Below are 138795 nucleotides of genomic sequence, written 5' to 3' on the forward strand. Positions count from 1 at the left end.
AATCAAGCTTGAACTGATCCATTTGAATTTTCCTGTGGATAGTAATTTTTTTTTATTTCTGAAATGATTCTGTAAGGATACAGAGAGGAAAGGATACATTGGAGTATAATCATATCAATAAATACAGATTCCAAAGTATATTAAAGCTTCATATACCAACATTAATTTGAGAATAATAAAAAAAGGTGGAGGAAAAAAATAATTCTAACAATCTGTAGGAAGAGGGTACTGACAGAATCTAGTGTTCTTCATGCAGAGAAAGAACCTTTCATAAGCAGATGCCATTATAGTAGCAGTAAACATTGACAGTGCATATTCCCTGCAAGCCATACCTTTGCTCTGCAACACTTTAGGCCCATCTCTTACGACTGACTTCAAGGCTTCAACAAAAGACTCTACATTGGGTGAAAATGTGTACCCAAAGCTTTTGTTGACAACTACTGTCCCAACTATACTAGGATAATTGGGGGTCAAAACTGGTTTCCCACAATGCATTGCTTCAATCAAGGTAAGATCCAGACCTTGAGGCCTCAATGTTGGGTTGATAAACACATCGATTGCATTGTAGAATTCGGATAGCTCTTTAGGATTCAATGCGCCTAAAACCTTCACATGTGGGCCTAATTCTGAATATCTTTTTCCCCATGGACCTGATCCGGCTACAAGCAGATATACACCAGCATATGTTTTGGTTATTGTTGAGAAGGCTTCATAGAGAAGTGGATGCCCTTTGTCTCTAACTAAACGCCCGGCAACTCCCATCACCAGGCTTACATTTTCAGGGACACCATGCTTTTTCCTGAACCTTATACCGGCTTCTGGATCATGAACAAATTTTGTCTCATCAACCCCGTTTAGTATCACATGGACATTTCTTTGAGGGAGCTGATAGATGTTGATTAGTACCTCACCAGCGCTATTGCTTATACATATATGTTGTGTATAGCTTGGAAAGAACCTGATCTCATCAACTAGTCGTGGCATCGCTTCCTGAAGCTCTCCAACTGGTCTTGGCGAGACCTCTTGTGAATTCAGAAGAAGCTCTTCAAATAACTTTGAGTGCATAATTTCATACCAAATCCCATGCCAAGTTACAGCCACATTAGACACCATTTTCGCACGCCAATGAGGCAGGGAAACGCTCTCAGTATGCACATAATCAAATGCTCCATTGGCGTTTATTGTGTTAAATATCTCAAACGCTAAGGAACAATTGACTGAACCATGGTCATTGGCTGCAAAATATACATGAAGATTACCTTCATGGATGTCGAGGTGAGGCTTTCTATCGGAAGGCACGGTGAAAACATGAATTTCATGTTCCCTAGCAGCTAGAGCCTTGTATAATGTAGCAGCATGACGCTCCATGCCACCAGGGGCTGCATCAATTGGCCATGTCTTGGAGAATACTGCAAGCTTAAGCTTCTCATAATTTTGTCCAAAACAAAGACTGTTCCACGGAAATTTGGCATCTCTAAGGTCACCACTGAATCTTGCTTGCTCCGCTGCCCAAGAGAATGGTTCAGGCACATGCCTAACCGGTGAAATGAAGAGATAAAATGAAGTGAAGAGGATAGCTAGAGTTAGAATGGTTGAATATCTGATAGAGAAACAACCAGAAGAAGAGGATCTGCAGTTTTGATGTCTCACACCCATTGCTGCAAGCACTTTGGAAAGAAGAATCAACTCGGTTATTTGTCAATTTGAATATTGCAGCTTTGTCAATGATATTAATGCAATCTACCATTTATGCCGGATCTCCTCCAGGTTTTGCAAGTTTTTATGGGGATGCACATGGCCAACCTTGAGATTTTGTCAACCACCCAGCATTAATTTCAAAGCTTCAAGGGCTGAAGTGAAGTCTACTTCTGAATTAATTTGCGTATTTTAATGTCACGAAGGCCATAAACATTGCATTTTTCCAAGGTCAAGAGGGCATAAATTCTCCATTAAGGCTTCTTTATGGTTGATTGTATTAGACTCTTTGTTATTCAAAAAGTGTTTTAGAGTTTGCTCATTTGTGCATAATTGTAAATTTATAACTTTATTTTTGATAAATAAATAAAGTTTAATTACCACGTACAAGTAAGCAATGATACAAGTCATGTACTCTACTTTTGTCACCCCATAGATCTTTTGAATTGAAAACATTGTAGAATTGATTAGGGGTGTGCAAACGGTTAGTTCAGTGAAATCACTCCTCTAAACAAACCAAAACTAGACCGAAGTAGTTGTACTAATTGAAAATCAACCATCGAATTTTGATTCGGTTACCCAAAGACGAACTCATTACGATGAAGGGAAAAAAAATGTGAGGACATGGTATTTTTTTAGTGGATCCTATGTTGAGATTTACTTTTGTTTTGTATGTTTAATTGAATAATAAAGAATGAAGAATTTTGTTTTTTGAACTCAATGCTCACTTATCTTCATGAGGTAAATAAATACACACACTCTCCACTCTCCATATAATTGTTTCCTTTAATTAACGTATTGTCAATAGAAAAAATAGGATTAATATTATATACTTTGATTTTAGACTTTACATATGAAAACATATACATTAATTCTCCAAATCATAAAAACCTCAAATTACCTCTTATTATATAAGTATTACTCACTACAGTTATTTCGATTGAAAAAATTCTAAATCGAAGATTAAACCGATTAAACTGTTTTAACCGAAATAACTGAATACTGAACAAATCAAATTGAGAAAATTAAACTCATTGCGATTCAATTCGGTTTGAATTTATACATTTTTAAAATTGATTACCGATCATAGTATCAATATAGAAAAAGTACTACATCAAGATTCGCTATAGCAAGTTAATGTAACACCACAACATAAGATAAAAAAGTAAAGTTTTGACTAGATCCTGTTGCCAAGAAGAGTAGGAAGACGCAAAATAGTAAAATAATAGTCTAAAATATTTTATCTGTAATTGGTATTGTGCGCTATTTGTCAATGATATCCTTGATGCTTGCATCGACAAGTAAGTCACGTAAATCTTATTGGCAATTTTAGCTGTTGCAACTTGCAAGTCTAATTCTCAAAAGGGGTGTAAACAAATTAAAGCAAAAGAAATTGCATTAGCCAAATTGTGCGGAGGGTCCCATCTGATGTGGCAATACCTAAAACATTCCTTTTCCCTTTCCCTCACTCGCTCTCTCCAGCGCGTGTCGTAACTCATCTCTCTCTCACTCTCTCCACTCTCTTCCCCACTCTGACATAACAAACACCAAAGAGAGAAAGAAATCGTACGGTTCCCTCCCTCCCCCTTTTTCCCAAATTTTAAAGGAAATTAAAATCCCAAAACCCTAATTCCTATTTTCTATATCTGTCTCAAAAACCCTAAGTTTATTTTTGTCCTATTTTTTACTTCCCTCTCAAAAACCCTAACCTTTCGTTTCCGTACAGCCCCAACGTAAAACCCTTAAAAAACCCATTTTTCAGCCTTTAGCCGTATCTAGGTATTTCTCAAAGTAGGATTTTTCCCCTTTTTTTCTTTAAAAAAATTGATTTTTTTGGGTTTTTTTTTTCTTCTTCTTGTTTTTTCTTTTTATATGAATGGCTACAGGGAAAATTGAAGGTGAAGAATCAAAGCACAACAAAGTTTATACCAGAAAAAACCACAAAAAACACAAAAATCCCGCCTTTGTCCCTCAACAATCTTCTCAGCAAACTCTAGCCACCACCACCACTACAACTGATGATAACAACTCCTCCCAGCAGCTGCCAATCCAAACCCTCGATGTCGTGGTGTCAGACGATTCGTCGAGCCATAATCGCGTGCAGAAGTGTTTACAGAATGCTACCACTGGGGTTGCAACATCTGGGTATGTTAAATATGATAACCTTGTTAAGATTAGCTTGAATGTTTTGTCCAAGAATGAGGTTAGAGTTTTGAAGAGGAAGTTAGCTAGTGAACTCGAGCAAATTAGGGATTTAGTTAAGAGATTTGAGGCCAAAGAAAGTAGGTTTAGTGCGGGGTATGCGAATTCGCGGGTTTCAGGGAATGAGAATGTTGATAGAGGTGGTGGAAGCTTAGTTAGAGTGAATTCTGATGTTGGTTCTGTAGGATTGCCTAGTTCGATGCCGTTTCATGGGTTATCTGTGTCAGTGGCAGAGCAGGATCATAGTAACCATGGTGGTGGTGGTGGGAGTGAGTTTGTGGAGAAAGAGAAGAGAACCCCGAAGGCAAATCAGTATTATAAGAATTCGGAGTTTGTTTTAGGGAAGGAGAAGTTGAAGCCTGCGGAGAGTAATAAGAAGATGAAACCGAGCGTTGGGAAGAGTAATGGGGGTCAAATGGGAGGTGGGATTGCAATGGAGAAGTTTTCAAATCAGATGTTTAAGAGTTGTAGTAATTTGTTAGGGAAGTTAATGAAGCATAAGTTTGGTTGGGTTTTTAATCGACCAGTGGATGTGAAGGGACTTGGGTTGCATGATTATTATTCAATTATTAAGCATCCAATGGATTTGGGTACGGTGAAAACCAGGTTGAACAAGAATTGGTACAAGTCACCTAGGGAGTTTGCAGAGGATGTGAGACTAACTTTCAGGAATGCAATGTTGTATAACCCGAAAGGACAGGATGTGCATTTTATGGCAGATACATTGTCAGGGATATTTGAAGAAAAGTGGGCAGCTATAGAGTCCCACTATAATCTTAATAGGAGGTTTGAAAGGAGTCATGATTACAGTTTGCCGACTCCCACTTCAAGGAGAGTTCCTGCTTCGGTTCCAGCTTTAGCTCCAGTTCAAGCTCATGGTCCTCCTACTCCTGTTCCTGCCCCTTCACCACTACCATTAGAAGCTAGGACTCTGGAGAGATCAGAATCCATGACAATGCCTATTGATCCCAAGTCAAGAGCTGTGAACTTGACTCCTAGTGGTAGGATTGCAGTACCAAAGAAACCCAAGGCAAAGGATTCTGATAAGAGGGATATGACTTATGAGGAGAAGCAGAGACTCAGTGTAAACCTTCAGAACTTGCCTTCAGAGAAACTTGATAGCCTTGTCCAGATTATTAAAAAGAGGAACCCAGCACTTTTCGTGCAAGATGATGAGATTGAGGTGGATATTGACAGTGTTGATCCAGAAACGCTTTGGGAACTTGATAGATTTGTGACCAACTATAAGAAGGGTTTAAGCAAAAACAAGAAAAAAGCTGAACTCACTCTTCAAGCAAGTGCAGAAAATGACCATGATATTCAGGAGATTGTAAGATGATGAATGAGTGATATTTGAACATCTAACTGTTTTGCCTGTTTAGAATTGTTGTTCATGGAACATTTTGTTGTTACTTTTTTTTTTTTTTGCAGAATCTGGAACCATCTGCTGAAGAGGTAGCAAAAGTCAATGAAGCAGGTAATTACTAGGAACCAACAAGAATTTGCTCTGCTTCGGTCTACACTCACTTGTTTGGTTCTGAAGAAGATGATATTTTCATGCACTCATTATTAAAACTGGTTTGATTGCTAAACAGTGGAGAGGATTGTTCCCACATCACCTCCAATTCATGGAGAAAGACAGCAAAATAATGAGAGTGGATCAGGTAGTTCAAGCAGTTCTAGCACTGACTCTGGATCTTCATCAAGTGGTATTATTAAAGTTTCTCATTTTGTTATGCTTCTCTGAGTGTATATATGCCAGATTTTTCACGCTAATGCTTTATGCAGACTCCGACAGCGATAGTTCATCTGGATAATGTGAGCTGTTCACCTTGTTTTTTAATGGCCTTAACTGAGGTAGGTCACTCGTGGCTGATGAACTTTTTCAATCCTTATCTTTTACGTAAGGTGTGCACAATTTTTTGTGGTACTGATATTACATTTTATGTGAAATATATATTAAGACACAAGGGTACATAGTTTCTGAAGTATTCATCTGAGATGACATTTGTCATTACTTCTTTGCTTCTCTGTAGAGCCTCTAATAACTGAAATTATTAGAAGAGTTAAAAAGTATTTCTAAAGTAGTTTTTTATCAGCTCAAGTTTTGAAATTGGACCATAGCAGGAACCTGTGCCATGCATGTCAGAATGCTTGGATAGCATTTCGGAACTTTTGTGGTCGAATGTTCAACTACTGCATTCTGCTAATGGATCATATGCATCATCTGAAGTACTTTCCTTTTTCTGCATCTTTCCCATTATTAAATTTACATTATGATATTTCTTAAGTCTTTAATGTGTGTAAATTAATAAAGGTTTCTCTCAGGGTTTTGTGAATTCTTTTGCATGCAATACTTCCCCCTGATGAATTTCTCACAAAAGGTGGTTACTGTCATAGAAAAGTTTTATGAACAAAACTCACAATGAACTTGTCATTTATTAGCCAATTCCGTTTATGGACGTTATGTTTGTAAATTCAGAAGTTTCGCAACTGTCAACTTCATTGAGCATTTGCCCCTTCTGAGTGGGAAAAATATAGTTTCCATAAATTCACCCAAACTTGAAACCTGCCTTTCAAGGTCATAATGGAAGCTGATGCCCAATGGGAGCAAATTTTAGACACCTTCCGCTTTATGCTGTTTAGCAGGGCCCACTTATATCATCATTCCTCACAATAAGGGGAGCAACAATATCTGATTAATTGAATAAATATGATTGCAAGGCATTTTGGAAAGGGAATTAATGGTATATTCTTGATAATATTCTTGTCCACTTTGTCAAGGACTAGGAAGTTGTAGTATTTACTTTTCGCTGGCAACAAGTATTGACTTCAGATCTTTGTATCTGTTGCTAACAACACTTCATCCCAATTCTTTCCTATTGATCACCTACATCACCAAGACTTTTACCATGACAGCAGCAGAACTCTAGATACCCAATTCAGTATTCATTCTGAATCTTTTGTTTTAACCATTCTGTGCATGCTTCTTGAGTTTGATATTCTCCCATGCAAAACAAAGGAAAAGTTAAAGCAGGCTTAGCCTACATCTTCTCTAGTTATGGTATGTTATCAAAGCAGGCTTAACCTACACCTCCTCTAGTTATGATATGTTCATCCTGGTAGAGCTAGACATCGGGTAGATGCTGATTTATCACTATTCCCTTAATAGATATCAGTTAATTACTGACTTTTAGATGATATGTATAATGCAGTATTTTTGTTTTTCTGCCTTTGGGACTAGGCTTGAGTTACTGAGCCTCTTGTTGCTTTTGTAGATCATCTTGAGATGGAAGCTGATTCAAGATCATTACCAAGTAGCAACCAACAACTTTTAAATTGTGATTCTGCGTAGCATTTGAATAGGAACCATCTAATTGCAAAATGAAGTTCCCTTTTATTCTAAAACTTTTAAGGGGATGAATGGCATGCAGCAGTCAATTTTTTCTATAACTGTTGTGCAAAGCTGGTTCTTTTGATGACATCATGCGAATCTTGCCTAATGTAAGCTGTAATATAGTAATGATTAACATAGTTGTGGCAGGAACGGTCTCTGTAGGATATGTTCCATGCCATACTGGTAGATGTTTTTCTGTCCTTTTCATTGTTCTTTCTTTGCACATGTCTACCATTTAACAGAAATTGATGAAAATGAAATTTTCTTACGTATAGATGTCGAGTTCAAGTTAGTGTTAAACCTACATCATTTAAAGGTTTAATGTCTCGCATATCATGACACAGACAGCAACCAACAATATTCACACAAGGTTCTCTTTTCTTTTCTTTTTCTTTTTTTTTTATCAATTTGGCCCTTTATGGTGATCATAATCTTTGTTACTTACCCTTCTTTTATTATCTTTGTCATACCATAGTTGATCCTATATCTTCTCAAAATTTGTAAAAGTTTAAATATATCTTCAAAAATATTAAAAAAATGAAAAAAGGCCATAGGATTTAAAAGAACTTTTCACCAAAGATTCTCGAGATATAATCTGGCGAGCTCACAATTTTATACTTGTATGAATGAAACATCCCCTCCTAAACTGGAAAAGGTTTTCACCAAACCCTCCCCTGTAACATACCACTGGGAATTATTGCTGGAAACTTATGGTATGTAAGACCTATCCTAATAAGCCGATGCCGCTTGCAGCAAGAAATACAACAGCAGCCAAAAGAACTGCAAAATTCTCATTGGTCTAATGGAAGAAATCATAAATGATTTAAATTAGCTTTGGTTGGCAAACTTGATTCCCTTCTCAATAGATGCTTTGAGTTCTGGCTTAAGGCTTTCCAAGCCTTGCTTCTCGTAGTCGGAGAGAGGACCCAACCCCAGAACTTCCTCCACACCATTCTTTCCAAGCTTTACCTGAAATCAGAGACAAGACGGTTTATCTATATGTCCCTTCTTTTATCTATGTAAACAAGACATACTTTTTTGGAGATATCAATTTAAGAGAAGTCAAAGCCTACTGAACAGATCACAGATATGTGTGGGCAATATTACCTTAGAAGCAAAGAAAGGAAGTTCAGTGACAGTTGACTGCACAAATGAACATTCTACAACATCAGGAACACCATTCAGCCCCTTAAGGCAAGCATCAGCAAAAATGGCTCCTGCATAGCTGTGCAAAGATGCAGGACAAATTAGTCAGGCTAAAATGAAACAAACTAAAATCATAGGCTTCAATTTTATGATAATATAGTTACAAATAAACCAAAGAAGTGATAACTAATACTTACGCCATTGACAATGTTGCTGAACCCTTTCCAGCCTTTGCTTCCACAACTTCAGTGCCTCCATCTTGTGTTCGCTTTGTGAGAGCTGTGATCTCCTCTTCAGACAAATTGGCTTTTGGTGTGGCCTAAAAAAATTTAAAATTTAACTAAAAATCAGCAAAGACTATGATCAGTTAAAATCAGCAAAGACTATGATCAGTTATAACAGCATCAAGCATTAGAATGATTTTGTTATAAAATAAAATCGATGGTAAAAGGGTTAAGGCAAACAAGGAACTACTTGAGAGAATAGTGGGAGAATGGTTATTCCCGCATGACCACCAACAACTGGGACATTAACATCTGCAAGCATGTGGAGAAACTTAGTCAAACAGCAGTTTTCTCACATAATCCAAATTTAGCTATGATATGTCTACTGCAAAAAGAATATTCATGAAAGAAAGAAATCTATTTAAGAAACTTCATTTCTGGACCCACGATTCCCATGCTCAATAAGCCTCACTTAAAAATTTTGCTTATTCCTTCAAAACAACAGTTCCCAAAAAAAAAAAGGGTCAGGAATAGGCAGATTGGTTTTTTCCCCTTTCCTTTACAGCACTATATACCAGGCAATGAGATTGTGAGAAAAATTCAGTAAGTAGACAATTGAACAAACCTGCAACAGGTACTTTTGCCTTCCCAGCGTAGAAAGTCTTAGCCCTAACCACATCAAGGGTCGTTACACCAAACAACTTTCTCTCATCATATGTCCCTGCCTTCTTGAAAACCTCAGCTGCGATTGGAACAGTTGAATTGACAGGGTTGCTAATCATATTAACAAGTGCCTGGCCATAAATTCAGTTCATCAGAAAGTTTGAAAAAATATCATTATAGTCTTATAGAAGCTCACACAAGAAAGAAATAATTCTTTGAAGCTAAGCAATATCTTTCAATTATCAAAATCGTCTATTAAATTTAAGCATCAGAGAGAAACTAACATGCCCAGTTAATGAAACAGAACTTGTACCATATCCAATTCAAGTCCAGTTTTAGCTTCCCCTATCACTTCTACAGTTATCCCATCTCAGTTAAATAGAATTACACATTCATATATGAACCGAACCATTTAAATTCTTAGAAGCATCCAGGCACCCCTAATAAAATGTTTTTTTGCAGTGAAAAGAGAAAAAATACACTCACATTGGGGCAGTACTTAGCAATAGCAGCGCATAAACCCTTGACGATTCCAGCATTGATGTTAAAAAGATCATCACGAGTCATACCAGGCTTTCTTGGCACCCCCGCTGGAATGATGACAACATCAGATCCCTCCAAAGCTTGCCCCAATTGCTCTTCACCAACATATCCAGCAACCTAAGGCAAACACATAAAAGAACATAAATTGGTTATTTATTTCTCGAGCCAACTGATGGAAAAAAAGAATAAAGGTAGTAAAAAGCAAGACACATGAGATTATCAAATAAGTAGGAATCACAGCAGATCATAAGCCTGAAGAAAGAAAACAAAGTCAAAAGATCAAGATAGAAAGAAAAGTTCAATTATATCAAATTTAAGATTTATCCATGAACCGGAAGCAAAGTTAAATGGATGAACTGATAAGCCATAAACACAAAAAAAAGCTCAAAAAATAATCAGGTAAGCCTTACATGTATAGAACGTTAAAAATATAAATGTATAGATAAATGGCATGAAACTAAGACAGCTATATCAAGCTCACATGCATAGATGCCAGAAAGTATGTAATCCAAAACTGATAAAACAGCCTGAAATTACACAATCACATATATTTCCTAAGAAGATTTCTTTTTTTTTTTCTTTAAAAAAACACAAGTAATGAACATTGAATCAGAGACTAATAAGCAGTCAAATGGACATCAACATGCATCTGATAATCACATTCACATCAACATACAACTGAACCCAAAACTCTAAAACCTTAAATCCTTAAGAGAAACAAGTAAAATCAAGTAACCAAGCCAAATCAAAAGACACCCAAATACACATGCAGATAAAAAAAAAGTTACCTTCCAAAATAGCAACCAATTAAACGCAATCAGATGTATCAACACAGTCACATATACACTTTCAAACAGACAAAAAACATCATAGCGAAGTCAAATTTGAATAGAGAATCAAACACTAAATCATTACAGGTGAACCCCCATCCACAAAATATTAGATCAATTTACAACTTTCCTACAAAGACATTCACAAAAAAGATTACATTTATCAGCAATCGATCTATTCTACAAAAATTAAAAGTAAACCACATGCATAATGATCAGGTAAAAATCTAAAAAAGAAACCAAGAAAATAACCCAACATTAAAACACAAAAATCAAGACAAAAATCGACATCAGAAATAGCTTAAAATAATAACTTAACTTAAAAAAAAATTAAATATAAAATAAATCACATTTTCAAATCCAAAAAAGAGTTTTCTTTTTTCTATATGGACCTCAGATCTAGTGTTGATGTGGCTAACATCAGCGGCAACCCCGGGAGTGTTGGCGATATCATAGAGAGCAAGTTGAGAAACGAGAGGGTTAAGCTTCATGAGTAGAGCCAAGGGCTGGCCGATCCCTCCCGCTGCACCCAAGACAGCAACTTTCCGGTCTGGAACGGAGTCAGTGGCGTATCCTCGGCGAAGGAGGTGCTTTCCGGCGGCTGATCTAGCTACGGATCGAAACATTTTTGCTGATGGTATTGGACGCTGAAGAGTTGGAAAAAATGAGACTTTCTTTGGAGGAGGGTTTTTGGGGTTTGTTTGATAGGCTCAAGGAGGAGGAAACGTCTGGGGTGTTGTATTTATGAATGGCGTCATGAAAATGAGTGGACTTCGTGCTCTTTTTACTGTTTTACAGCTTGGGTCAAAACTCAAAAGGTTAAAGTTCAAAGCTTTGATTAACAAAAAGTGGAGTGCCGGAACGGCAGGATTATTTATTTTTTATTAAAATTTTTATCTTTTTTAATTCCTGCTTGTGAATGTTTGGTACGATTTGTAGATAGCAAAGGAAGTACCATCTTCCAGTATGGTGAAAACCTGTACTTTCATCTGAGATGTCAAGTTACATAGGGCGAAAAACAGTTTTACTTGATATATGCACTCTCAGTAGGGAAGATGACCATTGATTTTTATGAAAAAACAATAAAGGAATCAAGACTTTTAAGAATTCCTAAGGACTGGGCTAAACCGCCCCAAGTGCCTTGGCTGCTTCAGGGGATGGATAGGGCCATTGGGGAACAGATGCCTTCTATCATTGCTGCTGATGACCCAACTACTACCGAGGAATATTCTGCATTGGGGCTATTGGCATCTTTCCCCACTTCTCAACCAAGAAGCTCAAGATGCCTGATTGTCATTTTTTTAAAAGCTTTATCTCACAAGGAAGAAGAAAAAGAAGGGAACTCAGAAGAGTGTTCTTGGTATATTAACTGCAGCAAAAGCTTATGACATTCACCAGCCCCACAGTGTGACAACAGCAAAGCCTTGGCAGAAAATTTACAGTATCAGAAAACACATCGAAAGAACCACTGATGTTTTATAATCATCAAGCAAAAAACTTTATCTACTTGATCTGATGTTACTACAACTACAAGCAATCTGTTTCTGAAATTGCTGGAAAAAAAAAAGAACAAAAAAGGATAGACAGACAATCTAGTAAACAAATGAGGCTATCTATTTCCGGTAACACTATATTTACTTAAATACACAGAAATAAATCAACTCTCATACACAAAGTTCCTTCATTTCCTGGTACATTCTCAATATGGCTTAACATCTGAAGCAGACTTCTCAAACAATGATTAGATGACAGAATGAATGAGGCCCCTGCAGGAAAATATCAGTAAGTTGCAAACAGAGTACTCAAGAAAGATGCGACAGATTGTTAGGAAGCCCTAGTCCTGAATCTCACCTTAGCAAACAACTTGGAGGTTATCGAAAAGGATGTCTGAAGTCCAGTTCTATAAGGCCAAAATGGAGTCACATCAAACTGATAGAACAAGTTTATGTCATCACCCTTGAGTTCTCCTTATCCAGTCCAGAATATCTGAGCAATCTTCACGGTTGACAAAATGCCTTCATATTCATGATTAAAAAAAAAAAGGAAAAAAATTATAACTGATTCTTAAATCACAGACACAACAAATCATATCAGATGCACATGTGTGCGCATGTTCCTTTTGTACAAATATAAACATATAAAAAGACAGATGCATACACAACTCTCTGTTTTGAAACTATACCTGTTTCTAGTATGATAGGCCTTTAGCTCGGAAGCTTCTCGCCGGTTTGACACATCTTTCTTCATTTTAAGTGATTCAGGCACATCTAAAGTTCCACTTTCGTCATTGTATGCATCATAAACAAAGTTAAGCACCTTTTCCTGAAAATTTGTGCTCTAAAGATATTAGAAAATGGGTTCAAAGGGTTTCAAAAGAATCTTCAAGCAATTCCTAGTACCAATTTGTGAAAAGAGATTTAACTAGACCAATGAAGTATAGCATTCAGTGCTCTGTAGCTACAACTATACAAGGTCACTAAAATATCGGACTCCAAAAACCATACATCAGAAAATGTGTTTCACAAAGACATTGAGGGAAGGAAAAATAGAAAAAGAAATGTCCTTTATCACTTAGCATAATGATTTAATTATCTGACAAAATGTAGAAAGCAAGATTCTATTAACTGACAAAATGAAACAAAGCTACAAGTGAAATACCAGTGGTCGAGAAGCATTGAGCCAGTGATAAATATGCTCGTTACGGAACCATGTCAGTTGTCTTTTAGCAAAATTCCTACAAAACATAAAAAGAGTAACTGAAATCATATCTGCAGGATACAGTTTTTGTACTTGATAAGCTCATATTTCAAAATTAATTATAAATTTTTAAGTATGTATCATAAGTCAATGCGTTTGATGTATGAAAAGATGAAATTAACTAACTTTTTACCTAATTTAATGCTGTACAAACTTAATAATTAAATAAAAAGTACAATGTGACAGACATTACAAAACAACTTCAGATTTGCAACGTAAAAAGAATAACTGTGTTGCTTTGAAGTTATAAAAATAATACCTGGAAGCTTTCTGAAATTCAGACAAAAAGTAATAGACGTCTCTGGTGGAACTCATGCCCCCTTGTTCCCTACACCTCAACAGGTATTCCATTGCCTGAAATCAGTTTATTATAAAACACCAAATGAGCCCCGCCGTTTGTTTTCAGACATTGGAAAAGCAAAATAAAATATCCAATAAAGAGAAAAATTCAGCAAAATCAAGCGAAGAACTATATAGGATAATTGTGCATTCCAGAAACAGCATAAAAGTAAACATTGTATAGCTACAAGAGCAATGTAAAGAATTTTTTAGCCAATTCTTAATGTGCATAATCATATTAAATCAGCATTCATATCTGGAGATCTAACTAGAAATCTATTAAGATGTTGAAGTTGCACAGTTGAAAGGTACAGCAATATTAAATACTAAGCAGTTCAAGACTTAAGATGCCTTTTAGAAATCAAAGTCAGACAGCATTAGTGATGCAGGCGCATATGAAAATTTATTTAGTATTTTAGTTAGTTTAGGATTTTATTTTATTTATTTAGTTTGAGATTCTTTTTTCCTATCTTTATTAGAATTTTAGTACTTTAAGTCTTTATTTAGGATTAAGATTACTATTTGATTAGGATTTATCTTAGCTATTATAAATAGGTGATCTTAGATAAAAAATTATTATTATCATCTTTTGTTATTTTGAATATTTATTCAAGAGGTTTCTTTGAACACCCAATTATCTTTCTATTGTTCCAACACAACCAGTCCTATTCTAGCCCTAATTGTTGAGTTCTAATTGCCCTAAACCTTTCGGCTACAGCAAGTGGTATCAGAGCAGACGATCTTACTATCCTATAAGGATTTGAGTTAGGAGATTATGATTGGTCGAGCCAGAGGTCGAGGTAGAGGCAATCAGCCCCAACAAGCTGAGTTGGCAGAGATGCGGAGAATGATTGATGACTTGACCCGGGCTGTACAACCCTTGCAGCGTCAGGAACCTGTGGAAGCCCGAATGGAGAATCCGGAAGGTGACCACAACCCCCTTGAGGTTCAAGATCTTGAGGATGATGATGATTTTGAGAATGAGAACCCCTTTCATGAAGATGGACCCGCAAATCAAGCAACATGAGTTGGATTGGAGGGTCGGTTATTACATGCTCTTGATTTAAATGGTGGAGGAATCAGGATTGAAGTAATTGATTTTCATGAAAAATTTCATGCGAAAGAATATTTGGATTGAGAAGCTAGTTTGAAAAATTACTTTGAATGGAAACCCATGGCAGAAAATCGGAAAGTGTTATTTGTAAAGTTGAAATTAAAGGGTACTGCACTTCAATGATGGAAGAGAGTTGAAGAGCAACGTGCACGACAAGGTAAGCTTAAAATCAGCACTTGGGAGCACATGAAAAGCAAATTACGAAAGCAATTTTAACATGCTGATTATACTATGAAATTATATGAAAAGTTTCATTGTTTGAAGCAAAATAACATGACTGTTGAGGAGTATACATCGAAATTCAATAACTTATCAATTCGAGTTGAGTTAGCTGAGAGTAACGAACAAATTACTTCTCGTTATCTTGCTGGTTTAAATCATTCTATTAGAGACGAGATGGGAGTAGTTCGTTTATACAACATTGAAAATGCTCATCAATATGCTCTATCAGCAGAAAAACGGGTTTCACGCTATGGTGCTAGAAAGCCCTTATATGGCACCGATTGGCAAAATAATTCTGAAACAAGACGAGGTTATCCAACATCCCAACAAAATTATCGAGGGGCTACCACAATCAATGAAACTAGTAGAGGTGCAACCAATGTTGAAAAGAATGATAAAGGCAAGGGTATAATGCCTTATGGAGGACAAAACAGTTTTGGTTCTACAAATAAAGGAGGCAGTAATTCCCATATTCGATGTTTTACTTGTGGGGAAAAGGGGCACACTTCTTTTGCTTGCCTACAACGAAGGGTGAACTTAGCAGAATTAGGAGAAGAGTTAGAACCTGTTTATGATGAGTATGAGGAGGAGGTAGAGGAAATCGATGTTTATCCTGCACAAGATGAGTCATTAGTGGTACGAAAAGTAATGTCAACAACAGTAAAGGAGGAAGCAGAAGATTGGAAGAGGCGAAGTATTTTTCGCACACGAGTTATTTGTGAAGGTAAAGTGTGTGATCTTGTCATTGATGGAGGAAGCATGGAAAATATTATTTCAAAAGAGGCAGTGAACAAATTAAAGCTTCCTACAAACAAACATCCTTATCCTTACAAGATTTGGTGGCTAAAGAAGGGACACGAAGTACCAGTAACTACTCAATATTTGGTGAAATTTACTATGGGAGATAACTTGGATGATGAGGCCCTATGTGATGTTGTGCCAATGGATGTTGGTCATATTCTTGTGGGTAGACCTTGGTTGTATGATCACGATATGGTTCATAAGACAAAGCCAAATACTTATTCTTTCTACAAGGATAACAAGAGGTACACTTTATATCCTCTTAAAGAAGAGACTAAGAAATTAGCAAACAGCAAGATCAGCAAGATCATTGGGTATTTATCTGTTGAAAATTTTGAAGCTGAAGGTAGTGAGATGGGTATTATGTATGCTTTGGTAACTAAACATTTAAAAAGTGATCAGATGGGTAAATCTCCTCAATATCCAATAGAAATTCAGCAGTTATTGAAGGAGTTTGGAGAATTGTTCAATAAGAATTTGCCGAAAAGTCTACTACCTTTACGAAGCATCCAACATGCAATTGATTTGGTACCAGGAACAGCATTACCAAATCTGCCAGCATATAGAATGCCACCTATGCAGCAAGCTGAGGTACAAAGACAGGTTGAGGAGTTGTTGGAGAAAGGTCTAGTGCGTGAAAGTAAAAGTCCTTGTGCTTGCCCCAGCTTTGTTAGCTCCTAAGAAAAATGGTTCATGGAGGATGTGTGTGGAAAGCCGTGCCATAAATAAAATTACAATCAAGTATCATTTTCCCATTCCTTGATTAGATGAGATGCTTGATCAATTAGTTAGTTCAAGAGTGTTTTCAAAGATCGATTTGAAGAGCGGATACCATCAAATTAGAATGAGGGATGGAGATGAATGGAAAACAGCTTTCAAAACTCCGGATGGATTATTTGAATGGTTGGTGATGCCATTTGGCCTTTCAAATGCACCAAGCACATTCATGAGAGTCATGGCAGAGGTACTCAAGCCCTTCTTGAATTCATTTGTGGTGGTTTACTTTGATGATATTTTGATCTATAGCCACACTAAGGAAAAGCACTTAAAACATTTACGACAAGTTTTAGAAGAACTTCCAAAGGAGCAGCTTTATATAAACTTGAAAAGGTGCAGTTTTATGCAACCAGAAATGGTATTTCTTAGTTTCATTGTGTCTGCAGAGGGTTTGAAACCAGATCCAGAGAAGATTCGTGCAATTTCAGAGTGGCCAGGACCTACATCTATCAAAGAAGTAAGGAGTTTTCATGGTTTGGCATCTTTTTATAGGAGATTCATTCGAAATTTTAGTTCTATTATGAGTCCTATAACTGAATCTTTGAAGAAAGATGGATTTGAATGGTCACATTCTGCACAAAAAGCCTTTGAAAGAGTGAAAGCTTTGATGATTGAAGCCCCAGTTCTCGCACTACCAGATTTTGAGAAGTTATTTGCTGTTGAGTGTGATGCTTCACATGTAGGAATTGGAGCAGTTCTTAGTAAAGATGGAAGGCCTATAGAGTTTTTTAGTGAAAAGTTGACAGACTCTAGACGACGTTATTCAACTTATGACTTAGAGTTTTATGCTTTGGTAAGGGCCATTCGTCATTGGCAGCACTACTTGGCTTATCGTGAGTTTGCTGTTTATTCTGACCATCAAGCTTTAAGGTATTTGCATTCGCAGAAAAAGCTTAGTAATCAACATGCTAAGTGGAGTTCTTTTCTCAATGAATTTAATTTCTCTTTAAAATATAAATCTGGGCAGTCTAATACTGTGGCTGATGCTTTGAGTAGGCGATGTAAAATGTTATTAGTTATGAGCACTCAAGTCATAGGATTTGAAGAACTTAAAAATCAGTATAGTTCTGATTCTTATTTCAGCAAGATAATAGCTGATTTGCAGGGTTCATTACAAGCTGGAAATTTACCTTATAGGTTGCACGAAGATTATTTATTCAAAGGTAACCAGTTGTGCATTCCAGAAGGATCTTTAAGGGAGCAAATCATTAGAGAACTTCATGGGAATGGTTTAGGAGGACATTTTGGCAGAGACAAGACTTTGGCAATGGTGGCTGATCGTTATTATTGGCCAAAAATGCGCCGAGATGTGGAGAGGTTGGTGAAAAGATGTCCAGCTTGTTTATTTGGTAAAAGCAGTGCTCAAAACACTGGTTTGTATGTTCCTTTACCTGAGCCAGATGCACCTTGGATTCATTTGAGTATGGATTTTGTTTTGGGACTGCCAAAGACAGCAAAAGGATTTGATTCTATCTTTGTGGTGGTGGATCGGTTTTAAAAAATGGCACATTTTATTCCGTGTTTTAAGACTTCTGATGCAACTCATATTGCTGAATTATTCTTTCGTGAGGTTGTAAGATTATATGGAATTCCAACTTCCATTGTTTCTGATAGAGATGTGAAGTTTATGGGACATTTTTGAAGAACTTTGTGGAGGAAATTTGGGACAAAGTTGAAGTATTCTAGTACTTGCCATCTGCAAACAGATGGTCAAACAGAAGTTGTGAATCGAAGTTTGGGTAACATGTTAAGATGTCTTATTCAAAATAACCCAAAGACTTGGGATTTAGTCATACCCCAAGCTGAATTTGCTTACAACAATTCTGTCAATCGAAGCATAAAGAAGACACCATTTGAGGCTGCATATGGGTTAAAACCTCAACATGTGCTAGATTTAGTACCCCTACCACAAGAAGGTAGAGTAAGTAATGAAGGAGAGTTATTTGCTGATCATATTCGGAAAATTCATGAAGAGGTAAAGGCTGCTTTGAAGGCCAGCAATGCAGAATATTCTTTTACAGCAAATCAACATCGTCGCAAGCAGGAATTTGAGGAAGGTGATCAAGTACTTGTGCACTTGAGGCAAGAAAGATTTCCTAAGGGTACTTATCACAAACTCAAGTCTAGAAAGTTTGGACCTTGTAAGGTGCTAAAGAAAATCAATTCAAATGCCTATTTAATTAAGTTACCACCTGAGTTACAAATCAGTCCCATTTTCAATGTTTTGGACTTGTATCCATTTGATGGATGTGATGGAACTGCATCTACCATAGACGCTCAAATTCAGCACCTTCCAATTGCTAAGGTTGAAGTTATTGAGGATGTGCTAGATGTAAAAGAGGTTCGATCTAGATGAGGGAACCCGTATAGACGATTTTTAGTGAAATGGCTTGGTAAACTTGCTAATGAAAGCACTTGGATTGCAGAAGAAGAATTGAAACGAGTGGATCCCGACATCTACGAGGAGTATGTCAAGGCCTACTAGTCGGAGTCGAGTCTTTTCTGACCCGAGGGGACTGATGCAGGCGCATATGGAAATTTATTTAGTATTTTAGTTAATTTAGGATTTTATTTTATTTATTTAGTTTGAGATTCTTTTTTCCTATCTTTATTAGAATTTTAGTACTTTAAGTCTTTATTTAAGATTAGGATTACTATTTGATTAGGATTTATCTTATCTATTATAAATAGGTGATCTTAGATAGAAAATTATTATTATCATCTTTTGTTATTTTAAATATTTATTGAAAAGGTTTCTTTGAAAACCCAATTATCTTTCTATTGTTCCAACACAACTAGTCCTATTCTAACCCTAATTGTTGAGTTCTAATTGTCCTAAACCTTTCGGCTACATCAATTAGCTATTAGAACATGGAAGGAAGGATATAAAAGAAACTGTTGATTAGATAATTAGGTGCATTTGCCTTGTGCTAGACTGCTAGATTCAAGATATATGGCTTCAACTTTGATTTTTTTTTTTCACTAAATTTGTCATTTAATTTCATAATAACTCATAATTTAGAAGAAGCTAATTATTCAACAGATTTTGTGTAGTTACTCTACAAGGGAATGACATGGAACGCATAAAATGGAATTCATAAAAATAAGCCTATTCTAAGGCACAAGAAATGAATCAGAAAGGTACCATTGTTTCCACAGCATAACATAAAGGGAAAAAAAAAAAAGGAAAAAAGCATACAAAAATAAACCTGTCTGTAACCAATTGCTCGAGTTGCAGAGTTTGAATTTGGTTGAAGACCCATATCCAGAAGCCATCTAGCCTCAGACAAAATACCATCTGTTTCTATAATCGAAGCCAAGCAACATAAATTGAATACCAGTAAGGAGTTGTTTGTTTTAAGCAAAGGAAAAAATATATAGCACATAAACACAGCCACAGCTACAGCTAAATGAGATTCACAAGGCTTCCTGATAATAAAACTAATAACCCAGCCAATTATGAAATTATGATCAAATATAAACATTCTTCTCAAAGAAAAAATGTCAAATCTGTTGAAAATCAAACCATATTTCACAGGCAGATGATCGTATCCATTGCACAAAGTTAAGAAACAAAATTAGCAAATTCAAAAGAAACAGAAGACATAGATCAGAGCAATATGACCTACCTGAAAGCATATGTTCACACCGCAGATCAATCAACCTATAGAGATCAAGCCTGGGGCTTGAGAGGAAAAAACAAATGAACTCGTAGTCCAAATCCTTCACAGTATCTTGCTCGGGTGCATCAGCAGAAGAGTTTAAGTCATAAGAATCAATTGTTTCACTTGAATCAAATTGATGTCTAAAAGAATTATACGGTATTTGAAAAGCAGATGGAGGTGATCCACTGGACTGCCACACCAAAAGACACCAAATAAAGATGAACACCTATTCTCAAGACATCTGAGCTTTATGTGTGTGTGTGTGTGTTCTTACAGTGTGAGAGAGAAGGAAGAGAAAGACACATCCATTGATCTATGTAGGTCAAAACATCTCAACAATCATACCCTGATTATCTCAAGGCTACGCCGTAAGCGATACCAATTATTGGCAGCTAAACACTGGGCCTTTGGATCACCCGCCTTGACCACCAACTGCACAGCAGCCTCCCAGTCCCCATCTCTCTCAAAATCTGCAAGCTCGGAATATACTTTAGCTGCAATTTCTAGAGAGGCCTTTGGAACATCTGGCTTTCCATATATAAACCTAACATTTCCAAAAGCAAGACAATATTGAATATCTCCATATAGGTTATTTTTCAGCACCTTTTGAGCAAGAAAATTCAACTACACATGAAGTCCCAATAGGAAAAATCTGATTCTGCAACATATTTAAACCGTAACATGAATCAATGCTACCTTAGGTGCTCTACACACACAGAGAGAGAGAGAGAGAGAGGGAGACCAAAATTAAGAAGCAATTGCAAATTGCTATCCAACAAAATTAGTTTGGATAAAAGAAACTATAATTTATCAAAAGCTCACCTATACAAAAGGATATGTGGAAACATACCATCGCAAATACAATCCAGTCCCACCCGTAACGATGGGAACACGGCCACTATCAAGTATATCTCTTGTCGCTTGCCTAGCATCCTCAAAAAATTGTCCTACAGAATAGTCTGCATTGGAATAGAATAAAAAAATGTTTAATCAGTGAAGTAAATTATAAACACAGAACCAAAATTTCACCTGAAAATAAAGAGATGCCATAATATGCCTCATTGACATTAGCTGAGAGCCTGGGACCAGCAGCAACGTACCTTCAGATGGGTGCAATATGTCAATCAGATGATGAGGCACTTCCTGCAAGAAGATTTGAAAGTCATAAATCCTTCAATCTAAAAATGCATCAAAGTTTTGAGGACAACTTTCAGACTTTTCAAACCCACAAGAATAAAAAATGATTTCATCGCAGGCAAAAACAGTACATGATGTGAATGAGAATTAACTTGTAAAGAATATGGAGTTACTTTTTTCTTTGGGATAATTATAAAAGGAAAAGAATCAATGCCTCCATACACTAAGAATTCGGAAATCATTACTTCAACCAAAAAGATACAACCTAAAGAGGACGTATATGTTTAAAAGACTATGAACTGAAAAAATTAGAAAGTGTGGCATACAATGCCCATTGCGTAATGAAAATGTCAAAGAACAACAACATAGCAAAATGCAAAAGCTTCAAAGAACACAACAAACACACTCCTTCCTCCACACATTAGAATAAAAACTCATTGGTATTAGTATCAAAATCAAAACATTTTCATGGATCTAATAATGCACATTACATTAACAGCGAAATATGTTAAAACTTGAAAGTCATCATCTTCTCCTTCAATGTATTGGCCAGAAAGGGAAAATCTTAGTAAAGGAAAATGCAAAGCATGTACTAATATAATATAATTAGGCACCTTTCTATCACTTGAAGAAGGCTTCGCAGACCCAACATCAAGACCTTGATAAACCTGCAATTAAAACAATATTAAATCATCCACTTAAAGTGAAAATAAACGATACTTAAGAAACAATTAAAACCCAAAAATTTTCTCTGTAACCAAACAAAACACAACAAAAACCAAACTCAAACAGCACCAACACAAAAACCCAATTTTTCTTTCACAAAATGAAAAACAGCAAACAAAAAAATAATTTTTGTTAATGAATGAAGTAACCTGAACAGAGTCAGCACTGATGATTTCACCATTGAGACGCTTCGCAAGTTCCAAAGCAAGCCTACTTTTCCCTGCCCCAGTTGGCCCTGATATTACTATGACCTTCTCTTTCTTCTCTCTCTCCTTGTTGATAGAAACAGAGCTTGAGGTTGTAGTTAAGGTTTTTCTACTACGAAGCAGTGAAGGAAGAATGGGTTTTTGAGGCAAGCGGATGATGCTGCGAAGGCTGTAAATTCCACTCGGGATCATCTCTACAAAATGGGTGTTCTGGACAGAGATTTCTTCTTTCGTTGTTGGGTCTTTGTGGATGTCAAGTGGCTTTAAGGTCTTAGGTTTGTTGCTCCTGTCTTGGGGCTAAACTGGGAAGAGTGGGTAAGGTTTTATCCAGGGTTTTAGTTCTCAATTTTTGGTGGGAAGTGGGAACTGGAAAGATTTTTTTCTTTTTTTAAGTCAAAATTGGTCATTCCTTCCCTTAGTTTTTGTTTAATAAAAAATATTAAGCTTTGTTTAATCCGTAGAGTATTTTTTTATCATAAATATGTTTTTACTATATTAAAAATCTCATTCAATTTTTGAATAATAATTATTGGTAAATGAAATGTATGATTTTTAATGTTCAAAACCATCTTGCCTGCTAGATGCTTGGTATGAGTAAAAATTTTATTGAGTATATTCTTATATAATTTTATCACGAAATTATTATTTTAAAAAAAAAAATTAACATAATAAAATGTGTAGTATTTATGTTTATAAATTTTTTAAAATATTACTTAGTTGATATAAGATCGAAACCTCCAACCTATTTTTTTTCTAAGCAAGACGATTAAATTAAGTAGAGGCCCTAATGAGTTTTTCAGATTGTATATTAATCTACTCATGTTTGTATTTTTTTTTCTTTTATTTTCCAACTCTATATGCAACAAATTGTAGCAGATAGCCCAAATTGCAGGGCACAATAAGAGTTTCAGTTTGATTTTCCTTTAAATAAATTCAAATAATCTTGTTTCATAAATGCAATTATCTTGAAAATTGGTTAGGTGCAAGGGTGTTTTACAATTAATAGAGAGGCTAAAAAAGGGTCTTACTAACTTTAATTGACAAGGACAGGCACTCATGGATTTATGACCAACTGACCAAAAGCAGTCAGTTCAGCCATGACTTCTAAAAATAGATCAGAAGCAATTATTAGCCTTAATCCATCATTCAAGTTTCCACTTGAATCTGTTTTCCAACCCCAAAGTGTCACGATCCAAAGGATCTGAAAGGATGAAAGATTGTAAATTATGAATCAGCAAACTCAAAGCTACCAACAACTGATGTTCATTGTCTAGTTTGGGGAGTATGATGCTGCACCTTTTTTAAAGTACAGAAATTAGAAAGAAATATAATTCTCTGTTGGGAGTGGGGAGGAGGCAAATTCCCTTTTTCTTTTAATGAAAACCCACTTTCCTTCGTGATGATAAACTTCTAACTGTTGCGGAAGACTTGAATATCTTAACCTGCTACCTAAACTCGGTCCTAACAACTGGTGGGTACATGGAGTATTTTTCTGTTTTTTTGTTCAGATGCTTAAGTTTCAAGACAAGCCTACAAATACATTGAGAACTGTAACTAACATATGAGCTAAAAGGAAGTACAACAAAAATTTCTCATCCTCTAAGGCTCAATGAAGACACAATCTGCAGCAAGGATCCAATCACTGTTTCCTGTTTTATTAGCTTCCCTGCTTGTGCTAGGAACTGCACAACTAGTCTTTGACAGCTTGAAGAGTGGCAGAAGCTATGTTTTTCAGTTTTATGGCAAGCCAGAGAAGCAAAGGAAATCAGTTTTTGTTTTGCCAGAAGATCGGATGGATGATAGTTGCAATCTGTTTGAAGGGCAATGGGTGTGGGACAATGTGTCATATCCTCTTTATAAAGAAAATAGCTGCCCTTACTTGGTTAAGCAGACTACTTGTCTGAAAAATGGCAGGCCTGATTCTTTCTACCAAAACTGGAGGTGGCAGCCTAATGCATGCAAACTACCAAGGTATGTTCCTGTGCAAGAATTTGATTCTATCTCCTTTGCCTATACTGCTTGAACTCAGATACAGACTACCCTTTCTATTTGGAGGGTCACACCTGGGATCTGTATCCTCCTTAGGGTATCTTGATATCTGTCTGATATAGGTGCATTAGGAAAAATACTGTCAAAGCAACATATACATTGGCGGATCCAGATGCTTTACTTTGGGAGGCCTAACTAAGACTATCTATAACAATGTTCTTGGTCGTTATGATAAATTTATCCTATTATCTATTAATGCAAAAGCAAATAGATATACCACCTATAATATTTATGTTACATAGTTTATCCCATTGATGTGATGGTTTTATTGTAGAAAATAAGTTCTTGCATTGAAAGTAAATAAGGCATTCGGATACTATCTAACGTTGTGCTGTCAGCATCTAAAATGTTCTGTGATCTTCCAGGTTTGATCCACTGAAGCTATTGGACATTTTGAGGGACAAAAGATTGATGTTTATAGGAGATTCAGTTCAGAGAGCCCAATTTGAATCAATGGTCTGTTTGGTACAATCTGTGATTCCCAAAGGGAAGAAATCCTTTCAGAGAATTCCTCCTAGGAAGATCTTTAAAGCAAAGGTTCTCAACCTTCATCCCCATTGATTATAGTTCCCAAGTTTTTCAGATTTTGGATTGTGTTTGCCTCTGATAAACTTGGGAATATTTCCGGATTTGATTTCAGGAGTACAATGCATCAATTGAGTACTATTGGGCTCCATTCATTGTGGAATCTAATTCAGATCATGCAACGAATCATACTGTACTAAAACGGCTGGTCAACCTTGACTCCATATCTAAACATGGCAAGAGCTGGGAAGGAGTTGATGTTTTAGTATTTGAGAGTTATGTATGGTGGATGTACAGACCTCAGATCAACGCTACGTAAGTACTGGCTACCACTTTCTCTCTAGTTTCTGTTCTTTTCTTCCAAGCATTTCAGTAGATATGCACATCAACCAGGTTATACTAGACCTAATAATAGTTTTGAATCATGCATAAGTTTTTTTCTGTCATAAGCTGCCATGGAATTTCAACCAGTTGGTGCTTTTTTGAACAGCATAGAATAAACTGAAGACATCATAGTAGTTGTGGCATAAAATCCTAAACTCTGTCAAAACATGGGGCAGGAAAAGGAAACTGGGAACTTTCTATGCTGTGAAACTTCTCAAATTGAGGAGAAATTTTGGAACCTGACAGAAGGTAATAGTTTCTTTTTTCTGGTTATTTGCTTTCAGCTACGGATCCGTAGACAATGTCGAAGAATACAATATCACCACAGCTTACAGAATTGCATTGGAAACTTGGGCAAATTGGCTAGAATCCAACATTAATCCTCATTTACAAAAGGTCTTCTTCATGAGTATGTCCCCAACACACTTGTGGTGAGTTTTACTGTTTGCATGACATTACATCTGAGCTAAAGGCTTTAACTAGCAAAGCCCAGTCTCTCTATTTTCCATTTTTGCTTAAACCTCTCTTTTAGTTAGGAGAACAACACAAAAGTGGGAAAAAAAAACTTGTAATTATTGTAAAATTTTCTTTTGTAGGAGTTGGGAATGGAAGCCAGGCAGTAACGAAAACTGCTTCAATGAGTCTTACCCGATCCAAGGTTCATATTGGGGCACAGGGTCTAATCTAGCTATCATGGATATAATTCATGATATCTTACAAGAACTTAAAATCAATGTCACATTTTTGAACATCACCCAATTGTCAGAATACAGGAAAGATGCTCATACAACAGTTTTTGGGGAACGAAGGGGCAGACTCTTGACAAAGGAACAGAGAGCTGACCCAAAAAATTTTGCTGATTGCATTCACTGGTGCTTACCGGGAGTACCTGACACATGGAATGAGATTTTGTTTGCATATTTGTTGCAGAGTTACCAAAACTTTTTGTAACCTCGGCAGGACAACCCCAAAATAGTATTGCTTCTAAAAAAAGAAGCATGAATACTGATACCACAATTAGTGATTGGCATCGATTTCATTCTTTTCATTAACAAGAGAGCTATCAAGCTTAATTGTAAGAAAAAAAAATGGCTCCAGGCTACTCAATATGTATAAGAGAGAGAGATATATAAATAATATGTACTGTTAAAAGTGAAATGTTGCTGCACTTATGACAAACTCTTTCATTTACAAGACAGAAGGGTTAACCGCCCTTTTATTTGTAAATACCTTTACAGAATGTGGAACTTTGAACATGATTATTCACAGTATAATTCATTCCTATGGCACAAGCAAAAGGCTCGAGAATGAATCCGGTTGAAGCCAGCCAACCTAATTTCTTTATTTACTTAGAGGAGTTCCCACTCGGAATCACATACAAGTTCTGTTTGCAGACTTTTGCACTCCGAGGGTGTGGTGGAGGAAGATGGTCTTTGAGTTTGTAAAAAATCTTGGTTTGATCCCATGTCCGCATCTCCAAACCAAATTGCTAGTTGCTCATACTCCTTTGCCAGCCTTGTTTTTGAGGTTAATGCGTCCTGAATCCTTTTCTATTGAAAGAGAATAAAAAAAGCAGCAGGCAAATCAAATTAGCTAAAGATTATAGAAGATAAATAAGCTATTAGATATGGCATATGATATCCAAATTTTGTCCTATTTATGTAAACCATAACACAAAAGGAGCTTAGAGTTCATCTATATACAAATGTACGTCTCAAACAGATAGTTGGCCTCCACATACCAAGTATTCCTCATTTCTAACTTCCCTTTCTTCAACCATATATTTCAATTGATGTAGTATTAACTTCTAAATCCTTCCATTTCAGAATCTTGGTGAAAATTATCTATTTTTGGTTTTTAATCTAAAAGCACCATTAATTGTTGCTAATGGTTCCCGCAAAATTGAAACAAAATTCAATTGCATTAGCTCCTTCACAAAAACAAAAAGAAAAGAAAATGAATAAAGTAACTACCACTATCAAATTGTAAGTATTTCAAATGCTTGGCAAATAACTTGTATATAGAGAGTACCATATTATCAACTTTCGAATTGCATTGTGAATATTTCTCATTGTGAACAGCTTATTCACCAAGAATGTTTTGATACTGAGTAACCAGAAAATTCATTTGGAGAATTGCTATAACATTTTCTCATGTTGAAAAGTAAGATGTCAATGCATGTGACTCTACGTGTGTGTGTGTGTGTGTGTGTGTGAGAGAGAGAGAGAGAGAGAGAGAGAGAGAGAGAGGAACCTTGTATGATCTGTGTTTTCTCATTATACGAGAGACAGCATAAAGAGCAGTACTATCAATAATGACACAGCTATCCTCAAGCTTCACCTCGTCGGACAATTCAATGGTCTCCATGGAAGAAATTATGACATCATCAGTGGAATCATTTATAGGTCCTGTGTATGGTTTTAAAAATTAAAGAAGGTCAAGGATTGGTTAAAGTTCGCTGGTCAACAGTTCTTTCAGTCCAATAAGGACATCAAAAGCTAATATTAAAACAGAAATTTTTAGTGTATGGTGCAAACCAAGTCCTTCAAAAATGCACAAGGTTAAGGAAATCATTTATCATTGGCAAAGACTAGTGCTTCACACTTTAGAAACACATGCATATGTGATTATTTTGAAAGTTGTTATGATCACATTGCTAAATGACTGAACCATTTAAATATATTAGCCACATTTTTTCCAGAAACTTTACTTTTAAAGTTATATTATTAAATAACAGGACATAGAGTGGCCTTGTATCCCAATTGACAGAAAAAGCCCACTGATGTAAAGAAAGCTAGTTTCTGAAGGTTAAACATCTGTATTATTATTATGTCATGCAAGGTTGAAATTGTACCGTTTGCATCTCCACTATCATCATTATTGATATCATAATTACAACTACTGCTATTGACATTTGACATTAATAAAGTTGAGGACAGAGTAACACACTTAACAAGAGGGCAGAGAAGAAGGCTATCAAGTTATGCATCTTGCTCACATACCAATATCAGAAGAATCTAATGCCTGAAGTTGAGTAGATTCACCACCAAAATAAACATTTTTGTTTCCTGATATTCCAGTCAGATACTTTATACCATTAACAGTTCTGGACCCATCATTTTCTGCCAAATTACAAGTGAGATTAAAACTAACTTATAAGGAAACAAAATATATGCTTATGATTACAAAAGAACAGCATACTAACCAAGTGATTCCATGGACAGGTCATTACTAGACGAAATTGATACTGCCCCCATCAACTTTTTCTCATTGGATAGAAGTGGGGTCAACATGGAAGATGAAGGCACATTGTGAGAAACCAACCCAGCCACATCAACAGGATCATGATTAACTAATGCTTCCGCAAGAAAGTTTACAGGCGAATTCTCATGCAATTCCTTCAATACTGAACCACAAGAAGAATCAACTCCAACCTCTGCCATATTTTTCTCAGACCATGTGACTTTGGAAGAAGTAATACCACCTGAAGCATCTGAGACAAACTCAGAGTCATCTGCAAAGTCATTCTTAACTATTCTTGCATCTTGGCCACCACAAACTAAAGTTGCAGGAGAAACCTCAGCGAGAACCACACATGAATTTTTACCATTACAATTAACAAACTCATGCCCCATTGAAGCTCCAAAAGATTCTTCCTCAACAGGAGAGATCAACTCCAAAACATCAGATGCAGAAGGCTTTGTCACATCATGAACTGAAGTTGAAGGAGAAACCTCAGCTTCAACCCAACAAGGTTCTTTATCATTACAATCAGTTAACTTGCTCAATAATGAAGCTCCACAGGATTCTTTCTCAGCAGGAGAGATCAACTCTGACACCTCAGATACTGAAGGCTTTTCCAGAGTGTCATTTTCTTCTCTGTTCACTTCAGGGTTTGTATCTTTCAGAACTTCAGCAACTCGTTCTGAAGTAACGTATTCTGTCCTCAAAAGGGACTCTGCAGAATTAGGGTTACCTAGTTGGTCTACAAGACATAGCTCACTGAAAGCACAATCAAGCTGTTTGTTGACCACATCAACTGCAACATTATTGTTAACAGTTCCCTCCCTTTGAGAGGATTGAAACTCCAAATCATGAACTGACAAGGTAAGAGAAACTTCACCCACAACCCCACATGAATTTTTATCACTACAATCGATGACCTCATTCCCCAATGAAGCTCCAAGGGGTTCTTCCTTGCTAGGAGAAATCAATTCTAGTACCTCAGATGCCGATTTTTTCTCCATTATGAAATTTTCTTCAATATTCACTGTATTTTTCAAATCATCACTAACTTGTCCTGATATTATGTGAGACTCTGCCCCCTCATGGGCATCAACAGAAATTGGAGTACTAAGTTGGTCTGAAAGGCAAAGGTCATTCGAAGCATGATCAAGCTGTTTTTCAATAGGATCAACTGCAACAGGCTCAACATGTGCTAGCTTACCAATAGTGTCTATGTGATCTTCCTCAATAGCAGCCTTTGATTTAACATAGACATCAATTGTGGCACTTTTTTTTAAAGCCACTCCTTGACCCTCATGTTTTAAAGGAGGCAATATATCATGTATGACATCAGAATAAAATCTCTTCATGTTTTTACCCACACTTTGTGCCTGGTTTTCAACATATTTGACAGTGTCCTACAGATAAAACCATTTACAAGATTATGAAAGATTTTCCAGCCAAGATTGTTTGCATAAAGTACAAGTACAACTGATTGCCCATAATTTCATTAAGCCAAGGGATACCACAGCATGGCAGATGAAGATGGGAGGAAACAGAGAACTGCTTCCCTCATAATGGAATCAAAGAATTTATACCTGGCTGACAATATTATCCACCTCATTGCACAGTGTTTCAAACTTCTGGTAAATGCCCCCCACCCAGCCTATACCTTTAAATTTGAAATCCATCACTGAGCTATGTCAAAATGTCAGAGTCAATGTCACATATACCTCAGTTTTTGTAACAGGTATATGCCTTACTCCTGCCCCCGGATCATTAAATTAGCCTGATGAAAGCTACAAATTGTAGTGAACACTCAGAAAACTTGAAGAAAAGAAAAGCAATCTAGACAAATAATACCATCAACATCTGCCCTCAGAAAAGCTTCATAGGAGGTAAGTTAGAGCAGACTAAATGTCAATGAAAAAGTGGGAATAGATTTGCACAATGTCTTTACAATCATTATGATTGCAATCAAAGTATTGATAATTCATCATACTAACTAAAAACAGAGTGATGAAAAGCGCATTTTATTTCACTCACCCCACAAGTTATTTTATCAGGAAAGAAAAATCCACCCCCAGGTTTATCAATCCCATATTAATAACAGCTTGTAGTACTCAAAATCACAACACCCCCATGACTAACCATCTCAAAAGAAACAACTTTCAGGAAAACTAAGAACAACTTTTTGTTATTTCCCCAGTTTTCATCAGTTTTTATGGACAATTTTTAGTTACCCACAAGTATCTTCACTCTAAAACAACAGCAAAGAGAAAACTGTTTCCCTTTCTTGCTCTCAAGTACAACCAAACATGCCATAAAAATAGAATTTTTTTTTCTTTTCTATTACTTTCCCAAGGAAAAGGGAATGACAAATGTATATCACTTTTTCACTTACATACATACATATATACATACATGAAGACATGCATGTATCATGCACATACAGAGAGTTAGAAAATCATCCAAAAATTTGAATTTTTATAGAATTATTAGCGGTTTTCAATATAAAAAAAAATTGATGTTACATCAATATACAAATATACACATAGATACTTACTTATATAGGAAGAGAAACCAAATTCCTGAAAAGTTTCGAATTTTTATGAACTTTTACTCAATAATATATACTAAGATTGAGTAATATAAAGAAAAACCCAGATAGAGAAAAAGAAGAAAGAGAAGGCAGGGCGCCTTACTGGCGGCCGGAGCAGGCGGCGGATGAAGGTGGTTGTTGATCAACAGAAGTCGGAGACAGAGAGATATAGAGAGAGACGGGGTTTTGTGAGGCCAGAACGGAGGGGTTTTAGTAGTAATTTACTAGTCATTAATCGGTGAACCGCACCGTTTTGTCCTTTGTCCTTTTTATATATTTTTTAAGTTTTTGATACACACAATTTAAATTAAATTTCAATAAAAAATAAAAATTTGCATATCATAATTTTATGAATATTTTAGAAATAAAAGACATGTTTGTAATGTTATGGATCCCAATTTAAAAAAATATAGTGTGAGTTTTAAGTATATAAATATGAGTCTTTCATCATCTATTTGATATGTTTTTTAAATTAAAAAAATGATCTTGTAATTTACAAGTTTATTTAAGTTCTATTTTAAGAGTTAAGGCCACTAATGTGAGATCTCATTAGAGATATAAAGGTCAATGTAAACCTGAATTAATGTAAAGGTCTCTCTTTTATAAGTAAAAAGTCATTGTAATAAAGGTATTGTACAATCGAGTATGTTAGAATGTCAACCAATGCAATGAGGGCATTGCACAATTAGATAAGGTAGAATGTTATAGATCTCATATTATTAAGAAATAAGGTGAGTTTTGGTGTATAAAAATGAATCTGTCATCACCTATTAGGCATGCTTTTTGGATTGAACGTGGACTCGTGATTTATAGGCCTATTTAAATCCTATTTTCCGAATTTAAGCCAGCAGGAGATTGAGTTTAAATTCCAACTCATGACATATAATACCTTTATAAATCAAGAAAATCTTTCTTCTTATAATTTCATAAAGTATTAAAAAAATATTGTCACTGTAAATTAAAGCATAAATAGTATCTTCTTTATATTGTTTGTAGGAAAGTTCATGTGTTAATATGTAAAATTTACTAGAAATAACAAAATATGGCCATTAAACAAATTTTTAGATAAAATTTAAAAATACCAAAATACTTAAATATAACCCAAATTGGTGTCCCAACCTGGTTTTTTGTTCTTTGGACAAAACTTGCATTGGTCAACCTACGATCTTTGATCTTCAGATAGAATGATCCACAATTGTTATATAGTACTATATAAGATAAGATAATGTTTTGAAACTTAAGAAATTATTCATATTCGGAAACCCTTTTTGCAATTACTCAAATGTAATCTTGTCTTGTTGATTAAGTAAATTATGTTACCATCATTACCTTAATCATTTGTGATTTATCATACAATTTGTCAAGTACCGTCACTATCAGCACCATTGCCATGACACATTCCCAAGCTAATTACTGTTGGCTATTAATACATAACTACTACAAATATCATTATCATTGCTTTCGGCTTATGCGTAAAGACCTTAAAAAGGTATTAATACATAACTACTACAAATATCATTATCATTGCTTTCGGTTTATGCGTATAGATCTTAAAAAGGGTAGACTTGACTCAAGAATAAGCAGGAAGAGTTGCCTCTTCCAACATACACAACTTGATAAACCCAATCCCTTTCTAGTTCCTAAATACAGGCCAACTACTCCTTATCTTAGGAGTTACATTTTGTTGAGTCTCTATCCATTTTGGTCCAGAATTCTCCATGGTTTGACAAAAGATAATGTAAACGTGAGACTTGGAATCATTGGAAATTGTCAGATGTTAACACTTTTTCTCCAACCCAAAACTCATTGCTGGAAAGTTAAGATTAAGGGGTAAAAAGCTGAGAAAAGGAAATCTTTTGATCCCCTGCCCCACTTTTGATTCGCATATAGTACAAGACAACTACAACCATTAAGGTTAAGTAAAGAATTTTCATCACAAATTTTCGTGGATTCTGGGGTACAATTGCATGTTCTTTACACCAGCTAACCACCACCTGACAGTTTCTCCAGTATATAGTTGGCAGGCTCATGTATAGGTAGCACTATCTAATCTTGATTTGGTCCCGGCAGAGACTAACGGCCGTATCCTCTTATCTTCTCTCGCTGTTTGCTTCATTTGAGTGCTGTGGATGCTCATGCTGCTTCCATCTTATCTTTGGGGTTGGGTTTATCCTCTCAGTGTTCCACAGCAAGAGGTCAAAAAAGAAAGAAAAAACATAGCGGAGAAAAGAAGATACCAACGCCAGTTAGCATAGAATCAGAGCATCAATTCCACCCAACACCACAAAAAGATGTCAGACATACAACTTGACTACCCAACAATAAAAGAAGAGAGAGAGGAGAATTATGCTCCTGTTTACTCAAACAGTAAAAATATTCTTGAAAGCAACCTAGATAGACAAATGGAAAAATCCAAAGTGGATAACAATGAAACTAATTATGTGATTATGTCCTTAAACCAGGACTTCTTTGAGTAGTTGGCTCAAAAACTAGATGAAATCCCAGACATCTTTGACCAAATAGCCTCATTTTTCATCAATTTATGAAACCACGCACAACTACTCCTAATTTCCAAAAGCTAAATTTAACATCTCAAGAGAAGAAATTTACAGTCAACAAAGAAACAAGCCTATTTTGCACAATTCAATCCGCAAATTGCATTTGAGACATAATTTGGTATGAACAAATCAAAATTAGGGTTAAAAAGTTTTCAACAAAACCACTGAAAACCATTCAGATCATTCGCAACAAGAAGTTCCTTTTAGAGGAAGATGCCAAGAGAATGGGATAGGCGCAGATATCAAAATCAGCTACTAAGAATATCACAAATGAAAATTCTTTTCAAAAACACATCACATCCATTACAATAGTACATTGACCCTGGTTACAGCAAGTAGACCTCAAAACTTTCATCATGTACAAAGAACTATTCATTAGATGCAGGAACAGCCACCACCAGAAAAGAGAAGGGGGAATTAAATGCTACCCTACCAGTCTCCCGCATAACCAATCAAGGCACCTAACTTTATTGTAATACAACAGATCACACAGCCCATTACTCCACTGCGAATAAAACATAAGGTGACCAACAAAGACAGCCACCACAGACAGTTGCAGCAAATGGTGGTAAAAGTGTCACCAATGAATCGGTAAAGTCAAAGCAAGAGTTCATTTACAAAGCCAACAAAACCCAACTAAGGCCAAACAGATGATAATACAATCAAACTGTCAATTATGTACATCAACACTCAACAATTAGCAGCACTAAATTAAAAGAAATAAGCGACAAATCACCGGCAAACTTAATGAGATACTTGCTGCTCCCACATCATTAGATTCTTCAGTGAAACAAGAACCGCTCAAAAGTCCATGTTATGTGAGCACAACACCAATTGTATACACATTTCAGGAAACTAGAAACACCTCCACTTGATGATAAGCACATTGAGAAAGCATCAGAGGAAGACTAGCAAAAGCTCTTGCCACTAAATAATAAAATGATGACACAAAAATCTTGTAGACATCTTTGGTGGCAATTTAACACATTATTATGCTAGGTACAGCAAAAGTTGTAACAAGATTGCAATTAATTACATTGGAAATGGGTATTATTTAGCTGATGCAGTAAAACTCATTTATATAATAAAAATGATGGTAATATATATATATATATATATATATATATATATATTTTGAAGCAGGTTATCTACATCCATTAATTTACATATCAAAATACAAAGCTACAATTAATTTCAATATAACTAAGCTGCATGTTTGTTTCTAATATATTCCATCAGAGTACATAATAGAAAAATTAACATGAATAGCAATATCAAAGAACATAGAAATAAACTTCCAAGTAGAGAAGATGCAGCAACAACCATAGACACTAGCAAAAATAGGCAAAAGATTTTGTCACTACTTATATTATTAAAACTATACTAATGACTAAAAGGTCCCACTGGAAAATAGGTTCCTCATAAAACATAGAAAACTAGTCTAGATCACAAGTTTTGCCAACCAGCACTAAGAAATTAACATCTTAAAGGCTCAGATCAAGAGAAGTGGCTGTAAAAAAGCCCAGCTAATACATTCATCAAGCCAGAGTATAAATAGTCTGCATTCACGCAATCACCAGAACCACAAAAAGCATCTGCGCCCAACAAGCTGTCATAAACCTGAATCAAACACCCATTGACAACTCAATTCATCATTCCACGTCATCAAGCAAAACAAAGGTCAACACAAATTTAAAGGAATGTCTTGGAAGTAAAACTTGTGAAACTTAAAGGAATATCTTGAAGTAAAATTTGTGAAACAAAAACAAACACTGCACTTACTTGAATGGATCAGGTCAGACTTTTGTCACATGTCAAACAAACAAAAACAGCAAGCACAAATGCAAAAGCTACCGCCACAATCGTACCAAATCAAATATAAAAAGATATCTAAACAGTATCACAAATCATCATGCTATACAACTGGTAAAAGTCATAATAACTCCATAGTGATGGAAAAGTTTTTCTAAAGAGAGTTTGGAACATCAAATAGTGCAAATCCAAATTTCATTTGAAATTAAAGGGTTGAATATTCCCCCAGATTAGTTAACGTTGGAAATCAACAGCAAAAGCCCATGCCAAGCTACCAAAAACAAAGTCATAAGAAAGATGAATGCCAAAGATATAATCTACTATACAAAAATGAAATGTTTAAGGTAAGTTGAACAGGAAATAATTTCTAATAGGAGGCACCATTCTAGATAGAAATTCACTCTTATCTTCTTACCCCATGATGCAAATCATATGAAGAGTACATTCATAGGCAGTACAGAATTATATTATTAAATAATACTCCCAGGGGAGAGATACACAACTGCATAAAATGGATACCATACAAGAAAAATGATTGCACAGATGGACATTTCATCTTATCTCATTATTAAAATTTGTTCTTTAATATTATCACTAAAGTAAAATTAACCAAAATAGTTTAACATGTGTACTTAAAACACTTGTATGTATACACACTTACTAACATTTCAATTTAAAAAAGGTTCTCAGGAATGTTTGTTCTTATCAACACAATAATTCATTCAGGCCAGCAATCAGTAAAACTCACAACCTACTAAAGAAATTTCTTAGACATGATTAAACATAGATCTTAATATGTCTTTCAAAAACCAGAACTCGAAAGGTGAATAACGTATTTCAATATGGGGTAAGACACTCTATAAGGGGTAAACACACAAAGCAGGAACCCTTGATGCCATACTGAAACAAAAAATAAAAATAAAAATCAACCATCAGACACTCATAGATAAGGTTACCTATACATAAGTTGAAATATGTGAGCATATAGAAGATGTAAAGCTAACATGCAACAGTGGAAAACCATTTGAAAACACTAAAAATTGTGACTATATATAGTTTAACCGACACAAAGCAAAAGAAAAATCACTAATGCACACAACCATACAAGAATATAGCACACGAGCAACACAACTCAGAAAACAAAGCTGGAAAAGAACCAAAGTTTCTAGCAATCACATACAAGGAACAAACACCCACAATAAAGCACATTAGCAATCACAAATACAGATATTAAGTCATTCTGAACTAAACACCGGAGAGTCAAAATTAGAACACATAATGCCTAATGTAACATAAATAAATTAGAACAAAGAATGCAAAACCAAGGAGAACTACCTCAGTAGAAAGGTGGTCCATTTGGATACATTCCACCAGGTGGAACTCTTGGCACAGGGGATGTCCCAGCTCCTTGGTGATGCTGACTAGGGAAAGCAGATGACGAAGACAAGCTATAATGAGCACTCTCCGGATATCCACCTGTTGGCATCCCAACAGAACTTGGCGGCAACCTATACAACGAAGACCCTCCACCAGCACCAGTCAACCCACTCCCCGCACCAGCACCACTTAACCCATAGCCAGTTGAACCAGGAGCACCATACCCACCATACAGCCCACCAAGCCCAGAACCATACCCCCCACTACCAGCACCTCCTCCACTCCCACTCAAAGCTCCCACTCCAACTCCTGATGAATTCAAGTGATGAGGCTGGCCCATTGGACCCGGCGGCCCTTGCAACCCACCAGAATACCCACCGTAACCACCCAAACCGCCAGGTCCACCAGGCCCACCATATCCTCCCCCATGCCCTCCAATCCCCATCTCAGCATTGCCTGGAGCGCCACCCCCACTTTGCATCATCCCATCTTGTCCCGGCTTCCCCTTTTTCCCTTCAATAGCCAACTTACAATTCATCTGTCTCCCATCAATGTTCTTCACTGGCTCCACCAATGCCGCCTGAGCCCCGTCCGCCGTCTTATAAACAAAAAGAGCAAATCCCCTTGATTTCCCGGTCTGCTTATCGAACCCCAAAGGACCCTCTTCTATTTCCCCATACTGAGCAAAATGACCCAATAACTTATCAGCCGGCATATCGTACGGCACATTGGCTACATAAATCTTTCTCATATGAACATCCACAGGGTTATTATTAGTCCCCGAATTCCCCGCCGCCGCCAACTGCGTCACCGTGACTCTCCCGTCGATTTTCTTACTGGGTTCTTTGAGAGCAAGCAAAGCACCATCGACGTGCTTGAACGTAACGAATCCATACCCTTTCGACTTCCCGGTGGCCTTGTCGAGAATAACAACCGCTTCCTCGAGTTCCCCATAGACGGAAAAGAGTGAACGGAGGCCGTCAGTGGTAGTATCCCAACCCAAGCCGCGGATAAAGAGCTTCCGTTGAGCCGGGTCTTGGTCGGCTACAGATCGAACAGCAGCAAGGACGTCCACGTGGCGAGACACGGCGTCTTGGAGGATGTCGAGGAGTTGGTCGACCGAGAATCGCTCGATTAGTTTGCGGCCGTCTTGTGGGGTTAGTTTGGTGATCGGGTCGGGTTCCGATTGGGTTGAAACGATCCCGTTTTCATCCAGCTTTCTTTTCTTCGTTGGATCCATGCCTTGCATTTTTGGGGACTCTTAACTCAAAAACCCTAACCCTAAGAAACTGCAGTGCGCGAGAGGTAGAGAGAGAGAAGGCTTTCGACTGAGGTTAAAAAAAAACAAGAAGCTAGAGAAGTTGGGAAAGGAAAGGTCTTACTTTTATATCAGGTTTGGGTCCAACTTGTAACCCATTCTCGTTTTGGCCCAAGCTCATACAATTTCTTTTCTTTTATTAATTACAAATTAGTCAAATGTGCAATTTAATAAATAAATGAAAATAAAATTGGAGTACCATAGTTTATATTTCTTAACTCTAGGTATAAAACTGAACATTTGACTACAATATAAATATTAATTATGTAATTATTTTAAATATATTGAAGAGTTATGGAAGAAAACAATACAGTAACAATATTAGCTTCCAAGAAAATTGGAGTAACCGCGCTAATTTCCTAACAAGGCACTAACACTTAGATTTCCTTAGTCCATCGGTACTTATATTGAGAGATGATATTAGAGCTACCGTTGGATTAACCCATAACCGACTCAAATTCGGCTTTCATGGTATGCATATTACAGTTCTGAAGTCAAAGAAAGCTCTAAGAGAGTTTCTTCAACTCTGTTTCTTCTCCTTTTGCTTTGGTTGGCTGGCTTTCATGGCTTCTAGTCCAGTAGCAGTAACAGAAGGGTTTTCATTTAAGTATGGTACGTGCATACAATGGAGCAAACTGAAGAATCTTGGCATAGGTTCATTTGGAGTCGTGAATTTGGTGAAGATAATAAGCCCTGTTTCTTGCGTATCAGCTGTTAAACATTCTTCTCCTTCGTCACGCTCCTCACTTTGCAAGGAACACCGCATCCTTCAACACTTTCGTGGTTGCCCAAACATTGTTCAGTGCTTTGATCTGCTGACCACTGAATCTGAGGAGCCGAGTTACAACTTGCTTCTCGATTATGCTCCTGGTGGGAATCTTCTGAATTTGATCAAAAATTATGGTGGTAAGATACCATAATCTCATGTAAATTCCTATACGAGAATGTTACTTGAAGGACTTTATGATATTCATAAGAGAGGTTACGTCCATTGTGATCTCAAACCAGGAAACATTCTTGTTTATCCCTCTGATCAACCCTATTCGCTTAGTACTCTGAAGATTGCTGACTTTGGCTTAGCCAAGGAACCTGGAGATTCAGATGAGCCAACGACAAGGCCTCCCGGGCTTGCTTTTCGAGGCACCGCGCGTTACATGTCACCAGAATCTGTCAGGGATGGGAAAATCACTGCTGCTATGGACATATGGTCTCTAGGATGCGTTATTGTTGAGATGATGACGGGGAATCCACCTTGGGAATCTGTCAGAACTTATGAAGACTTGGCGACCAAGATTGCATTGACAGACTACATACCAAATTTACCCCAAGACATGTCAGCCTTAGGGAAAAATTTCTTGCTGAGGTGCTTTGCTAAGGATCCTCGGGATCGTTGGACTGCTGCTGGGCTGAAAAATCATCCTTATATCCATCTTAAGAGTGCATATTTTGCATGAAGAACTAGTTTTCTTCAAGTTCCTTCTGGAGAAACTTCAAACCCTTTGGAGATACAACCCGCTGTCTAGCGGATGGGCATCCTCTCAAACCTTTTTTATTTTTCTTTTTTGAGCAATGCTTAATGTCTAGTCTGATGGAACTCATTGAGTTTCCAAATTGCTCATGCCTCATGGGGATGTAGTCATCTTTGCATAGATTATTCTTTACCTTATATTGTAGTAGATTGTTTTGTGAATGATGAGTTTAATTAAATTAAATTTGCGTACATACGAATAATTTATTAATACAAAATGCTACAAAGAAGAAAAATACGGATCAACATAAATTATCTCTATACTGTGTGACATTTGTAGTTATGGGATTCTCTTAATAGAAACTTCCACAAGAAAGAAGCCAACAAATAAAACTTTTACTGGAGCAATGCCTGTTGGGCATAGGGATAAAAAAAAGTCACTATCTAATGGAATAATTTATATTTCGAATGCCAATTTACTAAGAAGAGAGGAAGAATATTTGATTGTCGAACCAAATTGTACATCAAATCATCCATTTTGGAATTAGCTTTGGATTGTTCAGCTGATTTTACCTGAAGAACAAAAAGCTATGATGGATGTGAAAATGAATGAAATGCAAGGAACTCAAAAATATTCTCTTTGCTGCCTCAATTGCTCTCATGCAGTCGGCTCTCTCTGCTACATTCATTGTTCAGTGCAATTCAGGGTTTTAAGGAGAAACCAAGACTGAGACTGAGCAGCCAGAACCAAGCAGAAGGCTCTCTGATCAATTCCAGTTTATGTAAGCACTGATGATGTCTGTTTACTTGGTTTATGTCTTTAATGTTTTTAAGATGTTTTCAGCTGCACTTTTGATTGTCTCTCATTCTGTAAAGCAAGCAAAAATATGCTCAAAGATGGTACTAACAGCAAATATGTAACACTCCAAGAAGGGCTTGGCAACCTACAATTCTCGGGGTATAATCTTGAATAACCATTCACATTTTGCGACATTCGAACATTTAACTTATTGATTGATGCATGATCTCTACAGTAAAAATTGAATCCCCTTTTCCTAAATTAAAGAAAAAAAAAAAGTTCACATTTGCGATCCCAACTGAAAAATAGTTTAATGGAGATTGAATGTAACTTTACACATCAGATTCCTACTAGCTAGCTTGGCAGCGACCAAGGCACTGAGAGGAAAGAACGTCAAAAACGTTCGACCACTTGATGCTTTCGTGCGATTGGAATTTAGTAATGGACTAGACAAAGTTAAACGATAAGAGTACTGCACTTCTTTTTTGCCTCACCATCTATGATCTAACGGTTCCAATAAGCTTCATGGGGCCTAATCGGAAGGTTCAAGTTCAACAGCAAGAGTCTTTTCTGAGTCTTACTATTTGGTTGTTTTTAAGTCTTTTGATTCCTTTGAAGACTTAATTCACACGTTGTTGCTGAGAAGAAAAAAGGGTAGAGGAGATTGCTTTGCAGCTTGAGTATAGGATATTGAATCAGGTAAGTGCTTGATTTTCCTTGTTTGGTAGAAATGAAAATTTTATAGAATTCTGTTTTCCTTGTGTTCTTGTTCTTGTCCAAATTTGAATCAGCTTCTTTTGTTTTTTCTTTTCTTGTTTGATCTTTGTGTTTTTCTTTTTTTCCTTTCTCTGGAGATTGTCTAGGCTCATTCTCTGTTGATTTCATTTATTTTTCCTATATTTCTCTGCTTTAATTGTGTAATTGACTTAAAGTTGACTTGTACTTACTTCCTAGTCAATCATCCATGATCTTTCTTTCTTTTATTCTGCAAGCAGATCAATGGGGTTATTGATTATGAGATTTTTTGGCAGATTATTCAATTGTCTAGATCAGGATCTGCAATCTTTTAATCTGCAAGGGCTTTTAATGTTATAGCAAAGGTGAATAACCGAAGTAATTGGAACTTTCAGGTGGGTAATTTTATCTGACAGATGCATTCTCCAATAGGACAACCAAAAGCTTCAAACCGACCTCAGACAAGAGGTTGTGGAAGTATAAATCAATTTCAAAGGAGAATAGATAAGAGGAAGAATGGCAAGAAGGTCAAGAAATCTCTTTCTCTGCTTTTTTATTTCCCTGGTGGCAAATGATTTGATGTTTAAGTTTCTCTCTTCTGCTTTAATTGGAGCTTAATTTCTATTGTTATACTGAGTGTTGGAGCAAATACTTGCAGAATACCCACCTGACAGAGATAATAAAAATGTTGATAGTCGAGTACCATGAAGTTCGGTCAAGAGATCTGGAGCAACAAGAAAATTCTTATTCCTACTCGGTTAACCAGGCCCAGGATCATCATCCAGTCTTCTCTGTCCAGGCAACTCATCTTAGCTTATCAGTTTTCTATATATCATCTTAGAGACTGATTAAAAATTGATTTTCACTCTCTCTGGTTCTCTTTTGTCTATAGTCTCTAATCATTGAAAACTAACACATTGCACATCAAAGATTTCCTTAATTCTATGTTTGAGGACACAAATTTGGGGGGGTTGAAAATTTTTAATATAATTATAATGTCAAAAATTGGGAACTGAAAAAAGCCCCTTCTGAAGCCTTAAACAATTGAATGTAGAACAATGGAAACAAGAAGATATCAAGATTTAACAGACCACATGTGATTACTGAAACCACTATCTTAATTTCTCTTTTTGTTGATCGGAAATCCATTTCTGAATTCCAATTTGCAGGATGCTCAGGGGATGGACTCTAATAGAGGAGGAACTCCTGACGAGGTATGGTCATTGTTTCTAATCATGTTGAATGCATTTGTTTTTAGAAATCTGGAAAGGTTTTCATTAAAGTTTTACTAGCAATGATCTTAATTACATTTATATTAATCTTGTCACATGCATGCTTTCAACTTAATTAGGATCTTGTCATATCCAAACTTATTGTTTCAGCTTGATGGTCTGCAACTTGATGATTTATTGGACGATCTGCCGTCCAATGAATTGGATACTAGCGAACCTGTTGTCCAACCAAACAGGACATTGGCTGAATTCCTCATGAAAATCGATGAGGATGTTCAAAGCAACGTTGATATCTCCGACTTTATGAGTTTTTTAGAGGGGGAGCACAAAACCATTGGAAGATACAGCTTCCCACTGTCTTTGGTTCCGACTGTTGAAAGGATTATTAGTGTCTATGGTGATGTTTCGGCTCCGAGTTTAATAAACTCCAATGTTGCAGGGCAAATCTATATACTTTTCTGTGCTACCGTGAAAGAGATGGAGCATCTCCACCTTGATCAGGTTTCACCAGAAAAAATGTTGAAATGGCGAGATGCCATCAAGGATGCTCTCCGCATCAATTTCAATGTGGAATTTGCAATGAATCATTTGAAGAAAATAGCTCGGGCGTATTTCGGCCTGGCAGGAAGACAAGTGCTCCAAAGCATAGATGACAAATTGGATGCCTTGTACAACGAACGTGCTCAGACATACGAGAGGTTCCAGGACTGTCTGGCTGATGCAGAGGACTTTTCTGGCAAGTCCGTCAGCACTGGTTTATTTCCTTAGACTTTCCCAGTATTCCAATAACAGATTCGGATAGACACGTATCCATATCCGAATAGCATAGATTCTAGGCGTGCAGTTCTTTACTTTTGAACTTGTTTCTTCTTTTACTTGTGTGGTTTCTGAAGTTGCAGATGGGAGATGGGATTTTCTCTGAAGATACTAATGTTGAAGAGTTCTACAGGTCACGTTCGTCACTCCAGTAGCAGTATAGTTTACTCACCTAAACTATACTGTTATTAATGTGCAGTGCGTCATCTGTATAACTCTTCAACATTGCTAGAGGTTAAGTTGAAACATATTTTTGATCCCTAACTTAAAAAGTTAAAGCTTTTCAGGTTAAGGGATCAAGAATGCGTTTGGATCTAATCTCTAACAGAGATCCATCTCTAACAGATGCATTCATCATTGTGTAAAAGTCAGTTTTGTACTGTAAAATACTCTAGTAGGTTTTCCTTGTATGTTTATGTTTGAATACTTGCGCCATGAACTTGAGCTTTGTCATATGTAATAACAATGGCTTTCGAGTTTTGCATAAATTGAGTACAATTTGCTTCCACCATGGATCCAAGATTTTCATGCATGCTTTTCGTTTGAGATAATTTGGAAAGCAAGAACATTTCCGTTCTATTATTATCCATGAACACTTGTTTCAAATCCAAATTTTTATATACTGTCAAATAGACAATTTTAATGAATAATCTAAAACCAAAACTAATATCCGAGCATTTATTTCATCGGTTAATGTCAGGGGTGGAGCTAGCCAAATTTTATTGAGGGGGGCTAAACACAATTCAATAAGAGTTAAAATTTTTAAAAAACTAATATGTTAAATTCAATCAATAATAAAAATATTAATAATAGAAATATGAAACTAAATATAAAACTATGATTTGTAAAATATAAATAGTTTAAAACGATATATAAGATTAATAATTTTTTCTTATATAATCAGAATTATTTAAATACTATATATTCAAGAGAATTTCATTTTAACTAAACATAAAATGTAAAACATATAAAAAAAATATACTCAAGTTAATTTTCTCTTACATAATGAGGATTAATAAAAAAAATGATACGTTGATGAAATTTTAAGTAACAATGTAATATTACAACTTATATTTGAGAACGATATAATAATTTATTAATTTTTAAATATTAAAATCATAGAAAATAAAATTCATATAACATAAAAAAGAAAAATATGACAAATAGAAGGCAGATACCACATATTACATAACAAAAAAAAAAAAAAAGAATATGGTTAATGGTTTGTAAAAATTTGAGAAAGAATATTTATAGAAATTTATAACATATAAACAAACAGAATAACAATGAAAAAAATAAATAAATAAAAATAAAATAATAATATATAGTAAAAAATTTTAAAGTTATGTAAGATAAGTGAAATTATTTTATTATTTTTATTTATATTAATTATTAAATAAAACATTTTTTTGAGGGAGGTAGTAATAGAATATATAAAAATATTTAAAAATTTTTATATGTTATGAAAAAAAATTTAAAAGTTTTGGAGGGTCATGGCCCCCCATCACATAAGGAGGCTCCGCCCCTAGTTAGTGCATGACTTCCCTCTAAAAAAAAGTAAAATTCAAATCCTTTATTTGGTTTTCTCTAAAGTGTTAGTTTGTTTGCTCAAAGGTTAATTAGCATATATGTTAAGGCATAATATCTAAAAATACTCGTAAATTATATTCAGAAAAATTCAAATAGACTCTTATTCTTTTATTACCTTTAATCAAACTTTTATATTTTTATTTTGAGTCAAATAAATATTTATATTTTTTATTTTAAATTAAATAAAATTTTATGATTAATAATTAATTTAATCGAAACGTCATTGATCATTTTATGTCACGTGACATGTAGATATGTTGATATAACATGTTGACATTAATGAATGATGATGCAGTCATGTGACATTTTTTACATTTCACATTAATGTCATATTAATGTAAAATAATAAATAATAATTTAATTAATAATAATTAATCAATTATTAATTATAAGTATTTGTTTGACTTAAAATAAAAATATAAAAACTTAATTAAATGTAATAAAAAATTATTATTTTTTAAATAATTCAAGAACTTTTCCGACTGTTAGGGGGTAATATATAAAGAGTTAGCATTTTAGATTTTATGGGAATAATATACGCAAATTAACCTAGTTTTTCGGCTCAGGGCCGACTTGGATTATATACTTGTTGGGCTCTTTGGATTTGAGTTAACTAGGTTTTTGCTGCTTAGGCCTTTAAGCCGAATAAGTGAATTAAATTATTACTCTCAATGTACTAATATAAACAGTTAAAACACCTAATCAACTAAATATTGTCCTAAAAGGTTTTAATCATATTTTTCTTGTTAATTAACGTTATCTCATATGAATTAAATTAAGTTTCCTATGATCTTATATTCAATAGCAAATATTTTTCGTTCCGTACAACAGGACCAACACAACTCATATAAAATTTTACTCGAATTATGTGAATTTCACTCCAACCTTATCATTTAAGTTAAATCCGAATATTGTAACGATTAATTTATTCGAAAGTAGAACTAATTAATCCAAATCCATGCATGCATAATTCTTCTAACTAATAATTGTATAAGGAATGGAACTATTTGATTTATTGAACACTTGAAACTACTCAAACTTCACCTGTTTGAATCTAACTTTGATTTCATAAACTTCCGATTGAATGTGGACATGGAAGTCTGAACTCTCTGAGCCAATGATCAGTGAACAAAGAAGCCGACAGGAAGATCAAAACAAACGACAAACGTGGAGTTTTCGTGCATTTGAGATAGAATGGAGGACTAACTACAGTGTGAAAGTTGGAATAAAGAGGCGGGCCCTGTACTCGGTTTTCTCTCTTTCTCGCGCGATCGATTGAAGTGATTTGCTTGCGTCTTAATCGGACGTCTCAAACTAAGTTCAACCAATCGTTGACTAATTGTGTTGCTGAAAGTCAATTTGGTTCATTACGTACTGGAATTTCCAAGCAAAGCAAGATTCTGGGCAAATTTTGCTTTGGTGAGCATTGGTTTTCCTTCTTCTAGCTTGAATTTTGTTTGTGTAGTTTGATTTATAAGGTTCTGAATCAGCTTCTATTCTTTCTGTTTGATTTTATATAGCTTAGCTGTTGGTGGTTTAATAGAATAGAATTTTCATCTTCTTCAAGTTACTGTCACAATGATTCAAGTTCTTCCATGGAATTCTGTTTCCAGGATTTATGGAGGGCTCTGCGTAGAAGGCTCAATCTCTATGTTGTATCATTTCTCTGTTTTGGGTTCTTGGAGTTGGTAAACATCGGCAACATTAGTCTTTCACTACCTTCCCATCTAAGATTTAATACGATTTCCAGCATCATGATTTGTAGCGTAGTGTTTTATTTTGACTTGTTCAATTGTCTAAATCAGCAAGAATCTGTCAATCTCTCGATCTGTAAAAGCTGAATTCTACATCGGGAAACATGGAGGATGGAGAATTAGAAGCTTTCCAGCATTATACCAATGAGGGACTGGTACACTCTTAAGCAGACCAACACGAATTGCGAATCGAGTAGGACCATCTGGAGTTTCAGAGCAACCAAGAGCAAGAAGAAGAGGTGGTAAAGATAAACTAAGTGAAGCTCAAAAAAGAGAGAAGAAAAGACAGATTGATGTGAAGTATTGGCTTAAGAAGAAGGTAATGAAAGAGAAATCTCTTTTCTTTCATATTGTTTTTACTCATTTTTCCCATTAATTAACTTTGTTGCTCTGAGGGTAACATTAAATGATAATAAGTGACTTGATGGTCTAATTTTTGCTGCCTCAGGGCTTGAATGTTTTGACATCCTGAGGCTAAATTCTCAGGCCAGCAAACACCTTATGGATGAGGAGCGTTGTTGCCATCAGTAGGTTCTGAATGGTTAGGGGCAGGATAGATTTATCAACTGACTAGTATAAACAAGATGGATTTCTTACAAGATATAAAATAAAATTTTGCGGCAGGTATGTATATGTTTAGACAGGATTTGAAATTTCCTGGCTTGTATTTGTATCTTCATTCTTCTCTCCTTTGATGTTTGTTTTGCTTTTTATTGTGCAGATAGAAGTTAATGAAATGACTGACCAGATCAAATGCTTGCAAGAGGAAATTGGAAGGTTGAGTCCTGAGAACAGACACTTAAAAGAAGAAACAGGACGGTTGACTGCTGAGAACAGACACTTAAAAGAAGAAACAGTTCGGTTGACTGCAGAGAACAGACACTTAGAAGAGCATATCAGACAGATGGAATCCAAGGGGAAACTTCCAGCAGAAGTTGTACTGCAGAGAGAAGACAATTATATTTCCCAACCAATGAGCCAGGTTGATCATCAAAGTGTTATGTCCGGGTACTAAGCATTGGCTTCTGAATTAGCTAGTGTACAAAAACATGCATCTACTCTGATCTATTTTTTAAGGAACTGAATCAGAATTGATTTGCACTCTTGAGTTCTCTTTGGTGCATAGTTTAACATCTTTTGCAAACTCATAAGCATTCATATCAAGATCCCTTTAATTTCATTTCTGCAACTTAAATGAAATGACTACCCAGAACGAATGCTTGCAAGAGGAAATTGGACGGTTGAGTACCGAGAACAGACGGTTAAAAGAGGAAACAGGACGGTTGACTACCCAGAACAGACACTTAGAAGAGCATATCAGACAGCTGCAATCCAAGGGGAAACTTCCAGCAGAAGCTGTGCTACTGAGACAAGACAGTCATATTTCCCAAACAACCAGCGAGTATAAACGTGAAAATGCCCAGGTATGGCAAGTGCTGGCTTCTCAAGTAGTTAATATACAAACTCCTATCTACTCAGTTCTATTATTTCAGTGTACTAATAAGCATTCATATAATAACTAGTGTCCACCTAGTTTTATTATTTTTGGAACTGAGAAGAAATCATTTTCACTCTTTAGTTCTCTTTGTTGCATGGTTTAATATACATCTTTGGCAAACTAATAACGATTGACATCATGATTTCTCTAATTTCATATGCGGAAACTTTCATGTTCAGATCATTCCGAGAATAAACTTCACCACCCAGCATTACATGACCATTGAGGCTAAGAACTCAGAGATGAGAGCTCAACTTATGGAGCTTAGCCAAAGGCTGCAGTCTTTAAATGAAATCATCAGGTTCTCGAGTGATGCTTTTGATGGTGAGGATACAAGCCTTGCTTTCATGGAGCCTGCTGAATCTGACAGCTTCCTAAACCCATGGAATTTGTCCATTTTGAATCAGCCGATTGTAGACTCTGCAGATATCATGTTTCAGTATCTTCAGTATTGATCTCCAAGAGAGCTTGCAGGAATTTGTTCTCAGTTCATATGCGTCTCATGGTCGTACTGAAAAAGAAGACATTGCTGTGTTTATTATTTATGTAATATGTAATTTTTATGCTCCCTACCATCTTCTTCCTATCTATAAGTCTCTTAGGTCTCCTTGATTTAACAATGAAATATTCCACCTCTATTCTCAGTGAATTGGCATTCGGAATATCAATTATTTCATCAGATAGCGATTTTTGTGAAAGTTTCTATTAAGAGAATCCCATAACTATATATATCACCCAGCATAGAAATAATTCATGTCGATCCATATTTTGCTTCTTTGAAGCATATAGTAACAATAAATTATTTGTAGGCACGAAAATCATATTTAATCAAACTCATCATTGAAAAAACAATTTAACTAATTAAACTCATCATTGACAAAAAGACTTGCCACTATATTAGATAAAGATAATCTATGCAAAGATGATTACATCCTCCATGAGTTCCATTGGAATAGACATTAGGCATTGCTAAAAAAGAATGCCCATGTGCTAGACAACAGGTTGTATTCCCCAAGGATTTGAAGCTTCTCCCGAAGGAACTTGAAGAAAACTTATTTTCGCTGCAAAAAATGTACTGTCAAGATAGATAAAAGGATGACTTCTCAGCATAGCAGCAGTCCAACGATTCCGAGGATCCTTAGCAAAGCACTTCATCAAGAAATCTTTCCCTAAGTTTGACATGTCTTGGGGTATATCTGGTATATAGTCTGTCAGTGCAATCTTCATCGCCAACTCTCAATTAGTTGTGACAGATTCCCAAGGTGGATTTCCAGTCATCATCTCAACAACAACGCATCCTAGCGACCATATGTCCAAAGCAGCAGTGATATTCCCATCCTTGACAGATTCTGGTGACATGTAACGCGCAGTACCTCGAAAAGTAAGCTTGTGAGGACAAGTCCTTGGCCCATCTGTTTCTTCAGGTTCCTTGGCTAAGCCAAAATCAGCAATCCTCAAAGTACTAAGCGAATCGGGTTGATCAGAGGGATGAACAAGAATGTTTCCTGGTTTGAGATCACAATGGACGTAACCTCTCTTATGAACATCACGAAGCCCTTCAAGCAACATTCTCGTATAGGACTTTACATGAGATTCTGGTATTTTACCGCCATATTTCTTGATCAAATTCAGAAGATCCCCACCAGGGGCATAATCAAGAAACAAGTTGTAATTCGGCACCTCAGATTCAATAATGGTCAGCATATCAAAGCATTGAACAATATTGGGGCAACCACGAAACTGTTGAAGGATACGGTATTCCTTCCAGAGCGAGGAGCATGGAGGAGGAGAACGTTTAACAGCAAATACGCAAGAAACATGGTCCATTACCTTCACCAAATGCACGACTCCATATGAACCCCTGCCAAGAGTCTTCAGTTTGATCCATTTTATGCTCGTATCATGCCTAAAAGGAAATCCTTCTGTTACTGCTACTGGACCAAACTCCATAGTACTCATGCTGTCCATATGATGAAAGCCTACGATAAAGAAGAGATGGAAAGCCCACCAAAGCAAAAGAAGAAGGAAAGGAATTGAGCTGTTGAAGGTACCCTTAGAGCTTCTTTGACTTCAAAACTATAATATCTACAGTATCGTTGCTGAATTTGAGTCGGTTCTAGGTTTGATCCAAGCAGCTATCATCTCTCAATGTATGTACTGATCGGGACAGCATTTAGGAAATCCAACGTTAACGCCGTTACTCCAACTTCTTTTTGGAAGCTCTTATTACTCTATTGTTTTCTTCCATCACTCCTCAAATGTTCAATTTTATCCCTTAAATTAAAAATATATATAATATGGTACTCCAATTTTATTTTCATTTATTAAATTACACATTTTACTAATTACTTTGTTAATAAAAAACCTGCACCATGACTTCACCACACTAATTGAAAGACAAATTTCTCCTTATGACTTAAATTGACTTCTAACCAAAATTCGTTAATTCTCTTTGGATTTTATACCATTATGCTAAGAGGCTAACCATGTAAATTTGATCTCAAAATTTTTTAATTTGTTTTTACCGTTAATGTTAGGTTTATAGGGCAAGTGGTAGTTACTCCTTTAGTTTTTAGTCATCTTATTCTTTTTTTTTTATTGAAAATAAAAATCATAATTGAAACATTATTAACATATATATTTGATATATTACTTGAACATTAAAGCTGAGAACTCAGTGTTGACATATCTAAGATTTTACATGAGAAATATAAGTTATCAACTTATCACTATTTAAGATCAAACTATTTAATTTAATTAGAAATGATAAAAGTATATCTTTAATTTTATTCATATAATAATTAAAAAATTAATAAACTAAGGGTGGCACCGGTCAGCATCTTCGTTCTCTTTTAACTTGTGAATACTGCAATTCTTGAGTGTGCCAAGTTCTTGAATGGAACCATTGATGCTTGTGATGGAGACTACAAGCCTCGGTTTCGTGGGGCCAGCTGAATGTGACAGCTTCTTTAACCCATTGGATTTGGCCTACTTGAATCAGCCTATTGTAGCCTGTCCAGATACCAGCTTTTAGTCTTGGAGCTTATTAGAATTTGTTTTCAATTTTTATTAATTTAGTTTGCAGAATAAAATGTAATGAAATGGAATAAGATAAAAATAAAATAAAAATATTATTATATAATTTGATAGATGGAATGAAATAATGTAAAATAGCTATTATAATTTATAACAATTTTTTGTAGATAAAAATAATTTTGGTATAATAAAAGAATAAGTGATAAAAAGATGAAAATATCTTTTACTATAATATATGATTATTTTTTTAATTTATTTTATTTTAAAATAAAAATAAATTAAAATTTATCTAAAATATTTACAATTGATAATTTAAATGCTAACATTCCAAAATTTGAATATTTTATTTTATAATTTAATGATTAACATGTTAAAATATTAATATTTTATTTATAATTTAAATATTATTATGATTAAAATATTAATAATTTTAATTCATTTTTAAATTTAAAATATTAATTTTTACAATATATAATTAAAAACTTAAATTTTTTATTATAATATATGATTAATTATCTATTTTTATTTTATTTTTAAATATTAATCATTTATAATTTATTTAAAATACTAATAATTGATCATTTAAATATTAACATTTTTCAATATTAATATTTTACTTATAATTTAATCATTAACATTTTAAAATATTACTATTTTATTTATTATTTAAAAATTATTATGATTAAAATATTAATAATTTTAATTCATTTTTAAATTTAAAATATTAATTTTTTATAATATATATTTAAAAACTTAAACTGCTTATTATAATATATGACTATCTATTTTTATTTTATTTTTAAATATTAATAATTTATAATTTTTTCAAAATATCAATAGTTTATTTATAACTTAAATATTATTGTGATTAAAATATTAATAATTTTAATTAATTTTTAACTTTAAAATATTAATTTTTAATAATAAATAATTAAACACTTAAACTGTTTATTTTAAATTCTTTTTATTATTTTTTTCATTTTCACTTATTAGGGGCTTTTTTATCTTATTAATTTTAAAAGCTATTCCCTCACCCATGAAATAACAAACACCGTGAAGAATTAACTAATCTTTGATTTTGGGTAATTTTGAGGAATAGAGATTGCAAGGGAATGGCTATTACTTTTGTCATTTGGCAATTAAAGAAGAAAAAAATATTTTTTGGGGATAAAGGGACAATGATTAAGACATTTCTCCAGCCAACCATGCTCTAAAAAGTGCTTCAAGGAGAGAGAGAAAGGAGTCAAAAAAAAAAAAGAGAAAAAAAGAGTTTTATATAGAAGGTTTTACCTAGGACTTCTACATGGTGACAAAATTTTCTTTTCTTTTTCTTCTTCATCTGGTCCTACCATTACCACAGCCTTTATGTATGCTAGCTAATAAAATGCATAATTATTGAGTATAGATAAAAATAGCAACACTAAAATTAAAGACAAGATCTTTGTTCATAAAACAATGTCATTCTATTACAACAAAACATAAAATTCCCATGAGGTTTTTTTTCCTTTTTTTTACGGAAAAAGAAGAAAAGAATATTAGACTTCAAGGTCTTGTTAGGATTGGCTAACTCAGTGTGATCGATTAATTACAATATTTGTGAAGATAAATAAAGCTTCAAATGGTTTTGAAAAAGTCACATGATGATTAGCTCCTTTTACGGTCATCAATGTCAATAAATTGTCGTACGAGTACATCCAACCTCCACCCTGCTCATTGATAAAAATAATTAATATAATATTGATTAAGAAAAGATGATAAATAAATGATTAAAAGAGATAAATCAATAACCTTGTTTTCATGATTCCAAGCTTCATCTTTTGTCAAATTCAAATTCATATCCTTGGCTAACTTGTTTACGTGGTTTAAGGTTCCAACCGTTGGTACGATAGCATCTTGGTCTCCACTGTAACATGATATTGGATGGAAAAATAAAATAAAAATGTCAGCCATAGAATTTCTACTTTAGTTATTTATTAAAACTTGTTTTGTTTTATTTTTATGTAATACAAACCTGAATATTGTAATAGGAATAGACTGTTGGAGAATTTTCTTCAAAGCAAGAAGCATGTCAATGTCTTTATCAGCATCGCTGTATTTAAGGCCACTTTTCCTAATAGATTAAGGAGAATTCAAAAAGAAAAAGAAAAGAGCATAAGCATTAGTTACAAGTCCTTGGACTCATTGAACACAAATATGTTAACAATTCAAACTTGTCTTAACAATCATCACTCTCTTGAGAAAGAATCGAGATTCAATGTTCAAAATCAACCTCACTTGTGCACAACTCATATGTATCCAAAAAAGAATTAGCATAGATCCTACCATGTGCCAAAGTTTAATATATAAGAGAACTTACTCAAAACAACCCTTCCATTGATACCCTAAATTGGTTCGATTCCCATGAAAAGCTTTTTGAACTTCCGGAATGTTGAAATAGAAATCTGCCCTAAAAGGAATGCACATATCTACTTCATAGCTAACCTTGGTAACCTGTAGCAACAGGAAAAGGATTTATATATAGAACACAGATAAAAAGAAGAATGAATAAGTTTCATGTTAATACACAAATAAACAAGATGAATACCTCCTTCCCTAACACAAGGTCTTCCCACTTTTCATTACAAGATGCACGAAGAACATCAAAGTGGCTTGTCTTAGCTGCATTAATGGAAGATAAAACAAAAGCAGCCAATTCGGCTTTGTCCATGGCTTCTTGGCATAATTTAGACCATTTGGTAGCATTATTGGAATAGTTGTCTTCATCGATTCCATTGCATTCTTTCAAGATTTGTTGGTGCAAGTTAATATTAATCATTCCGCGTGACCAAAAGAAATCATATATTGCAAGCGTGTCTAGCTTATTTCGAAGAAGCGGATTCCCCAACTATTTTCAAATCGAAAAAGAAACAGACATAAAATTGTTAGGAAAATATTTCATTTAGACAACTAATTAAACAAAAGGATTTAGAGTGGTTAGATCAAGTATCTTCTTACTGCCAATCCTTTGATGTTGAACTTGAAATTGTTTGATTGTTTGTTGTAATCAAGCAATGCATTAGCCAAATTGGGTATGAAGTGTCCTGAACAAAACATAAAACTATTATAAGTTACATGAAATATGTTTTTAGGGACCAATTCTTCTCATTTTTCATTAACATTATTTAAGTCTTCATCAAAGCCTAAAATCAATTAACCTACACTAAACTTATTTGACTTTGAGATGGACAAATAAAATGATTATTTTTCGAACCTGCATAGCTTGATCCGCCAAGATATAAATCTCTAGACTTAAAATTTGGGTACTTTTCAGACCATTGGAGTATGAATGTAAGCAGGTCTTTATCTGTAAGAAACAATGAAGGAAAGTTTTACCAAATATTGACAAAAAAAAAAAAGGAAAATAAGGAAAATATTGGGTTGAACATGATCTTACTTGTACTTTCATCTCCAACTTCATGGTCACTGCTTGTGTTTGAGTAGGACCATCCCGCTCCAATAGGGGAATCAATAAATAGGAGATTTGACGCTAAAATTTGTACATAGCCAAAGTCAAAAGATATTGAAACAAATCTATATGTCAAGTCCCAAGTCACAAGCATAAAAAAGAAAAAAATCAACCTTTGATCCAAGAATATAAATTTCTCTGGAGACCATGAGCATTAGCTGTAGTAATGAAAGGACCAACACTTAAAAACCCATCTCCAACTGAACCACAGCCTGGTCCTGAACATATAACCAATTTTAAACATTTTTTGTCAATACATACATACAAATAAATGTTGCTAACTAACCTTGATTCATCGGTCTGAAATAAATAACAAAATAAAGGAGTAATTCAAAAGCCTAACCTCCAGTTAGCCAGATAGTGAGAGGTCGATTCATTGGATCGTTTTCAGCTTCGACAAAATAATAGAACAAACTTCTACCAGCATTTTCATCAACGTCAATGTAGCCAGAAAATTGCCTGAAGGTAACATTTGGTTGTCCGGGCAATTTTTCTATTAGATCATTCATGGGAAATCCATTAACACCACCAAGTGTGAACAAGAAAAGACCTAAAAAGAGTACCCTGGTATCCATTTACAATAGATAGAGATCTTAGAATAAGAAAAGAGAAAAGATAACGAAAGGCTGCTTATTTTGATTGACTAATTTACAATTTCATAGAGAACATATATATAGTGGTTTCGATTTCTTTATTGGTTTTTTGTTCTAATCAAACAAAATATTGTTGAAACAATACCATGGCTTCCAAGGCGAATAACTTTTAAATTGGCCTTTGGGACAAGTAATTTTGATCGTACTATAGCTTATTTAAGTGTTGATTGGTTTAGTTTGTTGCAACAAATCAATGCTAGATACAAAGGAGTACAACACTATCAACATAACTTTTTATGAGAAAAAGATGACAGCTCAAAAATGGAAAATAAATATGGAGTGACAGGTTATTTAGAAACAAGAACCTTTTTTTGTTTTTCTAAATATAAGAAGTGGCTTGAGTTAGCAATACAAGAATCACTTGTTTGGTTTTTATGACATTCTTAATTTGTTTGGTTGGTATTTTTATTCATTTATTTTTTATAAAAATAACAACAAAAGACAAAAATATCAATCAAACTAAGATAATCTTAGTGCATATATTTGATCCCCAAACTAATTGTGCTTGATATTTGTGTAAAGAAGATTAACTTTAGGATTTATTAACCTTTCTTTTCTCAAAGGGTAAGTGACAAGCCCAAGAATTGTGTAAATAAATAAATCTATATAATAACTTGATCTTGTAACCTTCTATCAACTCAACAACTAGTTTAACCTTGTTAAATTTTAGCCCATTTCAACTTTATTATACATAAATATATATATATATATTTGTTTATGATTATGCACGATCCAACGGTAACTCTAATATCATCTCTCAATGCAAGTACTGCTCAGCTTAGGAAATCTAGCTGTTAGTGCATATATTGTTCTCAAATTAACGCGGTTACTTCAATTTTTTTGGAAGCTCTTGTTAGTTTACTGTTTTCTTACATTACTCTTCAATATAATTAGAATAATTACATAATTAATATTTATATTATAGTCAAATGTTCAATTTTATACCTAAAGTTAAAAAATATATAATATGGTACTCCAATTTTATTTTCATTTATTAAATTACACATTTTACTAATTACTTTGTTATTAATAAAAAAGGTGTTCCATGTCTTCACCACAGTAATTGAAAGACAAATTTCTCCTTATGACTTAAATTGACTTCCAACAAAAATTCGTTAATTTTCTTTGGGTTTTCTACCATTATGCTAAGGCTAACCATGTAAATTTGATCTAAGTTCTTTATTAATTTGTTTTTACCGTTAATGTTAGTTTTATAGGGCAAGTGGTAGTTACCCTTTTAGTTTCTAGTGAGCTTATTCATTTTTATTTCATTGAGAATAAAAATTATAATTGAAACACTATTAGCATATGTATTTGATATATTATTTAAATATTGATGTTGAAAATTCAGTGTCAACAGATTTAAGATTTTACATGAAGAGTAATTAAAATATAAATTTTTACTATTTTAGAATATATTGTTTAATTTGATTAAAAATAACGAAATTATATATTTTAAATGTTATATAGATAATAATAATAATAAATTAAAAATAATAAAGTAACGGTCATCATTCTCGTCATCACTTTGGATCCACTTCTATATGCTCAACCTATGGAGCTTAGCCAAAGCCTGCAATCTTGGAGTGATATCATCAAATTCTCGAATGGAACCAATGATGCTTTCGATGGTGAGGACACAAGCCTTGCTTTCATGGAGCCAACTGAATCTGACAGCCTCCTTAACCCATTGAATTTGGCCAACTGTAGCCTCTGCAGATATCATCTTTTTAGTATTGGAGCTTACTGGAATTTGCTCTCAATTCTTAAGAGTCTCAAGGTAGGATTGGAGATGAAGAAATTGTTGTATTTATAATTTATTTAGCAGTGGATTAAGCAACCAAAAGGCTAGGAAGATCCAGCCGTCCTTGCTAGTAAAATTAAACCGATTTTAATATCGAAAGCGAAAGGTGGGAATGAAAGAGCAAACTCCACCCATTGTCATTACGACGTCCATGACATTTGCTCGCTCCAAAAGGGTTTCCTCATTTGTCACGTGCAAGGCTTTAAAATGGGAATTTTAAAACTCTAACAGGGGTTTTAGAGCTCTATAAGATTTTTAAAAAATATCTTAAATTGCCCAAGCGTCAGAGTAAACTTAAAAAATAAAAAAATGTTTCTTAATAATTCTACCAGAGTACAATGGTAAATTCTGAAAAAAAAAAAAAGAAGTTGGAAACAAATCTGAAAAAAAAAAAGAAAAGAAAATGAATTTACAACAACTAGGCTAAACTTTGTTATTTCTTTTAGATCTTTTTTAACATAAAAAATAATAGAACTGGACTTCATTTTTCTCTTTCAGATAAAACTTCTGTAAAACACAACGATAATAACAAAAGCTCAACGTTGAAAAAAGAAAGATAAAGAGATTTCCGTAATTCGCACGGGTCATTTTTTAGTTTTAAGTAAATTCCTTTTCTTTCCACATAAGAATGGACACGTAGTCTTTGTTCTTTTTTGTTTGTCCACCTTCAGGAAATACCGACAGCAACAGTACACAAGATTTTGCACTTGTCAAACCACGTTTATATCTCCAGAGATGATTAAGTATTTGGATTCTTTGATGATTGACGAAATATTCAAAACGATTTTAAATTATTCACAAAAATTTAAATAATATTTTATTTTTTATTATATTAAATCAAAATTTTAAAATAAAATATTATAATATTAATATATATATTGATGTTATATGATGACATAATAATGTAATATTATTTATTTTTTATGTTATTATTATATTATTGTTACGTGAGTATAAAGTGATAAAAAATATTTTAATTAATAATAATTAATTAAAATTATAAATATTTATTAAATAAAATAAAATAAAAAATTAAAATTTGTTTAAAATTTTTTATAAATATTACATCATATTCGATATTTGTTTATTGAAATCATTTACTATAAAAATGAACGAAGATAAAACACGTTTACGTAACAAGTCATGCAGTTTTTACTACGATCAAGAAGGCTATATTTATGTGATTTTTCAAACAAAGTATAAATGGTGTGGTGGAGGACTTCATGAAGGTCCAAGCAGAGTCAAAACGAAAGACAACGTGCGCTTGCCGCGCGATGGAAATGGCGGCTGCGCCGTTTTATGCACGTCATGATCCTTACCGTTAAAATGATTTTCTTGCGTCGTCATCGAACGGTGAAGCACTCAAGCCATACTCACCACGAATAACATCTTTATTAAATTAACTTGTATTTGTTCTTGGTTTTTTGTACCTTGTAAAAGCTTTGGAACAACAGGAACCGGTGCAGCGAAGCAAAAGGCAGTGATTCTGGGTAGCAATTTATGGTCCAAGACTTCAACTTAATAGTAGTAAGCATTGGGTTTTCCTTCTTCTAGTTGGTTGTTTGATACTTTACAGAATCAAGTTGGGTTATACATTCACTTCCCAAAGTTGAATCAGCTTCTTTTTACTTTCTTTTTGCTGTTTGATTTCACTGAAAGAGGATTCTTTTGTTTCCCCGGTTGCCCGCCTATTCTCCCACCTATGAAATAGCAAACACCGTGAGGAATTAGCTAATCTTTGATTTTGGGTAATTTTGAGGAATACAGATTGTAGGGGAATGGCTATTCCTTATGTCATTTGGCAACCAAAGAAGAAACAAATATTCTTTGAGAATAGAGGGGCAATGATTAAGACATTTCTCCAACCAACCAGGTTGTAAAAGAGTGCTTCAAGTAGAGAGAGAGAGGAGACAAAAAAAAAGAGAAAGAAAATTTTTATATAGAAGGTTCTGCCTAGGACTTTTATACGGTGACAAAATTTTCTTTGTTTTTTCTTCTTCATCTAGTCCTACCATTACTACAGCCTTTATGTATCCTAATAAAATGCATAATTATTGAGTATAGAATAAAACAGCAACACTAAAATTAAAGAAAAGATCTTTGTTCATAAAACAATGCTATTTTATTACAACAAAACATAAAATTCCCATGAGTTTTTTTATTCCTTTTTTTTTATGGAAAAATAAGAAAAGAATATCAGACTTCAAAGTCTTGTTGGGATTGGCTAACTCAGTGTGATCGATTAATTATAATATTTGTGAAGATAAATAAAGCTTCATATGGTTTTGAAAAAATCACATGATGATTAGCTCCTTTTACGGTCAACAATGTCAATAAATTGTCGTACGAGTACATCCAACCTCCACCCTGATCATTGATAAAAAAAATTAATATAGTATTGATTAAGAAAAGATGATAAATAAATAATTAAAATAGATAAATCAAATTCTCGAATTAATTTGAAAAATTGGAAACAAATCTGAAAAAAAGTAAAAAAAGAAAATGAATTTACAACAATTAGGCTAAACTTTGTTATTTCTTTTAGATCTTTTTTAACATAAAAAATAATAGAACTGGACTTCATTTTTCTCTTTCAAATAAAACTTCTGTAAAACACAACGATAATAACAAAAGCTCAACGTTGAAAAAAGAAAGATAAAGAGATTTCCGTAATTCGCACGGGTCATTTTTTAGTTTTAAGTAAATTCCTTTTCTTTCCACATAAGAATGGACACGTAGTCTTTGTACTTTGTTGTTTGTCCACCTTCAGGAAATACCGACAGCAACAGTACACAAGATTTTGCACTTGTCAAACCACGTTTATATCTCCAGAGATGATTAAGTATTTGGATTCTTTGATGATTGACGAAACATTCAAAACGATTTTAAATTATTCACAAAAATTTAAATAATATTTTATTTTTTATTACATTAAATCAAAATTTTAAAATAAAATATTATAATATTAATATATATATATATATATAAATATTACATGATGACATAATAATATAATATTATTTATTTTTTACGTTATTATTATATTATTGTTACGTGAGTGTAAAGTGGTAAGAAATATTTTAATTAATAATAATTAATTAAAATTATAAATATTTATTAAATAAAATAAAAAATTAAAATTTATTTTAAATTTTCTATAAATATTACATCATATTCGATATTTCTTTTTATTGAAATCATTTACTGTAAAAATGAACGAAGATAAAAACACGTTTACGTAATAAGTCATGCAGTTTTGACTACTATCTAGAATGCAATATTTATGTGATTTTTCAAACAAAGTATAAATGGTGTGGTGGAGGACTTCATGAAAGTCCAAGCAGTGTCAAAACGAACGACAACGTGCGCTTGCCGCGCGATGGAAATGGCGGCTGTATGCACGTGTCATGATCCTTACGGTTAAAATGATTTTCTTTCGTCGTCATCGAACGGTGAAGCACTCAAGCCATACTCACCACGAATAACATCTTTATTAAATTAATTTGCATTTGTTCTTGGTTTTTGTACCTTGTAAAAGATTTGGAAAATTTTCAGGTTTGGAACAACAGGAACCGGTGCAGCAAAGCAAAAGGCAGTGATTCTGGGTAGCAATTTATGGTCCAAGACTTCAACTTAATAGTAGTAAGCATTGGGCTTTCCTTCTTTAAGCTGGTTGTTTGATACTTTACAGATTCAAGTTGGGTTACACATTCACTTCCCAAAGTTGAATCAGCTTCTTTTTACTTTCTTTTTGCTGTTTGATTTCACTGAAAGCTGATTCTTTTGTTTCCCCTGTTCTTTTATCCGGGTAGAGCTGACTTATGTCCATCTGTTAGAGTTGACTTATTTCCTCTTTGAATCTTTGGTGTTTCTCTTTTCTGTTCTGCAAACTGTATTCAGATGATCACGAAATGACATCACCATCAGCTGCTTATCTGGAATGATGAATCAAGCAATTAATGATCTAAGCCAACTGAAATGTTTACCTCTTAATTTTTATTTTAATTTTTACCATTTTGAAGTTTCTATTGCAATAGATCAAGTGCATAGAGATAATGCTTGCAGTGTATCAATTTGCACAGCCACTGCCAAATTCTTCATTGGGAATTCTTGGTGGGAGGCTCAATCTCTGGGTTCCTTTGTATCTCCTCAAAGTTTTCCCCTTTCCCTCAGTCTTGGGTAGACTTGTCTAATATGAAACTTAAGACTTTCAATTTCCTCCTATCTAATCATTAATAATATTTTCTCTTTAGATTTTAATCGCTCTCTTTCTCTCTTCGCAAACTCTTCTTATTATATTCATGTTCCTTTAATCAAATTTCCGCCTCTATTAAATTTCACCCTTTTGATTTTCTTTCATTCTCTCCAGTTTCTTTCTTTCTTTTTTTTTTTTTTTCTTTTTTAGTGTTTATTTTGCATTTATGTTTGCATGCTGTTTAATATTGTTGTTGAATTAGTTTCTCTTTTGATGAATTAGACATTGTGAATGTAGTGTTTACAGTCTGTAAGGAGTTAAAGAAAAAAAAATTGATGTTGAGATTCGGATTGGTGGGCACCAAGAGTTTTGGATATTTAAGAGTGAGCTATAATTTGGTAGTGTTCTGTTGGATGAGTTTTGCTGGCGATAAAGTGTTTAAAATTATACGTTTGAAGTAAAACGAATGGATAGTTAACTAACTCAGTACATGTTCTTCCTTTAGCTCTCTCTATTAACTGGATAGTTATATCATTGACTATCAATTCATCAAAATCTTACCACCTGACTTCCTTTGTAAGTGTCGTTGAAGCTGTTCCCTCACATATTTACTTTAATTTATACTTAAATAAGCATGTTTTTGAGAAATGGGGAAGGATAAGGAAGCCAAAGGAAAAGGTAAACAAGCCGGAAGTGGAAGTGATGCGAGTGCTTCAAAGGGTAAAGGGAAAGCTGAGAAGGGAGATGGGCTTGGCACCTGCACTTGTGTTAAAGCTAGGCACATCTTATGTGAGAAGCAGGGGAAGATCAATGAAGCTTACAAGAAACTGGAAGATGGTTGGCTTAGCAATGGTGATAAGGTCCCACCAGCTGAATTTGCAAAGATAGCTCAAGAATATTCAGAATGCCCATCGGGGAAGAAGGGTGGAGATTCAGGATGGTTTCCGCGGGGTAACATGGCTGGCCCATTTCAGGAAGTTGCCTTCAGCACAGCTGTTGGAGCTACTAGTGCACCCTTCAAATCAACAAATGGATACCATATCATCTTGTGCGAAGGAAGGAAGAATTGATGGAAGCAAGCGAAGATATGGTCGGGCGGTGGAGATGGGTTTTATGTTATATATACAGACATGAAATATGTTAAAGTTTGTCTCGTTAACTGATGAAACTTCGGATTTGCAACTTGATAATGCTTCTTCTGGTGGAATAGTTTGCCTAAAATTATCTTGGAATATATGATGCCAATTTATTTACCTCTTTTCAAAAAAAAAACAAGATTTTAATTGATTTCAAACCCAATTAAGTTGAGTGGAATGTTTTCCTTATCATTCATATTATGAGTTATTCACATCTATGTAGTTAAGATTATTATATTATTCAATTGTCCAGATCAACTTGGGATCCTTCAATCCGCAAAGCAAACACTTGGCATCCGGGACATGGAGGAAACTACATCAGAAGTTACGAGTCCCTGTTTAACCTCACAGATGGCATATGGTCCAATGTATGACCAATTAAACAATGCTTTAGCATGGAACTCTCGGCAGCATACAAACGTGGGAATTGTGCATTCTCAAGCAAACCAATTCCAATTGGTTCAAGGGGAACCATCTGAAGCTTCAGAACAACCAAGAGCAAGACGTTGCAGACCTAAACTGAATGAGGATCAGAGAAGGGAAAACAAAAGACAGTGTGATATCAAGTATCGGCTAAACCAGAAGGTCGTGAAACATAAATGTCTATCTTCCTCAATTTTATTTACTCATTTTCCTGGTAAAGTTGTTTGTATATGAGGTTATGCTATCTCCAAATGAAAACATGAGGGAACTTATATGATTATGACATATCAAGGCTCTATTGCCCTGATGAAGCTGATACTGCATGTATTTGGCTATGCATGTCTGTATCTTTCCTTTGATGTTGGTTTTCTCTTGGGCAGACAAAAGTAAACGAACTGACTGCTGAGAACAAACGCTTGCTAGAGAAAAATGAGCAGTTTAGTGCTGAGAATAGACACTTAAAAGAGGAAAATGGAAGGTTGTCTGTTAAGAGCAGACACTTAGAAGAGCATCTCAGAAAACTGAAATCCAAAGGAAAACTTCCAACCGAAGATACACAGAGACAAGACAGTTATATTTCCCAACCAGCCAGCCAGCTTGATCATCAAATTGTTCATGTCCAGGTAGCAAGTATTGGCTTATAAAGTAGAATAATACACAAACTTGCTTCTAGTCAGTTTTATTATTCCAGGAACTCATTTCTTTAGTTCTCTTTGGTTAATTGTCTAATATCTTTGGCGAACTTATAACAATGGTCAATATCAATATTTCCCCCGTAAAATTAGTTACGACCATTCTTGTCAAAAGTGGCATATTATATATATTGTCATAGGTTTCAGACCAGAAAGAAATATATTGTCATAGGTTGGCAGATATCTTCCTTCTTATTGCTGCTAATGCAAAGAAAATATTGTTAACTTGGGAACATAGAAATTATCATGATAAGTTTTCTTTTCCTTCTCCAATGCACTTATTTAGATTCCTATCTATTGCTTAATTCCTCTATCTCGAAGAATCACTTTGGAGTAATATTTGATGTTTAATTTATTAGAGAAATTGGGTCTACTGTTATGCAATAACTAAGACCTATCAGCATCAATTACTTGTTTCTCACATCCTTTCTCGTGACTTGCAGGACCACCATGGAGTGGGCTTTAATTATGAAGAAGCTGTATACACGGTAGGATTAAGGTTACAAATCATTATTATCATATTTGGTGTGAGACATTTACAAAATTTACCACTAATCTCTCACATATCTATCTCTTAACTTGCAGGACCACCACAGGATGGACTCTGATATTGAAGGAGCTGTTGACGGGGTATGCTAATAGTTTCAAGTTCCTTGACTACATCCAATTTTAGACATGTTGAAAAATTACCATAGGAGGAACCTTAAAAGTTTAGAAATCTTTCATGACTTTTCTAATTAAAAGTCTCTTTGGCCCTAAAATTTAAAAACTTTCTTTTTTCTTTAGAAGGTTTAGGATCATCACCTGACAGAAATGAACTTATTTGTAATTTGGGATATCTGAAAATTACATATCATTCAATAAGTACTAGTACTTAGTGATCTAAGATAGATTGATATATATATATATATATATATATCATACCTTCAATATCTTTGACATCTCAAACTAAATGCACTTTTTCTTTAAATTTACAATTCCAGAAACATGATATGTTTTCCAACTTCTTGTTTCAGGTTGATGGTTTGGAAATAAATGACTTGTTCTTACTTGAGAATGAGGTGAACCAAAATGGAAGAGTTGCTATCCATGAGTGTGGTCCAGAAAATCAAGATAGTTATCTAAGTGTTATGTGCCCTGCTGATACGGCTATGAGGAAATTCCTTACGAAACTTGATGAAGACGTTTTGAGTAATGTACACCTCTCAGACTTCACAGGCTTAGAGGGGGAGCAGAGAATAGTTGGGAGATACAGTTTTCCATTGTCTCTGATTCCTACTGTTGAGAGAATCAATGATGCATGTGGTGATGTTTCTGCAGCAAGTCTAATCAATCCCGATGTTGCTGAGACAATCTACATTCTGTTCTGTGCTACAATCAAAGAGATGGAGGATCTACAGCTTGAGCAAGTTACCGAGAACAAAATGATTAAGTGGAGAGATACAATCAAGGATGCTCTACGCATTAATTTCAGTGCTGGATTTGCAATGGAACATTTGAAGAAAATTGCCTGTGCTTACTTTGGTCTACCAGGAATCACACTACTCTACAACATGGATGCAAGAATCTCAAAATTAGAGGCTGAGTTGAATCACTGGAAGAAGAAACGTGATGAGATAAATGAAGGGTCCAAGTTGTGTATAGCTGCTGCAGGAGAGTTCGCTGGAGTGCCTGTCAGCACAGGTCTATTTCCTCAGTCTTCTTGCAACTGATTTATGCATATTTGACATCTTTATGCCTTTCTTACACTTACCACTTATGAAACAGATATACCATCTCACCTAATATCTTGTATAAACAACCATTACTAGGGCCAAAACCACCACTAATTACCATCATTGCATAGTTTGTACCATATCATAATTCTTGTATTCTTCTCAATAGCTATGAGTCTTAGGGTTTGGCTCAAAATTGAGACATTAATATTGAATTCATTGTTTTATTTAATAGTGGATTTGTTGTTAGTTTGTTCTATCGTTTTCCTTTGCTTTATATTGGAATCTTGTTTTAGAAAACTATGTGATGACTTACTCATATGACTTCAATTAGTAAAAACCTACCGTACAACACATCGATGCATAGAATATTTTGTATTTTATCAATAAGTGTACGTTTATTTTATTTAAAAAATTTAAATTCGAATTTATCTTGTTAAAAATTACCATGCACATTGATTACTGAAATTAACTTTTACACTTTCACATTCTTATTTTTCACTTTTTTTAGAAGAACAAAAAAAAAATGTATGCACTAGTTTTAAATAACAAAATTGATCTTTTGTAAAAATATTTATTCACATATTTATGAAGTTAGAAAATTAGGAGCGCAAATGATTGTATTTTCAGAACCAAATTAAACTAGCCAGTTTGGTCAGGGACTGAGAAAAAAAATGGAAAAAATTGAAAAATGGATTTGAACATAATATTTGGTTCAATTTCCATAGTTAGTTGAATAATATTAATTTAAAAATAAATTTGAACATATATTTGGTCATATTCCATGACCAGTTGATTAGAGGTTATGTAAAAAAAATGGATAAAATTGATTAGTGTTTGAGTAAAAGCTCTCTACAAACTACAAGTGGCAGAGTGAGGCATGCTGATTACTCTATTATATAGAGTTATCTTATGCATCTTTGAAACTTAAAATTGAGTTAAGTTCTCTAGTTTTAAGTAATCTATAGTTAATTTTATACTTAGTAGTAGTAATTTAATTTATATCATGGCATTTATCATTTATACAATTTCAATGAATTTCTTGTTAAAATCTCTCATTTCAGCCTCTAATTAATTGATTTTCTAATATTGAAGGATGTGAAAGAACTTAGAACTTAAACAACAAAGGATGGTGCAAGTAGCTTAAGAAAGGCCTCCAAACATGCTGCAATGTTTTGAGCATAACTCGGTTAAAGAGATCCAATTGACACAATTCTTGGACTTACAGAAAGTTAAGAGAAAGAGTTACAACTTTGATGTTTAAAACTTTACCCAATTTGAAAGGAATCGTGGTCAAAAATGCAGAGGAAGTTGACTGACTGACTACAGTCAGTGTTGACAAAAGCTTGGGCGCCCAGGCGCCGAATGCACTGTCTAGCATGTTAAAACAAGCCACAAAACAGACCTTAGACGTCCAGGCGCCGACATGTAATTCTGCACATTTTTTGCCATTCAGTTTTACATTAAATGGCCATCAAAAGGGGTATAAATACATTATACATTAATTGAAATTAACAACAAAGCAAACAATGCAAATGCATGCAAAGTAAACAAATCAACCACAAAGCTTAATAACTAAAAGAGTCCAAGGCCATACCAAATCTTGGGCTAAGATTTACCCAAGGTCACGGATCTACGCACTTTCTCTTCAACCAAGCTTGAGGCCTAAAGCCTGCTCGAGGAGTATCACGGACTTGGCCTGGTTATGTGCCGGCTTAGCCTATTTTGCATCTTCAAAGCACACCGTTTGGTGCAACGAAGGAAGATTTCCTTTAGCAAGGACTGATGTCGTTTCTTTTTATCTCTTCCTCAATTGGAACCTTATTTTCTCTTTTAGAATTTTTACTCTCTTAGCCGCCATTCCTCCTTTCTTCTTCAGCTCCCATTTGACCTTGTCCTTTCCCCTCTCTTCATTTCCACCTTTCATATTCTTTCTTTATCCGACGACACTCTCCTTTCTCTCTAAATCCAAACCCTAACCCCAAAACCTTCAGCCTCCTCTCTCTCTCACAACTGATCAGTAGCCTCCAAGCTCCTCGCTACCTCCTTAAATCGAAAATAAACCCCTAAATCTCTCTGATCTAAAAAGCAAAAACTAAAACCTGAACCTACTGCCGCTTCCCCATTTCTCTGTTTTTATTGCTTTTCCGTGGCTTTTTTTGTGTTTAGTTTTTTTTATTGTAGCTTGGTGTTTGGTTGGTAGAATAAAAGCTAGGTTTTTGTTTTTTGTTCTAGGGATTTGTTAGGGTTTTTTTGGTTGAAAGGAATGGCTGCTAGGCTTTTAGGTAGTGAAATTTTTATCTAAATCCTCTCTAGGGTTTCTGTGAAATCTGACCTCCTCCTTTTCTTTGAAAATACTTTTCTTTATATAGAGCCTGAAAATATCCTCTTAGGCAACCGATCAGTCGTTGATCCTAAGATGATTTTGCCTTTGCCAGGTGCATTAAATCTCACCTGGCAGAGCTTTTGCATTATACGATTTCTGGTTTCTACTAGTTGCCCATTTTTCATTCTGCTATTTGTATTCTCTGAAAGGTTCTTTAACTAATCCTGCCTTACTCATCATTTTGTCTGCTTTAGTCCTGTTTAATCCGATTTTCTTCTAATTGTCTTTCTTGGACTTGTTTCTGGGCCATAGACCCAAGGATTAAGACCCCTTTTAAAATCGGTTAAGCGTGGACTTAGATTATGAAATAATTAAAGTAAAATAAGATAAAAACAAACAAATGCAATAAAAAATAAAAGTGTATATAAATTAAAATTGTGTCTATAATTGCACCTTTTTGTGCATCTTTGAGAATTAGGGATTATGCAAAGATGTAGATACTGTACAGACTTAATTGACAATATGACAATTTTCACATTAGACATCGTATTCACGTGCTTTCATGCTTTCAAATTCATTAATAATTAAATTCATGTCAATAGTTATAGCAATCTATTTCTTAATGTAAAGGATAAGTGAACTAACAAGAAAATTATTTTACGTAATTTGGTTTTTGTTAAAAATGCATATTCTGTAATTGTTATAGACATTGAAAGAATTAATATAGGTCGAACCAAATGATCTAGGGATTTCAAATTTTGTGTGAAATATAAAAGATAAGTGAATTAGTAAGAAAATCATTTTCTATCTTATTATGCAACTTCGTCTTTGTTGAAAATGCACGATCTGTAGTTGCTATAAAAACTAGAAAAGTTAATATAAGTCAAATCAAAAAATCTTGGGATTTCAAAATTTGTATGAGTGAAAAGGGTTTAGTATACTTATTTGGTTTAGAAAAAAAATTATTTAATTGATTCACGAAAAAAAAATAGAAGGGGAAAACTAAAGAAAACAAGAAAAAAATGAACGGTTTAAAAAACTCAAAAAAAAAAAGAAAGGAAGGGTTAAAAAAAACTAAAGAGTTCTATCAAGAAAAAAAAAAGGAAAAAAAGAAAAAGAAAAGAAAAATAATTTCAAAATTTGGATTTCTACTAAGAAAAAAAAACGAAAAAAAGAAAAAAAAAGGAAAAAGAAAAGAAAAGGAAAATAATTTCAATACCACTGCTCAAAATCAAATCATTTGATTTGTTTAAAAATGGCAAAGCTTTATATTTTAAATTTTATACACATAAAATAAAAAAATTAAAAACTAAGGGTTGGCACCACTCCTGCCACCCCTCTTCCTCTTGCAAGAATTAGATTTAAGATTTAATGAAAATGTGGTGGAGTTGCACACTCTTGGCACATCTTTGGAACTTCAAAATAATTCTGAATTGTTTGATGTTGAAAGTATTTACAACTTTACAAGTAAATATTACCATGATGACTTTACTAAGTATAATAAAATGCATCTAAGTTATCAATTGGTTCTATTCAAGCGTGACATTCTTTATATCAGGTTTTGAAAAATATATCTACACTTTTTAAACTATGTTATATGTTGAAAAAGAAAGGATATCAAAAATTTACTTCTTTGTTGATAGATTGATCTAGTTTGTCTTGACTTTTTCAATTTTCACTATAACACTAGAGCATGCATTTTTGGTATGAAACTTGTTAAGTATCAGACTCGTAATAGAATGTCCGATGATTTTTTTAAAAATTTATTGATCATTCTCATTGAAAAGATATCATTCGAGGTTTTGATATTGATTAAATGATAGATGCTTTTAACTCTATGAAAAACCGTTGAACTTAATTAAATATGCGCAATCTTAACATACAATAGTTATTAAAAAATGTTTTTATTAAGACTCGTAATAGAATGTCCGATGATTTTTTTAAAAATTTATTGATCATTCTCATTGAAAAGATATCATTCGAGGTTTTGATATTGATTAAATGATAGATGCTTTTAACTCTATGAAAAACCGTTGAACTTAATTAAATATGCGCAATCTTAACATACAATAGTTATTAAAAAATGTTTTTATTTCGTACCTAACACATAATCAGAGTTATTTGTATAATTTTCACTTGAATTTTTTCCTTCTAAACTATTTTATATTTTTATCAAATATTAAACTTTGACCCTAAAGATTTCCAAAATTAGAGACAAACTTGACAAGTTGTACGCAGATTCTGCAGAGGAGTTTAGTTGCAACCCTATTAACAAAGGTCTATTTCCATAGTTTTCTTACATGTTAATGTTTTTTCTAACAATACATTGCTTGTTTCAATTCATGTTTGGCTACTGAAATCCACTTCATACATAAAATACTACCCTTGTTTTGTGAAATAGGATCAAGCCCTGCTTGATACTATGGTTTTTCTGGGATTGGGGAGCACAGACCAGCCCAAGCAAAGCCAATGGTAGGAAACAAAAGCATCAAACCCAGTACATAATTTTAAACCAACAAACTCCTATACAACTTTTAAACATAAACTCATCTGTCCAAAATCATAAAATTCTCCACATTCAAAACTCACACAAAACAATACTAGAACTCTATGTGCAAGCACAATTAAGCAAGGGCAGCATCTTACTTTGTCTTTGCTCCAACTTCAAAATTGGAAAAACACATGGTCATACAAGATCTGCTACTATTCTCCAGGAATGAAAAAGCTTTCCTTTTGTCTTCTTCATTTTCAAGTTCGACATTAGAGCAACATAACAGGAAACAACTCCTCTTCTTGTTTTTCCTTTGATTCTTTCCCGATACCATGCAGTCGACGGTGGGATCAGGCCTCCGGCGCACCTGAACTACTTCACCTTCTCGAGGGGGCACGGTGACACAGTCTTTGATCTTTGTACTTTCAGTAGTGTAACCCATGATTTTGCCTAAAAGAATTCTTTCAGTTTGCTACAAATTGGCAGAATGCATAGAGGTTAAATAGAGGGAAAGTCAAAGGCTGAGAGCATCTCTTTGTAGATGCTAATCTTAAACAATCTTTAATTCTTCCAGCAAAGGGCAAATTAAATAAATAAAAATTCATGGACTCCCTTGTTCTGACTTTCACAGCAAAAGGACACTGATTATGATAAGAAAACATTTGTTGAACTAACACTAGCTGCTTACGTAACACTTAAATTGATTCAATGTTTAATTTAAATTTATTTCTAATTTTTGGTAATGGTAAGTTTTATCTCAAGAATGCTCGGCAAACCCTAAAGAAACCCTTGCTCTTTGAATAATTCATAGCATGATTGAGTTCTCCATGTTTCTCATAAATAAATTGGAGTCATGTTGCCTCAATTATTTTTCTTTTGGCTTAAACCTCAACCCTAATCTTATTTGTCATGCTTAATACATCCTTTCACAATTTAATATCTATTTTGTTTCTTTGTTTATAACTAAAATGGGGTCATAACATTTCAAGTGAATTCTTAAAAAAAATAAATAAAAGATTTCCAATTATTAATTAATTCTCTTATGTCATTCAAGTTCAAGCCCCTTGTTTACATCATTGCATAGTGAAAATAAATCATGAAAATACCAACACAAAATATTTCACAAATTATATTTACAAATATGTGAGTCAATTTATTAGATTTATTACAATCAAGTCACACTTTATCCAAAACCTACAATCAATTAAGCCAGTAAACAATTTTTCTTCACACACAAATACACATTAATTTATTTATTTTACACCATACATAAAAGCAATCAATTCTTGTTTGATCAGTACATTAATTTGAAAGCTTAACAGACCAATATCACCAAGCTAAACCGCATCACTTGGCTACGTTCTCATGCCCATCACCGACTTGGAAATTGGAACAACACATCACCATGGCAAGCCTGCTTCTCTCACTCTTCAAACTTTCCATGGCTTTCTCCAGTTCCTCCTCGTTCTCAAACTGGATGCTGGAGCAACACATGAACAAACTCCTCTTCTTCTTGGCCGCGTTCATTTTCTTCCCTTTAGGGTATGGAACATCGACAACTGCGGCGGCCGCGGGAAGCATCTTGATGTTGGTTTCGGAAGGGTTGTCGACGGTGGAAACGGCAGCGTACCCGGTGATGGTCTCGGTATAACTACCCATAGCTTGCTTTGAATTTTGTTTTCAGAGTGCAAACTACTGGAAAAACTACAAGCACTATATAGAGGCAAGGTCAATGTAGTATTCTTTAAGTTGCGTGCATGCTAAGCATTTGACGAAAAATTAGAAGGCAGGAAAGAGAACAGACAAAGCCTTGTAGTCAATACACGAATGATACAAGGATTCGATGATTTTTATTGGTTTGTTCAAGGTTTATTCTATGGGCTTGGGATTATCATACAGGAATACATAGATATGGAATTTTATGAGGAAGTGGAACATTGGGTTACACAGGCCTCTTGTATTCTAAAAACAATAGAACAAGACTATAAACAAGAGAATTAAACGAAGATTAGGCACATTAGGGTATTATAATTATAATTATAAAATGAAGCTAGCTGAATCACTAGAGGCTGCTTCTTCGACATATTATGGGCGATTATAGTTTCTGGGAAATTTTCATATTTGAACATTTGACTTAATAACATTAGCACACACCATATATTTAAAGAGTTAAATTTAATTTTTTTATTTTTTAAATAAAAGAAAAAAATAATGAAAATTATGTGTGTGAGAGAGAGATTTAATAATCAAGTTTTTATCATTTTTTAATAAGAATTTAAAAATAATTTTAGAAATGATTAGTTATGGTTCACTAATCACAACTAATACGAAATAGAAAAAAATATATAGATATTTATTTACCATGCTTGAACGTAACTAAAAAATATCCCCATTTAGTGTAATTTTTTATTGTTATCTAATCATTTTTTTATTTTTAACCTTAAAATATATTTAATTTTTTATTTATTGTACTAAAACAACAAAGATGACGTCAGATTATATTCAAGAAGCTTTGTACTGACAATCTTTAATCTTTTATCATATGACAGACATTAAATTAAGCTAATTACCTGAGATAAAATAAAGTTCCACTAATTAGACTGATTAATTATCTGAATTTGTCCTGAATTAACTTAGATCAACTTAACTTGAACTATTGGGTTGAGTAGTCTTTTGCTAAGAACACTGTTACATTTTATTATTAATTAATTCTAAATTAAATATACATCTTAAAAACTAATATAAATTACATAAACTAATAGAATAGTTTGGTTGACAAGAAAACACAAAAAAAGAATAGAGTAGCTTGCGGCTTGGGTGATTTAGATTGTTGATGTAAGATGTGGTCGTTGAAAAGTTATTTTAATTATAGCAATTAATGACAACATCAATGACTAATTGTGATAATTAATTTTATTGTTTTAATTCTCAAGTCAAATAAATTTATATTTTTTTATTAATTCAATTAAGTTTCTGTATTTTTATTTTGTGTCACATATACCCTTATGACTAATAGTTAAAAAGCTACTTTAATTATAGTAATTAACGATAATATCAATGACTAATTGTGATAATTAATCTTATTGTATTAATTATTACGTTAAATAGATTTTAATAATTAAAGATCAAAATTTCATTGAATCAAATAGATTTTTGTGACTAATTATTGATAACTGTCATTAGTTAAAATACTCTTTATTATTTTATACTCATATAGTATTGATATAAAAAATAAAAAATATTATATAATTATATTATTATATCCCATTAACATGACATATACGATCTCTTATGATACATCAACATACCACATGAGTACTATATGAGATAAAACATTAAAAAGGGAATTTTTAACTAATCACAATTACTTAATAGTTAATTATAAAAATTTATTTGATTAAAATTAAAAGTAAAAGTTTTTAAATAATTTATGTTTAAAAAATATTATGTTTTTTTTTTTTGTTAAAATCAAAATGATAGCAAAATGACTCAAATCTTAAAATGGTTTAAGAGAAAAGGGAGAGAAAAGAAAAGGAACAAAAAGTTTTCTGCATTCTAACAGAGAAAAGCAATCCTCAACGTCTGGTTATTATTTAACTCCATTTCTCTCCCTCCGGAACTGTACCCTGACTTAAACTCATTTCTTCATTAAGAGCCAAGCCCATTTTAAAAAAAAAAAAAAATCCTGTAACATTGCTCATCATCTGCAATGACACCTCAGATGTCATACTTCCACTTGTAAGTTCCACTCTCTGTCTGGTACAGTTCACTTATGTAAACAAAATGGACAAAATTTTATTGCATTTCCTGTTGTTTGAGGTTTAATTGAGCATTTGAAAAAGCTTGTCTTTTCATTTCTGGGTTTATTTTCTTTGTGGGTCTTGAATGTTATCGAGTTTTTTTGAGTAACAGTTTCAAAATTTGCACACCTTATGAATACCTTGGCTAGCTGGAAAAGATAATGCTTTGATGATTACAATGACAGATATAGTCTTTAATTGCCAACAAAAAGGAAATTTGTTTTACAGTCTTGCATTGAATGGACAAAAACTCTGAATTCTGGTAGTCTATTTGCTAGACTATGTGTATTGGAATGCTCTCACATGTATTTTAAAGTCAAGTTATATTGAGTTCCATGAAGCTGGGAAATCTTCTGCAATGGTTAAAGAATAAACAGGTATGGTTTTGTGATTAATATTTGAACTAATTTTGTTGATTGTGATTAATTGGTTTAGTCATATATATCATGATCTATAGCATTGGCATGGCAGGAAGGTATGGTAAAATTTGCCAGTAACTTCAGTTTTAATGTGCACTCTGACAAACTTTAGAAATTCAAAGTATTAGTATCACAATTGGGTAAATCTTTTGTCATGTGGACCACAATGCATTTCCCATGACTCTTGTTACATAGTCAATTCATGGATAAATCTTGTTTCATTGTGTTGTCAAGTGCTTGTAACATTCATGTGATTCTTGTGAAGCTCTATTAACACAGAAAAGCAATGACTTTTCTTCTTGCCCAGTCAACAAAGCATTGATCTTTGCTATGCAATTAGTTCTTAAAAATGAAAATCAAACTCTCATTAACTAATAGGTTTTTGCATTCAAAGGAATGATTTTACATGCTTAAAATGTTGCTTTCAGCATCAGGATTTTTCCAAAGTATAACCAGCTTTTTGACCCTTCAGGAGATTGTCTGTTCAACATCCACCTTGCAGTCATGTTCCAGACACCCTTTTGTGGCCTCTTTCTCCTGTGGCGGATTACATGCGTTGCCAACCAAACATGTTGCAGTCAAATCACCATGAATTTGTTGTGAAAAAAGTACTTTCACCAGTTTCCTTTAGAAGTTCCTTGAGCCTTCAACCTGTTAGAAGCTTGCAAACTTCCATGGATGCAGGGAAAACATTCATGTTCTGCAAAACACTACGGTCAAAAGATAGTATAAAGTCAATACAGATGCAAAATTTGAGTGAGAAGGCTCAGGTATATGGTCATTATAGCTCTCACGTATGCTCTAATGATGAAAATCGCAAGGAAGAGCAAAGGAGGAGGAAGATAGGTCTGGCAAACAAAGGGAGGGTGCCATGGAACAAAGGCCGGAGACATAGTGCAGGTAACTCCATTCTAAACTTTAAATTAATCACCTTGGTTTCAATCTTTATGCAATTGGTAAATCCCAAAGGTTTAAATTCTGGAACACACAGAGACACGTTTACGAATCAAGCAAAGAACAATAGAAGCCTTGAAAGATCCCAAGGTGAAGTCATATGAGACTGAAGCAGTTTTGAGATGTTTTTATTTTGCACATGGATATTCTTGAAATAGTGGGTAAGCACTCATGATATGTTACTAAAAGAATAAGAGTTGATCTCATTACAGCTGCACCATCATATGCTATATAGATAGGCATCAATTTTAATGGAATTATAGGAGTAATCATTTTTACTAGTGAACTAGTTTTTCAGTCGGCAGCAAAAGTATGTGACATTTTGTTTTCCTATATTTTATCTCTATTATTGCTACTTTTTTATTTATTTTTCTGATAATCATTGAAAATTCATCCATCCTTTCATTTCCAGGTTAGGAAGAAGATGTCTGAACATCCCCGTACTCATAGGTAATTTTGCTAGACAAATTTTCATTTTGTGAGTCTGCAGAAACTTTTGCAGTGGATCTGTCATTAACCATCAAACCTAGAGTTTATTTCAGGTTTTGAATTTTATAGATGTTTCATAATACATTCAACACAAAAGCTTAAGTAAATAGGTTGAGACCAACCTATCATTATGTCTCTTATAACTTCCCCCAAGTACAGGCCAGGTAGCCCTTAAATGTGTTATAATTAAAATTGGCCTGAGAACTAGTACTTACATGTGTTAAAATTAACTAATACCCTGACAGCCAAGCATAGTTGGCTGCATATCCTACTCACATGCTGGACCTAGTGTTCCAAAAATTTAAAGCTAGCCTTCAGTCTAAAAGTTTTTAATTAAAGATTCGCCATTCAATAAGGTAACATTACAGGCTAACAATATGAGCGGACATTTATTTCAAAGTCCTATCAAAATGCAACTACACATCTTTTAGATGGTCTCTAATGGTCTCTGCAGTGCATATATTGCTGTTGCAGTTTGCATTACTTTTTAAGCATCTTACAAGGGTAATGTGGTTTCTATCTCAACACAAATGAACAAATCATGTGATTGATGTGCATGTTTGCATTATCAAGATAGAAAGTTGCCAAGTAAGCAACAAAAGTTTGTAACATATTAATCTCAGTCATCCTTGGGTGCAGATGCATCCTTTCATTACTATATATGTAATCTTAGTCATTTTTGCTTACTATGCACCTTGGAATGAGCTTTTCCAACTTTTAGCATGAATTGGTGTGTCATTAAAACAAAGCTAATAAGTTACAGTAAATCTCACCTCCAAAGATCATGGAAATATGACAATCTTGCAGCAAGCAAAGCAAGGCAAGAATTGGGTCTTCATTGAGACATGTTTGGGGCAAACGTTTGAAATGGAAATGGTTGGGCGAGAGATTTTTTCTATCATGGTTGGAAAGCATAGCAGAAGCTGCTAGGAAAGGAGGGACTGACCAACCCGAGCTAGACTGGGATAGCTATGACAGGATAAAACAAGAAATAGCCCTTGAACAGCTCCAGTGGGCTACAGAGAAGGCCAAGGGAAAGGAGATGGCCAAGGTAAGAGCAGCAACAGCACAAGCTGAAAAGATGGCAAGGATTGCTCAAAAGAGAAAAGAGCAGGAAGAGAAATTAAAAGCAAGAGAACTGAAGAGAAAGGCACGAGGAAAATCAAAGAAAGATGGGGAGGTTGCAGATAACCAAGGTTTGAAACTTAAGCAGAGATTAACAATGGTAAGAAACCTCAGAAAGACATAAATTTAGACCCTCCAACCTGCAGCAATAGTCTACTAGTAATTATTTGGATAGGCTGATGACTCTACCATTTTAGACTGATCATAAAACCTTAAGGATGTTTTAAAAAAGTAACAAGTTATTCTGTAGTGTGACAGAGAATGAATAAAGCAGAGAAAATGAAAAATGGATAACTCAAATCATAACTATAACAATGGGCAAAAGGAATTTTTTTCCTAGGCCAGTTTCCAATGTTCTCTTCCCAAAGTTTCTCTTTGAAAGAAAACTCTTCCATGATATTTTGATTGTCTTGTGGCAAACACAAGTTGAATGGACATTTATCTTGGATTGTTTCCTATCTGAAGTTCATTACAGGGAACAATCAGCTCCATAAAAGTCCTCTTATTCCCCTTTACAAACCTATTGGGTAAAATTGCCTGAATATGTGCTTGTATTTTTGCAGATTGTCACTGCAATCTACTGTATTAGGGAAAAGTAGCTTGTGAAGGGCTTGTGCTGACAGAACTATTATTAGTGGTTTCTGTTTATAATAAGCCTTTTGTTTCGATGGTTCCCTAAATTATTTTCTCTATGGTAATATCTTTTATCCTTAGATCCGCAAAAAGAAATCCATACATAGTCAAGTCAGTATTCAAGGAGACATAGCACATATCCCAGCTTTGGAGATATTGAATATAGAGCTTATTAAGAAAGAGAAAATGCAAAATGAAGTTTCACTTGCAGAGCAGATCAAAGCAGCCAAAAGTAGAAGAGAAAAATCAGTTTCCACAAAGCTTATGGCAGTCTCATCCTCCAATCTCTCATATAGTGCGAGACTAGAAAAGTAAGCTCCAAATACATTTGTTTCTGTACACAAATCAATGCAAGGTGCATCAGGCAAAAGGTGATTTATCCTTTTTCAACTCTCTATTACTTGCTTTCACTGATATTGTTTATTTCAATGGTTCCATTATCACTTTTACTTTATAGCAAGAGAAAATAAATTTTGGACCCATTCCACTCGGTCACGTCTAATCCATGAAGCAAATTTTAATTGAAGTGAGCATTGACTTGCTTTGTTCTTGCCCTGCTTCCTGCTCTTTCTTTATCCATATTTTTCCAGTTATGTTCATTATTCTACTTTCCTGCTATTGCAACAGGGTAGCTTAGTGAATGCTTTTAGCTTGGAGGAGCTATTGCCTTTTCATCTGAGTATTATGTTCAGGCTCAAGCAGGAGGCGATGCCATGTTAAATTTTTTATTTTGGATGTTTTGAGAAATAGAGTTAAAGTGTTTTGCTTCCCCATGATTCTGGTAAAACTAGTATGTATATGTCACAACACAAGATGGAGCCTCTCTAGGTATTCTTTAATGCTCTATTATTCTTTAACTCTTGTGAACTATTGCATCGTTTTCTGGTAATGCTTGTGTCAACTGGCTTTCATGGAAGATTTAATGATGTCCTCTACATGGTTGTTACAAATTCTTTTAATTATTTGTTTTCCTGTTATCACAAACAGAGTAGCTGACAAAGAAATTCCATCATCATATCCTTTTTAGTCAGAAAAAATGTGACCATTTCTGCATTGTAGAAGAAATATTTAAAATAGGTGGGATTCAAGGCAAAATATATGTCCACGTTTAGGCAAATGTATGTCTCGGCAAGCTCCGCTAAGGTGATAGAAGATTTAAGCCCACAGACAAAAAATAACTCCCTGGATTTTATTCAAATTAGATCTTTTGATATCTCTAGATTTTATTCAAATTAGATCTTTTAATACCTATTAAGAACTCTTATGCCTCTATAAACTGAATGCTTTTACTGATCCATCTCAAACAAATTTCACATTTCCGTTACTGATCCATCTCAAACAGAATTCACATTTCCAATATCAGATATTTCCATTATTGATCCATTTCAAACAAATTTCACATTTCCAATGTCAGAACTGAAGACGAGATTTCCACAACATTTGTTTCAGAAAAGGAAGATACAGTTACATTTGTTTCAGAAAAGAAAAAGTAATATTAGTCTATCCGGTATAACTGCTTGGAACTAACCAGAGAGCAGGAATAAAACAACTTCAACCAAAAAAGGTCGAATGCAATCAATAACCTGGGCAAAATCAGTTCATAACACAGTATCACCTTTGGCACCATCAATATCATCATCATGCAAGACATCCAACCAGATTTCACACCATAAGATGTGAACAAAGAAATATTCATAAACTTACTCAATGTATTCAACAGCATTTTAGTAACCATAAATCCCAGACATATTCCCATTATCTACAGCCTAAAATAGTCTATGATAAACAAACATTTTAAGACTGGTAGTTCCCACCAGGCATGTTTCCTCCGCCCATGTTTGGAGGTGGTGCATAGTTATTCTGGTACTGAGGCATGTTTCCTCCACCCATGTTTGGAGGTGGAGCATAGTTATTCTGGTAATGAGCAGGCGTGTTACTGGACCACCCTTGATTTGATGGCTGCTGCATCCCTCCTCCCATGTTTGGTGGAGGCATCCCTCCTCCTCCCATGTTGTTTGGTGGTGGCATCCCTCCTCCTCCCATGTTGTTCGGTGGTGGCATCCCTCCTCCCATGTTGTTCGGTGGTGGCATCCCTCCTCCTCCCATGTTGTTTGGTGGTGGCATCCCTCCTCCTCCCATGTTGTTTGGTGGTGGCATCCCTCCTCCTCCCATGTTGTTTGGTGGCATCCTTCCTCCTGAATTAGGAGCATTCTGCATGGCAGGAGACATCTCCCTGTTCTGATAGGGCTGCTGCATATTCTCCCTTCTTCTCTCATAGTTTCTTGATCTATCATAATTGCGAGGTCTATCATTACGCCGGTTCCTTTCATTTGCTCTAGCATTGTTCCTTACCCATTCCTCATGATACTTCGGATCATATGGAACTGCTTGCCCATTGATGAAAGGTTCTCCTGAAAATTGATAATTTATTAGAAGTGCTAATAAATATTGATTTATTAAAGCAGTAGGAAACACCAGTTATCATTTATTTCAATTTGTTCCAAAAATTATGGACTCCACTCAGTATTCACAATAACTAGATATTGTTAATTAACAAGTTTTCAGATATTTGCAAGTCACAGTTAAACTCGTCAAAAATTAAAAGGGATATAAACAAGATTCAAATGGTATTAAAAAAATGCATATCTACCTCCATAATCCTTATTCTTCACATCCAAGTAGGAATCAGGAAGAACCCACCGAACTCCTTCAAGTTCTGCATGGAAAATAAACTTTATGAGAACATCCATAAAAAACATTAAAAGTGACAAGAAAATTTGAGAACTTAAGAGGACATGCACCTTTGATCTTGTATGAGAGCTCTTCAGACACAAGAGCTCCAAATGCATAGTAGTGCCTGGTAGAAACTGAATATATCTTCATTCTTGCTTCCTCCTCACTGTATACAAGATATACATAAACAAATCATAACAAAGTAATGTATGTATTTCCAATTCCAAATATCATTCTGCTAGGGATGAATAGAAAACAAATATCTGTAGAAAATCATTGCTAAAAATACTGAAATCCCAACGTTGAGATGATATAAGTTTAAATCATCATACTTCTAAAATGGCCCTTTTGCAGCAATTAATAATCTAACAGGCTGCAGTTCATACATAACAGAGCTAAGAGCCCTTGTAAAATAAGCATCATATATTAAAAGAAAGCACCACAACTACACTAAAGCCTAATGTTTTCTCAATGCAGTTTATAAGTTTAACAACCGAATGAAAATTTGCAAAACATTACCGTTCTCACTCAAAAGAAAACATAACTAAGACCAATACTCAAGCATTAAACCCCAACCACCATTTACAAAGTACAAGCTTTGCCACTGAATTGGATAGTAATCCAGCTGCCTATAGTCTCACACTCACAGGACAGTCATTTTCCCACAAAATGGATATTATAAGACATAACACTGAAACTATATTCATACTGCATGAGTAAATAAAGATAAATAAAAAATTAAAATCATTCATTTTCTTATTAAAAATATTTTAATTATTCAATTAAGAACAATTAAATTACCCACTTCAAAAATAAAATAATGGAATAAAAAACCAAAACAACCAACTATAAATCAACAAAAATAACCAAAAGAAGAAAAAAAATACCTGCCCACAATTTTAGCTAGGGTTTTGATATAACTATCAATAATGTCATCCCTCGTAGCATCCTCTTTGGGCGGCTCCATCACCACGAGCCAATGCTCAAAATCACAGCCGTCGAGTAAGATCGTCTCTTTCGGGGGCCGGTTAGAGTAGTTAGGGTTTGGGTCGTTGAGGGAGGACCTGGCGGCGCGTGTGGCGAACGATTTGACGGCGGGGGAAAGGGAGTCACGACAAAGGAGAGGGGAGCAAAGTGGGGCACGCAGGCGACGGAGGAAGGAGAGGGAAGGGGGTGGAGATGGGGTGATTAAGGTTTTGGGGGAGACAGCGACGGCGGAGGAAAAGGAAGAGAAAGGGCGGGAGTAAGGGAAGGGAAGGGAAGTCAGGGTTTTGGGTTTTGAGAGGAGAGAGCGATAGAGGGATTGGGTTGCCATTGTTGTACTTCGTTTTGAGGAGTCTGATGAGAGTGCGAGGAAGAGACTGGAAAAGGCAATTGAGGGTTTTGGTAGGGTTTTATAGAAGGTGGAGAAAGGGGTATTCTGACCTAACGAAAATTGGTCCGAGATATTTTAGTTAACAGATAAGGACACAAAATAAAATAAACTTTACTTTTTCTTTTTCTTTAATAAAATTTGGTTGATTTTTATTAAATATCTAATTAATTACAAGTATTAAAAAATATAAAATGACTATAATATTTTCTATAAGTGAGAATCATTATAGTTTAGATTAGAGTAGATAGATTTTAATAAAATTTTATTAAATAAGTAGCTCACAATTGTTTTTTCAAATATTGTTTTGATATTTGCATATCCTACTCGCACAAGAGGAGAAGCTTTCTATCAGCATATTTATTATCTAAATCACAAAAAAAAGGGTAGCATGCAGCAAAAATAATAAAATCGAAAGTAGGAGAAACAACCAATACGAAGTGTTATGTGTCTACATTTTCAACCTTAAAAATATTTTATTTTACTTAATTATACAACATCTTCATTATAGTAGCTCTTTCACCCATACGAGATAGATCCACTTTAATTCGAATCTAACTCGATGCTAATATCTCTCATAGGAGTGGAGGATAGATTTACCTTAATCTAAATCTATTTTGACATTGATATCTCTTTGAGTCTATCTCAACTTTAGTATCTCTCATGAGAGTGGAGGAGAGATCCGCTTTAGTCCAGGTCTACATCGACGTTGGTATCTCTCTAAGTTTACGTCAATGTTGGTATTTCTCATGGGAGTGGAGGAGATGCCCACGTTAGTCCGAGTCTACATCAACGCTAGTATCTCTTGTGGGAGGTCCACGTCAATGAAGAGTTGGGCTCGAGCTCACATTTTAAATTCAAAAAATAATACTTATTAGTAGGTGAAGAAATACTTCTATTTAAAAGCCCAAAATCTCTCCCATTTTTTATAAATGTGGGATCTATGACACTGGGTATCAACTTATGATAATTAAAAAAGTAAATTTTAATAAAATTTTATTAAATATCTAATTATTATATAGTAATTTCATTAATTTTCTAATTCAGATATATTGTAACTGATAAATTTTGGTTGGTTTTTATTAAATATCTAATTGATTAGAACTGTTAATAAAACTTTGAATAAATATTTGGAAAATTAGTTTGTGAATTAATTCTTGTTAATGTTAATTATGTTGATATTTTTAAAAAATGTGACACGAAATACTTTTTCAGCTTTTACATCACTAATTATGGCTTTCAAAGACAAATTTTAAAAGAAAAAAAAAACCCAAAAAATATTAATTAATGGAAACCATTGTTAGAAAGTAAAAGTGAAAATAGTTTTAAAAAGTTCCACAATGCTTGCCTTCTCTTTCCCTTTGCTATAGTTCTTCTAATTCCAAAAATTATTTTAAGTAGAGAAATAGGTGATTAATTGATACGTATTATCGATGTATTATAAACAATCAAAATTCTATCTCCTCTCTTCTTTATCTTCTTTGTAGTTTTTGGCTCACACCTTAATAAAAACTTTGGCCACACTGAATTATGCAATTTTGGTATGAACAATTTCATACAGCCTTGCAAGTTTGGGCCTTTTGAGCCACTTTGCCATTTAAAATTATCCCAAACATAGTATAAAACTACAGTTTGGAACCAAAACATTCAATAATCTATATCTTTCAAGTCAAAGAAAACTATAATGATGGCTTGGTTTGATAAACATGGCTGGATCAAAGTTGCCTTATTACTTTCATAGTTCAAATACAAAGGATTGGGATCAAATTGATTGATTAAGCTCAAATTTGATTACCAAATAGGGAATAGTTCTGTCGTTTCATTACATGCCATAATCAATTATTTTAGCTTTCTCCCACCAACCTTATTTGAGCTGTCAAAGTAGGGGAAGATTGGGTGAGGCCACCAATATTTAACCCTTGGCAGTCAATATATTAGCTCACCAGAAAAACCTTCATTAGCCAAAGACTGAGCATTGAATTTTTGTTTCATTTCTTTGCTTTCTTTTGCCTTTTTGTGTCTTGCTTTGGGTTTCTTGTGAAGAATTCCATTTATCAGAACCCCACCAAAACTCTTCTTTCAAAGAAGGAAAAAGCCTAGTCAAGCCAGCCCAATGCCCCAAATTGGCTAAATCCACATGCATGCAAACTTAACTATTCATTTTCTTTTGCTTGTGCAAAGGATACCCAATTTGGTGTGTTAGTTCATCTCCTTGTATTTTTTCTTTCTTCACATAAGCTTACGCATCCCCAGTTTTCCCTCTCAACTTTCACCTTCCTTTCTCTCAATGGAACTGCCTGTGAAGTCACCGGATGCCGGTGGCCGGAAAGCTCCATACAGATTGGAAACTAAAAATTTGTCTTACAAGTTGAGCAGCAAATTTGAAGAGTTTAGATGGGTTTTTGGTGGCTCGATTAATCCAGATAGAGGTCCCAAGTTCATTTTGAAGGGTGTGAATTGTGAAGCTAGGCCTGGAGAGATTTCCGCGATAGCTGGACCAAGTGGAGCAGGAAAAACTACATTGCTGGAGATTCTTGCAGGAAGGATACCACCCTGTAAAGTGTCATCAGGGGAAGTGCTTGTCAATGACAGGCCTGTTGATAATAAACTGTTTCGAAGAGTTTCAGGATATGTTACCCAAGATGATGCTCTATTTCCATTGCTTACAGTTGAAGAAACACTCATGTATAGTGCACTTTTGAGGCTACCAGGCGGAAGAAAGGAAGTTAGTTCTAGAGTGAAAGGGCTATTGAAGGAGCTTGGTTTGGAGCATGTGGCGGGTTCCAGGATTGGTGAGGGATCAAACAGTGGCATATCTGGTGGAGAAAGGCGCAGAGTATCGATTGGAGTTGATTTGGTTCATGATCCTGCTGTTATCTTGATCGATGAACCAACTTCAGGATTGGATTCAGCTTCGGCCCTTCATGTAGTGACACTGCTAAAATCAATGGCAGTTAATCAAGGTAAGACTATTGTTTTAACCATTCACCAACCTGGTTTTCGGATCCTCCAGCTGGTTGATCGCATTGTTTTGCTATCAAATGGAGTTGTTGTTCATAATGGAACGTTGAATCTTCTTGAAGAAAGGCTAATGTTCGCTGATCATCGTATCCCTCGTCGTGTCAATGTTCTTGAATTCGCCATCGATGTTATAGAAAGTTTGGCCGTGCCAAATTCAGAATCTCTAAGTAACATAAACGGTGATGATTGTAGAATGATGAGCCCCTGCATGAATCTTGAAAGAAAGCTTCTCTTCTACCCCAATTCTCGGTTGGAGGAGGTTTTGATACTAGGACAAAGATTTTGCAGCAACATATTCAGAACCAAGCAACTCTTTGCTACAAGAGTTATACAAGCCTTGGTAGCTGGATTTGTACTCGGAACCATATATTTCAATGTTGGAAATGATAAAGGAAGGATTGCTTTACAAACTCAAACAGGTTTTTTTGCCTTCACACTGACCTTCTTGCTATCTTCAACAACAGAAGGCCTGCCAATTTTCTTGCAAGAGAGAAGAATTTTAATGAGAGAGACTTCAAGAGGAGCTTATAGAGTTTCCTCCTATGTCTTAGCCAACACAATTGTTTTTCTTCCTTTTCTTCTGATGGTCGGCATCCTCTTCACCTCACCAGTTTACTGGCTAGTTGGTTTGAGAAGGGACACCATTTATGCGTTTCTTTACTTCTCCCTGGTGGTTTGGATGGTTCTTTTGATGTCCAATTCTTTTGTGGCATGTTTCAGTGCTCTTGTGCCAAACTTCATCATGGGGAACTCAGTGATTGCAGGTCTAATGGGATCTTTCTTTCTCTTTTCAGGGTATTTCATAGCCAAAGATAAAATACCAAGTTACTGGATTTTCATGCATTATTTGAGTTTGTTTAAGTACCCATTTGAGTGCTTTCTGATAAATGAATTTGGAGGAAAACAAGGCCAAAGGAGGTGCATAGAATTTGAGTATGGAGAATGTAGTTTATTGGGAAGTGGGTTCCTAAGACAGCAAGACCTGAAAGATTCACAGAAATGGAGCAATTTAGCTGTGATGTTGGGCTTCATAATTGGGTATAGAGTGCTCTGCTTATTTATTTTGTGGTATAGATGTTACAGAGCAATAAAGTAGACAATCTTTCCTTTTCTTTTCTTTTTCAAATTATTATTATTATTATTATCATTTTTTATTACTGATAGTGATTGATATATAAACTGATGCTTAAATTAATGCAAAATCTATATGCATATTTTGTTTAAATTCATTCAGAAAAGGAATTCTAGCAGATAGTTACATCAAAATATATGTAAACTCGCCATCAAATTCAATGTTCCAGGGATGTTAGATGAACACATGAATCCTAAGGTTTTTTTTCTTGCTGTTCCCACTAAATTTCTAGCCATTCTGCAAAATTAATAATCCATTTACAGTTACCCTCTCAGCCATAGTTAATCTTTCTATTTAAAGAATTGATACTAGCTTTAAATAGTATGGCTAGTAACTTGAATTCTATCAGCACTAACAAGTTTTTTAAAACATTTGCTGTGGCTGCGTTACCATGTTGAACAACAAAAATTGCCTTGTAGTTGCACGTACGATTGGATCAAACTAAACAATAGCTCAAACAGTGAAGAGATGAATACGTTACAAAATGCCAAGAACAATGAAACTACACCAGAGCATTCTGTTTATACAGAAGAAAGAAGAAACTGTGTGAGCAGAGAAGAGTTTATTCACCTGATGTCACAAAGTATTGCTCTTATACACTCTCGATATGCAGTACTTTTTCTTGCTCTTTCTCCTTTTAACTTACTCGAGTGGTTTTAAAAGAATCAAAATATAAAGGCCTGATTGACTACAATTTACACAAATTTACAGCATTGCTGGTCTCACAAGCAGGAAAGATGAGAAATGTATAGTTTGGCTAGCAATTTCCAAAGCCCTGGCTTTCTTTTAACTAAGAAAAATCAGGGAAAAAAATTTTCAGAACACTAGCCAAAGGATACCAAAACAATAATTACACCAATCTAATTGCTTCGGTCGTATATCGAATTGAATGTCATTGTAGCATACGATGTGGTAATATTTACTGATGATGAAGATGAATTCCCCGCTTTGCCTGTGCCTTCAGAAGTCAAGTCAGACTTATCTTTGTGGCCTCTGAGACTCATGAACTCCGAAAGAAGGCCAGGTCTTGATATATTCTGGTCATTGACAGCCGCCTCACCCATTAGCATCTTCACCACTTCAGACATGGTTGGTCGGAGCTTTGGCATGTCTTGGGTGCAGAGTAAGGCAATTTTTAGGAACCTCTGAGCTTCTTCATCATTAAAGTCTCCGTTCAATGATGTATCAACTAATTCCACTAGTTGTCCCTGCTCATACATCTCCCATGCCTGCAGTTGTAAATTGCTTAGCAAGGAGTGTCAAAATCTTAAATCTAAACCCAAGAACCAAATTGAAACAGATGATGTTCGGGGTGCAACGAAGTACAGTAAACATGTTGACTGGAGATAATGAGGCAACACTTTCACATCATTGGTATGACACCCAAAATTAAGATAAAAAGGGAAAAGCAAGAGACAGATACAGACCCTGGCCCTTCCAAAATAACAGTTAGAGCTTTTGGTCAAAGTGGTGTACCATATGGATATGTCTATCCGTAGTCCTTAAGCATAGAATTCTAAAAAGCCTAATCTTTCTCCCCAAGAAGTAGTAACAGAGTCAATGACTTTAGTGCATTCTACTGACTTTGGACAATTTAACCACAGAATAACCTGGATGGCAACATCTGATGTGTTGGCTACGATATAGCCAAGCATGCAGTCAGTGGATTAGCAAAGCAGAGATTGACCTAAAACATTGGATCCAAATCATTTGACATGGTTGGTTTCTGATGGCAGACTGCACCTGAAGAATTTGTCGAAATCACATGAGGTCTAACTGGTTTGCCCCAATGTAAAACTGGATAAATATTCTACCTAAAGAAGAATTAGATTACCTTACATGAATTTGGAAAAAGCTTGTATCATGATTTAATTACAGTTTTACCTAATTGGAGGAGTGATGATCATATACTTGGAAATGAATATGGGAGATCTACTGAAATTAACATGTGATCCACTATTTGACACCCAACAGGTATCTTTAAAAAGAAAACAGTATAGAATAAGTACAGAACATAAAATATATAAGGAGTTCAAGACCATAACTAATCTCCCCAACAAATATTACCAATAAATACCCCATAGTTCTATTTTCACCATATGGAACATTGACAATCCAAATATACTTCCTTCATCATTTTGCAATTTCAACATTTTTCTCATATTTCTCAGAAAGTGCACTTGCATGAGAGGTCTATTTTGAATATTATTAGAAGTAAAATATAATGTTTGTTTAGGCTAAAAACTCTAGGACCAATGGAGATTGAATAGGTACCTCCCACATGGGTTATTATCTCTCCATCTATCTCTGCATTGAAAGACTATTCAAGCTATGAGTTATATGGATGATAGCTAAAGACTTAAATGACCCTAGCAATGAAAACTATGACAAGATAAAAACAGAGGAAATTCATACCCTTTCAAGAAGATATTGCTCTGACAGAGGTAATCTCCTGTTTGTGTTGCATCTACCACTAACAATTTCCAATAGCAAAACACCAAAACTGTAAATATCCGCTTTCCTCGTCAACTGACCTCTAATAGCATATTCGGGTGCTAGATAACCTCTACATAAACAACATAAGGATACACAAACAAATTAACAATGCTGAATGGAAGTTAGGTAGATCATTAATTAAATAATTAAATTAAAAGGTGAACTAGATTAAAGGTACATATGCAAAAGCTTCACCATGCCTAACAGCTTCCAGTACAATCAGAATATAATAACTCTAATAGCATGCCATGAGAGGCTTAGAAAAGTCTCAATCACAAGTTACAGCTTTATGTATCAGTCAGTCACCCAAAAAAAAGTGACAACAGAAACTGGTTAAAAATGATAAAGAGTAACCAAGATAAAAAAACAAATCTATAAAGCCAGAAGACTTGGTAGTTAGAAACATAACAACCATCCCCCATGGTAAAATGTACACTGTACATTAAAACCAGTCAAATAACTATTCTAGAAGATTATATCAAAAATATATTCTATTGATACTCTAAAATCATCATGTAGCTCATAATATAGTCTCTTCACTAAGAATGAGAGATAGAACTGACAAGTGCATACAGTAATTTAAAAACTCACGTGGTTCCAGCAACACGTGTACTAATATGAGTCACATATTCAGGGAAAAGCTTCGCCAGACCAAAATCCGAAATTTTGGGCATGAGATTTTTATCAAGGAGAATGTTGCTTGCTTTGATGTCTCTGTGAACAATATGTGGTCGAACTTCCTCATGAAGAAAAGCAAGCCCCTTTGCAACACCAATGCAAATGTTACGTCTTGCTTGCCAACTGAATTGCATACTGCTATGGCCTCCACCTACAAGATAAAGAGGCCTTAAGTTATTATTGTTCAAATGGTTAATAAACCCAAACCCAGAGTAGTAGTAATTACCAAGAAGCGTTTGTGCAAGACTGTTATTCTCAAGATAGCCATAGACCAAAATTCTGTGGTTTCCTTCCACACAACAACCATACAACTTAACCAGGTTTTCATGCTCTATATCTGCAATCACATTTATTTCTGTCAAGAACTCTCGCACCCCTTGCTTTGAGTCAGCAGACAGCACCTTTATAGCACCCACCGTACCATCTCTGAAAGTTCCCTGTTCATTAAAACAATGATTGGTAAGAAGTTAGCCTTGGATGTTGAAATAATAAGACAGGCTTAGTTTTATATTTCAGCATTTATTGAGGCATTCTTTCAAAAAGATTTAAACAAAAGAAAAATACTTGCCATTACCTTGTAGACAACACCGAAACCTCCCTCTCCAATTTTATTGGAATAATGAAAATTTCCAGTTGCCATTTTCAGTTCCTTGTAAGTAAACAGTTTAGTGTTCTGAATACCTGCAACCTCTGTGCCAATGAGTACACATTAGGAGCTTTTCCTAGTATATAACAGATACAGAAGGAAGCACTATCCAAGATGGGAGGAGCATTTTAGCTGTGTGAAGGAAATACATTTCTAGTAACAGATAACTTTAAAGGAAGTCAGACCTAATAAGAAATTTATAAAAATTTTAGCAACTCATCAGGGCTGGCTCTCAATTTTTTTTTCTTTTTTCAAGTTTATCGGTGTAGGATGGCTGATGTTATCACTGGAATAATGTCAAAGTCACCTAAACTTCCATCAATTTAGTAATCCCTCTTTCAAGCCAGATTTTATAGTGCCATACGCCCCTTTTGCTTAGGATTGTTAGTTCCAAACTGAAGACCAAACATTAAGTCAGGTTACCAGCATACCTTCATCGATTTCTACTGTTTGTTCAGCTGAGAAAGCTGCCTTCTTTCTCGAAAATAAAAATGAGAAACAAGTCATCACCAGCTGCTGTTCAACTTGAATGCCTTCACTTAAATGAAAACCCTGCCTGCCACTGTAAAGCATCAATTAACGGTCATCATCTTCCTTTTTTTTTTTAATCTGAAATTATCATACTGTAAGCACATCAAAAAGAGTATATTGTTGCCTTATCATATCCTAACTAACCATAACAGCATTCTGATGAAAAAAATAGACAAACGAAAAGGTAAACGTATCTCTTTGAGTATGATGATGATCATCATTGACCTCCTAAATCATTTCAGCTTTATGCTTTATATGATTGTTTAAGAATACAAATATCAGCTGCCATGAATCTCAACCTCACATTCATTCTCTCATATAAAAGGTAACTGGATAGCGATTCAAACCTACAGCAAACCTAGGCAGCACTAGTTCAGCATCTTTAGCACACGTCTCTAGCAAAACAATGAAGCAAAATACTTTTTGATAATCTCCATTTTAAGATAAATATAACCTTTTCCATAAATTAGATTCATAAAAGCATCGAGGCGGATAATTTACGGATGCATATTACCTATGAGTATGTCGAGCAATAAAAAGGTAAAACTTTGGCATTGTTATTAAAGGACTCCTAAACACAGACAACATCCAGACTACATTATTAGCAAGAGTCTGGTGAACCAAGATAAAGACAGCACTAATTATAATGTCCATGTAACAATCTAAATGCATGCAGAAAGTTGGCGAACTTAGAAACATTCCAACTTCAATGAGCATCATCAAGAGTCCAGTTCACCTTAATGGTGAAGAGTACAATACATGAGTTGTAAGAGATCTTCATAAGAACATGATCATTGAACTGTTTTGAAATAGTAATACTAAAAAAGAGAAGCAAATGTGATAATTCCCCTTAATAATTGAATGAAAAGAAACAATGGCTGTGGAGATTATGTCTAATTAGATACTAGGCCAGAGATAGTCCATCGTTAGCATATGAAAGAAATTAAGACAGAATTGCCTGAAGGATTAAGTAGCAAGGTCTTAATTTAACTTGAAAAGAAATAACAAAAGTTGGATGATAAAAAAAATTAGTTGAAAAATCAGGTGCGGCAAGCTAAAGAGGATAGTGAGTGCAATTACATTAACGAGATCACTACTTATACTTCCAAATGTGTTTTGCCTTCTAATATTAGAGAATTACCAAATTTGCTTGAAAGGTCAAGGGGAAGACTTTAGATCTCCTAGAAAGTTCCCGCGAGTTCAAACCCTCCCAAACAGACAAGAATTTCTCAATTCTCCTCAATTTTTGAGGACGTCAAGAAATTATAAGATCTACAACACCTATACCTTCCAAAAAAAATTTTTTTTTTTTTAAAAAGGGAAGAAAAATGAAAGTAGAACCATTGTAAAATCTTCCACTACGCAAACTTGAAACTTCTAAGTACCACAACCTTTCATTAGATTCAAAGCTAAAACACTATAACATTAGCCCCAAGTAACAAAGCCAATGAAAACACAACATTCCTTTCTTTTGTGTCACAAAGAATCCAGGAAAACAAGAAAAACAAATAACCATAAACACCAAGCATCCAAATTTGGTCAAGTAAACTACTTTTTGAGTATATCCAAGCAAACCAACCAAAGTTAAAGAGATCTAAACTATTGTAAAGCAAAATTCAGACAACCAAACAAAACCCAGATTGGAAACTAACCTTAGGTGCTTCTGCGAGCTGCAACAAAGATTCAGACAACCTTAGAATCGTGTAATAATAGAGTTGTGCTGTTAAAAGCTGGTCCTTCCCAAGTCGTTAAACTGGAAAATAATTGCACCAACCGATACTCAAAATATAAAGGGAAAAAAATTTCTAAAAACCTCCCCAATGTTTTACATAATATCCATTTCGTCCCTAAAGGTTCTTTCAACCTTTATTCTTTTCGTTATTTTATGACGTCATTTTACATGTTTTTGCGAATTTTAAGTAATTTTGACGTCAGAATTTTGCTTTGGTTTGGATTTTTGACGTCATTATTTTGTAAAAAATTGATTACAATTCCCAAGTGAATGCTTTGACGAGTTGGGGTTTAGAAAAGTCAAAATAGCCCTTTTCTTTCCTTTGACAGGACTTGCATATGGAAATACATATATTTTATTTTTATTTTATATTATTATATTTGGACTTTATAGTTTATTTTTAATAATTGAGATTAACTTACTTTTCTTTATTTAATAATAGATGTTGCAACTCAAAAGCCAAGGATAATTAAGCTTTGTTCCCACTTTTCCTATTCGTAACTAGGGAGCGTGTTTAATGTTTGACCCTTTCAGAGTTATTTACATTTTCATCCTCCTAACTTTGAATTCTTCTAATTGAATCATTAATATCACTAAATGGTTGTAATTTCTATGTTAATTGTCTATTTTAGAATATAATATATGCAATATTTTTAATTTTAAAACAACATGCTACTTTTATTATGTTAGGGTTTCAGCATTTTTATTGATGGTTGAAAATGGATAATGAAATGAACAAGAAAAATCTTTTCGTAAATGAATTTTCTTTAAAAAAAATGCTAAAATTTACCTAAATAAAGTAAAATTTTTTGGAGTAGCTAAATCATTTTTATAATGATGAGTTTCATTTTTACGATCAATTTTCCTCGATTCATAAAAATAAAAAAGTTTAAATTTAATTCGGATTCCATGGCAATATATTAGTTTCTAATAATCATATAAATGTGATAAACATGACCTGAGTTACAATACTTTGATCTAATTTAATTAATTACAAAGGCCACAGTTCAAACCCTATTCTAATTAATTTAATTATAAATTAATCCAACCAATAAATAACTCAAAAAAGAAGTCAAACTCATGAATTAAAATAAACCCAATTTTTCAATTTGGTATAATTCTGTTTTATTTAAGAAACTTTAATTTTTTTTTACGAGATTGTTCAAATATTAAACACCTAAATAAGATGGAGATATAGATGATTATAAATGTCGATAATTCAAACCATATTCTAATTCAAATGTAAAATAATCCAAACAATAAATAAGTCGAAAAAAAATCAAACTCGTAAATCAAAATAAACCTAATTTTTCAAATTTCTATAAATGTATAATTTAAGATTATAAGATTCCAAGTTTCTTTTCCTATATTTACCAACCAAGGCTTGCATTTTTCTTTCTTGCCGGTCACCTAGATTGGTTTTCCTTTCTTTCCTCCCTCTTTCTTTCTTACTAAACATAGTGAAACCTTTTATAGAAGAAAGGAAATTTGCAACGTGTGACATCCTTTTATTTTTTTGGCAAATTGGTTAATCCTATGGACAGCTTCGCGTCTTCATTGTTGACTTGGAATGTCTTCAATTTTGGCTTGCTTTGACCGCTATTCAATTAGTTCTCTCTTTCTCTATTTTCTCGATGCAAGCATTCTACGTCAGCTAATTGAACTCATTGTGTTATCCCAAAAATATGTACGTTAGATGAAATCAACTTGATTAACTAAATTATACAAATTTTAAACTTTTAATGGTGTATTATTATGTATTTTATTAAATATATATGATAATTTTTTTATGGTATAATGTTTAAATAAGCTTTTAAATTATTTAAAAAAAATTCAATAAATTTTTTATTTTTTTATTACGTTCAATCAAGTTTTTATATTTTTATTTTAAATCAAATAAACTTTTATAACTAATAATTAACTAATTATTATTATTAATTCAAATATTACTTATCATTTTTTATTACTGAATAGTATTGATATAGAAGATGAAAAATGTCATATGATTATATTATCATATCAAATTAAAATATTAAGTCATCATCAATTATATTATATCAATATGTCACATCATCATCAATTATGATATGTTAACATACCACTTATAAGATGTGATATAAAATGATAAATATTATTTTTATTAAATCAATTATTAATTTAAAAAGTTATTTGATTCAAAATAAAAATATAAAAATTTATTTAATATAAAATAAGAATATTAAAATTTGATAATTATATTAAAAATATAAAAATTTATTTAATTTTAAATAAAAATATAAAATTTTGATTGAATATAATAAAAATATAAAAATTTATTGAGAAGATAAAACGGGCTTAAAATGCTAAACAAAACTAACTAGCAACTATCCGCCTTTCAATCACCGAGGCATTAAAAAGACTGGACACAACCCCCAGTACCAAAATTAAATGCATCTGTCAACCACAGTTGACACTTTCCCTGCTAGACAGTGAGACCATACAACCAAGCACTTAACCACATTTCCACTAATAATACTAGCACAATGCTCGATATTTTATGGCTAGACTTAATGGCCCCTATTAATTCACTGTTCAGATTACCCAGGCATGAAAATTATTTAAAAAAAAAAAGAAAAAGAAAAAGACCAGAAAAAACATTTCCTGATGATAATTGAAGGTTTCAGCAAGCAAGTTGCGTCAGATAAATGGTGTAAACACTGCTTAAAATAGCAACAATATAGAGAAGTGGAATCATTTTCTCATCATTAAAAACACCAACTAGTTTTCCTTTTCACACTTGTAAAATTGATTGAATTCCAGGTTAATAGTTGAAATCAAGAAATCATATAAAGACAAGTCAATGGCCATGTTCCAGTCTATGAAGCAGTGAAAAATCTAGACCCACTGTTCAGTTAATCTAGTTTAAATACACGTCCATTGAATTAACTTGTACCCTGGCTTTATTTTGAGGGATTCGAGTAAAAGTCGGGGCCATCCTTTTCTGTGTACGACAGAATGATCCATGCATTGTACGATGCATGGATCAGATGCAGAGTTTATATTTTATAATTTATCTAAATAATTTTAGATTTTTTTAACAATACTATTCAATTTTTTCAAATATTTTTTGAAGTTGTGATTAAAGTCTTTTTCAAATTTCCTTTTAAATATGTTGTAAATAAGTTACTCCATCCATTTTGTGTCTCTCCTTTTTTTGACAAGGAAATTTTTTAATATATTATGATAAATACAATAATAAATTTTTTCCTTTAATTCTCATTCTATTATTTTCTTTATATTTAGGTTTTTTTAAGGAATAATTTTTTTTAGAAAAAAATCATACATGATTTTTGTTTATTGCTATATATATTTACTTTAAAATGGCAAAAAGTAAGGAAATATTAAAATTGAAGGCAATTTAATTATAAATTAAATATATGAATATCAGCCAAATGCTTAAAATTAATTAACAAGCTTAATCACCACTTGTTGTTTTCTTATAGTTTCTGTCATTGCGTCTGTGACAAGTTTCAATTAATAGTCTTGCATTCTGGTCCACTGATCATTATCAAATGTCTATTTTTAATTGTCAGATCGAATTACAAGCTTTGCATGTAATTGGAGGATTTAAGGATAATTAAATTGGTAAAGTAGAAAGAGAAGAAGCTTAACTAGTTAGCAAAATCAATGGTTAAAAATTGCCTTTGAGATTCTAATTTTGTTGTTCTTGCCTTATTAGGTGAAATTTTGATTATATTAGGATTTGGCCATTTTTATTGATGGAGGAAAATCAATAATGAATAAAAAAATGTAAAACAAAAATCTTTAATAAAAGAATTTTCCTAAAAAAGAAAGCTAAAATTTAAGCAAAAATTAAAACTTTTATCATGATAAGTTCCATTTTCTATGATCAATTTTTCTCTACAATAAACATAAAAAAAATTGAAATCTTAAATTGATTGACATAAAACATTGCGTCTTGAAGTGATAAAATTTAAGAACATTAAATACTAAAATGCTTATTTCATCCAATAAATTTGATAAATTTTACACGTAACATGAAACATCAACACTCTTGTAAATTTTTATTTTTTTAAGAGTTGTGAGAACAGGGTTTTAAATTTTATTTTTTAAATAAGGAGATCATATACTAATTAATAAGTCAAATGTTCAGATATCATGTAATGTTTTAATTTAAACAACAAAAATCGATAATTAAAATTATATTTTAATTTAAATATAAAATAATCCAAATAATAAAATATTAAAGATGTACGATGATTATGACTTTTACGTGGGCTTGTAATTTACTGTTCTATTAACTTTGTTGTACGGAGGAAGCGGCAATTGATTACTAGACATTTTCTTCCAGCCAATAAGACTTAATCAAAATAGTATTGAATTGTCAAGCAAGAATTTAAGACTATAGTGTCTTAGTTTCTTCTCCTAATATTTGCCCACCAAGGCTTGCATTTTTCTTTCTTTCCAGTCAGCTTGATTTGTTTTTTCTTTTAAATCTATGTTTGGTTGAAATGAAGGAAAATAAAAAAAGGGAAAAAAAAGGTGAAAATACGAAAAAAAAAATGAGATCAAGAAGGAAAGTTATTTTTTCATTTTTGTGTGTGTGTGTGTGTTTGGTATGAAGGTGAAAACTGAAGAAAAATAACGAGATTATGAGTAAATTTGTAAATAAAATGAATTAAGTAGAAAGAGTGTTTTTTCTCTCGTTTTTTTGTAAGAATTAGATTTAAAAAGATATAATATTTAAAAAAATTTCTAAATTATTTGAAAAAATTTAAAAAAGTTTTTATTTTTTTCAATTGCGTTCAATCAAATCTTTGTACTTTAATTTGTTTTGGATCAAATTGACGCTTATAACTAACTGTTGATTAATTGTCATTAATTAAAATATTTACAAGACATTGATATAATACTAATGTAGAGGGTAAAAATATCATGTGGTAATATCATTGTACCATGTCAGCACCACATTTTGATTAACGATAATTAATTAATTGTTAATCATAAAAATTTTAAAATAATAAATATTTGATTGAAGATAATAAAAAAATTAAAAATTTATTTAAATTTTATTAAATAATTTAAGAATATATATTTTTTTAAGAAATATACAACTCCATCTATTTTTCTTCTTTCCTCTTACTTCTCTCCTACCAAATTAAAGAAAAATAATAAAAAAAAAACATCAGTTTCTTTCCTTTCTTTTTCCCTTCTAGACTAGTCCAAGTCAATGTCCTAAAAGAAGGGGAACTTTGCAAAGTGTGAAATCCTATTTTTCATATGGTGTGTGTACTGGAAATGAATTAGGCAAATTGATCATCCTAGCCACAGCTTGGCTTGTTCATTTTTGACTTGAACTTCTAATTTGGCTAATTTTGACCACTATCTTCTTTTCCTAAATCACCACCAAATTCTTCTTCTTCTCCTAAACATCCTAGGTTAGCTAATTTGCCTAATTGTCCTACCCCAAAATATGTTAGATCAAACCAACTTATTCAGTTAGATTTATACAAAATTTTGAAAATAGTATAATCCTATAAACATTAATAATAGGGTTTTAATTTTACAAATAGATTTATTTCTAATAGATCGTATTTGTTTATTTCGTATTTATTAATTTTTTATTTATAGTCAAATGTATATGATAATTCATATATACTCGTCTGTGAAGTTTAAAAATTTTACTTTTGGTACTTTTTTTTTTTTTGCTTCATTTTTGGGTGTTTTGAGAGGAAAGCATGGAAATTTAGTTATAGACTTATGCCTTACAGTAACTCTTTGACATATTGTGATAATTAAACTGTTTGCATATTTTGTATTAAAAATTTAATCATTCTTTTAATGGAATTAAGTTAATGCTAATTAAAAAAAAGGTAGAATACTTAAAAAGGTTTCCAAATTATTTTAAAAAATTTAAAATTTTTATTATATTCAATTAAATTATTGTATTTTTGTTTTGAATAAGTAGATTTTTATAATTAATTGGAAACTAATCTAAGTTTCTCAAAATAACATTTTTCATTTTATACTGACTTGTCATAATAGATGATGATATAATATGTTGATATAACATAATGACGTTGTCACGTGACAATTTTACCTTCTATTATGATAAGTCAGCATCATAAATTAATGCTACGTGAATATAAAATGACAGATATCATTTTGAGTAATAAAAGTTATCTACTATTAGTTATAAGAATTTATTTGATTCATATAAAAATATATAAACTTGATTGAATATAATAAAAAATAAAAATTTATTTAAAATTTTGAAATAATTTAAGAAATTTTTAAAATATTATGTTATTAAAAAAATACAAGTATTTATGCATTTTTTGTCATTAATTGAACTTATTTTTGTTGAAAAATAGCATGAATGGTCCATTACATCAGGATAGCCCTTTACCACAAGGTCCCAATGCAAAAAGGAAGAAAGCCCAAATCTTTACAACAAGGCTTAGCTTAACTATCCAAACCCAAAGCTTCTTCTTCCCCTTCTCCTCTTGGTTCTGGAAGCCTTTGCACTCTGCACATCTCTTCTTTCTCATTTCACTGTTCTTTTTGGGCTTTTCTCCATTTTTCAGTGCTGGTCCTTTCAGTCAGCTTCTTCGTCCCCTCCTTTTCGCTTCTTCGTTCTGGAATTTTCCCCCACCTGCTCTCTGCACCTCTTCTTTCTCTTTCCAGTGTTGTTTTTTTTTTTTTTAATTTTTCAGTTTGGGTTTGCAATTTCTTCTTCCTGGTTCCTGCATAATCTCTTCATTTGTGATAAAATTGTGTCTTTTTGAATTAAGGGGAAAGTTATACAATATCCCATATCCTTGTTAGTGTCAAGTCGTGTCGACTGCGGCGCCGAAAATGGCGAGTCCGAGCAATACTGACTCTGAAAGTACGCTTGCAGGGCCTGAAGGAAGAAGTCAGGGGCAACCGTTGCCCTCAATTCCTGGGTTTGTTTCAGGAATTTCTCATCAGGGAAATGATTATTCTGCTCCAGGTGAAATTAACTTCTAGTCGCTTTTTTTGTAATTTATAAGTTAGAATCTTTGTCTTCATGATGAGGTTCTCACTTTGTGATATTTACAGTGCCCTCAACTGATGGCGATGCTCTTTTGAACAATGTGAAGGAGACTGATTTTTCAGCAGCAGGTTCATATTTTTTTTTCTATCTTTATTATAAGTATTCACTATCTGGCGAGGGCCTCTTACCCTGTAATGTGCCGTGCAGTGCCTTCCAATGAAGATGATGAGTTTGAGAAATGGCAGAGAGAGGTTGGAGAGGCAGAGCGATTGAAAAATGGGTCTGTTTCTAGCAGTATTGGTGATGGGTTCGGGGTTGATTATCAGGATAGGCCTCTAACACCACCAGAAGGTGAAGAAGAATTCACTGATGATGACGGAACTAGGTACAAGTGGGATAGAAGTCTGCGAGTATGGGTTCCTCAGGTTGGTGCCTTAGTTTTAGGTTGAGATGTGAAAATGGTTGAACTTGGATTTTTTAGTTGACTCATGGTCTGTTCTCTATGTTCATTATTTCCTATACTGTTACATACTATTGAGACTTCAGTTTTAACATGTTTTTAACATGCATCTTACTCAGAAATTTCAAGTATAAAATTTAAATGAAAGCTATAATATCCATTGAAAGAATATTTTTGGCTGTCACTAAGTTGGGAATTCTGTTTTGCATAATTTGTAAAAGTCAGAATTCTAATATCATATTGTTGCACTAATGTTTTGGTTGTTATTGCTCTTTGCAATTCCATTTTATAGCTTCTCTTATCTTCTCTCTTCTCTCTCTCTCTCTCTCTCTCTTTAAATATCAGTTTTGCATGACCTTTATTTATTTATTTTTTAATTGTATGAGTTACTGATGATGCATGATAGGATAACTCATCAAGCAAAAATGAGAACTATGGAGTAGAAGAGATGACATTCTTGCAAGAAGAGGAAGTTTTTCCAACTGTAAGTGCTGCTGTTGCTGCTGATGTTACTGATGCTGCTGATGCCTTTGTTAGAGAAGAAGTTAATGGCAGTGGGGAGCAAACTGAAGCAGGTTCTAATGCCAAGAGAAAATTGTCAGAAAAGAAAGTTGAGAAGAAGGTATTCTTTCTTTCCCTTGGAGTTTTCTTTTTATAATTCTTTGAAGAAAGCTGTTATCGTATTCTAGTTGCATTCTTTATCTTGCTGTTTACAAGTAGCATTAGAGTTGTCGTCCTCAATTTTTGGCTTCATTATAGTAATAGCATTGTCCTTTTGGTGCAATATTGTTTGCCTTTACTTTGCCAAGATTAAGAATTGCCCATGTGGAATGCTTTTGAGTGCATTAGTTTATAAACTTCCACTTTCAATTCTGTAGTATATTACTACAGAGAAAAGAATCATATGTTTTATGTAGTTATTTTTGGACATCCTCTCAGTGTTTCATTAATTGGGACTGAAATAGTCCAATTGTTTGTACATATGATATGAGCTGAGCTTGTTATATTCCTTATCATTTCAATACTTTTGCAGGAAGCCAATAAACCTCCTGATTCTTGGTTTGAATTGAAAGTCAATACAAATGTCTATGTGACTGGATTGCCTGATGATGTAACTTCAGAAGAAGTAATGTTAACTTTAGAACCTTAATGTCTTTCCTTCCTTCTTCTTTCCTTTCTTTTTTGCTTAGTCACTAATTGGAAACATGTGGCAGTTGGTTGAGGTGTTTTCCAAGTGCGGGATAATCAAAGAGGTAAGAAACCTGTCTTGCATGTTTTATTTTATTTGACTCTATCTATGGATGGTTAAATGGCAAAGTTCTCTTTTCACATTGAAATACATAAACAAATTCTTTTTGCGGCAAAGAGATGAACTCATCTTTAGAAAGAGGACTGCAAAAAAATTAAACATTGTGTGTACAATCATTGAATTGCATCCTGACTTTAAGAAGTTTCAACTGACATGTATTTGCCTTCTTGTTGATTAATTACATCAGTATGTTCCCCAAAATATTCAAAATGCTTAGTGGATATTACTTCAGTGTACTAAATGAAATTTGAAATTCTTAGCAACATAAAATCTGAAGAAAAAAAGATGAAAATTATAGAAAAAAGTGTCTAAAGATTAGTTGGTGGAGCTATTTGCGGGGTAATCAAGAAGGTAAAGACCATCTTACATGCTTATAGTGAATGGGACTCTATAATGGCTGAAGTTTTCTGAATACATAGATATATTTTCTTTGAATTAAGGAGATGGAAGGGCTGGAATAAATAAACATTGTGCATCCATGCATTGTATCCTGACTTCATGGAGTTTTGACTGACGTGTGCTGCATATGATTCTAGAGAAGATAAGATTGATAAAATTGTTCAAAATGCTTATTACATGTTGTTTCAGTGTCCTAATCACAACTTGAAATGCTTAGCAACATAAACTGTGAAGGAAAAAAATAACTAAAGATGAGGCTTGTGGGATTGCTGAATTCCCTTTATGTTGTTAAACACTGATAATGATAGCATTGTGAGAGTGTTCTTCCCCATATAGTGTTTAGCCTGTTGCAACTGTAGGAAATCTCTGGCCTTTCCTTGTGAGTGGCATAGACTGAATTTTGGTAGTATAGTATTTTATTCATCTTAGTTTTCAGTGGTTCAACTATGCTAAATTATCTTTTTGCTGTCATGCATAAATTTCTCTATGTAGTGTACATCTGAATAGCTTGAGTGGGAGCTCGTGCTTTACGTGTTTGCCTAGGAGATTTTATTGTGTTGTTGCATTAGTACTGTCATGAGATGTTTGAACGTAATATTTCCTATCACAAAAGCTTTAATGAGAGTCACAAGTTTGTGACATTTGTTATTCATGTCTTAACTGGTAGTTCTGTATGTCTGGGTGTCTGGGTGGGGATAATGCCCTGGTTCCTGAATTTGGATACATTGTGCGGAAGAAATCTCTAATAGGCGCATGATTATTGTGATTATTATATTTTTTCCCTTGCTTGTATACCACAGCAGAGGGTAGCTTATTTTCTGGGGCTTAATCCAAAATCCACCCAATAATAATAGGAGAGGTTAAATCCATGCATAAATAGGATTTTCTGTTGTACACCTCATGAGTAAGTGTGACAAATTTTATAGGACCCTGAAACAAAAAAACCTCGTGTGAAGATCTATGTTGACAAGGAGACAGGAAGGAAAAAGGGGGATGCACTTGTCACGTATTTGAAGGTAGTTTTCTTCTTCATTTCATGTTTTTGATGTGTAACATTTATAAAATTTTGCTAACCTGGAAGTTCTTATCTGTGCTAGGAGCCTTCTGTTGCTTTGGCTATTCAAATTTTGGATGGGACACCTTTTCGTCTTGGTGGCAAGATCCCTATGTCAGTCACCCAAGCTAAATTTGAGCAGAAAGGTACAATGTTTGGGCACAGTTACTTTTAACTTTGGCTGGGTATCCTTTTGAATTATTTCTGTAATTGTTTTTCTTATCAATGGGTTATTGAATACATTTCTATGCAGAGTCAACTGAGGAGCTTTTTTTTAATGTGTTACAGTCTTTCTTTACTGATAGGCTTCTGTTGCTATACTGCAGGGGAGAAATTTATAGCCAAACAAGTGGACAACAGGAAAAAAAAGAAATTGAAAAAAGTTGAGGATAAGATACTCGGCTGGGGTGGGTTCTCATCTTGCAGTAGTGCTGTATTGGAAATGATAATTTTGAAGTGCTTTCTACTTTCCTTTTCACTCTCTATATGAGTTCTTTTCCTCTTTCCTTTTTATTTTTACTATACAAAAACAATATGCATGGATTTAATTTGGTAAATTTTTGGTACCACCTTGTCTGTAGATGGAAGAAATTTAGGATGCTGATGAAGTTATCTATTCTTACATGGTTTGTTCGCTTGTTTTCTTATTTGTTATTAATATCTTGATTGCATTGCACCCAATGGTTAGAACTTGAAACTCCATCTTAGAGATATTAATTTTAAACCTTTGGGGGGCGGGGGGGATTGTGAGATGGCTCAGGACCCAATAGGTCTCCATTCGTACCCAAAAGAAAAAAAATATATATTTGGGAGTATCGATATAGGTTTTCTGTAATGAGTCTTGTTTGAAATTTTCTTTATTTACAAACATTTTATGTTTTCCTTTTCTTGTTGCATTTAATGTTATAAAAAATAGACCCACTCTGCATTGTAGTCAATTCCATTCTGCTAGTATGACTCGGCAATCTTGGTAAAGAAATAAGCTCAAATCATGAGATTGAATGCTTTCGCATTATGAGCAATGCTAACTTTTGTGTTGACTTTGAGTGGCTTTTTAGTGTTGGTACCATGAAACTAATTTCTTGAAATAGTTTCACTTGTCAGCTTTCTCTTGTGCAACACTTGCATCTCCAATGCGCATTTTTTGTATCTGGTGCAGGTGGTCGTGATGATGCGAAGGTGACAATTCCAGCGACTGTTGTCCTACGTAACATGTTTACTCCTGCTGAAATGAGGGTATGCTTGAAACCATGGTCAATTGCATGACAGCATTCCCCAAAATTTATATGCATGACTGCCTCCAATACTTAAAATTTTCCAGTTACTATTTTGAATTTAAGATTAATTTCTAATCTTCTCCTTTGAATGTGGTTGTTATAAGTAGTATAAGTAACGTCAGGTCCCTTCAGCTGCTACTTATACATTACATGGAGTTGTGAGCTGACTTTCCCCTTATCTCTGCAGGCAGATGAAAATTTACGTTCCGAGCTGGAGGAGGATGTTAAAGAGGAATGTGTGAAGCTTGGTCCAGTGGACTCAGTCAAGGTAATAGAACCTTTTACCATGAGCTCATCTGTATAATTTCGATACATGTGATAAATAGCCATGCAATAATAGAATATATACTTGTGTCTTGCCTGATAAGTCCTGAAATTAGGTATTGTGGAACTGTGATGGAATTGTTTCATGAAGTCCCTCAATCTGGTGTTAGATATGGAGTAGAAGTTCTTTGTCCTCCAATAATTTACAGAATTCAAGGTTCTTGTAATTATTAAAAGCTATGAATCATTCCCTCTTACTCTATGAGCTTGTCTGCGGAGAGGGTTATCTCAGGCTAACACAGAGCTGGGCGGTTTAGAAAATTGCAGTTTCCCATCAAACTCCTTGAATTATTTCCCCTGCTTTTTGCTATGACCTAAAGCTTCTTGGGCTGCAACTACTGGTTCTTTTCTTTTTTATTTGTTAAATTTATTTTATTCAATGAGTATTTGACAAGGCTGCATAGAACATATATTTCTAATCCTTGTTAACAACAAAATTGATCTGGCAAATTGTTAATGGCATATGTACGATAGAAAGAGTAGTTTCCTTGTATTGTATGGTTTCTTACTACTTTTAGGAATGTTTTCAGTTCAATTAAGAGACAGAATAATGTCATCTGATGAAATGTCTTAAGCTTCCATGGCCTATAAAATTTAGTAATCTCCTTCACCCATAATTTATTCATCCTTCAATTTGACAAGGCTAGGTATCCAAGTTTTCCTTTATTCTACACACTTTGTGATTGTAGGAAGAGATGAATGCTTGTTCATGCACATAGAGAGCTAAGTTCTCTCTTTCTTTGCCTGGTGTTCCTTTTACTGGGCGCTAAGTTCATTTTCCTATGTGTTCTCTATCTGTTTGTCCGTCCGTCTGTCTATCTCTCCTCTCTTTTTATCTACTTCCATTTTCTTATTTCAATGATCAAAATCTCAGCTGCACTACTTAGTTTCTTCTACATGATTAGCTCCAATTTGCATAGTGGTTGTACCATATTTAATTAAGGGTTGTCCCATTTCTATGATTTGGTTTGTTTTGTCCTGCAGGTTTGTGAGAACAATCCACAAGGTGTTGTTTTGGTAAAATATAAGGATAGGAAGGATGCTCAAAAGTGCATAGAGTTGATGAATGGACGATGGTAATTTTTTTTATCATCTTGGAAAGTTTGCATTTTTATTTTGTAAAACATCGGATCAAAGAATCAAAATGGGAAAAAGGATTTTGGCATTACTAAACCATCAAAGAACCAAAAGAGAAAAACAAAACAAGTTAATGATAGTAAGTAGTTAAGAAGAAATTTGAGTGCATATGGTCACCAGTGAATCTCAAGTGTACATAGTTACAATCAATTAACTACAATAGTTGATTCTTTATGTTAGTTTCTTTTTCTGGTTGATTTTTATCACATGCAAAAACCCACAACTAAGTTTTGGTGACTGGAGTGTTACGTAGCTAGTTGTCTACTCCTGAATATTTCTTGTAAAATTAGCTTTTATGCAATTTGCTGGAGTTTGTAGATTGAAAACCAGAGATGCCATCTATAAAGACAGGTAACATTCTTAGGGTAATATGTATGAATCAACTGAAATTAGAGGTGGCAAATAGGTGGTCAACTAAAGTTAGAGGTGGCAAATAGGTGGGTTAGAGTTCAGTCATTTCAGGATCTGATTGTTTCAAGTTCGATCCATTTCAGATTCGGGCTATTCTGGGTTAGGATTGTTTTGGGTTTGGGCTGTGCCAATTTTGGATTGTTTTGAGTTTTGTTCAGGGTTGGGCTAATTTCATGTCATTTTTAGATTTTATGGAAGATTTAACTATATCAGCATGAACTTTGAGGTCGGATTGATTTGAATTTGGGTTGTTTTGTGATTAGATTGTTTTGGATTTGGGTTGTTTCGGTTCGGGTTTTTGAATATTTGATCAGTTTGGGTTTGGTTGGCTTTGGATTTGAGCCTTCTCGGACGGGTTCTCAGGTTTGGGTTTGGCTTTGTTTTGCCACCTCTAATTGAAATCAAACATGTTCCTAGATTTGTTGTTGGACATTCTAGAATAGCTGTGGAAAATGCTTTTGATTTTCATCAGGGAATAACCTAAAGTTGAACGGGTAATATAAAATGATTGTATGAAGTAATTCATCAAAAAGATGAATGCACAATGAAACCATTTAACAACTAGCAAGGATTAAAGTTTTGATGTTATTTTTTCTTATCTTTGTCACATGTTTCTTGGTTGTAATTTTGATTTTGGTTTGATTTAGGTTTGGTGGGCGACAGATCCATGCAAGTGAAGATGATGGAGTGGTTAATCATGCTTTGGTGCGGGATTTAAACGAGGATGCTGTCCGATTGGAGCAATTCGGTGCTGAACTTGAAGCTGACTGAGTTTAGTCAGACCACTCGAATACTTTGATGCTGGAACTGGCTTAATTTTGTATTATAAAACTAGTGGCTGTGCATCAAATGATTATTCAGATTTGATGTTGGGGATATTTCTTTTCTATGTTTCAGTTGAAGGTTCAGATAACTACTGATTATTCCTTTTTCCATTTTTTTTAACAGCATAGCAACATAGTCCATTACTAGTCTACAGTACCAAGGTTATAAACCTCATAGAAAATTGGAGGTGTTAAGGCACTTATATGTTCTCTATTCTCTCTTTGCAGCTCCTCTTTGTATTCTTCAAAACTACCTGGGAAAATATGGAGGGTCCCATTTTCTACTACCCAAATTTGACACTTCTTTTCATCCTTACGGACGATTTATATGAGCCTGGAACGATAGACTTACCAAAGTAACACCAGTAAGCTCATCCAGTGCATCTATGCTCTGGATGTCCAAATGTTTTGTGTGGGCTCATGCAATAGCAATATGTGAGGTTTCGACATGGAAATTGAAGTAAAAACGACTTGGGCCTTCTATGCTTTTCAATTAAACAAGATAAATTATAAAACATCAATTGATTTGAACAAAGTTTGTTTGATAAAAAGGGTGAGTTTAAATGCTAATTGAAAATTAAAAAGCACTAACAATTCATTTATCCATCTCGGATTAAGTTTAGTGCTTGGTCCTGTATGCAAAGGAAAGAAGATTGAGTATAGTACGTTTTAAGTCTTAATAAATCCATAACATATTATGTCATATGTCGAAATCATTGTTATTAGGAATTTCACTTCTATCAGTGAAAATGGTGTCTCTTTTACGAGTTAAAAAAACTTGACTCGTACATTATTCATGAAAAGGAGACATGACGCGTGATAAAAAATAATATCAACGAATATTAAATTATTTTATATTGAGCTTTAGAATCTTACATGTGATCACTCATATAAAATTATTTTTAATTAGTTTGACAAAACTTTTCACTAATTAGATCAATGTTTTAAATTAAAAAAAAAATATATATATATATATATCTTTATCTATGCATGAGATTTTTGGAAATATTGGATTGTAGCAGTTAAAAAGGCTTGACTCTTACATTATTCATGAAAAAGAGACATGGCACGTGATCAAAAATAATGTCAATGGATATTGAATTATTGTATGATGAGCTTTGAAATCTTACATATGATCAATGCATGCATGAGATTTTTGGAAATATTAGATTTTGTTATATTTTGAAATTGATGAGGAATTGTTGAAAGATTTTAAAAATAAGATGAAAAGAAAAATAAGATTAATTGATTAATTTGATAAGTTAATTGACTCAATAACAAGATTAGTGGACTCATATCCAGTGATTATGGATTAATGTGATGCAGAAAACTCCAAATATGTTTAATTGATTGAGTTAAAGTGGAAACTCAAATCCGGAAATTTGATTTTGAAATGAGTTAGTAAATTAATTTTATAAATTAAGTGATGAATTGGGTAAAAATTAAAATTTCAAAGCTAAGATGTAAAATCCTTAATTTGTGGATGGAGCAGGTCTAGTCAATAATAGTGTAGATACATTGGCCGATAAGTAAAGGTTACCTAATCCTTCAACTAATGTGAAGTGTGCTTCCAAGTTATTGGGCAGGACGTTAATGTCCATCTACAGACAGTTAAATACCTTGAAATCAGTTCCAGTGTAGGCCGTGCAAAACGTGATCAGTGTGGGACCTCTGAGTGATGGATAGGACGCGAGTGGCTATGGATTTTTTTTAATTTTATTATACTTTTATTTATTTGTGAGAAAATGAGATATTTTTTATGTAAGAAATTATACACTAATCAATGAATCAAATACTCGAATATTGATTAATAATATTTATATATAAATGGTTATTAAGATCAATTAAATTGTTATAATAAATTATTACAAAATTATTTTTATTAATAAATCACCCATTCTTTTGACTTGATACTATGAAAATTAAGAATATAAAGATTGCCTTACCCTTTGGGATTAGGTTAGTATATATATTTATATCACTTATGAAATATGTATATGTATTCATAAATTAATATTTTACACTATTAATATGTAATATTAGCTAATAACTTGAGGTTGGTTCAACCCTAGTTATATGTATTCTCTTATTTAAAAAGTTGAATTTAAATTTATTTTATTAATTTATTGATGTTACATTTAATTAAATAACATAAATAACATAAATGTATTCACCGTTCCTCAAGTATAAATACCCCCTCTGGATCAACTCTACTCTCTCATTGTGGCAGAAAAGCAGTAAAGCAAAGACTAGTTTATCACCAGTTTTTTTATATATAATAATCAGTTGATGATGATGATGAACTCTTCTACTGGTCAAGGCAATGTCCCTCGACGCAGAAATGCTGATCACGTTCCCAGCATTTGGGATCCTCAATTCATCATGTCCCTTACAGCTCCTTATACGGTATATATATAGTTAATGAAGTCTCATTAATTATCTTCATACACAAGCTTGATTGAGCTGATGATTTTAACCTGGTTTGCAGTACGAGGATGAGCATGCAGCCCGGTTGGAAGTGTTGAAAGAAGATGCCAAAAGCTTGATTGCTGCCACTTCCATGAAAGATCCTCGTGACCTGTTGAAGCTCATTGACACCATTCAGCGGTTAGGAGTTGCTTATCACTTTGAGAAGGAGATTAAGGAGGCTCTTCATCTTGTTCATGCTTATATTCCTACTGATCTTTACCATACAGCTTTGCAATTTCGACTTCTACGTGGGAATGGTTTTTCCATCAGCTCAGGTGAAAGCATGACTAGAAAACATTATCAAAGACACTTGAACATTTGATAAAATCTTACCTTAACATGCAATATTATATCTAACTATCTTCATCATAACTCAAAACAGATGTGTTCAACAAATTCACGGATAAAGATGGGAAATTCATGGACAACCTAAGAGAAGATGTGGCAGGGCTTTTGAGCTTGTTTGAGGCAGCACATCTTGGGATACCAGGAGAAGATGTCTTAGAAGAAGCAAAGAGTTTTAGCAGAAATCATCTCAATTTGTTAACAGGAAAGCTGGAGAGTAACATAGCTGAGCAAGTCCAACAGTCCCTGGACGTTCCGCTGCATCGGAGAATGGCAAGGAGTGAAGCAAGGAACTTCATTGAAGCCTACCAAAGGGATAAGGCAAAGAGCTCTGTCTTGCTCGAGCTTGCTAAGTTGGATTACAATGTCTTGCAATCAATCTACCTAAAGGAGCTAAAGGAGCTAGCAGAGTAATAAGCTATAAATCTACCTACCTTCTTTGATATTGCTTATTAATATCTCAAACATGGCTAAAATTTGTGGGCGCATGCAGGTGGTGGGAGGATATGAACTTCAAGGAGAAGCTACCTTTCGGCCGAGATCGATTGATAGAATGCTATATTTTGGCACTGGGATCAATCGCTAACCCCCAATTCTCCCAAGGCAGGAAGAATACTGCAAAATTGTGTGCCGTGGCAACATATGTTGATGACGTATACGACAATTATGGATCAATTGATGAGCTTGAAAAATTCACTGAAGCATTAGATCGGTATATAGTCTTATACGTTTATATTAAGTTAACATACTCATTCTCTCTTCATACCAAATCTTTTATATTTCCTAACAGATGGGATATTAAGACCATGGAGGAACTCCCAGAGTACATGAAAGTATGCTACTTAGCCCTGTATTACTCTGTCGATGAAGTAGTCCAGGATGCCTCTAAACATCTTGACCTGGAAGTTCTACCTTACGTTAAGGACAAAGTAAGACAGACTAATGGTCACGAGTGAAAAATTATTAGCATAATATTTTTATTAGATTAAATTAAATTTATGTATTTTTATTTTGAATTAAATAAATCTTGATAAATGATTGATTAATTATTATTAGGTAAAATATCACTTATAATTTAATATTCACATAATGAATGAAAAATATTATATTATTATATCATCATGTCAAATCAACATATCATGTCATCATATTAATGAACGTATTTTTAATTTTAAATATAACACTTTTGATTTTCGATAATAAGAAACGCATGAATAATTTTATATTTGATTTTATATTAATTATTTATATTCGACTTGTTCGAAAAGTCTAGATCAATCTCCTTTTTCTTGATAAATGAATAATATTTGTTAATAATTAAGTAATTTGAATTGAATGCAGTGGATAGCTTATTGTAGAGGAATGTTGAAAGAAGCACAATGGAATCAGAGTGGATACATGCCGACTTTTGATGAATATTTAAAAAATGCATGGATCTCTATTGGTGCTCCAGTACTCTTGACCATTTCTTATTTCGGCATAAGCGAGTCCATAACTGAATATATCCCTCACTGCATTGAGAATTGGTCTACCTCTGAGTTATTTTATCGTCCCAGCCTTGTTTTTAGGCTTGTAGATGATTTAATGACCTCCAAGGTACAATTAATTTCCATCAAATTTGTCATAATCTTACATTGCATATGCATAGTTATAAAAAAATATATTTAAAAATACTTTAAATTATTTTTAAAATTTTAAATAAATTTTTATTTTTTTATTACATTCAATCAAATTCTTATATTTTTATTTTAAATTAAATAAAACCTTATGTTTTATTTTGAGTAGAATAAGTCATTATAATTATTGATTTAGTTAAAATGTTACATGTCATTTTATATTATATATTGTTAACCTGACATACTGATATGTCATAATGGAGAATAACGTGACATGTTGTGCGGCATAATGACATGATCATATGACATTTTCACTCTCCATATCATCGTCACATTAGCGATACGAGAGTATAAGACTAAATTAATAAAGATTTATTTAAATTTTTTTAAATAGTTAAAGAGTTTTTCAAGCATTATGTTATAAAGATTCAAGACTAAATTAATAAGTTGACTCTAATTTTTTATATTTTGTCATGGAGGAAGGCCGAGATGGAAAAAGGAGAGATAGTGAATTCAATTCGGTGTTACATGGTCCAACATGATGTGTCCGAGGAAGAAGCACAAGATAACATCGAAGGCCTCATTAGCTACTCATGGAAGAAGCTTAACGAGATGGTTGTTCGCAATTCTTATCCTCTTCCAACGGTGAAACTAGCAATGGACACGGCACGATGCGTACAGCGAATATACAAGTATGGTGACTTCTTTGGTACTCAAACCCAAGCCAATATAGATTGTGTGCGTAAATTCTGTTTGAGCCCATCCCCATGGATTGAAAGAGCAAGCAAAGGGTCGCAAAAAGAATAAAGGATCATCAACATTAGACTGGGAAATTGAAGGTTCCAAGTTTATTGTTGATTTTATAAAGTTTTAATGATGTGGTTCATAGTTTGGTTTCGTTATCTTTTAAATAAAGATATAACTGAGACTGTAACTTAATGATCTCAAGTTTGAATTTTATGATAAGTAGTGTAAAATTTATATTTGAGATAAAAGAGGACTACTCTTTATTGTGTAAATTAAGATTGCATGTACTGAAGTATTAATATTAATAAAGATGTTACATATTGAGTGTTGGTGAGTAAAAGTGAAATGAAATTGTTATTGCAAAACTAATTGATTTTGATCTTTCATAGCATAAAATTTAATGGGATAAATATTAAATGTCACCTTTATATTTTAATCACGTTGAATTTTATCAAGGTATTTTTATTTTAATTAATTTTCAGTCAAAAAAATAAGTTTTTACTGACAGATTCATTCGCATTGGTGATTACTAATAAAATAGCGACAAATTTCCGATCAAATGGTGACGGGCGCATTACCAGAGTAATTGACTCTTAAATAAAATTACAGAAAACCATTTTGTCGGAGACTTAGCTCTGTAACTTCAAATTGCATGTAAAAAATGAATTAATACATTAGACTTACTATTACCTTCTGCCAAACGAAAATCAAGAAAATGGTTTCAGCCCTTACATGTTCATGAAACAAGTGACTATCTATTTTTCTGCTTCGTATTCTCTTTCAGCATTCAGCCTGTACACCCAGGCAGGAATCAAGGATTCAAAGATGTTAGATTATCACATGATAAGTCTTGTTGCTGAGCTCTTCCAAAGCTCATTTATTTATCAACAAACTGTTGTACATAACCGCACACGTGACATGTTCACATTCAAACGCAAATTTACCTTCCCCTGTATCTCCTCATAGCATATTCTATGGTAGCAAGGACCGAGGACAAACATTCAGACCCGCGCCTACTGGCGTACAAAAAGCATTACTTTTGCTAGCTCTAAAGCTTTCTGGCGTCCAAAAAACTTCTCCACGATTCCTAGTGCAAACTCCATGGCAGTTCCAGGGCCCCTGCTTGTAATGAGGTTGCCGTCAACCACAACTCTGTTGTCAATGAAACTCTGATCTGACAGCTTGTTGCACATTGCAGGGAAAGCTGTGGCCTTTTTGCCCTGGAAAATAGCAGAATACAACTGTTAAAACATTCGAGAATACTGAATGCAGAAAATTCCTGAAGACTTGTGTACCATTTTCTTTTAACTCAAGATCTATATACAAATATAATTACAAGAGTCGCACACAAACTTAAGCATGTGTAGGTTATATTATTATTATTAAAGTAACACAATTCAATGTGCAAAAGCAAGCACAATTTCAAAATTATTTTTAAACTTTGTGCGACAGTGAAAGTTTAAAGTTTCAAAGCCTAGGAGCCAATGACTACAGTTAAACAGCTTACAATGACCTTATAGCCTAATGATAAATTCTTATGTACAAAATATTAGTAGAATTATTTAATCCAGTCTCCTGAATGGCAGAGACTACTTCACAGAGCAACAGTTGATTATGGGTTTTTAATTACTTCTTGTTTATAATTTAGTTTATGAATTACTCAAGGGTGTCAAGTAAATTGGCTTTTACAACATTCATAGTCACACGACAAGTATTCTCCCCATGCAAATATTAACATGATTAAAATTAGACCTTGAGTAAGCCATGGGGCTCCAAGACCAACGCTGGAGATGCACATATAGCTCCATAGGGTTTGTTTGATTGCATCTGCTTCTTTAGCAAGTTCACTAGCTTATCTGAGTTAGCAAATGCTTGGGCACCGCCAAGTCCACCCTGAAAATATGCAAGAAAAGGTTCATAATGTATTTAGCAAAGAAAGAAAGAGTTGGCAGGAAACGGAGACAAGAAACATGACAGAATCCCAACATACTGGCAAGACTATTAGGTCATATGAAAGTTTAGCAGCTTCATCAAGAAGAATATCTGCCACTAACTTTACTTTCCTAGAAGCCAGAATTTCAAGATTGTCTCCAACAGAGGCCACCACAACATTTGCCTTCGCTCGACGCAGGATATCAATGATTATAACTGCTTCCATTTCTTCTGAGCCATCAGCAATTGGTACAAGGATCTGAAATATTAACAAAAAGCAACTTTTATAATAGAAAAGAAATGAAATATAACCCCAAAATTTGGTACAATAGAAGGAAGACAAATTTGGATGTCACAACACATGGAATTGAATATCGGAACAAAGTTGCAACTGATTGCACAGAATCATATTGGGCAAGGAAATGAAGAGTATTTGAATATTAAGACAACTATCTTCTTGCTGCAATCAACTTACAAACTATCCAGTATGTTAAATCAACAGTACCTAATGTTTTGATTCCCAATCTATTAGGATGTTATTACAAGTTCAACTAAGAGAGGCAAAAGCAGAAAGAGGGAAAAGGTTATTACCCAAGTGTTCTTGCGTATTTAGGAGTCTAAATTGCTACTCTGTAAAAGCAAAGAAGAAACGACAACTGTAGAAATTGCCAGATGCCAGCCATTTCCTTAGATGTGAAGCTAAGATACCTACCTAGGATCCAATTTTTCCAACTTTGATTGGTTCTCACTTTAGGCTTTTCTAGTCTTTATGCACTTCATTAGCTAGTTCTAATTGTTGCTTCCCTCGAAAATCTTAAGACTCGCAAATCGGAACTCTTTCTGAATATCCTAATTAGATTATTGGGGTGAGAATATAGATCCTGCATTAAATACACACTGGAAAATGTGTACTGAGACATGCTTTAGAATAAAGATTAATACGTCAAATATCATTTCAAAATTTGATAAAATGAAAGCAATAAACCAATGCCAAAACCTCACCTGAGGGTTATTATTGCATTTCCATTCCATGGGGATTCAACTCAGTGTTTGTACACTCATCACCATGGTTCATTTCAAAATTTGACAAAATGAAAGCAATCAACCAATCCCAAAACCTCACCTGAGGGTTATTATTGCATTTCCATTCCATGGGATTCAACTCAGTGATTGTATACTCATCACCATGGTTCGGACGCATCACCTGAAGATAATCAGTTCCCTTTTAGCAAACAGTGGTTTCATTTTATTGAACTTCCAATTAGGCCCATGGCTTTCCCTTTTCCCCAAAAGAATGCATAAATAACTACTGTAGTAAAAGTGTGCATACCAATGGCCCAGAAACTTCATCAGCCTTCTCTTTGCCATACAATTGCTCCACTAGTGCCACAGCAAACTCCATGGTAGTGCCAGGTCCACGACTTGTCACAACTTTGCCATCCTGCTGAACTCTTGATTCAACAGCTGTTGCACAAGATGTCAGTTGCTCCATAAATGATGGGTAACAGGTGGCCTGTCAGAAACAATATGATGATTATGAGTTCAATCATGCAACATTATACACGATAAAAGTCACACCAACAACCGTATCATGATCTCTGAAATAATTTAGATAAAATTTATCACTTAGTACTCACTTTCAGTCCCTTCAACAGACCCCACGAACCAAGCGCAACAGCAGGTGAAGCACAAATGGCAGCATAAAGCAGCCCATCTGCAGCCTGCTTCTTCACAACACTTTCAAGAGCTCCACAATTTTTAAGGTTGGTAGCACCAGGCATGCCTCCCTAATGGCAAAAGTTTCAATGAGAAAATTCAATCGGAAAAGTACATATTTGAGCACAAACACGGCAAACAAGAAAAATATGACCATATTAGAACCTAAGAGCATTGAAAACACAAGAGAAGGCCAAAATTGCTTCTACCAGATATAAATTGAAATTTTATACTGAGTAATAAACATCAAATTAGACTTTGTTTCCATACCAATAAAAGGTTAGGATATTCGATTTGTTCTAAAAAAATGTAAAATATGAAAGAAAAAAATCACTTTTATAACAAAAAATAAAATAAATTTTTTCTCTAAAAAAAATTACTATTTTAAATTCATACAAATTATTCACTTTTATAACTAAAAAATAAAACACTTATTGCATTTTTCTTCAAAAAATCACTAATTTACTTTCATACAACATATTTGCTTTTGAAACCAAAAGAGCTTTTTCATTTTTGCTTGCAGAAGTAAAAACAAAAAGCAATAAATAATAAAAAGAAGTCTCAACTTTTTAACCAATTTTTTTAAAATTTTTCATATTTTGCATTTCACTTCAACACCAAAACCCAAAGAAAAGAGGTAAGAAACAAAAGAATTACAACTTACGGGAAGAGCGATGAGATCAAAAATGGTGTTAGTACAATCAACGACGAGAGCATCAGCAACGATCTTAACACCGTGGCAAGCGTCAACAGGAAGCTGTTTCTCGACGGAAGCCACCGTCACGTCAGCTCCCGATCTCCTTAAGACGTCGATCGTAATCACAGCTTCCATCGGCTCCGTCCCATTCGCAATCGGAACCAAAACCTAAAAAACAAAAATTAAAAAAAAATCAAAATCACAAAAAAAGCATAAAGTGAAGAAGATTTTTATTTTCTTTTTTTGGTGTTTACCTTTTTAGCCATGGTGGTTGAAGCAGAGGCGGAGAAGGAGAAGCGAGGGAATTTGAGAGCAGAGAAATGGAAATGGCGGAGCTTGGGAGTAAAAGGAAGAGAGTGAGGTGTCAAGTGGCGTAATTGCAATAATGCCATTCGGCTTGGGGGGTTTTTCGGTTTTTTCGGTGTTCTTCTAGAGGGATCGGATCGGCTCGGCTCTCTTTGTTGGAGGGAGCTTGGTTTCAGCTATGGCGGCAAAGGATGAGATCGTCGAGATGGGCGGTTTCGATTTTGCCACGTCGTCTTCATTCCTAAAATTTGGATATTATGATTTTCTTTCCATAAAATTTTTATTGCAATAAGGTATTGTCTTAATAATAAGAGTAATTTATTTATTTAATTCGTTTTTTCCTTGTACTTTATATAATAGTAATGCTATATATATAGTTGAAGATTAATTAATTATGATCTAATTTTTGCTTGGTCCAATTCCAAAATAAGCCAATTCTTTTTATTTTCTACATTTAATTGTATTAAAATAAATAAATAAATAAATAAATACATATCAATAATATTAAACTATCCATAATAAATAGTCAAAATATTTTACTTTTGGAGTTTTCTAATAATTACATTCATGTATTGAATTAAATAATAAAGATACGTAATCTATGTTCGAACAAATATATTTAACTTTCTCTTCTTCTTTTTATTGAGAAAACTTAAAGTTGGTGAATTATGTCGTTGGAAGGATAAAACTCTATTAAATTGAATTCAAGTCCATTATTTGACTCATTCTGTTTGAGTTTATATTGAATTGGTTCTTTATCATGTTACAAAACGAAGGCACTATTAAGATAATATATGATTTTGCCTTCGTTAAGAAAATTCAGGTGAATTTTGAATATTGATGCACAACAATTTGGAAAATAGTGATGACCATTGATAGTAAGTACTGAATATGGTCTCCATATGTTTATATGCAACAATTCAAAAGGCATACTTGTAGTTTTTTATTTTTTTTTTTGAAGGTAGGCATATTGGTAGATTGAATGTGAATAGGAAACGATAATCTTTCCTTGTTAGCCAAAGGGCATATTTCACATGAAACACTTGGACAATTGTGTTGAATTACTTGTATTGTAGCTAATGAAGTATGTTCTAAACTAAGTACTTGTTTAATTTGATTTTTTTTTCAACTTATTTATCTCTTAAACATAAAAATCGAATTAAATAGGATTTTGAGAAATTTAAAAAAAATAATTTTTTTTTAAAAAAATCTAAAAAAATGAGCTTTCTCATCTATTATTTTAAAAGCACATTAGTTTTTCAGGAGAATTTTTCTTTTTCTCAAAAAATTTCTCATCTATTACAAATAATCCCAATATTACCTTTTATAGTAATTTTAACTAAAATTAAAACTTATATAAGTTATTTTGCCAAACAGCTTATCTAAAAAAAATTAATAAAAGTAAATTTATCAAATAGTTTTAACTTAATTTTAAAAGTTATTTTTTATAATAATTTTATAATAATTTTTAAAACTAAAAAAAAAAGGCCAAACAAGCTCTAAAATGTCGAATATCAAAATATGAGTTGATTTCCTGAATTATGAAATGTGAATCAATGAACACAATGTAATTTTGCTTAGTTTGTGTGAGCTTATTAACAAAAATTAAACTGAACTTGAAAGATGAAACACAAAGCACATTTTGTAAGGTTAAAAAGGATATCAATCTAACCATTTCTATGTGTGTGACTAAAGTCCTAGTACTCTTAGGCAGTTGCACAAACATGTTATGAACTGGTTCAACGTATGCAAAGGAATTCAAACAATAGGATATATGATATGATGCACTAGTATCAATGATTCACTAACTATGATTAATAACATAAGCATTCATGTTCATTGGCTCATCAATCATTGTATTTTGTGCATTTAAGCAAAATGAGTTAGTAATCATACCATTTAATGTTGAATTTTCTAGTGAGGCTTTCTACTAGTGAGTGTTTGATGAAGGAGGATCATCATCGAAGCTTCTTGCTTGCTCATTGATAACTGACATGAGTTTATGTATCTAATTCTTAATGAGTGATAATCAAAAGACATGGTGTTGATAGTGGCATCCTCATTTTATTTTGGTTGTGAAGTGGAAATGGCACTGTTCACTAATGAGATAGGCTTCCTAAAATTGTTCTTGCCTAATGAATTTAAATTAGTAGGAATTCTATTAGCTTGTAACACTTTTTTTTTAGGGTCTGTTTGGTAATTGTAAAATAAGTTGATGAAGGAAAATTTTTTATGTGTAAAATATTTTATTAAAAAATTTAATATTTTTTATTGTTTGGATAAACTGTCGATAATATTTTCGATTGTTTAGATTGTCTTGTGAAAAATATTTTCCACTATTATTTTCAAAAGAAATTATCTTCAAAATAAAATTAAGAAATATTATAATCTAAAAAAATAATACCTTACTAATTTAATTAAACTTAACAAATATTATTCAAATACAATAGAAAAAAGAGAGGAAAGATTACTCAAATTACATACATTTAAAAAAAAAACTTTTTTTTGAGTGATTAACTATAATTAACTAATTTTGAGCAAAATCAGTTTTATTATCAACTCCTTCTTCATTAACTTCAATTAAGACTTTTGAAAGATTTTGATGATAGAGTGATCTGCCAGAGCTCATTCTATCCTTTATTTTTTCTCAAACAATATATTTTAGAATTGAAACAGGATCCACATTTCAATCAAACATTTGAGAAGGAAGTGTAAATTTGGAAATAGAAACCCATCTGCCCATAAAAAAAAAGGAAGATAAATAAAGAAATGAGGAAAAGAAAGAGAGTGGGAGGTGCAGACCACTGGTGGTCGCTGCAATAGGATAAGAGACAAGGTTTTGATAGCAAAAAAGGAGAAAAAAAGAAAGAAAAAAAAGGTTGCTGGTTAAGAAGACTTGTGATCAATGGCGGAATCAGGATTTTGCGTTGGAAGGTGAAGAGTCGAAGAAAATGTCTATAAAACAATCATATTAGAAGTTTAATATTTGATAAAGATATAAAGAAAATTAGATGAAAAAAGTTCATACGAAAATTATACAAATAAATCTTGAAAATTATTCAATTAAATTAATCTTAATAATTTACTTAAAAAAATTAACTAGTATAATTATAAATAATTTAATAACGACAATAATATCAATTTCTATATAAACTTAATAACAAACAAAAATTAACAAATATATTAACATCTCAATAGGAAGCAATTTCTTAAAAAATATTAAGAGCTATCAATAAACAATTCAATAGAAAAGTAATTTCTTAAAATTAATCATAAAAATTAAATATAATATCAATAAACAGTTTAATGAAGAAGCAATCCCGAATAAAAAACTTAATGGTTCACAAAAATCTAAACAAAAAAAAAACAAATAATTTGTAAGAAAGAAATCAAGCAATCTCTAAATCAAAAAGTAATAATTAACTTTAGGTACTTAATCAAATCCTTATTTTGTTGCTTTCAACAAAAAATGACTAAGATGGTAAATCTTAAATCAAAATCACCAAGTAGTAATTATAAAATAAACAAAAATTTTAAAGTTGAAAATATTAAAAATAAAATAAGTACATAAATTAAACTTACCAATTATTATGACATGAAAATTGAATCATTGACTAAAGGTCTTTTACACAAAGAATGCTGACAAGTAAAACAAAAACGTAAAAAAAAAAGATTTTTTAGTTTCTACATACGTTTTGGAAGAGTATGGTTTAGGAATAATTCTATTGTAATATATTTTATTTTTATCCTATTAAAATTAGTTGTTGATTAATTATTGTAGGGCATCTCACCAAATAAAAAATTATTATATAGACAAAATTATAAAATTCCAAAAAAATAAAAATATATTAGAAAAATTTTAAAATTTTTATGAAGGCAAAATTATAAAATTTCAAAAGAAAAAAAGTAAATTATAAAATTGTTTGGGGGCCCCCTAGCCCCCTTCCTCTTCGCCTCTGCTTGCGATGCTGGTAGCAACGAGGAGGAATAAAAAGTAACAGATCAAGTGGGAGAGAAAATGGATTGGGACATGGAAGGTCACGACACAACAAGGAGGGGAGAGGAAGAAGAAGGTCAGGCCAATCGGACAGAGAGGGAGCTTGTGTTTTGGAAATTATTTTATGCCTTTTCAAGACGTAAAACAATTTACAGAGTCAACGGTTTATTTTCCATTGATTTCGTAAAAGTTTTACTTTCTGAATGCATTTTCACTTAACCAAACGTTCAAAGATACTGAAAATATCTTTTGAAAAATATTTTCATGCTTTCCAAGCTGACTCTTAGTGTGACCAGTTTTACCATAATGATTACACAACATATCACCTTTAGTTTTTTTTTTTTTTTCATCAACAGAACTTACCATAGCAAAGCCTCAATGAGAGGTTGTGATTGCAGACGTAAAGCTCTTTGTGATTCTTCTCTTAACATCAAGTTATAATAATATAACTCGTCCAATAAGGAAAAAGACTTCAGCATCACAATTTGAGATCTCGAAGCATCATATATTTCCTTAAATCCATTTAAAAATCTAAAGACATTGTCTTTTTCAACACTCTCTTGGAAGCAACTTTGATTACATTTACGATGGTGATAATGAGGTAAAAGCCTTGATTACTTTCTTGAAATAGACATCAACAGCTCTTGTACCTTTAGAGATGTTTGACAGAAAAAATTAAAAGCTTCATATCTTGACATCGTTGGACTTAGAGAATCTTCTATTTAACGTGTTTTAAATCTGTGATGTCGAATTCATATTGAAAACGATTGAGGCAATTATTGGTAAAATACACTCCAGTAACCATAGGTGGAGGGAGGGGGGCTAATAGGAGCCCCTGCCTCCTCCAAATGTTGAAAAATTTATATATTTTTTGTTTTATTTTAAAATTTTATTTTTATTTTTTAAAAATTTTATAATTTTATCTCTTCAAATATTAAATTTTTCATTTTCGTCTTTTCAAACCTAAAATCTTAACTTCCTGCCATTGCTAGTAATCATGCCACAATTGAATTGCCACATCTTGTTCATGGCATGTGGAGATCATCAGTAACCTTAGGCTCCGATATTATCCCATCAATGAAACCTAACTTGTTTTTGATTAATAGTACCAATAGATAAGATCAATTTCAGAAAGCATAATTATTCAAGGTGAGTTTGAGGTTTATATCTATTGATCCATGGTGATCGAAATTATGCAAGAAAAATGGTGAATAAGAGTTTTCAAGACGTGAGATGATCAATTATGAGTTCGACGAAATTGCCATTAAAAAAATTCCAAGAATCAATTCTATCAATTGAAATTTTTTTTTGAGAAATTGCGCAAGAACAGTAATAGAGAACCCTAGAATTTTTAACTCTACTCTAATACCATGTAAAAGAAAAGTTACAGAGAGGAGAAATTGAGTTAAAGATTAATAGAACTACTGCTTATTTCATTGATCATCAACTAATTACAAAGGAAATTTACTTACCTGCCAAGGAATTCATTATACAGAACAAGTCAAAAAAGAAAAGATAACTAACTTCCCAACTTTTTGCACTGTTACGCTATCTAATTACAAATTCTACCCGTAACTTACTCTAACTAATCAGTCTAAAGTCACGTGCATAAACTATTTGCCTTTGAATTGGTTGAATTTATTTATGTTAAAAACCCACTACTTGATATATTGTGCAATCTCGACTGTTAAATGCATGAGTTGATGTATCAAGGAAGACATGGGAGAAAATGGCAAGCCTATTTCTAGAATTTTTACGTATTAATTAATGTTAATGGATAAGATAAATAATCCAATCCACTAATAAAATTATAACATGATGAATATTATTTTCGAAAGTAAACAAAGTTCCTAATCAAGCAATTCAATTAGGAACATGTCATTTATTAGACAGTGATTGTCAACTTTCAAAATTGGGCATAAATAATATAAAGAAATCATAAAAAAACCTAACCCACCATAGCATATTCTTTAGTGGATCTCTTGTTATTCCTAATTTGACAATTTAATATAATTTGTTTTGAAGATTGAATAATTTATTTATTTAAAATTTTTATATACTAAAAAGGAAAAATCATGCAAGGCAAGCTTACCCATTTTCCATAACAAGAGAAATAGTAAGATTTCATCAAGTTATTATTATCAATACATATATAAACCTTATTTACTTATATTATGTGCTTTGAAATATTGAATAAAAGACACAGCAAAAAAGATTAGTAAAAAGAATAATAAAAAAGGGAGTGACGAAAGCTAAGTGCGCAGGGAGAGAAGTACAAATAACATGACATATACACTCACATGGAGGAGTGTAGAGAGAGAAAGAAAGGAAGAGAAAGAGAACGGGGCCTTCTCTCTCTCTCTCTCTTTTTTTTTACATTGCCATCTGTTATATTGGGGAGCACTATTCGGGTTTTTCAAAGCCTCTCAGTTTAAAAACTGAGGGGGCTTAGGTCCTTTGCATTTTAAGCTGATGAAGCCGAAGGAAAAAAGAAAGAAGGAAAACCCATTTTTGTGCCTTTTTAAAGCTTTCTATTAAGATTCTCTCTTTTTTGAGATAAACCCATTTTAGTTTTTCAACTCTTGAACCCTAGATTAAAGTTTGTTCCTTGATCTACTTTTGCATGTTGATCAGAACATGCATTGTAAAGGTGAGCTCTTTTTGTTTTGTTTTTTTGGATAAAGTTTTGAAAGTTTGGGTGTTTGGTATTGGATGAATGCATGTGAAGTTTTGTGATTGTGGCTTCTTTGGTTTTGATCTGCATCTTGTTTGGTTTTCTGGGTCCTCGTATATTTTGGATTTTGATTTCATTTAGCATTTCTTGTGATTTTCTTTTCTTTTTTTGCTGGACTTTTCTTTTCTAAAGTTTCAGATTTTTTTCGGATTTGTTTGGTGTTGTTTTTTTTTTTTTTTGAATTCAGGTTATATATGTTTGATACATAATAACTTGTGATGAAAAATTGAAAATTTTGGCTCCTATAAAAAATAAAAAAATTCAAATTTGCAATCATTGTTACTTTTAACTTGTGTATGACTGAGTTCTGCAATTCCAGGTAAATGAGATAAATTAAATATATAAGGGGTTAAACTAGGGAAGGTTAAGTATGTGTTTTGTAGGATAGATGTTAGTAGTTTTTAGTAGAGGAAAGCATACTGGAGATGCAGACTGGGGAAACACCTGGTTGCTAGTTTATAGTGCAAGTGCATTTCTTTATTGATTCTGTTCTGAATTTGGATTTTTGTTGCACTCAGAGTATGAGTAGTTCGATTTTCTTTGTTTTCTATATCTTTCATGAGGTACGGCTTGGCTTGTTTTATGTGTGAGCAGAAAGTAGGAGGTTAGTTGTTAGTTTTGAAATGTAGGCGAATATTCTAATTTCATAACTGCATGCGTAGTAATTGCAACGAAGATCCAAAGGTGCACGAAAATAGAGGAAAAGACATCGAACTAAAATGGTTTGGAGTTGAATTTTTTGTGTCAAATGGAATTTTGGGCAATTTTGGTGGTGGTGGGGTCATTGAAGCTGAATTTTGTCGCTTTTAAATCTACTCTTTCTGGTGCAACATTGCGGGGAGAAAGAAAAAGAAGAGTGGTGGGGAGATCCATTAAAAGCTTGATGAAAGAGTACAATAATTAGTGCATGTTTATGTTAAGTTGATAATACAGCTAATCTTTTGAAATCTTTATTTATGGCACAAATTTGTCAAGAGCACACATATGATACGGGGAAAAGTTTTAAAAATCCCTTGATAGAATGATTTATGTATTTTAAGAAGTCATTAAAATAGTTGTACTGGAAGTTTCCTGTATGTAACATGGAGCATTAACCATAGGTACAGCTAGATGTACATTCATAAACAATATGGTGTTGCTGCATCCCATATGGGGAGAAAATAGTAATTCTAGAAAATTAACTTTAATGGTATTGATTGAAAGGTAACATCATTCATATAAATTAACTGGTATTAGACAAGTGGAATGGTTGATGCATTTGTACCTTTCTGATTGAAGGCAATTATCACTTGAAGGCTATTTTGGTGCATCTTGTCTTTGAAAATATGGCAGCATTTGCAGCAAACTGTCAAGCAGGAATTAGATCATGGCTAATCATAATTGACATATACTTCGATGGCTTGTTGTTCCCTACACTACCTGGTGGGATGCAAAAATTCCATGAGCATAGTCGAATCTTTACTGCATGTCTATTCAAGCAAACATGTTTATTTTATAATTCAATGTTAGTTTCTTTATTTGTGTTTAAATGACATCGCCAATACACAATCATATAAGTGTAGTCTTTGCATTCCTCTGGAAGTGGATGGAATCCTTAGCTTAGTCTTACGTTAAAGGTTGGTTCATGATCACGACGTGCTACAACACATTGTAAAAGTAAGATACAGATAGAGAAAGAGAGCAATAATGTTATTCTCCTTATTTTATTGTTGTTTGTTTTAGTTTCCTATACCTTAGCTGCTGTTACTTTGCTATTTGTCATGCTGGTTCAGTGTAGACATTGCTGTTTATTTATATCCTGAAACCTTGAGTTCAGTTGAGAATGTGAGATTTCCATCTTTCTTTTCTTCTAAAGGCACAAATAAGAGAGGAACAAGGAGCAAATAATTCAGATATATTGTGTATATGAGTTTAGGTGTTCATGTTTTCAATTGGTGATTTGACATTAGCTTGGGTTGTAGTAAATCATAAATCTGATACCCAAGTGGTTATGGCTGTGGATGATCTTGTTGTTAGTAAATAACAATTTTAATGTTTTCTTCATAACATGATTTGAAGGTAATCGATTATGGTCTGTTATTGTTATCCATTTATCTTTTGTTCCATATATTTTTCTCGAAGACTGATTTTTTTTTTTTAGCAAAAGAAAACTGTGAAGGTGCTATTGGTTGATATTATTGTTAATATTCTACTTTTTAATTAAGTGATGTCAATGCGGATAAACTTTTTGGCAGTGGATACAAAAAAAAAAAAAAAAACAAAAATCAAACACCATTGGTGTTGCAAGATGTTGAGCTTACATGAAAGAGAGATTCCATTCATGTCAGTTTGACATTTAAGTATTTTATAGCTCTCATATTTGTGACTGTTTTAGTCAGGACTAAGCCAAAGATGAACAAGTTGAACCTTTGCAAATGTTCTTTATTCCCAAGCTATGAAGATGAGAAACATGCGTTTTGTTATTGCAACCAGATTTCATTTATGGAAAAGTTGGGGTTTTCGGACATCATTTTAATTACTGGGGAGGAACTTTTTGTAGTTTTCTTTTGAACTGTCTTATATTGTTCCTTCATTTGGAAAATAAGCATCTACTTTATTGCATGCCTTTAGGTTGTTTCTCTCTTTGGTATCTCTTTATGATTTCTTCTATTTGGTGACTTATGGCCTGCTTTATTTGGCACATTTATGGTTTTGTCTGCATTGACTTTAATGTTCATTTATGCTATTATATTATAGAAGAATTTGTAAATCTCTCCATATCCCTCAAAGTTTAGGATTCCTTTTATGGTTTTAAGATTATTGTAGATTTATATAAACTCTTACGCGTGGTGCATATGCATGCATCATGTCTATCTTTAAATTTCTTAACTTTGGGATTAATATGTTATTTTATCGACTTTCATATTCTAATATTCACTTGTGCATTAGTGGAGGTGTCTCTTATCTTTGAAATGGTTTGCAATGCTTCATGCAGGCATAGAAGTTTTTGTTTAAGTGTTTATGGTTTAGTATTCTAGATGTGCATCGTTGATTTGGTTTAACTGATAATGATTGTTTATGTAGATGTCTCTATCAATTATATGGTGGCATGAACTTAAGTGTTTTTTCTATTTATGTTTTCTCTTATCCGTCATGCTCATGCAATTATCTGTAGCTTATGAACAGAGAGTCTTTCCCTTTTCTGTTCTTTCCTTTCTAAAGTAATGTTTTGTCATAGTTGATGACTCTTATTATAAATAAAGTTTTATAATTCTGATGGAAATGAAGAATTTTGAAATGAAGTGTAAGATAAGAAATAGAGGTTCTTGATAAATTAGATTGAGCATTTGGAGCAAATTAGAGAAGTTTATATTGGCATCACCTTGACCTCAGCCATGGCATGCCTTTCTTTTCCTTGTGATAATTCATATTTATTGTTGGAAGTTGGAATATAAATCAATTAGTTTTCTTTTTCCTTGTTTTTAGGTTGACTTGCTAGTAATAGGAGTCTCATATAAAAGTACTGTTCTAGTTCATCTTTCTATCCTTTATTTCAATTCAAGAGTGCTTTTTGTTGAAGAGGTTTTCATGGCATGCAGTTTATTGAGCGAACTTTATAAATCCTGCAATTTTCAAACAAGTGGCATCCAAAATGCATAAAATGTGCCTTTTAAATAAGAGTGAAATATGAAAGCTGGAATAGTCATTTAGAGTTGTATATACAAATTAAATGTTATTGTTAATTGAATGGTAGAAAAAAGCACTATCTTTTCTTGTCTCTTGACAAGATCTATTGATATAAAAAACATGGTTAAACTTTCAAGTATGATGAGAATTTACTTAGAGACTCTTACAAAACACAACAGATCTGGATAACAAGAAAGCAATTTAAAACCATTCCAACTTCATACAAGGATAATCTTAAATATGTTAGATTTGATTTTCTCGTGCTGTTTGTGTCATCTGAGCTCCACTATAGTGATCTAGCAATCCATGTGAGATGTGGAGGGCTTGAATGTTGCCTTAGTCATTAATGGGATGCCTTCTCCGGTTATTGTTGTAGTGTAAAGCTGAAGAATTACCTGGTGCATTTGGCATTATTCTTGCAGTAGAAAGATTTTTGCTGAGCTTGGTAGAGATTATTTTGATTGATCTAGAGAGAGTAAGCATGTCTGGTTTGACAAGCGGGAGATATGTGGAAATTGAAAGATATATTTGCTTTTATTCATAGCACTGTGGGGTGTGGATGGATGGGTGGGTTTGAATGAATGTGCACAAGCACACGTGTATTGTGTGTGGTGCTATGGTGCATGTTTGAAATTTGATTATGAGTTATGGTTATTGATACTGCTTTATTGATTAATGACATACTCTTATTAATTCAAAAAGAGAGCATAATAGAGAAAAACCACATATGTATATTATAAGCAGTAAAAAATTTAATTGTGTTTTTCTAGTTTAGTGATACTTTTAAATATTTTAAGTTATTAACATATTAGTGTATAAATAGGTTGAGTGGCATGCTATCATGTATAAGAATTGTTTTCATTTTTCCTTCCAATTTTTGACACTTGCTCCTGCAAATTTTTAATTTTTATCTTTCTATGTACTATTTGGGTAATGAACTTGGGTATCGGTAAGGCTGGGATTTTTTTTTCTTTTTTACCCAGGGGGTGGGGGGGGTGGTGGTGGGGAGAGAATGCTGCTGCTTAAGTGAGTTAAAATTTAACAAGAAAGACTCTGTGTTTCTCCCTCTTTTCTGCTCAATTCACATGGAGTGCTCTGATTGTTAGGATTTTCTAATTAGTCTATTTGAAATCATATTTTGATATTTTGTATTCCTACCTTCCTTTTTGCTGGTTGGATTCCGTGACCTTGTCAACGTTGCCCTTTCCTTTTTTTTTTGTATGCATTAAATTGGAAATCCTTACTCTCTTGTTATACCTGAATGGTATCTATAATGAACTCTCCATATTACTGATTGATTGATGTTAAGGCAGTTGGTTTCTTGATTTGTGGTCTCGTATCCTGTACATGTTAATTGTTTGTCTTTCATGTAAATGTAATATAACTATACGATGGTGTGAGTGATGTTGCTCTAAAGTTAATGTAAACTTAAGGTTTAAAGTAACAATTAATTATATAGCAATTGTCTTCTTTGTAAGTCTTTATGTTACTCTTTATTTTGTGGTTACCATTTAATAAATGGTTTGGACCTAACCTATTTGTTCTGGAGGAATACATCTAATGCCTTAACTTATTGCTGGTTTATAGATTATGCAAAGTTGAACTGCATTTAGCAGAGATGTCGCTCAGTGCAAATATTGAAGATCTGCACGATGATGGTTTTGAGGGGTCACATGATGAGCACTGTATTTTGACGGAGGTTTTCTTTGGAAATGATACTGGCAGCACAAGTAAAAGGTGTCTTGTTACTGGAGTTATTAATTTTGAATGTGAGCATAGCAAGCATCCAGATACATCACTGTGTTCTAACAGTGCAAACTCAGCTGTAACAAGTGCGTCTTGCTCAAAAAATTTATACCAGGAGGATACTAATGCAGTAAATGAGACTTATGATGGGGTTTCTGTCTCAGGTAGCTTTCCTGAAAGATTTACTTTGGGAGAGAGGGATGACCAGAATGTGAGTGTCAAGCGAATGAAGTTTTCCGCTGGTGAAGTTTCTAGGTGTAAAGCAGAAAGGAGAAAGGCTTTGAATGCACCATTGCAGCCGAAGGAAATTGTTAGTGGCTTGTCCTCAACACCTACAGATTCCGTTTGCCAAACAGTTACGCTCCATTTAGTTGAGTCATCTGCTCAGGGGGTTACATCTAGTTGCTATCTGTTGAAGCGGCATGTAGAAAAGGACAGAGGTGCTGAAATGGAAGATGTTGATGTTACTAAGTCTAGAATACAAGACTTAGATTCAAATGACAGAAAAGAAGTGGTAGCTTCACCTGTCTCACAGGAGAGTTTTGCATCAAAGCTTGTAGTTTCAAGTCCTTCTGCCACTGCTGTGGAGAAGTTTGAGTCTCCTTTATGTGCTGATGAAAGAGTTGGTGGATTTCAACCATCTGGAGTTGAAGAATCTAAAAATTCTGGGGCAATGGACCCTTCGAAGGATCCTCGTCCTCTTCTTCAGAGCCATGTTTTTCACATACTCAAAGGAGCAGGCTGGTCTATTGAGAGGCGTAAAAGACCCAGTAGGAATTATATGGATACAGTTTATAAATCACCTGAGGGGAGGTTATTTCGTGAATTCCCAAAAGTTTGGAGAATTTGTGGTCAGGTTTTGTTGGCTGATAGGTACAACTTCATGCTGGAAAATGATGGTAAGAAATGGACTGATATGAGCCAGTTCTGGTCTGATCTATTAGATACATTGACAAATATTGAGAAAGAAGTTGACCAATTGAACCTTTCTAATGCATTGGCTCAGCATTGGAGTCTATTAGATCCCTTTGTAACTGTTGTATTTATTAATAGGAAGATTGGTTCATTAAGAAGGGGAGATGAGGTTAAAGCAGGTAGAAGTTTAGTTATTGAAAATAACAAGCAAAATGATGCTGTTTTGGCACAGAGAAAAAACAGTACAATGGAAAAGTTCCATTCTCAGGGAGATTTGCCAGATCAGCTTTGTGATTCTTCTCAGGCTGCTAAAAGCTCATTGACAGCTTCCGATAGGAGTTATGATGACTGTGATAAGCTATCAGGCAATGGAAGTTTGTCAAAATTCTATGGTAAAATGAGTAGTGGGGCAGTAAAATGTCTGAAAGGTGTATCTATTTATATGGCTGATCAAGTAGGTACATGCTTGGTAGATACTGACAACAGGTCAGAAACTTTTGGTTGCATGGTCAAAGGTCTGCAAATGGCTTCGTCACATGCTTGTGGGTCAGATAGCACCTGTGGTCAGCTAGGTGGTTTAAAGGATATTGATCGTGTTGCTTCTGGAGATGTTACCAATATGCGTCAGGGTTCTGAATCTGCTTCCCTTCACCAAGATAGCAACACAAGTTCTCCAAGCTCTGACAAACAAATTTCTGAATTTAATGTAGAAGCTCCTAATGAGGTTCCAGGAGAGGTATCATTCATGTCTCTGGAGGAAAAAGATAAAATATCTGGAGCTCCATATGCTGGAAAGGTTGGATATCTTCCACAGCATTCACAGGATAACCATCCAAGTTACCCTAGTGATAGCCTAATTCAGTCTGGGCATGGTGAAGATCAGTTGCAGATATCTGCTGAAGCTCTGAAATCTGAAACGAAGGATAAAAATTCTGTACAAGATGTTATTTTGAAAAAGAGGGTACGCAGGAGATCTAGAAAGATATCCGAAATTAGATTGACCACGTTATATCAAAGTGATGTTCTATGTTCTTATACTCCTGATATGAATGAACAGCCAGATATTCTTGCATGCCAGGGTCAACTAAATTCAAAAGAGGTCCAAGAATCCTTTGTAACCAAAGGAAACCTCCAGAAGTCCTCATCTTTTGGCTCTTGCCTACACCAAGTGGAGAAAAAAGGCTCGAAGTTTAAGAGGATTTGTGGCAATCGTGATGCTTCTAAGAACAGACAAAAGAAATCAACTAAATGCCAAATTCAAGATGATGACCTGTTGGTTTCTGCAATAATAAGAAACAAAGACTTAAGCTTGAGTGCTACCAGATCCAAATTGAAGGTGCCCAAAATTAGAGCTCGGACCAAGCTCAAGAGCAAGAAGGGTCGCTGCAAGTTGCTTCCTCGAGGCACGGGTAAAGGAGGAAAGCATATTACTGAAATTAAGTTGTATAATATTGGATCCAGAACAGTGTTCTCATGGTTGATCCTAGCTGGGGTAATTTCTCTGAATGATGTCATTCAATATCGGAACCCCAAGGATGATGCTATAATTAAAGATGGTCTTGTTTCCTTGGATGGAATAACCTGCAAGTGTTGCAACAGGGTGCTATCAGTTTCTGAGTTTAAGATTCATGCTGGATTCAAGTTTAACCGTCCCTGCTTGAATCTTTTCATGGAATCTGGTAAGCCTTTCACGTTATGTCAGCTGCAAGCATGGTCTGCTGAGTACAAGATGAGAAAAAATGGGATCCAGAAGGTTGAAGCTGACGAAAATGATCGAAATGATGATTCCTGTGGTCTATGTGGGGATGGTGGTGAACTGATTTGCTGTGACAACTGCCCTTCTACTTTTCATCTGGCTTGCCTGTATATGCAGGTTTGTCCTTTCCTCTGTGTTTTTTTGCACTGATCTGCACTTTTTTTGGTCATAACTTATCTGCAATCTTTATTATTCTCCTTAGTTTGTTTTCCTTTTCGTGCAGCTTCACTAATTTTACTTATCTCAAATATATATGCCCAGTCTTACTTATCGTTGTTTAGTCTTGCAAATTTCTTTTGCAGTTACGAAGGGCTATTCTTGGTAAAATTTCATTTTTGATTGCAAACATTCTATATGTTATTTTAACTTTGGAGCTTGTAATAGGACATATAGTGTAAGTAGCAATCATAACTTTGAAACCGATCTAGTTTACCTCTATGACAATAAAATTTGAGCAAGTTTAAGCTATGTCATCTTTTGCATTTGCATGGTTAGATATATGGGTCTAGAATAGCACCAGAGCATTTGGCTCATTGGTTGGTGCATGATCCCCTTGCCTAAAGAGTAAGGTTCGAATCCCCCCTCCCCAAATTATTAAAAAAAAAAAATCTGGCTCTAGAATAATAATTCTAGTTGAGATATTGCCTAGTAAATGCTTATCCCTGTTGAAAGGGCTGTATAATTGAATATAATGTTTCATAGACAACAGCATAATGAGCTTTAAGAATAACAAGATAGACAAGTGAGAATCATGTAGGTGCTGTGCATTTTGAGCGATAGATTTAACCGATGATTTGTTAATGGAGTTTAAGTTTAGGAGTCCAATAGCAGGCATCTTATATTTGTACAAGATTGAGAACATCAAAAACAGCCATGGCAATATTGATGCTTACATTTTGTACATAAAACAGGTTGTGATTTTCTCTTCCTTGTAAAAAGAAATTTATTTTATGTACAATATGTATCATGTAGAAAATGTGTAGTTACTAGTATGTTCTCTTGACTGCCCTGATTCAGTTCAAACCATACAAGATGGTCTTCGTTTCCTCTGTATTCTTATTCTATAGTCTCATAAATGTTGGTAAAAACTTTCCTCTCTCTTCTTTGTTTTAATTTTCTATCTAAATGTTTCCTTTTGGCTTTGAAGGCATATAAACATACTAGTGAACAATGATTTTTCCCCTTATTCTACAGTTAGGTAGTATTTACTCTTGGTATTATGACTTAGTTTCGCTTCTGTGTTCTATAGATCATGTGGATTACTCTAATTTCTTTGTTTTGTTTTTTCCCTTCCAAGTGTGTTGCTTTATTATAGGTTTCCCTTCTTTCTTTTTTTCCAAATTACTAATTACTTCATGTGCTCTATTTTTTTTTGCTTGCAGGAACTACCTGAGGGCAATTGGTATTGCTCAAATTGCACTTGTTGGATTTGTGGGAATTTTGTTAATGATAAAGAGGCTTCAAGTTCGATTGATGCATTCAAATGTTTACAGTGTGAGCACAAATGTAATTCTTCCCCCTTCAGTATGACATTTCCTCTGAAAAGTTTAGATTTTTATGAAGACAGTCTACAGTTTCTTAAAATATGATTTAGACTAAAAAGTCTTACCTTTAATTGGAGGCAGGCTACTACTTACTGGTCTTAAAGAACACTTATCTTTCGCTTGTTTCTTGATATAGTTTTCTCAGTGAGCACAAGGTAGGAGAGTGTAACATATATAACTTTTTGTTCAAATTGGAGTTGGTTATTTCTGTTGTAGAGTGTAACATTAAGAACCTTTATAACGCCTTTTTCTGAGCATGAAGTTCTTGATTGTTTTTCTTAACTTAAAGCTTTTTGTTGAAATTGCAATTTGGCCCTTTTATATAAGCTTAAAAGATTTAGGTTTTTCTTCCTTTTTTTTTTTTTTGCTTTCGTATTGTTTCTAAGTATGCACAAACCCATATCACTAATTGATAGTTATGCATCCAATGCATAATGGAGTGCAGTTGAGTAAGCTTCTCTGCCATAATCCAATAATGCTAAGTAAATGTCTTACTATTCTCTGTTTTTTTTTAATAAAAATCGCCAGGAAATGTAAATCTCCTTTCAGGACTTGAAGTAGTTGTTTCGTGAAATCATTATGGACAACATACACATTTACCATTTTAAGTTTGTTTTGTTTTGTTTGCTTGTTTGTGTGTGCGCATGCGCTTGTTATTATGCTTCTCTTTGTGATTTGTGTTTCTAATTTTCTAGCTATCATAACATTTGTAAACAGATCATAAGGCATGCCTGAATGATAAAAGTCAGTTTGAAGAAAAGGTTTCTGATACTTGGTTTTGTGGGGGAAGCTGCGAGGAGGTACTTTTGAGATTCAAACTTCTTGACTCTAATTATTTTGTTAAGAATATGTTGAATTTAGCATGTAGAGAATGCTTTATCTATTCTGTGCATGAGTTCGAGTCTTTTCCCTTTTGTGGCTTGTTTTTGTGAATATCTGGTTATTTTAAATCAGCAATTTGGTAGGTTTGGGCTGGAACATCCCTTTCTCATCCCAGTGCAAGATAAAGTTGAGCTGCCTGGATCTTACTAAACCCTGAAAAGAAAGCGGGGGTTTGAAGCAGCTCTTTCATTTTAGTCCATGAGCTGCATAATAAATGCTGTCATTTGCAGCTTTGTTGGGCAAATGCAGGCAACATCTAAATTTCAATGTGGTCCAAACTGTTTATGTAGAAAATGCTCTATATTGATTAAAGAATGACATTTAGACACAATATGGTCAAGTCAACATCAACCACATGTCAGTCTCTATGAAGATTACTTCCCAATGACATTTCTTCAAAGGCTATATCATCATCCCTTTTAAAATTTTGCATGCAAGACCACATGATAACAATACTTATCCATGCAATGCAGCCTTAGCCTATGCACTGAACCCAAATCTTCTTCTAACTACTCTTTTTAATCCAATGTTTATGGAGTAAGAACTTGCTGAAACTATTTAATTAGGTTTGGGCTAGGCCAAACCAGGAAGCTCCAGTAAGTACCCTCTTTACCTCTAACTTGTTTGTCCTTTTCTTCTTGCTTCCTTTTAAATAAATGGTAGCCACCTTGAGTTGTTATTCTAAAAGCTGCTTGTGCAACTAGGTTATGTACCCTCTCATCTCTTCTAGTGCTTATTTCCCGTATTATTTAGGTCTGGCCTGTTATTGTGTAGGTTATTGCAGTTCTGTCCCTTAGCCTGTTTTGCTTAACACTTTGGAATTTGATTGTTAGTCTCATGTAGACCTAGGAAATTTTGGTTGCTTGCCTCTACAAGCTGATGGAACCTTTGCTTAGAATTCTGCTATAATGAATTTACATTTTGATGTTATAATTGTTCCTCTGTTTATCCTGTTTTTAGAATATTTGCCTGATGCAACAATATTAGTGTGAGTAACTTAGTTAAAGTGATTCAGTCCACCATTTTTGTATTGTGTTGACCTCCAGGGTCCAGCTCCTTGGATTCCTTTTCTTTTCATTTCAAGATCATATTATTAAAGAATGTGACTATTGAGAAATAAAAATGGTGGAAGTTTGGATCCTTTCTTCTTTGTTAGTGCGTGTCATTTAGCCAACAAGGAGAGATCCACAAGGTCAAATACCTTCTAATTTTCTCTTCTACTCTTTTCTTTAATAAGTGATTGGTGTCTTCTTTTTTGATAGTTGTGTAGCCCATAATGCCTGCATTTATGTTTCCACTATTCTAAGTTTTGTTTAATGTATACTTATTTCCAATTAAAAGCACTTGTTCTTGCATTTTTAGCTATGCTGCATCTCAGCTTTTGAACTTGAAGATACATGTGATTCATGTCAACTCCAGAGTTCCAATCCTGCCATCACAAAAGACCTTACCTTTAAATGATCATTTGTTGTCTATTGTACTATAACTCTCACTGCACTGCCCATTTTTCTAACCTAAAAGGCAATCAGTTGCTGCATAGATGTTGGCTATGATTGTTTAGCTACAACAGTTCGTTGGTTGCTGTGGGTTGGTGTTTTCCACGTATTTGCATTCTAAGTTCTGATACAAGGTTTACTGATATTTGCAGGTGCACTCAGGTCTTAGTTCTCGTCTGGGGATGATTAATCACCTTGCTGAAGGCTTTTCTTGGACACTTCTTCGATGTATTCATGAAGATCAAAAATTTCACTCTGCTCTAAGGTTTGCCCTGAAGGCAGAGTGCAACTCAAAACTGGCTGTTGCTCTGTCCATCATGGAAGAATGCTTTCAGTCTATGGTTGATCCCAGAACAGGGGTAGACATGATACCCCATCTCTTGTACAATTGGGGGTGAGAGACCTGGCCTTTCTGATAACTTTCCTTGGCTTTTACATTTCTACACAATCTTTTTCTTTTTTTTGACTCCTTTTACAGCCTAACATTTGATCACTACATTGTTTTATAGTTTGTACTTAAAATTCTGTTCATTTCATGCTCTGTCATCATGATCATCTATTTTGTAGCCATACTGGTTTTTTAAGTTCATTTCTTTCAAATTTTAGTGTCATCAAGTCTTTGACCTGTCTCATTCTATGCCACTCATAATTTTTTTTCCTGGTTGCTAGGTTGCTTATAATATGCTTCTATAGGGTGAGCCCTGCCCCTATCCTATTTGGTTAGATGCCTATTGGGAGTTATGGCCTAACTGAAATGAATCCATGTTGGTTTTAATCTTGTGTGTTCATGTATTTGAATTCTGTCATCTATATGATTTATAAAGAGTGGCAAGGCTAGGATTATCTACCAGAGAAATGGGAGAAGATTATTGGATAAAAAATACAAACAATAATAAAAGGAGTTCTTTTAATGAATGATTATTATTGAAAGTACTTGTATGCTTCCTTGCAGTTGTTCGAAGCTGGTAAGCAAACAGAATGTTTTTTAACAAAATTTGTGTTTACTAACATGCTTTTGTTGTTTTTAAATGATCAGGTCGGATTTTGCACGCCTGAATTTTTTTGGATTTTACTCTCTTGTCTTGGAGAAGGATGATGTGCTGATATCTGTAGCATCCATCAGGTAGTATTGATATTGTCCAAAGGTATTTGTTATTTAAATAATTTTTTTAAAAAACAACTCATAACATATCATAATGTTATGTTATCCCTTGTTTCTTGCCGAATGTGATATGAGAACAAGTTTTGACAACAAATACTTTTTCTTTATCCAAATATATATATATAGTGATGTGTTGGTGTGACACTTGTTAGCATCTATGTTTTAAAAAAAGTTGAAACCCATCTGCTATAACTTATATGGTTGGTTATAGTTGGGAAGCATTGAGGTTTTTGTGCATGATTGATTGGTGTGGATTAATTCTGTCTGGTTGAATTTTCATGATAATGTGAATGAAGACTTGAAATCTATAGATCTGCAAATTTGTTTTAAGCCCCAACCATTCAATTTTGCCTTTTCTTCCTCCAGCCTGGTTTATTAAACAAATATCTCACGTATTTTAAGATTTATGATATCTTAGTGAGTTCGGAGCCTTCTACTTGGTCCACAGTCTATTTTACTTTCAGTCTTTCTCTGTCATTTGCTCTAGGATACATGGGGTAACAGTTGCAGAGATGCCTCTTATTGCAACTTGTAGCAACTACCGTCGGCAAGGAATGTGTCGACGCCTTATGACTGTTATTGAAGAGGTATTTATCTCTTGGCAGTATGTTCAAATATTATGCACAAGTTGTTTGTCCTTGGAATTTAACTTTGCAAGTCCCTCACAGTTGATCGACATTATTGCTTATGATTTTTCATATGAATCCTTTTTGTGACTTAATTTCTTTGTTTTGTTCGCCGTCTGGATAAATGCTGCCTCTAGATGCTCATCTCATTCAAGGTGGAAAAGCTTGTGGTAACTGCCATTCCAAATTTGGTGGAAACATGGACCAAGGGTTTTGGCTTCAAGCCAGTGGAGGATGATGAAAGAAAAACACTTAGTAAGATCAACTTGATGGTGTTTCCCGGAACGATATTGCTTAAGAAGCCCTTGTATCAATTCCAAAAAGCAGATGGACAGTCAGGTAGCTTCATTTCCTCTTAAAGTTGATTGTCTTCAAGTTCTAGAGAAACAAATTTGATCTCCATGGTTATACATGAGCAGGTGATACATCATCTTTGCAACAAGATAAATCAACTGAACATTTGAGACAAGAAGAATCAACTAATGTAGGCATTCATCCTGTAGGAGATCGATCAGCCAAGTCTGTACAGCCTTTTGATGACAACTGCTATGCAAATGAAGCCTGTGCCAAAATAGAAACTGAGCTTGTAGGAGACAAGAATGAGCAAGAATTGGAACTTGATGGAAAAAGGGAAATCACTGATGGTGTTGGAGAGGAGTCATGCGATAAACCAGCCTTAAGAGATTTAGAAACTACTAGATTAGGTATATGTACTAAGGGACAGCCTGTAGATGAATCTATACATTGGTCTGACAGTAATTGTTGCTCCAAAGATGTTAGGACTGAGCTCGAAGACAGGCTTAGAGTTGGGTCTTCTCAAGAATACCCTGCTGCAGAAACTAACTCTGCATCCCAATTGGATGGTTGCTGTTGCGACGATGAAGCTGGCGCTGAATCAAAAGTGGAGTCTGTGCAGCAATCAGATTGCCTTCGTTTAGATAACCGTAGCGCTGAAACGGATGACCAGGTAGTTGAAGAAAAGAACATACAAGTAGTTGAGGGTCAAGAAAGTAGTTTGCAGGAACAATTTTCAGAGGTGTCCTGTGAAAAGCCAGATTTGGCATTAGTTTCTATTGTTAAGACATGTACTTATAACGAGACACTGGTTTCTTTAGAGGAACAGCTGCAGAAAGACTGTGAGTTGGATGTTAAGTGGCAATAAAATTGTAAATTTAGGAAAAGCTCATGCTTTTTTCCCCCATCTTTTCAGGTTTGGCCACGGTTATAGCAAAGATTTCCAACTCCAGTTACACCATATGAACCAAACTCTTCTCTCATAGACCAGGGCCAGAATGTCCATTGAAAAAGAAGCAGGAAAGAAGTCATATTTGGCAAAAGAGGATTAAATGCTTAATGACCCAAAACTCTAGAAAGAAAGTTAAATGTCCCTTTGATGTATTAGGAATCATCATCTATAGGTGGTTAGATGTTTTCTTGTACAGGAAGCATGACTTAATAGATTAAGCACAGCTTTCATACAAGTCTTTCCAGTGATAGTTAGAGTGTCTCTTTCTCATCAGAAGAGACTGAAGAAAGCAATGGAATGAGAAAAGGGCAACCAAATGCACTTCCGTGCATTGTGTGTATAATATTATTAAAATCATAAAACTCTTTCTTCCTTATTTTCTTCTAACATTATAGACATAATATCTAAGTAACCTTCACAACTGTTCAAAAAAATTTAAATAAATTTTATTTTTTTAATTATATTGAATTAAATTTGTATATTTTTATTTTAAATTAAATTAATTTTTATAATTAATATTTAATTAACTGTTGTTAAATAAAATATTGTTTATTGTTTAATATCCGGTGGTATGTTGATCACGTGATTATAAAATAATTAATAATAATTAATTAAAAGTTAATTATAAGAATCTATTTAATTTAAAATAAAAATAAAAAATTTAATTGAATGTAATAAAAAATAAAAATTGGTTAAAATTTTTAAATAATTTTAAAACTTTTTCGAATATTGTACTTTACATGTAACGTCACGTTACATTTAAAAAATGAATTGGATTAAGAATTGAAAATGATTTGACCCGTACCCGAAACCCAAACCCATAAACCCAAAGATCCATATAACGACCGCTAACGGTAGATCAAATCCAATAAGTCTGGGAAGACAAGAAGTTTTCTTCACTTTGTCACTCTCTCACTCCTTTCCATTTTACTTCCCTTCCACTCCAAATGAAACCTTCCTTTCTCTCCTAAACCACTTTCCACCTCCCCCAATCTCCCCAATCACAGCTATGCCCTCATCTCCCAAATTCTTCAATGCGCGCACTTCGTCGCTGGCCACGC

General features: G+C 33.8%; 21 protein-coding genes and 1 pseudogene across 41 annotated transcripts in view; 12 read left to right on the forward strand and 10 right to left on the reverse strand.

The window, feature by feature from the left end:
* Positions 1-64: 64 nt before the first annotated feature.
* LOC18594134 (UDP-Glycosyltransferase superfamily protein) lies at positions 65-1931 on the reverse strand. Its single transcript, XM_007021599.3, has one exon. It carries the CDS (start codon positions 1654-1656, stop codon positions 205-207), a length of 1452 nt encoding a protein of 483 aa, XP_007021661.3. The 5' UTR covers positions 1657-1931; the 3' UTR covers positions 65-204.
* A 1241-nt stretch (positions 1932-3172) lies between these two features.
* Positions 3173-7568, forward strand: LOC18594135 (transcription factor GTE3, chloroplastic). Of its 2 annotated transcripts, none has more exons than XM_018124682.2 (5): positions 3173-5227; positions 5329-5374; positions 5493-5561; positions 5686-5754; positions 7176-7568. In XM_018124682.2, the coding sequence occupies exons 1-4, from the start codon at positions 3572-3574 to the stop codon at positions 5712-5714; spliced, it is 1800 nt and encodes a 599-aa protein (XP_017980171.2). In that variant the 5' UTR covers positions 3173-3571; the 3' UTR covers positions 5715-5754; positions 7176-7568. The 2 variants fall into 2 exon arrangements, with proteins under 2 accessions (XP_017980171.2, XP_017980169.2); XM_018124680.2 differs by having other exon boundaries at positions 3175-5227; positions 5493-5606.
* A 282-nt stretch (positions 7569-7850) lies between these two features.
* MMDH1 (Lactate/malate dehydrogenase family protein) lies at positions 7851-11435 on the reverse strand. The gene is made up of 7 exons (XM_007021605.3): positions 11093-11435; positions 9814-9987; positions 9290-9458; positions 8915-8976; positions 8638-8759; positions 8402-8519; positions 7851-8263 (listed from the first exon to the last, which is right to left on the reverse strand). Exons 1-7 carry the CDS (start codon positions 11324-11326, stop codon positions 8123-8125), a joined length of 1020 nt encoding a protein of 339 aa, XP_007021667.1. The 5' UTR covers positions 11327-11435; the 3' UTR covers positions 7851-8122.
* Positions 11326-22819, reverse strand: IPT9 (isopentenyltransferase 9). The gene is made up of 12 exons (XM_007021607.3): positions 22388-22819; positions 22127-22180; positions 21476-21518; positions 21226-21334; positions 20721-20919; positions 20340-20565; positions 19920-20014; positions 13717-13811; positions 13359-13434; positions 12883-13022; positions 12552-12715; positions 11326-12466 (listed from the first exon to the last, which is right to left on the reverse strand). The coding sequence occupies exons 1-11, from the start codon at positions 22634-22636 to the stop codon at positions 12652-12654; spliced, it is 1350 nt and encodes a 449-aa protein (XP_007021669.2). The 5' UTR covers positions 22637-22819; the 3' UTR covers positions 11326-12466; positions 12552-12651.
* Positions 22820-23878: 1059 nt separating this feature from the next.
* Positions 23879-26560, forward strand: TBL31 (trichome birefringence-like protein (DUF828)). The gene is made up of 5 exons (XM_018125203.2): positions 23879-24415; positions 24859-25030; positions 25134-25333; positions 25687-25833; positions 25999-26560. The coding sequence occupies exons 1-5, from the start codon at positions 24054-24056 to the stop codon at positions 26351-26353; spliced, it is 1236 nt and encodes a 411-aa protein (XP_017980692.2). The 5' UTR covers positions 23879-24053; the 3' UTR covers positions 26354-26560.
* On the reverse strand, positions 26549-31460 carry LOC18594140 (uncharacterized). Of its 4 annotated transcripts, none has more exons than XM_018125202.2 (6): positions 31333-31460; positions 30226-30416; positions 28608-30045; positions 28405-28524; positions 27656-27810; positions 26549-26952 (listed from the first exon to the last, which is right to left on the reverse strand). In XM_018125202.2, the coding sequence occupies exons 2-6, from the start codon at positions 30316-30318 to the stop codon at positions 26752-26754; spliced, it is 2007 nt and encodes a 668-aa protein (XP_017980691.1). In that variant the 5' UTR covers positions 30319-30416; positions 31333-31460; the 3' UTR covers positions 26549-26751. The 4 variants fall into 4 exon arrangements, with proteins under 4 accessions (XP_017980691.1, XP_088664588.1, XP_017980689.1 ...); XM_088808462.1 differs by having other exon boundaries at positions 28405-28470; positions 30226-30426; positions 31333-31455; XM_018125200.2 differs by having other exon boundaries at positions 30226-30426; positions 31333-31455.
* Positions 31461-35128: 3668 nt separating this feature from the next.
* LOC18594142 (RNA-binding (RRM/RBD/RNP motifs) family protein) lies at positions 35129-38336 on the reverse strand. The gene is made up of 2 exons (XM_007021614.3): positions 36935-38336; positions 35129-35407 (listed from the first exon to the last, which is right to left on the reverse strand). Exon 1 carries the CDS (start codon positions 38223-38225, stop codon positions 36936-36938), a length of 1290 nt encoding a protein of 429 aa, XP_007021676.3. The 5' UTR covers positions 38226-38336; the 3' UTR covers positions 35129-35407; position 36935.
* A 521-nt stretch (positions 38337-38857) lies between these two features.
* Positions 38858-39748, forward strand: LOC18594143 (mitogen-activated protein kinase kinase kinase 20-like; annotated as a pseudogene).
* Positions 39749-41076: 1328 nt separating this feature from the next.
* LOC18594144 (uncharacterized) lies at positions 41077-43832 on the forward strand. 2 transcript variants are annotated; one of them, XM_088808085.1, is made up of 5 exons: positions 41077-41260; positions 41593-41823; positions 41955-42095; positions 42466-42510; positions 42679-43832. In XM_088808085.1, exons 2-5 carry the CDS (start codon positions 41713-41715, stop codon positions 43294-43296), a joined length of 915 nt encoding a protein of 304 aa, XP_088664211.1. In that variant the 5' UTR covers positions 41077-41260; positions 41593-41712; the 3' UTR covers positions 43297-43832. The 2 variants fall into 2 exon arrangements, with proteins under 2 accessions (XP_088664211.1, XP_007021678.3); XM_007021616.3 differs by having other exon boundaries at positions 41079-41260; positions 41692-41823.
* A 2173-nt stretch (positions 43833-46005) lies between these two features.
* On the forward strand, positions 46006-48865 carry LOC18594145 (uncharacterized). The gene is given in 7 exon segments (XM_088808086.1): positions 46006-46353; positions 46548-46622; positions 46740-46873; positions 46876-47007; positions 47410-47670; positions 47900-48112; positions 48366-48865. Coding segments are annotated over 5 exon segments (963 nt in total). The 5' UTR covers positions 46006-46353; positions 46548-46622; positions 46740-46792; the 3' UTR covers positions 48642-48865.
* Positions 48866-49059: 194 nt separating this feature from the next.
* Positions 49060-50244, reverse strand: LOC18594146 (mitogen-activated protein kinase kinase kinase 20-like). The gene has a single exon (XM_018124264.2). The coding sequence runs from the start codon at positions 50152-50154 to the stop codon at positions 49423-49425; it is 732 nt and encodes a 243-aa protein (XP_017979753.2). The 5' UTR covers positions 50155-50244; the 3' UTR covers positions 49060-49422.
* A 2546-nt stretch (positions 50245-52790) lies between these two features.
* On the reverse strand, positions 52791-57106 carry LOC18594147 (serine carboxypeptidase-like 44). The gene is made up of 11 exons (XM_007021619.3): positions 56934-57106; positions 55071-55291; positions 54841-54945; positions 54656-54748; positions 54473-54565; positions 54217-54302; positions 53807-54106; positions 53579-53712; positions 53234-53332; positions 53011-53125; positions 52791-52928 (listed from the first exon to the last, which is right to left on the reverse strand). The coding sequence occupies exons 1-11, from the start codon at positions 57104-57106 to the stop codon at positions 52791-52793; spliced, it is 1557 nt and encodes a 518-aa protein (XP_007021681.3).
* Positions 57107-60673: 3567 nt separating this feature from the next.
* LOC18594148 (uncharacterized) lies at positions 60674-65602 on the forward strand. 3 transcript variants are annotated; one of them, XM_007021622.3, is made up of 6 exons: positions 60674-60826; positions 62769-63100; positions 63319-63564; positions 64074-64118; positions 64216-64260; positions 64647-65602. In XM_007021622.3, the coding sequence occupies exons 2-6, from the start codon at positions 62819-62821 to the stop codon at positions 65340-65342; spliced, it is 1314 nt and encodes a 437-aa protein (XP_007021684.1). In that variant the 5' UTR covers positions 60674-60826; positions 62769-62818; the 3' UTR covers positions 65343-65602. The 3 variants fall into 3 exon arrangements, with proteins under 3 accessions (XP_007021684.1, XP_007021683.1, XP_088664210.1); XM_007021621.3 differs by having other exon boundaries at positions 63319-63561; XM_088808084.1 differs by lacking the exons at positions 62769-63100; positions 63319-63564; positions 64074-64118; positions 64216-64260; positions 64647-65602 and adding an exon at positions 62013-62561 and having other exon boundaries at positions 60727-60826.
* An 8109-nt stretch (positions 65603-73711) lies between these two features.
* Positions 73712-78443, forward strand: LOC18594150 (histone-lysine N-methyltransferase, H3 lysine-79 specific-like protein). 4 transcript variants are annotated; one of them, XR_001928863.2, is made up of 7 exons: positions 73712-73900; positions 74854-75281; positions 75373-75425; positions 75748-75785; positions 76632-77049; positions 77664-78108; positions 78210-78443. XR_001928863.2 is itself a non-coding variant. In XM_018125076.2 (6 exons), the coding sequence occupies exons 1-6, from the start codon at positions 73872-73874 to the stop codon at positions 77895-77897; spliced, it is 1200 nt and encodes a 399-aa protein (XP_017980565.2). In that variant the 5' UTR covers positions 73712-73871; the 3' UTR covers positions 77898-78443. The 4 variants fall into 4 exon arrangements, 2 of the variants coding, with proteins under 2 accessions (XP_017980565.2, XP_017980566.2); XR_001928862.2 differs by having other exon boundaries at positions 77664-77953; XM_018125076.2 differs by having other exon boundaries at positions 77664-78443.
* An 814-nt stretch (positions 78444-79257) lies between these two features.
* LOC18594151 (multiple organellar RNA editing factor 8, chloroplastic/mitochondrial-like) lies at positions 79258-81733 on the reverse strand. Its single transcript, XM_007021625.3, has 4 exons — positions 81203-81733; positions 80384-80481; positions 80233-80298; positions 79258-79993 (listed from the first exon to the last, which is right to left on the reverse strand). The coding sequence occupies exons 1-4, from the start codon at positions 81628-81630 to the stop codon at positions 79377-79379; spliced, it is 1209 nt and encodes a 402-aa protein (XP_007021687.3). The 5' UTR covers positions 81631-81733; the 3' UTR covers positions 79258-79376.
* Positions 81734-83872: 2139 nt separating this feature from the next.
* Positions 83873-85962, forward strand: ABCG10 (ABC-2 type transporter family protein). Its single transcript, XM_018124265.2, has one exon. It carries the CDS (start codon positions 83975-83977, stop codon positions 85802-85804), a length of 1830 nt encoding a protein of 609 aa, XP_017979754.2. The 5' UTR covers positions 83873-83974; the 3' UTR covers positions 85805-85962.
* A 425-nt stretch (positions 85963-86387) lies between these two features.
* LOC18594153 (cold-responsive protein kinase 1-like) lies at positions 86388-91974 on the reverse strand. Of its 8 annotated transcripts, none has more exons than XM_007021627.3 (7): positions 91844-91974; positions 90092-90222; positions 89589-89704; positions 89241-89451; positions 88928-89165; positions 88256-88406; positions 86388-87069 (listed from the first exon to the last, which is right to left on the reverse strand). In XM_007021627.3, the coding sequence occupies exons 2-7, from the start codon at positions 90165-90167 to the stop codon at positions 86701-86703; spliced, it is 1161 nt and encodes a 386-aa protein (XP_007021689.1). In that variant the 5' UTR covers positions 90168-90222; positions 91844-91974; the 3' UTR covers positions 86388-86700. The 8 variants fall into 8 exon arrangements, with proteins under 8 accessions (XP_007021689.1, XP_088664593.1, XP_088664592.1 ...); XM_088808467.1 differs by having other exon boundaries at positions 89583-89695; positions 90092-90269; positions 91844-91941; XM_088808466.1 differs by having other exon boundaries at positions 89583-89704; positions 90092-90269; positions 91844-91940.
* Positions 91975-98399: 6425 nt separating this feature from the next.
* On the forward strand, positions 98400-106350 carry ELF9 (RNA binding (RRM/RBD/RNP motifs) family protein). The gene is made up of 13 exons (XM_007021631.3): positions 98400-98917; positions 99007-99069; positions 99149-99366; positions 99808-100023; positions 100435-100527; positions 100616-100654; positions 102036-102125; positions 102207-102309; positions 102490-102570; positions 103323-103399; positions 103628-103708; positions 104749-104840; positions 105960-106350. The coding sequence occupies exons 1-13, from the start codon at positions 98782-98784 to the stop codon at positions 106081-106083; spliced, it is 1413 nt and encodes a 470-aa protein (XP_007021693.2). The 5' UTR covers positions 98400-98781; the 3' UTR covers positions 106084-106350.
* A 2084-nt stretch (positions 106351-108434) lies between these two features.
* LOC108662741 (putative terpene synthase 9) lies at positions 108435-111561 on the forward strand. The gene is made up of 7 exons (XM_018124266.2): positions 108435-108542; positions 108625-108880; positions 108988-109360; positions 109444-109662; positions 109741-109879; positions 110292-110546; positions 111050-111561. The coding sequence occupies exons 1-7, from the start codon at positions 108435-108437 to the stop codon at positions 111371-111373; spliced, it is 1674 nt and encodes a 557-aa protein (XP_017979755.2). The 3' UTR covers positions 111374-111561.
* Positions 111562-112146: 585 nt separating this feature from the next.
* On the reverse strand, positions 112147-116081 carry DJ1B (Class I glutamine amidotransferase-like superfamily protein). The gene is made up of 8 exons (XM_007021637.3): positions 115913-116081; positions 115626-115826; positions 114883-115032; positions 114576-114758; positions 114369-114449; positions 113304-113504; positions 113066-113206; positions 112147-112533 (listed from the first exon to the last, which is right to left on the reverse strand). The coding sequence occupies exons 1-8, from the start codon at positions 116048-116050 to the stop codon at positions 112327-112329; spliced, it is 1302 nt and encodes a 433-aa protein (XP_007021699.3). The 5' UTR covers positions 116051-116081; the 3' UTR covers positions 112147-112326.
* Positions 116082-122290: 6209 nt separating this feature from the next.
* ROS4 (Acyl-CoA N-acyltransferase with RING/FYVE/PHD-type zinc finger protein) lies at positions 122291-137669 on the forward strand. 4 transcript variants are annotated; one of them, XM_088808443.1, is made up of 10 exons: positions 122301-122611; positions 127949-128193; positions 128272-130895; positions 132161-132284; positions 133040-133122; positions 134853-135094; positions 135737-135823; positions 136350-136449; positions 136626-136827; positions 136908-137669. In XM_088808443.1, the coding sequence occupies exons 2-10, from the start codon at positions 127980-127982 to the stop codon at positions 137648-137650; spliced, it is 4419 nt and encodes a 1472-aa protein (XP_088664569.1). In that variant the 5' UTR covers positions 122301-122611; positions 127949-127979; the 3' UTR covers positions 137651-137669. The 4 variants fall into 4 exon arrangements, 3 of the variants coding, with proteins under 3 accessions (XP_007021704.3, XP_088664569.1, XP_007021701.3); XR_001928781.2 differs by having other exon boundaries at positions 122291-122611; positions 127949-130895; positions 136626-136907; positions 136992-137117; XM_007021642.3 differs by having other exon boundaries at positions 122299-122611; positions 127949-130895; positions 136992-137669.
* A 947-nt stretch (positions 137670-138616) lies between these two features.
* Positions 138617-138795, forward strand: part of LOC18594160 (Galactosyltransferase family protein) — a 4161-nt gene continuing 3982 nt past the window's right edge. Inside the window, exon 1 of the mRNA XM_007021643.3 lies at positions 138617-138795. This exon is cut by the window's right edge and continues 319 nt beyond it. Coding sequence (XP_007021705.3) covers positions 138744-138795 — 52 coding nt within the window. The 5' untranslated portion in view covers positions 138617-138743.

This window comes from Theobroma cacao, chromosome 7, assembly GCF_053813885.1.
Source record: "Theobroma cacao isolate CCN51 chromosome 7, ASM5381388v1, whole genome shotgun sequence".
In the NCBI taxonomy this organism is placed as follows: domain Eukaryota; kingdom Viridiplantae; phylum Streptophyta; class Magnoliopsida; order Malvales; family Malvaceae; genus Theobroma; species Theobroma cacao.

Coding starts and splice junctions, on each gene's coding strand:
- TBL31 (XM_018125203.2), top strand. CDS start 24,054: ATGAAGACACAATCTGCAGCAAGGATCCAATCACTGTTTCCTGTTTTA. Junction 24,416..24,858: donor AATGCATGCAAACTACCAAG/GTATGTTCCTGT, acceptor GTGATCTTCCAG/GTTTGATCCACTGAAGCTAT. Junction 25,031..25,133: donor GGAAGATCTTTAAAGCAAAG/GTTCTCAACCTT, acceptor ATTTGATTTCAG/GAGTACAATGCATCAATTGA.
- LOC108662741 (XM_018124266.2), top strand. CDS start 108,435: ATGAACTCTTCTACTGGTCAAGGCAATGTCCCTCGACGCAGAAATGCT. Junction 108,543..108,624: donor CCCTTACAGCTCCTTATACG/GTATATATATAG, acceptor CCTGGTTTGCAG/TACGAGGATGAGCATGCAGC. Junction 108,881..108,987: donor TGGTTTTTCCATCAGCTCAG/GTGAAAGCATGA, acceptor AACTCAAAACAG/ATGTGTTCAACAAATTCACG.
- LOC18594140 (XM_018125202.2), bottom strand. CDS start 30,318: ATGGATTTCAAATTTAAAGGTATAGGCTGGGTGGGGGGCATTTACCAG. Junction 30,046..30,225: donor TGGATAATATTGTCAGCCAG/GTATAAATTCTT, acceptor TTTTATCTGTAG/GACACTGTCAAATATGTTGA. Junction 27,811..28,404: donor ATTAGATTCTTCTGATATTG/GTATGTGAGCAA, acceptor AACCATACACAG/GACCTATAAATGATTCCACT.
- LOC18594142 (XM_007021614.3), bottom strand. CDS start 38,225: ATGCAAGGCATGGATCCAACGAAGAAAAGAAAGCTGGATGAAAACGGG.
- LOC18594147 (XM_007021619.3), bottom strand. CDS start 57,106: ATGATATCTGCAGAGGCTACAGTTGGCCAAATTCAATGGGTTAAGGAG. Junction 54,107..54,216: donor TCAACATCAAAGGATTGGCA/GTAAGAAGATAC, acceptor ATTTGAAAATAG/TTGGGGAATCCGCTTCTTCG. Junction 53,713..53,806: donor ACCTTGTGTTAGGGAAGGAG/GTATTCATCTTG, acceptor CTGTTGCTACAG/GTTACCAAGGTTAGCTATGA.
- LOC18594153 (XM_088808464.1), bottom strand. CDS start 90,233: ATGCTTTACAGTGGCAGGCAGGGTTTTCATTTAAGTGAAGGCATTCAA. Junction 89,705..90,091: donor AACAGTAGAAATCGATGAAG/GTATGCTGGTAA, acceptor TCATTGGCACAG/AGGTTGCAGGTATTCAGAAC. Junction 88,407..88,927: donor ACACGTGTTGCTGGAACCAC/GTGAGTTTTTAA, acceptor TTGTTTATGTAG/AGGTTATCTAGCACCCGAAT.
- LOC18594151 (XM_007021625.3), bottom strand. CDS start 81,630: ATGGCAACCCAATCCCTCTATCGCTCTCTCCTCTCAAAACCCAAAACC. Junction 80,482..81,202: donor CTAGCTAAAATTGTGGGCAG/GTATTTTTTTTC, acceptor TCTTGTATACAG/TGAGGAGGAAGCAAGAATGA. Junction 80,299..80,383: donor GCTCTCATACAAGATCAAAG/GTGCATGTCCTC, acceptor TTTTCCATGCAG/AACTTGAAGGAGTTCGGTGG.
- LOC18594146 (XM_018124264.2), bottom strand. CDS start 50,154: ATGGACAGCATGAGTACTATGGAGTTTGGTCCAGTAGCAGTAACAGAA.
- LOC18594135 (XM_018124680.2), top strand. CDS start 3,572: ATGGCTACAGGGAAAATTGAAGGTGAAGAATCAAAGCACAACAAAGTT. Junction 5,228..5,328: donor ACCATGATATTCAGGAGATT/GTAAGATGATGA, acceptor TTTTTTTTGCAG/AATCTGGAACCATCTGCTGA. Junction 5,607..5,685: donor CTCTGGATCTTCATCAAGTG/GTATTATTAAAG, acceptor TGCTTTATGCAG/ACTCCGACAGCGATAGTTCA.
- LOC18594148 (XM_007021622.3), top strand. CDS start 62,819: ATGGAGGAAACTACATCAGAAGTTACGAGTCCCTGTTTAACCTCACAG. Junction 63,101..63,318: donor AGTATCGGCTAAACCAGAAG/GTCGTGAAACAT, acceptor TCTCTTGGGCAG/ACAAAAGTAAACGAACTGAC. Junction 64,119..64,215: donor ATGAAGAAGCTGTATACACG/GTAGGATTAAGG, acceptor CTTAACTTGCAG/GACCACCACAGGATGGACTC.
- MMDH1 (XM_007021605.3), bottom strand. CDS start 11,326: ATGTTTCGATCCGTAGCTAGATCAGCCGCCGGAAAGCACCTCCTTCGC. Junction 9,988..11,092: donor ACATCAACACTAGATCTGAG/GTCCATATAGAA, acceptor TGTTTGCCTTAG/GTTGCTGGATATGTTGGTGA. Junction 8,264..8,401: donor TTCCTTTCTTTGCTTCTAAG/GTAATATTGCCC, acceptor CTCTGATTTCAG/GTAAAGCTTGGAAAGAATGG.
- ROS4 (XM_007021639.3), top strand. CDS start 127,980: ATGTCGCTCAGTGCAAATATTGAAGATCTGCACGATGATGGTTTTGAG. Junction 132,285..133,039: donor TTTACAGTGTGAGCACAAAT/GTAATTCTTCCC, acceptor ATTTGTAAACAG/ATCATAAGGCATGCCTGAAT. Junction 135,824..136,349: donor ATATCTGTAGCATCCATCAG/GTAGTATTGATA, acceptor CATTTGCTCTAG/GATACATGGGGTAACAGTTG.
- ELF9 (XM_007021631.3), top strand. CDS start 98,782: ATGGCGAGTCCGAGCAATACTGACTCTGAAAGTACGCTTGCAGGGCCT. Junction 100,655..102,035: donor AGTGCGGGATAATCAAAGAG/GTAAGAAACCTG, acceptor CAAATTTTATAG/GACCCTGAAACAAAAAAACC. Junction 103,400..103,627: donor TTACTCCTGCTGAAATGAGG/GTATGCTTGAAA, acceptor TTATCTCTGCAG/GCAGATGAAAATTTACGTTC.
- LOC18594134 (XM_007021599.3), bottom strand. CDS start 1,656: ATGGGTGTGAGACATCAAAACTGCAGATCCTCTTCTTCTGGTTGTTTC.
- IPT9 (XM_007021607.3), bottom strand. CDS start 22,636: ATGATCCCGAGTGGAATTTACAGCCTTCGCAGCATCATCCGCTTGCCT. Junction 20,566..20,720: donor GTAGCCTTGAGATAATCAGG/GTATGATTGTTG, acceptor TTGGTGTGGCAG/TCCAGTGGATCACCTCCATC. Junction 13,812..19,919: donor GAGCAATTGGTTACAGACAG/GTTTATTTTTGT, acceptor AACTGATTTCAG/GCAATGGAATACCTGTTGAG.
- DJ1B (XM_007021637.3), bottom strand. CDS start 116,050: ATGGCATTATTGCAATTACGCCACTTGACACCTCACTCTCTTCCTTTT. Junction 114,450..114,575: donor ATGAAGTTTCTGGGCCATTG/GTATGCACACTT, acceptor GATTATCTTCAG/GTGATGCGTCCGAACCATGG. Junction 112,534..113,065: donor AGCCCCATGGCTTACTCAAG/GTCTAATTTTAA, acceptor GCTATTTTCCAG/GGCAAAAAGGCCACAGCTTT.
- LOC18594144 (XM_088808085.1), top strand. CDS start 41,713: ATGCATTCTCCAATAGGACAACCAAAAGCTTCAAACCGACCTCAGACA. Junction 41,824..41,954: donor AGAGGAAGAATGGCAAGAAG/GTCAAGAAATCT, acceptor AAATACTTGCAG/AATACCCACCTGACAGAGAT. Junction 42,096..42,465: donor ATCCAGTCTTCTCTGTCCAG/GCAACTCATCTT, acceptor TCCAATTTGCAG/GATGCTCAGGGGATGGACTC.
- LOC18594150 (XM_018125076.2), top strand. CDS start 73,872: ATGACACCTCAGATGTCATACTTCCACTT. Junction 75,426..75,747: donor AAGCCTTGAAAGATCCCAAG/GTGAAGTCATAT, acceptor TTTCATTTCCAG/GTTAGGAAGAAGATGTCTGA. Junction 75,786..76,631: donor GAACATCCCCGTACTCATAG/GTAATTTTGCTA, acceptor ACAATCTTGCAG/CAAGCAAAGCAAGGCAAGAA.
- ABCG10 (XM_018124265.2), top strand. CDS start 83,975: ATGGAACTGCCTGTGAAGTCACCGGATGCCGGTGGCCGGAAAGCTCCA.